The 144,179-nt window shown below is 39.9% G+C and overlaps 2 protein-coding genes across 2 annotated transcripts; both read left to right on the top strand.

Annotated features, from left to right (window-relative positions):
* Positions 1–37,650: 37,650 nt before the first annotated feature.
* On the top strand, positions 37,651–59,397 carry RIOK2 (RIO kinase 2). The gene is made up of 10 exons (XM_049769133.1): positions 37,651–37,783; positions 39,938–40,076; positions 41,100–41,216; positions 47,042–47,217; positions 50,625–50,713; positions 52,289–52,480; positions 53,219–53,311; positions 54,542–55,033; positions 56,586–56,682; positions 59,149–59,397. The coding sequence occupies exons 1-10, from the start codon at positions 37,718–37,720 to the stop codon at positions 59,311–59,313; spliced, it is 1,626 nt and encodes a 541-aa protein (XP_049625090.1). The 5' UTR covers positions 37,651–37,717; the 3' UTR covers positions 59,314–59,397.
* Positions 59,398–74,249: 14,852 nt separating this feature from the next.
* LIX1 (limb and CNS expressed 1) lies at positions 74,250–138,980 on the top strand. Its single transcript, XM_049769171.1, has 6 exons — positions 74,250–74,355; positions 96,885–97,048; positions 121,533–121,673; positions 123,722–123,817; positions 133,252–133,329; positions 138,392–138,980. Exons 1-6 carry the CDS (start codon positions 74,274–74,276, stop codon positions 138,677–138,679), a joined length of 849 nt encoding a protein of 282 aa, XP_049625128.1. The 5' UTR covers positions 74,250–74,273; the 3' UTR covers positions 138,680–138,980.
* Positions 138,981–144,179: the final 5,199 nt, after the last annotated feature.

The following is a 144,179-nucleotide window of genomic DNA, read 5'->3' as shown; positions in this document are numbered from 1 at the left end:
TGATACTCTACTTAGAAAACCCTAACGACTCTACCAAAAAGCTTCTAGAAACAATAGACTCATATAGCAAGGTGGCAGGCTACAAAATTAACACACAAAAATCAATGGCCTTTCTATACACCAATAGTAATAAGGAAGAAGGACATTAAGAAAACAACCCCATTCACAATAGTGCCACACAAACTCAAATATCTTGGAATCAACTTGACTAAAAATGTGAAGGACCTATACAAAGAAAACTATAAAACTCTGCTCCAAGAAATAAGAGATGACACATGGAAATGGAAACACATACCCTGCTCGTGGATTGGCAGGATTAACATCATCAAAATGGCAATACTCCCCAAGGCATTATACAGATTTAATGTGATCCCTCTAAACATACCCATGACATTCTTCAAAGAAGTGGATCAGGCACTTTTGATATTCGTTTGGAACAATAAACACCCTAGAATAGCTAAAGCAATCATTGGGAAAAAGAATATGGGATGAATTACTTTCCCCAACTTTAAACTTTACTACAAATCAATAGTTATCAAAACACCATGGTATTGCAATAAGGACAGGCCCTCATATCAGTGGAATAGGCTTGAATACTCAGAAAATGTTCCTCAGACATACAGTCACCTAATTTTTGACAAAGAAGCAGGAAATCCTAAATGAAGCAGGGAAAGCCTCTTCAACAAGTGGTGTTGGCACAACTGGATAGCCACTTGCAAAAAATTGAATTTAGGCCCCCAGCTAACATTATGTACGAAGGTAAAATCCAAATGGATTAAAGACCTCGATATCAGCCCCAAAACCATAAGATATATAGAACAGCACATAGGCAAAACACTCCAGGACATTACAGGCATCTTCAAGGAGGAAACTGCACTCTCCAAGCAAGTGAAAGCAGAGATTAACAGATGGGAATATATTAAGCTGAGAAGCTTCTGCACCTCAAAGGAAATAGTGCCCAGGATACAAGAGCCACCCACTGAGTGGGAGAAACTATTCACCCAATACCCATCAGATAAGGGGCTAATCTCCAAAATATACAAGGCACTGACAGAACTTTACAAGAAAAAAACATCTAACCCCATCAAAAAATGGGGAGAAGAAATGAACAGACACTTTGACAAAGAAGAAATACACATGGCCAAAAGACACATGAAAAAATGTTCCACATCACTAATCATCAGGGAGATGCAAATCAAAACAACGATGAGATACCACCTCACACCCCAGAGAATGGCACACATCACAAAGAATGAGAATCAACAGTGTTGGCGGGGATGTGGAGAGAAAGGAACTCTTATCCACTGCTGGTGGGAATGCCGTCTAGTTCAACCTGTATGGAAAGCGATATGGAGATTCCTCCAAAAACTGGAAATCGAGCTCCCATACGATCCAGCTATACCACTCCTAGGAATATACCCTAGGAACACAAAAATACAATACAAAAACCCCTTCCTTACACCTATATTCATTGCAGCACTATTTACCATAGCAAGACTCTGGAAACAACCAAGATGCCCTTCAACAGACGAATGGCTAAAGAAACTGTGGTACATATACACAATGGAATATTATGCAGCTGCCAGGAGAGATGAAGTCATGAAATTTTCCTATACATGGATGTACACGGAATCTATTATGCTGAGTGAAATAAGTCAGAGAGAGAGAAAAACGCAGAATGGTCTCACTCATCTATGGGTTTTAAGAAAAATGAAAGACACCCTTGTAATAATAATTTTTAGACACAAAAGAGAAAAGAGCTGGAAGTTCCAGCTCACCTCAGGAAGCTCACCACAAAGAGTGATGAGTTTAGTTAGAGAAATAATTACATTTCTAACTGTGCTAATAATGAGAATATATGAGGGAAATCGAGAGCCTGTCTAGAGTACAGGCGGGGGTCGGGTGGGGAGGAGGGAGACTTGGGACATTGGTGATGGGAATGTTGCACTGGTGATGGGTGGTGTTCTTTACATGATTGAAACCCAAACACAATCATGTATGTAATTAAGGTGTTTAAATAAATTTAAAAATAAATAAATAAATAGTTAAAAAAAAAGAGAAGGGACCCCTATGACCATGATAGTTGGAGATGATCACCCACTCAGAACAAAAATTAGGTGCTGAAAGGAGATAAAGTGATAGGCATGATAACCCTTTAGTGACAATATAGCAAACCACAGTGTCTAAAAGTGAGGAAAGGAAAAGAAATAGAGACCAAGAATAAAAAGTATCTGCCACAGAGGCAGACAGTGGAGAGGGCAAGGGGTAGGATAAGGGTAAAACTGGAGACATTGGTGGCAGAAATAGTGCACTGGTAAGGGTATTGTACATTTTAAGACTGAAACTCAATCATGAACAATTTTGTGGCTGCATATCTCATGGTGATTCAGTTAAATAATGTATTAAAAAAGAATGTCACTTAATATTGGTAACAAGAAGTGTATACTGGTGTTGGAACATTGTATGACTGAAAATCATGAGTAAATTCACATGTAACTGTATATCTCATGTGATTTAAGTAAAAAGGAAATTTTCTTAAATCTTAGTTCTTATCACAATATTCAATAAATAAAATGATAAACATTATTAAAAAGTATAGGTACCGAGATCAAAGAGGTCTGAGAGTTCCGGAGAAAATAGGTCCAAATAGAAAAATACCAAGACAGTATACTCTGAAAGGCAAAAACCAAAGAAAGATACAGAATAGGGAAGACAAAAATGTTAATAAAAAAAATTACATACAAAGGAAACCTACCAGTTGTAGCTTGCCAACATGGCCAACCTAAATTCAATCCCTAGTTTCCCATATAGTCTTCAAATCACAGCCAAAAATATTTCTTAAGTGTAGAACCAAGAGTAAGCCCCAAACATTAAAGAGCATGGCCCAAAACAACAACAAAAGGAAATCTACTATAAGATTCACCACAGAACTATCAAATAAGATTCTCCAAGTCAGTAGATAATAGTGGGTTATAGTAAAATCAACAACAACAAACCATCAATGAAATGTCACCAAGAATGCTCTCTCTAGATAGATTATTATACAGAGCCTCAGAAATGGGCAACATTTTAGAGAATTGGAACCAGTTTTGTAGTTAAAGGGGCTTCTGTAAAAGACAGGACAAATTACTCAGCACTTTGGTATTGAAGTTAACATTCACTCATGGTGCTTATGGTTGCCTTCTATTAAGTTAAGAAAGGTCTAGATGAAAGAAAGAAAGAAAGAAAGAAAGAAAGAAAGAAAGAAAGAAAGAAAGAAAGAAAGAAAGAAAGAAAGAAAGAAAGAAAGAAAGAAAGAAAGAAAGAAAGAAAGAAAGAAAGAAAGAAAGAAAGAAAGAAAGAAAGAAAGAAAGAAAGAAAGAAAGAAAGAAAGAAAGAAAGAAAGAAAGAAAGAAAGAAAGAAAGAAAGAAAGAAAGAAAGAAAGAAAGAAAGAAAGAAAGAAAGAAAGAAAGAGAGAGAGAGAGAAAGAGAAAGAAAGAAAGAAAGAAAGAAAGAAAGAAAGAAAGAAAGAAAGAAAGAAAGAAAGAAAGAAAGAAAGAAAGAAAGAAAGAAAGAAAGAAAGAAAGAAAGAAAGAAAGAAAGAAAGAAAGAAAGAAAGAAAGAAAAAGAAAGAAGAAAGGTCTAGATTATTCCTAGCTTATTAAGAAATGGTTTTTATACTTTTTTCACTAGTGAATTAATGTTTCAATTTTTAAATGCACTTTAAGAATTATATATCAGCCACTCTAACACCATTTTTACTGTGCTCCTTTGACTCTAATCCCTAAAAAGAACCCACTTACAATTTGAGGTTAAGTTAAGCTAATATGCCTGTATATGGAAATGTAAAAAAATACTATGCCTGTAATATTTAAGGAGTTACGTAAGTTTCATGGCTTTAGATTGCCTTGTGTGCTGTTAAGAAATATTATAATGTGTTACAATCTGGGGACTTGAGGGACAAAGTAATTGTACATGGATTCTGTCTTATTTACCTTAATGTTCTTTGGCTGAAATTTCAAAGTTAAGATATCAGCAAGGGGACTTCTGAGAATTATGTTATGGGTGATTGTCCTTCCACTGTAACTTTACCTTGTCCTCTTTCTTTGCATCCTTGTTCTCATAATTAAAAATAAAAAAATTTAAAAAAATTAAAAATAAACACTTGAAAAAAAGAATTATATATCAGACAAAACATTTTAACAATTAAATTTAATAAATTTATAATTTAATAAATCATGAGTAATAGTATTAAAGTGTAACAATTAGGTAGGGCCTGAGCTATGGTACAATGGGTAGAGCACTTGCCTTGCATACAACTAGAGTTTGATCCCTAGCATCGCATAGAGTCCCCTAGCACTTCAGGAGACTCCTGAGCACAAAGCCAGGAGAGAGCCCTGAGTACCATCAGATATGACCCAAAATCAAACAAACCAAAATAAGGTATAATAATTAAAGCCAGAAAATCTTAATTAAAGAGCACTGTAAAAAATGTATCTAAAACGTAAAAAGAAAGCTAAATACTGGAATGTCTGTTTCTAAGGAGTTCAGTGCTATGGGACTGAGGAAATGAGAATAGTACATCTCTTTTCCCAGTTAATACTGTGGATTGTTGTTGTTGTTGTTATTGTTTTCTCTAGCAGAAATTTTTCAAAATAATATGCACAGGAAAAGCCCAAGAAATAGAGAAAGGGGAATAAAAAATGGCTTGTTTACTTTTATCCTTGTTTTTGTCCATTTTTGTAGCAAGCAATTTTTCTCTTGGGGCAGAATAGTAAAGGTTCTGCTTACCAGGATTCCAGGAAAAACAAAAGCACCTTTATCTGTCCCATCTCTTGTCAGGTGGAAGGAAATGATTACTGGTGAATGTTCCAAAGCACACTGACCCTGCAGCAGGACTCAGTGTTCAAAAATTTCATGGAACACGGGTTCAAGTTAAGCAATAAATTGGACCAATAACTAGGTCATTAAAAAAAAAGCTAATAGATGCAAGCAATAGTATTTGGAAGAAAGTTATTGAATTTTAAAACCAATTTTTGCAAGGAAAAGGCATAAACATTGGAGAACACTACAAGATTTCAGTTGCTTGTGGTTATGAAATTGTTCAAGCTTATAAATTTTAACACTATACCCTGTATTTTTGCTTGCCAACAATATTTGTCAGCTCCAATTTTATAGCTGGAAAATACAATATCTATGACAACAGGAGATTATTGCAATTATTACATTCTAGCCACTTGAACTTTTTAGATTTACTAACTATATTATATTTAATTAAGTGTATGTTAATTGATGTAACTATATTGTGCTAATATTATATATATTTTTTGTTTATTTGGTTTTTTGGATTTTGGGTCATATCCAGTAACGCTAGAATGAAAGCTCCATTTCTGCCACATATTTTTCTAGTAATTCAAACAATGTGCAAAACGAAAATCATGAAATGAGTAAAATATGAGAGTAGGGCTGGACAGCAGAGGAGTTGGACACCTTCCTTGCATGCAGCCAAACCTAGTTCAATCCCTGACACCACAGATGGATCCCTAAGCACAGGGCCAAATGTTAATCCAGGTCACTAGATGTGACCTTCCCCAAAACTAACAATAAAGTATGAAAGTAAAAATTAAAAAGAAAGAAAATACTTAAAACTCTGTACTTGGGGCCAGAGCAGTGGCACAGGGCGAAAGGCGTCTGCCTTGGGTGCGCTAGCCTAGGACGAAACAAGGTTCAATCTCTCAGCAATCCACAGGGTCCCCCAAGCCTGGAGTGATTTCTGGGTGCATAGCCAGGAGTAACCCTTGACTGTCACCAGGTTTGCCCCCCACCCCCGCAAAAAAAAAAAAAAAACTCTACAATCTGGGACTGGAGAGATAGTACAATGGGTAAGGCTTTGTTCATGACCTACCTGGATCCCTTAGTCTCAACTAATCACCACCAGGAGCAATTTCTGAGCACAGAGCCAGGAATAAAACCTGTGAATTGCCAAGTGTGACCCATAAACAAAAATAAAATACCAGAAGTGGCCGGTTAGCTCAGTTGGTTAGAGTGTGGTGCTAATAAAATAAAATACACATGTGCATTTAAGAAAAACTATATAATTGAAACAGAATCAGATACTAATGTTTTTAAAATATTTTCTGGGAAGAGTTTATCATTGTCTTACATGATTTCTATAATTAGAGTAGGTGTCCTGTAACAGTCAGCAACAGAAAATCCCCATGAGAGACATGGACCTTCCCTCCTTACAGACCAATCCAAGTGCACATTTTCTTGAGCTAGTAACACCATCTGATGAGGGTCATTTTCTTCTGAACTGACTTTCCTGTAAACTTTAATATTGCCCCAAGGAATAAATATCAATTAAATGCTTAGCCTCAAAGTCCTAGTAGCATATCTCAATAGGTTTAGAGGCGAAAATTAGACAGAGACAGAGACTATAAGGACTTGTGTGTTCTCTCTACATAACTCAAGTATTGAATTTGGGGAAAAATTTCAAAAAAAAATAATGAAAAATTTGGGGTTTAATTACAATTTTTCTTAAAATATGAGCTGTAACATATTGAAATATAATTGTTGATAACAACTAAATTCTGATAGTGTAGATAGAAAATAAAAGAGGATGGGGGAGGGGGAGGAGGGAAACTCCAATCCCATGCTTTTTCAAACTGGAGAGGAAGGCTGCAGCTGGACCCAGAAAATCCCACATGCCAGGATTACTGCTCCTCTTCTACTGGCATGGCTGGGAATCTGGACAGACAGCTGGCCAAAGGCCTCCAACACTGACCAGTTAGTCCTGGAGACCGAGAGCCCCCCACGCCAGACTGGCTTTCAAAGCCAGGTCTGACATCTGAGCTCTGGGGGGATGGGGAGGAGGCAAACTTCTCCCCCATGCTTTTTCAAACTGGAGAGGAAGGCTGCAGCTGGACCCAGAAGATCCCACATGCCAGGATTCCTGCTCCTCTTCTACTGGCATGGCTGGGAATCTGGACAGACAGCTGGCCAAAGGCCCCAGGACTGACCAGAGTTAGTCCTGGAGACTGAGAGCCCCCCACAGCCAAACTGGCTTTCAAGGCCAGGTCTGGCATCTGAGCTCTGGGGGGGGGGGTGGGGGGGGGAGAAGGCAAACTCCTCCCCCATGCTTTTTCATACTGGAGAGGGAGGCTGCAGCTGGACCCAGAGGATCCCACATGCCAGGATTCCTGCTCCTCTCCTATGGGTATGGCTGGGAATCTGGGTAGACAGCTGGCCAATGGCCTCCTGGGCTGACCACCTCGTCCAGGAGACTGAGATCCCCCCCAATGCCAAACTGGTCTTCAGGGCTAGGTTTGGCAACTGGGCTCTGGGGGGAGGGGGGAGGAAGGAAACTCCTCCCATATTCATACTGGACCCCCTGCAGCGGTGTCTTTTCTTACTAATACTCATTTTTATAACCGCGCAGGCGCATTTTTGCCCGCGCGACAAATATACTTTTTTTTAAGTATTATCTAAAAATGTTCTTCATTCTAGACGGTTCCTAGAAAAGGAAACGGAATACCAAAGATTTGAATGCTACCACTCAAATAGATCTTTAAAGTCAGTCTTTATGGACGTGACTTTCTGTACTGACTCCAAGCCAAAATCACAAACAATTCATATATATATATATATATATATATATATATATATATATATATATATATATATATATATATATATATATATATATATATATATATATATATATATATATATATATATATTGTGTGTGTGTATATATATATATATATATATATATATATATATATATGGCCCCTGTCATGTATTGCCTCTCCCCTACCCCTGTGTCTCCTCTATCCCCTCATTTTTCAATCCTAATCCATTATCTTCCCCTATTTTAACCCTCTTTACCCTCAGTTCCTAATTCGGTAGGCACCAAGATTGACCTCCTGCTCCAACGACCACCTTCCAGCTTCTCAGTGAAAGAAACCCTCTGGGTCCCGTTCTCATGCATCGGCAAAGAACTACAGCCAGCACGCCTGCTGACTCATGCTTGATGGCCTCTCTCACCCCCACCAAATCGTGGACTGTCTGTCGCAAGATACAGGAATCGGCCTCAGCAAAACTCCCAGTTCAAAGACACTATATGGTCTCGTAATGCAGCAAAGCATCTCTCAAACTCAATTCCAAGGCCTGTGAATCGAAAAGTACCTTGGCTTTTACTCCACACAAGAATATATCAAGACTTAATTGGGAGTCTTATATTGCCTATGGGAGCTCAATACCTGTATAACAATACATCTTAAGATGTGTATTCCTAAATATACAAGTAGCCTCCTCCACCACTTGATTTATTCGAATACCTTTTCTTTATAACTCAGGTTTATTTATTTGTTCTATTTTAATATATACATTTTTTCTCTATCCTTACCATTTTTGGTGCTGCTTAGTACAAAAAGCCTTGACTGGAATAAAAGCTCAGAACAAAACCAGACGACAGAGACTGTGTGCAGCCTGTCATCCTTAGCCAGAATAGCACCAGCAACACAGTATGACACCATACGTTTTTGTATGGGCACAGTAAAAAAAAGGGGAAACCATAGACACAGAAACAAGATCTTATCTTCTAGGGATAAGGACTCACTTTTTATAGCAAAAAGGTGCCTCCCATCCTGATCATGTGTCATGTGATTACAAGTCCCCAGGAGATTGGACAGTGTTAGTCCAATCTGAAACCCCAGATCCCCGACGTAGAAATGATACAGCTCCGGGCAACACCACCAGAAACTAAGCTCCATTGGGAGATTTATAACACTACTCTGGCACCAACTTGTACCAGTTTTGATATGACAATGAGGAAAGAAAACTTGACCTAAGACCAGGCTGTCTTATCACATCACCTAACACTAAATGGAAATCAGAAGAGCTATCGTCTTTTGAACTGTGAAAAATTAGAGCATCAACAACAGAAAACTGACTTTGACAACTGTGACTCAACAGAGCCTACCTTGGGACTAATAAGGAAAACCCTACCCTAGGCTGAAGTCCAGGACACATAAAAAACAACAAGAAGAAAAAGATGTCTTATTGCAGAGGTCCAACTTGGACAACAGAGACTGAGCAGAACCTCTGGACCCATAATATCCTAGGCTTCAGCTTAGGGACTGAAAGAAAACAGGGAGCAAGTGTTACAGAAGACTGAACACAACAACGATGGATAGGCACCTCTAGAACCTAGAGACTCTATCCTAGACCTTGACCGTAACCTGCACAAATACCAAGATCGCTAGCTACAGGGGCTTGATTTTCTCACACACAACCGAGAGGAAACTTTCCTGGCATCACAAAAAACGCCTTTGGGATGGGGTAATGAGTATATATGGAGCCAGGGGTTGATCCCATGATGATATGCTTCAAGGATGGAGAAACCCTGAATCTCTTAGGCCACGGGAATTCCCTTTCTTCCCCAATGCTTACTGTGCCTATGCAAAAAAAAAAAAAAAAAAGTGGGGGGAACGCCAAAGTGGGGGGAACGCCAAACCCTACCACTCCAGCACCCATACTTTCTCTTGTTTTGTTTTAATTTGTTAGTTTTTGACTTTATTTTCTTTCTCTTTTTTCTTCCACTTTTCTCTTTCTTTTTCATGCTTGTGGTTATTATTTAGAGATTTATTTTTATTTTTATTTGCCGGGTCCATTTATTTTATTTTTTCTACCATTTTTCTTTCTTTTTTTCCTCTCTCTCTCTCTTCTTTCTTTTTTTGGTAGTTGTCACCAAATTTTTTTCTCCCCTTTTTCTTATTCTTTTTATCTCCAATGGCGGTGGAATGAATGCTCAATCTACAACAAGCTGTAAAGTGGAAACCAGTTGCATTAGCATACTGGAGGGTAGAGAAGGGAGATATGGGATGCATACTGGGAACAGGGGCAGAGGGAGGACAGCACTGGTGGTGGGAATGCCCCTCATTCATTGTCACTATGTACCATAATTGATGCAGTGAAAGATTTGTAATGCACTTTGGTCACAATAAAAATTAAAAAATAAATAAATATGAAAATAAAATAAGATGATGCAATACATGAAGGGAAAAATTAAACCTTTTATCCCTAATACCTCTTATCACAACATACACTGAGACCTCAACACCCCAAATTTTACACAAGGTGATATTGCAATAATATCATCAATGAAATCCTTCTTTACAAAATAAAATGGGGGAGTGTCACACCCAGCAGAGCTCAGGAGTTACTGCTAGCTCTGTATTCAGAAGTCACTTGTGGAAGGCTCGGCTCCTGTGTGAGGCAAATGCCTTATTGCTGTGCTATCACTTGGGTCCGGTCCCCATTCTTTACAAATCTTAATCATCCTTTGGCAAGTATTCATTCTTTCTTCTCTCTTAACTTAGATTCCATTCCATAATCAGAGATATTTTCCCACTTTATTAAACAGACCTGGTGAACCATTTGACACTTCTCACTAAAGTTATCCTGACCTAGTTCAGTTAAATTTTTTTCTTTATTTTATTGACAACTCACATTTTATAAGTTTTAGCTACTAGGGAGTGTGCTTGTTGAAACAGGAACTATTCGAATGGTCAATGAGTGTTAGTAAATTGAATAGCTCCATTCTTATCTATCACCAAGTCTTCTCATATTTGTCACATGGGATCATAGGATACTAACTAAAAACTGCCTAAGATAAAATCAACAAATATAAACTCTTAAGGAGCACAAGATATGGAAACCTAGAGATGATTTATGAAGAAAGAAACACTTTCTATAAAAAAGAAAAAAGCTTGAATATCCCCAAGTCCCCATATAAATAAGCTGTGCAAATAAGGGGTCCACCAAAGGTAAGCACATCAGCCATGCCATCCTGATCCCTAGCTGTATTACATGATTTCTCTCTGTGCTTACTTGTTCCTTCAGACTAGTGGCTGATTCTAAACAACCCCAGAAAATTCCTGAATGCTTACTGTAAGACTAGAATAAACAAAGAATAACATTCCTCAGGAGGCCCTCCTGGGGTGAGACCTTTACTAAATCCATTTCTATAGGCCTCCACTGCCTTTAGTCTACAGAGCATATTTAAGACCTTTCACTGACTCACACTTAGAAGTGAAAATGCCTCTTGTTTGTCAAATGCGGGTTTTCCTAATATACCTTTACAATAATAAGAACTGTTTTGTTTACATTTTTTACATAATTGTTTTCAATTGGTTATAGGGGCTGGGGCCGTGATTTAGAGGGCTAGAGAGCATGCTTTTCATGAATTTCTAGGTTTTGCCTCCAGCACTACATTGTATTCTGAGCAGCACCAAAGAGACCCCTAAGCACAGTATCAGGAAAAGCCTTCAGCATTGCCTAGTGTAACCCCAAAAACTAAATGAAATGAAAAAAATGGTTTTGTTTTTATACATAAATTTTTATAAGAAAACTTTTAGTTAAGCCAATAGTGAATTAACACTCTTCAAAGACGTTATCATTGGAATATTATGGAAGTCACAAAACCTTTTCCCAAACTGTTAATCAGATTTTAGTAAAAATAACACATTCCTAATATTGTATTGGTATAATTTGTGTTTAGTTCTGTCTAAACAAACATTAAATAAAGAGAAAAGAAAGTTTATTCATTTGATGAGTGTTTGCTTGTCTACAATATATTACATGGAAAAATAAAGAAAGGAAACGAAAATCACAGAAGTACTGATGAATAAGTTATTTCTTTAAGTATTAGAAACAAGAAATTTAATGTGGAAAGACAGTAAAAAATATTTTAAAGGGAAAATCTATAGAATAAAAATTGAAGTAAAATTGAAGTAACTTTAGATCACATGTAACTTGATCCCAGAATCATAGTTAGAATCCTTAATTACACTTGCTTCTACAGGTTTGTTTAACTTTTTAAAGTGTGCCTAACAATCTCCAAGAAACTCCAAGATCTCTTTTGTATCTTTATTACCTATAAGTCTCATAATCTTATCACCAAATTCAGAAGAATACAGAGTACCACCCTGCCAAAATCATACTAAAGTTGTTTCTGATTGGACTACGCCACATGCATCTTTGAGTGGAATACTCAAAATGGCGTGAAATGAGTCTCAAATCTCAAATTAAGTATGTAGTATCTCAAAATGGAATGTCGCCAGGAAAGGGGGAACATGAACACTCACCAGCAATCTACTACTATAACAGTGTATGGCAAATTCCCAAAGGTTGAATATTAGTATTTCAGTATCAGATCTTGTGATAGCATCAACTTTTTAAGCCAAGTCTTGACACTGTTAAAGAAATTTACTTACCTTGGTTGCTTTAATTTTCTATTGCTACAGAGAAAATTACGAGAATCTTAGAGACTAAAATTGACACCTACTTTTTAATCTTAAAGTTTATAGGTCAAAAGTCTGCATTTAGCTTGACTGGGTCCTCAATTCAGAGACTCCCAAATTAAAATCAAGATGATGTCTGGCTTTCATTCTCATCCAGACTAAGGGTCTGCTTCCAAGGTCACATAGTTGTGGCAGATTTTCATTTCTGAGAGTTACAGGAATGAGCTGCTGGTTTTCTCCCTGGTTATGAACTATGTGTCGATTTCAACAACTGGACTCTTCTCTCAAATCCATGGCCCATGGTCCCTTCCCTCTCAAAACCATCAGTGCAGAACTCTTGGAACTGAATGCCTTTCACATTTCAAATCTGGCTTGTCTCTGATCACCAGATACATATTAAAACAACTTACAAAATTTACTCAATCCTACAAAGGAACTCTGCCTTCCTAGGGTTAACTATTTAGTATGCCATTTAGTATCTTAATTATTTTGTTGGAGTTTCTTCATAGTAAACCTGCTTGAGTAAGTAACTGGTGCTCCAGGAACCAGAATTCTTAGGGATCCCTTTAGAGTCCTATCAGCGCCAATCTGCTGCATTTTGATATTGCTTTAAGAAGGATGGATGGAGTGACAGTGGGCTGAAAGAGATAAAGAAGCTGTTGTTTTCTTAGCAAATCCATTTGTTTTATTGAAATACCACTAGCTTAAAAAATTTAGTTAATTAAAAGTAATACTCTAACACAAAAAGAACTGTCAACATTTTTAAATAGCTTGGAAAATAGAAGTGGAAAAGCAGGACAAAGAGGGCAGCCTGGCTTTCTTCAGTTTCTATTTTAGGTTTAAATTTGGATTTTGTTTTTAGAAAGTCAAGTGACAAATCTGGAACATTAACCCAAACTGTTTATTGCAGGGAAAGAAAGTTTACCTTTCAGAAAAAAAGAACTTGATTTTAAGTAAATTTAGAGCAGAGGTAAAGCTCTTTCTATACTTTCTTAACATTTAAGGAGAAAAAAAGGAAAAGCCAAAGAAATTGTCACTGAAAAATCCAAATCAAATATTATTGTTCAGAAGTTCAAATTATCTTAGTATTTTCTCGCCAACAGCAAGTCTTGTTAAATGTCTCACTTATACAATGTTTTTTTAGAGAGGAAGAATGAACCATTTTTACACCAAGAAAGAAAGTTGTTCTTACATTTCCCTCTGGATTTGTGATGTAAAAGTGAAGCATTGCCCTCTAGAGGAATTAAAGCTTCTACAGAGCAAGCAATTACTTCACAATAATGTTATGTTGCTATATACAAAGTGTCCTACTAATTTAAGATTTATGTTCTTCTTTGTGGTAGAAAAAAGAAATAGAAAAAGAACCTTGGTACAAGGTTTTCTACCTTATTAATAAATTTAGAATTTTTCAAATATTTAGCAAACTTTTGTTTTGGGTAAATCAAATTTATAAGTAACAAGTATATTGACACTGCAATTATACAATGAAGATTTGTCTTAAAAAAAGGACATCTTTCTTAAACTCTACACTGTATCTTCCCCTGTTATTACAGCAATATAACCATTTGTACATATAAAACTCATATCAAATAATAAGTAAAAGTGGATAGAAAATTGACCCATAATTTTGCTACCATAACCAATGGCTGTGTGTAGAAAGCTTAAAAGCAAGTAGAAATATAATTTAAAACTTTAATTGCTAGATTTGATAATTCAGATCAAGAACGTCCCCATTCCAGAAGTTTTCCACATCCTACATTGTGCTACGTCAAAATCAGAAATCAAAGTCATTTAAACAGTTGGCTCTTTTTTATTATAATTAATCAATTTCTTTCAAGTCAACTATGCCCCCATGACAGCAATTTTTTTCCTTGTGTGCCTATTTTAATACATATAAATGTAAATTATAGTCCTGGGAGATAGTACAGCAGGGAGAATGCTTGGCTTGTATGCAGGAGACTAGGGCTCACTTCCTGTCACCCCATATGGTTCCCAGTGCCTTGCCCAGGAGTGACCCCTAAGCACAAAGCTAGGAATAAGCCATGAGTACCGCCAGATATGATTCAAAAATAAACAGAATATAAAATAAAGTATTCAAGACTTTTAAGGGAGAAAGGAAAGGAAGGAAGGGAGGGAGGGAGGGAGGGAAGAAGGAAGGAAGGAAGGAAGGAAGGAAGGAAGGAAGGAAGGAAGGAAGGAAGGAAGGAAGGAAGGAAGGAAGGAAGGAAGGAAGGAAGGAAGGAAGGAAGGAAGGAAGGAAGGAAGGGAGGGAGGGCAGAGGAAAGGAGGTAAAGGAGAAAAGAGGAGAGGAAGGAAGAATGAAGGGAGAGAGAAAGGAGGAAAGGAGAAGAAGAGAAGAAAAGGAGAGAAAAAGTAACTTGAACTATTGAAGTAGATCTTTTTAAATATTTTTATGGATTGAAGGAAGGATGAAGAGAGAAAGAAGGGGACACCATATTGTTCCTAGAATGAGAGAACATACTAGGAAAGAACTCAAATCTGAAATAAATGGATGAAAACAGGATAACTATTGTGTTCTTAGCAATAGATCCCACATCTAAGATATTTCTAGCAAAAAAAAAAAAAAAACGTCATCAGAAGAGCATTTACCAAGAAATCTAAGTTCACCTTGTGACAAAGATGATACCCTCTGAGACCATGCCATTTCCTTCCTCGAGGCCATAACTACAGTAGCTGCCTTTCATCAAAAGCAATGCACTGACACCTTTCTCATTTATAAACAGCTGGAGGAGGGCCTTGAGCCAATTATTACAAGAAACTGCCAACAGAAACCTCTGGTTTGCCTATTGTTTTTCCACACACCAAATAATCACTTCTCTTGGACAGGATCTGAAAATCAGTCATTTTTGGGTCTTGAGTTTTTCAACCAATTGGGAAGTTATTGGTTACTCTTTTCAAAAGCAAAAGCTCTTTGGGCCATAAAGAATTTTAGGACACAAACCACTTGGTCAAGGAATCCACATTGGTTCGTCTCACTACCGTGTCCTGGCCTGTGTTCTTCTCCTAACCACAGACAATCCCACATGGGGCAGCCCACAGAAGAAATGAAACCCTTCCAGCCTACCAGAAGGATTCTCATACCATCTCTCTCTCTCTCTCTCTCTCTCTCTCTCTCTCTCTCTCTCTCTCTCTCTCTCTCTCTCTCTCTCTCTCTCTCTCTCTCACTCAGCTTTGATGGAGTTCTTACTACCCATCAACAACACCTCAGAAGCCCCTCTATGCCTTTAGCCTATTTCAGGTTGACCCAAATTCTATCACTGCTCCATCTCCAACTTCTCCCATCATCTCCAAATGCACCTGGCATGTCCTATATCCTTTTCATGCCATCTCAGTTACCTTTTTTCCCCTACTACTAAATATAAAGTGTCCTCTTGAAGAAGACTTAAAAACAACTCTCTAACATAAGAAAATATCTACTATAGTTAAAGTAGAAGTTTACTTAAATAGCTATAAAATCAGAAAATACAGTTTTGCACACCAAAAATTTCTACTTAAAAGCAAAAACATTCAGCCCTGAGATGTGTAAAATGAAGTCAATAATTTATGCTACATTCCAACTCTCAGTCCAAATTCTATCCGTGGGTTCCTTCCACTCAAGCTTGGAATGTTTTATAATGTGAAAACTATCATTAATAAATTAGTTTTATAATATAAGAAGAACTTTTAGAGATTGCTCTAAATATGATCAAACTCTGTGAATCTGACAGCATAATAAGTTGTAAATGTGCAGAACAGACAGTAGTGTTTCAAAATATATGAAGTATCCTGGAGAGAAAAAGTTGGATCCTATTCTTTACCAAAACAACAGTCAAATTAACTCTTATTCTTATGCCCTTAAAATAGCCTACCTACTGTGCACTTACTATATCTCACACACTAAAAATCATGTTTTAAAATCTTAAATTTAAAAATGTTTGAATTTTTAAATTAAAAAATTTAAATCTCAAGTATGATCATTAACATTATTAATGAATCTTGAAGATTAATGTAAGATTAATGAGCAGAACTAAATTTTACCTCTAGAAAAACAAACATAGCTTCATTAGGAAAGCTGGCACAAATTTGAAACTACAAAGCTAAATGATTTATATTTTAATTTGTCTCAAAACATGTATATGTTTCTTGGTGTATATCATAGAAATAGATTTACCATGTGCATCTAGCACTATGTGTGAAAACTAAATATTTTATATATAATATATAAATCAAGCTGTTTAAATGTAGCTATGATAAGTTTACTCTGGAAATTGCATTTTTCTCAACTATTAACTAATTGCTAAAAGCCGTCTTTACTCCAAGGATTTTGAAATGCCTGAAGTTTCATAATATGGGGACCCCTGTTTAAAGTGAAAAAGATGAACAAATTCAGAATTTTGTACAAAAGCTAAAAAGCCCACTCTAAGAGGGACCCTACATTTAAACTTCATTATATTAACTATAAAGCCACTTGTACTTTGTACATGACTTATGAGATGGTTTTGAAAATATGTTCATTTTATTGAAATAAAATTAAAAGTGTGCATACCAGATAATAAGGTTTCTACTTGAAAAACTGAATTCCATCTATGAGAGACATTTTAAGCAGTACAATATGGGTTTTTGTTGTTGTTTTTGATTTGGCGGTCCTTGGATTTCTCCTGTTTCTACACTCAGGTTCTAACTCTGGACTCAAGATCTTTCCCACAAAAACCACATGGAGATGAACCAGTACTTTGCAAAAAGGCAAAAGTGTTTATTTTAAAATACCAGCATTCTGGGGCCGGGAAGGTGGCGCTAGAGGTAAGGTGTCTGCCTTGCAAGTGCTAGAGTAGGACGGACCGCGGTTCCATTCCCCCGGCGACCCATATGGTCCCCCAAGCCAGGGGCGATTTCTGAGCGCATAGCCAGGAGTAACCCCTGAGCGTCAAAAGGGTGTGGCCCAAAACCCAAAAACCAAACAGCAGGTGTAGGGCATTTGCCTTGCACGTGGCTGACCTACACCAAACCTCGGTTCAATCCGCTGGTGTCCCATATGGTCCCCCAAGCCAGGAGCAATTTCTGAGTGCAGACCCAGGAGTAACCCCTGAGCATCACTGGGTGTGCCCCAAAAAACAAAAATCAAAAAATATATATCATATGCTAGAGGTCCAGATTCTATCCTTGGAACCCCTCAAGTACGAGCAATGACTCAAGAATCACCAAGTGTGGCTCCCAATTTTTATTGATTAGAAATTTGTTCACATACAAATACAAAGGTGAGCATACAAAAAAGGTGTGGTATTTATACACAATAAAATGCAACTCAGCTCTATGAAAAGATGAAGCCTTTTATATTCTACGGCATGATTATATTGGAAGCTGTCCTGTAAGTTAGAAGATGAAAGACAAAGAGTGAATGATCTCACTCTTATTGTGTAAAAAAACAAAACATGGGAGCAGGCAGCATGAAACCAAACCCTTAGACTGTGACAATAGAAGTAAGGTGATTAAGGAGGCTGATGGGGAGGACAGACAGGGTCCCATGAATACCCAATGAAGGAATATTGGCACTTTGATAATGTAGTAAAATGGTACTCCTAAAGTCATATAAACTGTTTGTACTCTTGTAAACAAATATATACCTCAATAAAAATAATCATCATCGGGCCTGGAGAGATAGCACAGCGGTGTTTGCCTTGCAAGCAGCTGATCCAGGACCAAAGGTGGTTGGTTCGAATCCCGGTGTCCCATATGGTCCCCCGTGCCTGCCAGGAGCTATTTCTGAGCAGACAGCCAGGAGTAACCCCTGAGCACCGCCGGGTGTGGCCCAAAAACCAAAAAAATTAAAAAAAAATCATCATCATCATGCAATTTAGATATCTTCAAGTTATAAAGATATATAGAATAGTATTAAGTATAAAATATGATTTCGGGGCCAGTGAGGTGACGAAGAGGTAAGGTGTCTGCCTTGCAAGCCATTCAATATTCTATCCAATTTCTATCTTCAGAAAATCAACAAATCATTTCCTTTATTTTCATTTGGTGATAAGCAGCTTGAACTTAAAACTTGTGTCTTGGGGCCGGTGAGGTGGAGCTAGAGGTAAGGTGTCTGCCTTGTAAGTGCTAGCCAAGGAAAGACCACGGTTCGATCCCCCAGCGTCCCATATGGTCCCCCCAAGCCAGGGGCAATTTCTGAGCGCTTAGCCAGGAGTAACCCCTGAGCATCAAATGGTGTGGCCCAAAAAAACAAAAAAAAAAAAAAAAAAGATTATTTCACTGAGTCAATTGAAATTTCTCTCAATATTAATTTATTGATAGAGATTTTTGGAGTTTAAAATTGTTAATGATGTTTTCTCATGCACATAATTCCAAAAACACACCCATCATCAGTTTGCCCACCTCCAAGGACCCCAATGACCCTCCTTTCAACATCCCAAAGAATAACAATTTAACTTTGTAGATCAGTCCTCCTGTTGACCTTTTGTTGCTACCTTACTGTGTATCTTTTTTTTGGGGGGAGGGGGTTTGGGGTCACACCAGGTGGCACTCGGGTTTACTCCTGGCTCTGCACTCAGAAATCACTCCCGGCAGGCTCAGGGGGGGGACCATGTGGGATGCCGGGAATCAAACACAAGTCCATCCTGGGTCTGCCGTGTGCAAGGCAAATGCCCTCCTACTGTGCTATCTCTCCAGCCCCAAAATATAAACTATATTTTGTTTGTTTGTTTTCATTTTGGGGGGCCAACCTGGCTGTGATCAGGGGTTATTCCTGGCTCTGTGCTCAGAAATTGTTCCTTGGTCTGGGGAACCTATGCTATGCCAATGATAGAACCTGTGTCTGTCCTGAGTCAGAAGTACGCAAGTCAAATGCCCTACTGCGGTACTAACTCTCCAGTCCCACCTTGCTGAGTATCTTTAAGTTCCACACATGAAATTATTACTGTGTCTATCCCTTTACTTTTGGCTGATTTCACCTGGTTGATATCCTGTAGTTCTATCCACTGGTGGATAAGTTGTCTAGACTTGATAGAAAATGTTATGGAGATCTATCCCAAAGATAAAACTTTACAACCCAACAATACACCTACTTGGCATTTATCCAACAAGCTCAAGAACATTAATTCATTCTCTCAACATTATTTTTATATGCTCGTATCCTTGTACCTGACTAACTACAATTCTATTCCCATCACTACATATAATAATCTCTGGGCATCACCAGGCGTAATCCTAGAGCACAAAACCAGGACTAAACCTTGAGCACCACCAGGTGGCCAAAAAAATAAGTCTTTCAAATAAAAAGCAAGATTTTTTTTTTTTATCAACAAGAGCAATTAAGCACAAGTTTTTACTTAGGGAGTAAAGTAATATGGGAGTAATTTAAGAAAATAAAAAATATGAGGAAATTTTTACAAGTAAAGTATTTTATAATTATATAAGTAAAACTGGCATTGTTTAGTTAAATTCAGAGAAAATAGATAATGGCCAGATATAAGAAAGTTGAGACCGGAGAGATAGCACAGCGGTAAGGTGTTTGCCTTGCATGTGGCCAACACGGGAGAGACCCTGGTTCCAATTCCAGTATCCCATATGATCCCCCAAACCTGCCAGGAACAATTTCTGAGCACAGAGCCAGAAGTAACCCCTTAGCACTACCGAGTATGACCCCTCCCCCCAAAAAATATATATACATATATATAAGAAAGTTGTGTTTCTATGCCTAGTATTCCTAATTAATTTTCCATTTCTACATATTTATTGCAACCTAATAATGTTTCAGTTATACTAAGCAAAGTAAATTACTGCGGTATGTATTTATTTACTGTGTGGCTACCATAATGAATAAAATGTGCTCTATGTGCCCAAAACCAGATACAAATATTTAATCAGCCATTGCCAAAACTCTTTAAAATGGGTAGGGTCTTTGGGGTATTTTTTTTTTCAGAATTGAAATGTTAAGTTCATTAATTTTCATTACTAATGTGATTTTAAGTTGCAAAATTCTAAAGCAGCAGGCAACTGTAGCCAGGTTTCAAAACTCACATTTATCAGTATATAAATATTGGCATTATGGTGTCTGTCTTAGTGGATATGTGGAATTCTTCTGTTCCTGACTTCTAATACGCCATGGCAGACTTGTAAAAGCTTTTCTGACACTTCCACTCTTAACATGTAAAAAAAATCAATTAAAGGTTATAATCTTCTGTCAGATCAAAATAACTTAAAATTTTATAGAGATTATGAATAAATTTCCCAGAAAGCTCTAAATACAAAATAGATCATTCCTATATTCTCTAAAAGTGTTTTATTATTTTCACCTACTATAAATAATGTGTTCAATGCCTGATTTCTAAATGTCATTCCAAAGTTTTACATTTTCTAAATTTTACATTTTCTAATTGTAATTCCAAATGTTTTCTTGTTCAAACATATTTTCCAAAAATTCCACGATCCTCTGGTCATTCTAAGCTCCGTGCAGTATTGTTTTCATTTTCAGTATTTTCTGCAAGGTTGTAAAGTACTAGGAAGAATAGGCTTTAGAAAGCACATAGTAAAATAAAAAAATCAACATCAAGTGAATAACCTCTATTGCAAGTTCAGTATAGGAACAAATGATTCAAGAAAATATATCATGTTTTAATTTTATTTCCAGCTACTTATTTTCATTCATAAAAATATTTTTTGTTGTTATGGGTTTTGGGTCACACCCAGCAGTGCTCAGTGGTTTTTTTCGGCTCCATGCTCAGAAATTGCTCCTGGCAGGCACGGGGGACCATATGGGACGCCGGGATTCGAATCAATGACCTTCTGCATGAAAGACAAACGCCTTACCTCCATGCTATCTCTCCAGCCCCTCATAAAAAAAATTTTTTTAAAGAGTTGCAATATTTACAAAGTAAAGAAACTTAAAACTTTAAAAATTAAGAATTTCACTAAGACCAATACCCCTAAGGAACGTTGCACTGTGAAGTAGGGTGTTCTTGTTATGACTGAAACCCAACTACAATTATGTTTGTAATCACAGTGTTTAAATAAAGAAATTATGAAATAAAAAAAGAATTTCACTAAGAATACATCACTGGAATAAAAATCAATAATTCCTTTTAAAACTTTTTATTATTTTATTTCCCTCTCCCTTCTTTTCACTGTTGTTTTATTTGTGGGGGGCAAACCCAGTCATACTTAAGGGCTACTTCTGTCTCTGTGCTCATAAATAACTCATGGCAGGCTGGGAACCATAGAGAATGCCAGGGATCGAACCTAGGTCAGCTGTATGCAAGGTAAATGCCCTCCCCTTTGTGCTACTGTCCCCACTTTACTGTTTGTTGTTTTAGTTGAGGTTGCTATTGTGGCGATAATGGGATCACATCATGCCTGGCTTGGTACTTAAAAGGTGCAACATGCCAGACTATGGTGTGCATACATTTGTGGTACTCATACATTTACTGTGCTCATTCATGGCTCTCACACATTCATGGAGCTCCCTTAAGCTGCATCCAGGGACATTGCTCATAACTGAGATGCTTACACAAACTTATAGATGCCACACCTCAAAGCTGTGGAGCTTGAAAATCTTAATCGCAGTGTTTGTGGAGAGAGGGGCATCTGCACAATTGTTAGGTAGGCCTGCACAGACACAACTGCTAATGATTGAGTTCAGTCGTACAATGTACACCAGCCTTCACCAGTGCACATTCCCCACCACCAATGTCCCCAGTTTTCCTCCCCCTTCCCTCCCCAACATGCATCAGTGGCATATATTTTACTTCTCTCTCACTCTCTCTCTCTCCACCATTTGACCCCCTATTTTTTGCTCTATTGTTTATGAAGGGGTACCAAGCATATATCACTTTATCCCCTTTCCACACACACTCTCTTGTCGAGAGTGATCAGTTTCAACTATCATTGTCGTAGCAGACTGTTCACTACCCTAACTGCATTCACCACTCTTTATGGACAGCTTCCTACCATGGACAGGTCCTCCTGACCCTCATCTCTATTGTCTCTGGATATTATCATATACTACCTTTTATATTTCTTATATCCCACAAATGAATGAGATTACTTTGTTTATCTCTCTCCTTCTAACTCATTTCACTCAGATTAATACTCTCCATATATAAGCAAATTCCATGTCTTCCTATTCCCAAACAGCTGTGTAGTATTCCTATGTGTAGTTATACCAGTTTCTATAGCCAACTCATCTGTTCCCAGGAACTTGGATTGTTTCCAGAGTCTGGTTATTGTATATAGTGCTGTTATGAACATATGGTTGCAGAGGGCTTTTCTGCATTGCGTTTCTGTGTTCCTAAGGTGATCCCTAGGAGTAGTGTTGCTGGGTCATATGGAAACCCAATATCTAGTTTTTTTAAGGAATATCCATATTATTTTCAAAAAGGCTGGACCAGTCTACATTTCCACCAGCAGTGAATTAGAGTTACTTTCTCCCCTACATAAATGCCAACACTGTTGTTCTTGTTCTTTGTGAGAAGTGCCAGTCTCTGTGGTATGAGAAGACATTTTATTGCTGTTTTGATTTGCATCTCCTTAATGATTAGTAATGTGAAATATTTTTTCATGTACCATCTGTATTTTTTCTTTGATAAAGTGTCTGTTCATTTCTTCTCCCCATTTTTGGATGGGGTTAGATAGCGTGTTTTGTTTGGTTTGGGGTTTGTTTTGTCTTAGTTTGGTTTGGTTTGGTTTGGTTTTTGGATCACACCCAGCAGCGCTCAGGGTTACTCCTGGATCTACACTCAGAAATAGCTCCTGCAGGCATAGGGGACCATATTGGATGCTAGGATTTGAACTACCATCCTTCTGCATGCAAGGAAAATGCCCTACCTCCGGCCCCTAGATGGGTTTTGTTGTGGTTGTTGTTGTTCTTAAGTTCTACCAATACCTTGTATATCTTATATATTAACCACTTATCAAATAAGTATTGGGTGAATAGTTTCTCCCATTCCATAAATCTTTGTATTCTAGTTACCACTTCCTTTGAGATGAAGAAGTTTCTCAATTTAATGTAGTCTCATTTGTTTATCTTTGCTTCCACTTGTTTGGTGAGTGTTGTTTCATTCTTGAAAACACCTTTATCTTTAGTGTCATAGAGTGTTCTACCTACATTTTCCTCTATGTGCCTTATGATTTTAGGTCTGATATCAAGGTCTTTAACCCATTTTGAGTTGACCTTTCTACAAAGCATCAAATAGAGGTCTGAGTTTAATTTTTCACATGCAGCTGACCAGTTTTTCAACACCACTAAACAAATCACTCACTCTTGCTGTTGGTTAGAACTTTTCTTTGTGGATTCCTGGTGTGTGAAGTTTCAAGATAAAAAAGAAAGAAAAGAAAGAAAGAAAGAAAGAAAGAAAGAAAGAAAGAAAGAAAGAAAGAAAGAAAGAAAGAAAGAAAGAAAGAAAGAAAGAAAGAAAGAAAGAAAGAAAGAAAGAAAGAAAGAAAGAAAGAAAGAAAGAAAGAGTGTGCACAGGCTAATGATAAGGAACTAAGGGTATATAGGTTAAGATTTTTGTTTGTTTGTTTTTGGTTTTTGGGCCACAACCGTAACGCTCAGAGGTTACTCCTGGTTATGCGCTCAGAAATCGCTCCTGGCTTAGGGAACCATATGGGATACCAGGGATCGAACCAAGGACTGTACTGGGCAGCAGTGTAAAAGGCAAATGCCCTACTGCTGCACTATTGCTTCAGCCCCTAAGATTTTAATCTCAAATTGGTAGCCAGAGTAATGTCATTGGGCAGTGTCATTGGGAAGACCTGAAGTGAGGAACTTGGCTACAGGAATATTATTATAAAAAGGTATACATAATAATTTAAATGTTTGAATTAATTAATTTAATTAATTATCTGATTATTAATTATTAATCTCTTCACTCTTACTCTTTCATAATTGAAATTTTCCTTTCAGTCAATTATGACAAACAATAACCAAAAGTACCTTGACTTTACAAAGTACCCAACATATATATCTTCAATATATATTTCTTTGTAGCCAACTTAATTAGCATGTTTATATTTCACAGAAATTATTCATTTATTTATCTGTATAAAATAATAAATCATAATACTACAGATAGAAACACTTTAAAATGTTACCAATATTAAACATTAGCATTAAAATATGAAATTTGGCATATCAGCCTAGTAGGACAACTGACATGTGGTTCTTACAGAACAAAATAATCATAGACTATTCACTTCCTTCAAGAAACTATAATTTGGGGCTGGAGAGATAGCATGAAGGAAAGGCATTTGCCTTGCATGCAGAAGGTCGGTGGTTCAAATCCCGACATCCCATATGGTCCTCTGAGCCTGCCAGGAGCAATTTCTGAGGATAGAGCCAGGAGTAACCCCTGAGCACTGCCGGGTGTGACAAAGAAAAGAAAGAAAGAAAGAAAGAAAGAAAGAAAGAAAGAAAGAAAGAAAGAAAGAAAGAAAGAAAGAAAGAAAGAAAGAAAGAAAGAAAGAAAGAAAGAAAGAAAGAAAGAAAGAAAGAAAGAAAGAAAGAAAGAAAGAAAGAAAAGAAAAGAAAGAAGAAAGAAGAAAGAAAGCAAGCAAGAAAGAAAGAAAGAAAGCAAGAAAGAAAGAAAGAAAGAAAGAAAGAAAGAAAGAAAGAAAGAAAGAAAGAAAGAAAGAAAGAAAGAAAGAAAGAAAGAAAGAAAGAAAGAAAGAAAGAAAAAAGCAAGAAAGCAAGAAAAAAGCAAGAAAGCAAGAAAAAAGCAAGAAAGCAAGAAAAAAGAAAGAAAGCAAGAAAAAAGCAGGAAAGCAAGAAAAAAGCAGGAAAGCAAGAAAGCAAGAAAGCAAGAAAGCAAGAAAGCAAGCAAGAAAGCAAGAAAGCAAGAAAGCAAGAAAGAAAGAAAGAAAGAAAGAAAGAAAGAAAGAAAGAAAGAAAGAAAGAAAGAAAGAAAGAAAGAAAGAAAGAAAGAAAGAAAGAAAGAAAGAAAGAAAGAAAGAAAGAAAGAAAGAAAAAAGCAAGCAAGCAAGAAAGCAAGCAAGCAAGAAAGAAAGAAAGAAAGAAAGCAAGAAAGAAAGAAAGAAAGAAAGAAAGAAAGAAAGAAAGAAAGAAAGAAAAAAGCAAGAAAGCAAGAAAAAAGCAAGAAAGCAAGAAAAAAGCAAGAAAGCAAGAAAAAAGCAAGAAAGCAAGAAAAAAGAAAGAAAGCAAGAAAAAAGCAGGAAAGCAAGAAAGCAAGAAAGCAAGAAAGCAAGCAAGAAAGCAAGAAAGCAAGAAAGCAAGAAAGAAAGAAAGAAAGAAAGAAAGAAAGAAAGAAAGAAAGAAAGAAAGAAAGAAAGAAAGAAAGAAAGAAAGAAAGAAAGAAAGAAAGAAAGAAAGAAAGAAAGAAAGAAAGAAAGAAAGAGAAAGAGGGGCCGGCGAGGTGGCGCTAGAGGTAACGTGTCTGCCTTGCAAGCGCTAGCCAAGGAAAGGACCACGGTTCGATCCCCCAGCGTCCCATATGGTCCCCCCCAAGCCAGGGGCAATTTCTGAGCGCGTAGCCAGGAGTAACCCCTGAGCATCTAACGGGTGTGGCCCGAAAAACCAAAAAAAAAAAAGAGAGAGAGAGAAAGAGAGAGAGAGAGAAAGAAAGAAAGAAGGAAAGAAAGAAAGAAAGAAAGAAAGAAAGAAAGAAAGAAAGAAAGAAAGAAAGAAAGAAGAAGAAAGAAAGAAAGAAGAAAGAAAGAAAGAAAGAAAGAAAGAAAGAAAGAAAGAAAGAAAGAAAGAAAGAAAGAAAGAAAGAAAGAAAGAAAGAAAGAAAGAAAGAGAAAGAGGGGCCGGCGAGGTGGCACTAGAGGTAAGGTGTCTGCCTTGCAAGCGCTAGCCAAGGAAAGGACCACGGTTCGATCCCCCAGCGTCCCATATGGTCCCCCCAAGCCAGGGGCAATTTCTGAGCGCGTAGCCAGGAGTAACCCCTGAGCATCTAACGGGTGTGGCCCGAAAAACCAAAAAAAAAAAAAGAGAGAGAGAAAGAAAGAAAGAAGGAAAGAAAGAAAGAAAGAAGGAAGGAAGGAAGGAAGGAAGGAAGGAAGGAAGGAAGGAAGGAAGGAAGGAAGGAAGGAAGGAAGGAAGGAAGGAAGGAAGGAAGGAAGGAAGGAGGGAATATATATTCCTTATACACAATGGAATATTATGAAGCTGTCAGGAGAGATGAAGTCATGAAATTTTCCTATACATGGATGTATACGGAATCTATTATGCTGAGTGAAATAAGTCAGAGAGAGAGAGAGAAAAACGCAGAATGGTCTCACTCATCTATAGGTTTTAAGAAAAATGAAAGACACCCTTGTAATAATAATTTTCAGACACAAAAGAGAAAAGAGCTGGAAGTCCCAGCTCACCTCAGGAAGCTCACCACAAAGGGTGATGAGTTTAGTTAGAGAAATAACTACATTTTGAACTGTCCTAATAATGAGAATGTATGAGGAAAATGGAGAGCCTGTCTAGAGTACAAGCGGGGGTCGAGTGGGGAGGAGGGAGACTTGGGAGATTGGTGATGGGAATGTTGCACTGGTGATGGGTGGTGTTCTTTACATGACTGAAACCCAAACACAATCATGTATGTAATCAAGGTGTTTAAATAAATTTTAAAAAAAAAAGGAAGGAAGGAAGGAAGGAAGGAAGGAAGGAAGGAAGGAAGGAAGGAAGGAAGGAAGGAAGGAAGGAAGGAAGGAAGGAAGGAAGGAAGGAAGGAAGGAAGGGATAATTTAAAAAGTAGGTAAGGCTGTTGGGAAAAGTTGCGTGATTTTCTTTTAGTACTCAGATCTCTGTGTGTGTTCCAAAAGGAAGAAATTATATAAGAAGACTAAGTAAATAAAAACTGAATCTTATAATGGAGTTGTGAACTCACTAATAGTTATGAAATTTTCAAACTGAAAGGCTAGAGAGATAGTACAGTGGTTAGGGCATTTGCCTTGCATATGGTTAACCTGAGCTCCATCCTCAGCATCCCATATGGTTCTCTAAACAAACTTAGGAGTGACCTATGAGCACAAAGCCAGGAGTAAGCTCTGAGCACCACCAGTATAGCCCTCCCAGAATGTGTAAGCTGAATTATAAAATAAATGTTCAAATATATACTTTAATATCCTCTTCAGCACATTTAAGTATTTCCCTAAACCAATTTTATATATATATAATTTATGTTTCTGTGTCAAACACCTGCATATTATAAATATGTTAGCTCAAAAACCTATTTTGAGAATTTTATTAAATCAAAAGTATGCACTAGTGTGCTTCCATTCAGTTGAAGAAGTTAATACAAAACTTGTTGGCTAGCTTGGGTACAATACTGTGCCAGGAAAAACATTCATTTATTTATATACTGTTGAATCTGAAAATGTTTCATTTACACTGTGCCCAGAAACACAAAATTTATCAAATATCCAGACTTTCTGACCAAAATAAAGGCTACATTTCCAGAGTCACTATAAAATTTATATTTTTAATTCATATTGTTGGTTTTATAAAAAAGAGAAAGAAAGTATAATATTCTGTCATGATAATAGATAATGATAATTGACAGAGTACTTGTAGGCATAAAGCCATGATTTGAATCTCCAGTGCCATCCCATATACAACAGACAAACCACATTGCAGTTCAGGTGACCTATCATTGGGGAACCCTGGCACCACATTAAAGCAGATAGGTTCTGACAGACCACAACCAAATATGATGAGCACCATGACACCATGTACAAATATTAACAGGGGTATGCATAAAAATAAACACAACAGTAAAGAAATAGGAAAGGAGAAAATGAATGAAATAAAACTTTAAGAATAATGTCAAAAGGCCTTTGTAAAATATTTTATGTAGAATTGAGGGTACAATAATCAAAAATATTTTATGCAAAAAATATTCAAGACTGCCTATTATAAAGTCAAAAACCCAGGGGCTTCCATTTAACTTTGTGTTTTGGTTGTAAATGTGTAGGCTTACAATTTTCTATTTCAAAATTACATTTTATGCATATATCTACAATCAGCCTTTTAATTTAGCACAGAGAAAATTATAGCATTTAAAAGTTCCAGTTGCTTAGCATCTAAGATAAAAATTCACACTCATATATTAAAGTGGTTTCCAGCCAGTAAATGCAGTCCATGGCACGTGGCAACGTCTAAAAACATTTTAGTTATCCTAGCCAGAAGAAGTAGTGCTATCCCCACCCAATACTATCTAGGACAGCATCCTACATTAAAGGAATTATCCAATCCCAAATGTCCAGTGCCAGCTTGAGGAGCTGCATATAGATAGAGGCCTGGGAAAGGAAGAAAGGAAGGGAAAGAGGGAGAGAGGGAGGAAGGGAGGGAGGAAAAAAGGAAAGCAGGAAGGAAGGAAGGAAGGAAGGAAGGAAGGAAGGAAGGAAGGAAGGAAGGAAGGAAGGAAGGAAGGAAGGAAGGAAGGAAGGGGAAGGAAGAGGAAGGAAGGAAGGAAGTGGAAGGAAGGAAGGATGAGGAAGGAAGGAAGGAAGGAAGGAAGGAAGAGGAAGGAAGGGAGGGGGAGGAAGGAAGGAAGGAAGGAAGAGGAAGGAAGGAAGGAAGAAAGGAAGGAAGGAAGGAAGGAAGGAAGGAAGGAAGGAAGGAAGGAAGGAAGGAAGGAAGGGAAGGGAGGGAGGGACTCGCAGTGAAATAAGGACAGTGGTGGAGGATCATAGACTTTTCTTCCTCCTCCTTCTTTTCTTCTTCTTCTTCTTCTTCTTCTTCTTCTTCTTCTTCTTCTTCTTCTTCTTCTTCTTCTTCTTCTTCTTTTCTTCTTCTCTTTCCTCTTCTTCCTTCTTCCTCCTCTTCCTCTTCTTCCTCCTTCCTCCCTCCTCCCTTGTCCACCTCTTCTTCTTCCTCTTTCTTCCTCCTCCCTCCTCCACTTCTTTTTCCTCGTCTTCCACCACCTCCTCCTCTTTTTTTTTTTTTTTTTTTTGAGTGGAGGCACACCCAGTGGTGCTAGGGCTTACTTCTGGCTTTGTACTCAGGATTAATTCTGCCAGGCTTTTGGAACTAAGCTTCTATCAACATGACCCAGTGAAGGCACTGTACACTGGCAAAAATGGTTGTTCCCCAAAGAACAGTGGGTTTCAAGCTCAAGACCACAACCATATCCACCATGTCCTCTTCTGATACTGAATCATCTAATCCACACTCCTTTCGGAACTCCTCAGCCAGATATCCCTCCCCAGTCTCCAAGATTTGAAAGCACTAACCTCATTCTTTTTTGCAACCCAAGATTTATGTGGGTTCCCCATGTTCTATCACCTTGATACTGATTCTTTATGTAAAAATTCTCTGTTAAAATAATTGATATGATGGGCTGGAGAGATAGCATGGAAGTAAGGTGTTTGCCTTTCATGCAGAAGGTCGATGGTTCGAATCCCGGCATCTCATATGGTTCCCTGAGCCTGCCAGGAATGATTTCTGATCATAGAGCCAGGAGTAACCCCTGAGCACTGCCAGGTGTGACCCAAAAACGAAACAAAATAAAAATAAAAAAAATATTAACAATTGAAATGCATCCCTTTATCTCACCTTTTAATTTTGGCTGTCCTCAATGAAATATACATGTGGACTCTAAAAGAAGTTTAAAATTTATTCTGGATACCATTAAACTTTATCCTGAAGATCACAAAGAATGCACATTGAATTAAATAGGTATCTATGTCTAAAGGCTGTATTTATACACAATAGCGTGCTTTAAAAAACAAACTAGGCTAGAGAATAGGATATTGGGTAGGGTGCTAGCCTAAAACAGTCAACCCAAGTTCAATCCTCAACAATATGTAGTGGTTTCCTAGCTTCACTAGCAGTAAATCCTGATCATAGAGCCAGAAGGAAGCTTGGAACACAACTAGCTGTAATCCCAGAACCAAAATATAAATATTAAAAGTCAATCTTCTTTTTCTTCTATTTTTTAATAATTTTTATTGAGACCAATGTGAATTACAAGTCTTTTACAGTTATATTTAAGGTACATAGTGACAGTTAATTAGGGCAATTCCCACTATCAGGGCTGATCTCCCTCCACCCTTATTCCCATACCACCACTCTTAGCCCCCTGGACTGCTAGTTTAATAGGCACTTTTTGTATATAGCTTGTTGTAATTTAGGTCTTTTGATTTTATTGTCAAAAGAATATGGGTAAAAATATAACTTCTTTAGTTCATTCATGGCTTACCCATCCAAACTCTGGAAGTATAGGATAATTTCCATATAAGTATCCTATTTCTTGCCACTTAGCCCATCAATCAGCCTTTTGACTTAAGACTCTTAGAAGCAAACTGTTTAGCAGATTTTCGTCCTCTAAATTGCCAGTGTCACATGTAAGACTGTCTCCTTGGACTCTTATTCACTGCTGGTGGGAATGCCGTCTAGTTCAACCTTTCTGGAAAGCGATATGGAAATTCCTCCAAAAACTGGAAATCAAGCTCCCATATGATCCAGCTATATCACTCCTAGGAATATACCCTAGGAACACAAAAATACAATACAAAAATCCCTTCCTTACACCTATATTCACTGCAGCACTATTTACCATAGCAAGACTCTGGAAACAACCAAGATGCCCTTCAACAGATGAATGGCTAAAGAAACTGTGGTACATATACACAATGGAATATTATGCAGCTGTCAGGAGAGATGAAGTCATGAAATTTTCCTATACATGGATGTACATGGAATCTATTATGCTGAGTGAAATAAGTCAGAGGGAGAGAGAGACACAGAATGGTCTCACTCATCTATGGGTTTTAAGAAAAATAAAAGACATTCTTGCAATACTTTTCAGAGACTAAAGAGAGGAGGGCTGGAAGTTACAGCCCACCTCATGAACCTCATCACAAAGAGTGATGAGTTTAGTTAGAGAAATAACTACGTTGTGAACTAGCCTAACAATGAGAATGTATGAGGGAAATAGAAAGCCTGTCTAGAGTACAGGTGGGGGCAGGGTGGGGAGGAGAGATATTTGGGACTTTGGTGGTGGAAATGTTGCATTGGTGATTGGGAGTGTCCTCTTATATGACTAAAACCCAACCACAAGCATGTTTGTAACCAAGGTGTTTAAATAAAAATATTATTTTTAAAAAAGGAGCAAATAAAAATTATTCAAAATAAAAAAAGACTGTCTCATTGGGTGTCATTGATGCTCCATGACTTGACCTGACATGGAAGATAATGTCATTCTCTTCTCAAAAATAAAGTAAAAGACAGCATTATGAAAACCTAACATATCTTTCAGAAGAAATACTCTACATAGACTGCCATCAGAAATTTTCAAGAAATTCCTAGCCTACTTTTGTATAAATTGTAGTTAGGAAAGATATTAATGAGAGCTGTACTGATCTTTGAATGTCATTCTCCAATTTTGCACAGATGAGTGAATGAAATTTAGAATGCAGATATTTAGTATTATTGGACTTTAGATCCTAGATCCTCCTGTGAAATTCTAAGCCTGGAAACATTCTTCACCTAGAATTCTATCCATATTCATCAGGGTATACAATAATCTTTTGGAGAAGTTTCTGTAGTATAGTGGTTATCACGTTCACCTAACAATAATCTTTTGGAACAAAAGACCACACTATATACTAACTAGCACCAGGAAACTTGCTGATTTTTGCATACACTGTTATGAGAAAGGAAAGTGGAGCAGACTGGGAAAAGTAATATATCTGGTAGGTTCACCCAGGAATCTTGCTTTTCACACATCCCTATCAGAATATTTCCTTCAACTGCATGACTGAAGTTAATTCACTGTTATAATGGTCAAGGTATGGGCTATAAAATAATGAAATTAAATATAAGGATATTGGAAGAGATAGCACAATGGATAGAGAGCTTGCCTTGCATGTCACCAACTGGGTTCAGCATCTTATAGGGTCCCCTGAGCACCACCAGGACTGATTGAGAAGCAAAGAACCAAGAGTAATCTCTGACTACAGCTGAGTGTGGGCCAAAACCTCTTTAAAAACAAAATTGATAAATACAAAGATCTACATGCCCTATATAGTTTGTTTTGACAGTAGGAGAGGGTTCCTTTTTCTAGTTTTTAATTTCTTAAGACAAATTTTGAAAGCACCTACAAAAGACAGACAGTAAAAATAGTGTTTCATTTCAATTCACTTTATTTTACCACCTACCATAAACTAAAGGGTTAGAACTATATTAAAAGGTGACATACAATAGTGCAGTGGAACGAGTGCTTGCCTTACAAAGGGCAGGCCTAGGTTTGATCCCACCACCATGCATATTACCCCCAAGTCCTCGAGAAGTGATCCCTAAGCACAGAGCCAGAAGTAAACCCTGAGCACTACCAGGTGTGGTCCAAAAACAAAACAAAACAATATTAATAACAGGAACCATGAGAAAAAGCCCAAGAGGAGATTCAGTTTAGTCAGTAAGTAATCAGTTCTTCTAGTGAATGCAAACAGGCCTCTATTTTAAGTAATAGAATATACCACCTCTGATATTTATAGAAAGTTCTAAAAATGGCCAACCATCAGTTGTTTTTGGCTAGTCAACACTGTGTAACTTTATCCGATATAGACTTCACCTATGCTGGATATGTTCAGAAGAAACAAATTCCACATTCAAGCAGCAAACCACAAATCAATTAAAGTTAACCTGTGACTTCCTTGACAAGAATTTCCTAGTATGTTAAAAGAAAAAAAATTTAGAATATTAGTGACACTAGCAATCCAGTCACTTTTAAGTATCTAATATTAATGTTTTCAGATCTTTCGACTATAAATGGAAGCTGTGTAAAGTTGAGAACTCATAAAAATATTCTAAAAAATTTTGTCCTTTAGTTGTGAGCCTAAAAGAAGTAAAACCATTGGAATATGCTGGCTTTAAAAAGGAGAATAAAAAGTCCCAGTGTATTAATGTTCTTTTCAGGAGATTAATGGTTACTTTCAGCAAGCATGTTTCAGTATTTATTAATGTACCAATGAAAAATAATTTACAGTCTTTTTGATCTGGCATGGTTATTCCCTTTCATTAGATGTTCATTAGGTTTAATAAACCCATTTTAAAAATTTTGATCTTAGAGAGTATATCTTTCTGTGCATCACATACACTTTAGAGAAAATAAAATTTTCAGGAGCTGGAACAATAGCACAGTGGTAGGGTGTTTGCCTTGAATGTGGCCAACCCCAGACGGACCATGGTTTGATTACTGGCATCCCATACGGTCCCCGAGCCTGTCAGGAGTGATTTCTGAGTGCAGAGTTAGGAGTAACCCCTGAGTGCCGCAAGGTGTAACCCAAAAACTACCCCCAATTTTTTTTCTCAGAGCATTTTATGTAACCAAGTTCTATCTAACACAAGTGACTAACTACATATTTACATACATGTTAATATTTACAGACCCCCCCTTAATACCCTAACTAAATTATCATTCCACTTTAAACAATTCATTTTTTTAGAATCCCATGATTTGTTTCTTTTTTTGCAGCATTACCCCTCCCCACTCCTGTATTCAAGAAAGACTTTCTACATCCCTCACTCACTGACATTGTTATTTTTCTAACTGTACTCACCACTCTGTGGTGAGCTTCATATCTTGAGCCAATCCTTCTGGCCCTCATCTCTGAAAATTATTTCAACATCTTTAATTTTTCTTAAAACCCATAGATGAGTGAGAATATTCTGTGTCTCTCTCCCTCTGACTAGTTTCACTGAGCATAATAGATTCCATGTACATCCCTGTATAGGAAAATTTCATGACTTCATCTCTCCTGATAGCTGCATAATATTCCATTGTGTATATGTACCATAGTTTCTTTAGTCATTCATCTGCTGAAGGGCATCTTGGTTGTTTCCAGAGTCTGGCTATTGTAATTAGTGTTGCAATGTATATAGGTGTGAGGAAGGTTTTTTGTTTTTCTTTTGCTTTGTTTTGGTTTTTTGGGGTTTTGGGCCACACCCAGTGACGCTCTGAGGTTATTTCTAGCTATGTGCTCAGAAATCGCCTCTGGCTTGGGGACCATATGGAATGTTGGGGATTGAACCAAAAGTCCTTAGGCTAGCACACTCAAGGCAGACACTTTACCCCTTGCTCCACCGCTCTGGCCCAAGGGAGGGATTTTTGTATTGGATTTTTGTGTTCCTAGGGTATATCCCTAGGAGTGGTATAGCTGGATCAAATGCAAGCTCAATTTTAAATACCTCATTTTTTTTAATTTAGATTTTTATTTTAGGTGCCATGGTTTACCATACGGTTATTGATAGAGCACCATGTAAACTCATTTAGCACCACATCCTTAACTAGTTTTTACCGTATTTTCCAGCATATAAGATGACTTTTGAAACAAAAAAAAAGTCAACCGAAAATCGGGGGTCGTCTTATACACCGAGTATATCCCAAAAAATGTTTCAATATGCCACTAAACAAAAATTGTCTGAATATTGCTACAAAACGAATTTTCCAACTCGATCCTGCACCAATCACTGCAAGGCTGCTCGGACCGCCTCTCTAACTCAGCCAATCCAAGCAGCCTTTTTATGCATGCAAATTAGACAGTATTCTGTACCCAAATGTACACTGTCAAAAGCCTGCTCAGATTGACCAGAGTCAGAGAGGAAGTCTATTACAGTATAACCTTTGAACCTTTGCTTGTTGTGATTGGCTTACTGTGATACATGAGCACAGGAACACATGCAGCACATGCAGCACAGGAATGTTCTGTCTAAAACAGTGAATATAGGCCTAAACCTATGTTTTAACTGCAAAATTAGGGGGTCGTCTGATATGCCAGCAAATATGATACTTCCTTCTACCATGTCCCAGTTTTTCCCCACTGCTCTCATCTTATTCTCCCACCTTCTGTTCCTCCTTATGGTAAGCTTCCTACTAAATACCAATTTTATATATATAAATATATATATAATATATATAAATACCAATTTTATATATATATAAATATTAATTCTATATACCAATACTAAATACCAGTTCAGCTAGGAATAGGTCCTGGTCATTGATGGTATAATTCCTCAAAGTGTAAAAACAACAAAAATGTTAATGAATGCCAAAATGCATTAGTGGCAGAATAAAGAAAATAATCTCTCAGTTGGAGGTCTTGCCTGACCAACCCAGTTTTATAGCTGATCCTAAAATGCAGAAAACTTGAAGATTGGGTTTCCTAGGAAGCAGACTAGGAAGATTGATAGGCTATATTATCAATCAATCTCTGGAGAAGAGCAAGAAAGAAGCAGAGGCACTGATGAGTGACTAGACATGGGTTGACTTTCCAGTGAGTTTCAGAGAACGATGCTTCAGAGTTACAGTGAGACAGATGCAGATTAACCAGTTACTAGACCAGAAAGACGTTTAAAATAAACTAAAAGAAAGCATAAAGTTGGCTTCATTCAGTCTACAAATTTTCCCGCTCAGGCTGACAGCTGAGATTGTTCTCTTGGCAGCACTAGGAGTTGGTGAGTAAATCCTTCATCCTGGAAGTGGGGTAAATCACATCACAGAATCTATGAAAGTTAATCAAGCCTTTTGCTGTTTAGATCCACTTCTTAAAGTTTTGTCCCTTCCACAAGATTTAAGGGTTAGGATTAAGTTTCACTAAGACTGAGCAAAAATTCTGGTATATGATTTCATATATGGTAAAAAATGGTTGTGAAAATTTCATTTCATTATTACTAAGCATGGTTTCAGAGTAGAACAGTACCAAAAAACAAAGTCTTTCATCCTTCAAAAGACTAATTAAGATAATCACATAAAATATATAAGTAAATATATGTCTATACATATATAAGATATTTTTTAATTAACTCCAAGGATAGAATGAAGATATTACAAGGATATCAAGAATCCACGAATTCCAGAATCCAAGAATCAAGAATTCCATTCAAAATTAGAATAATTTGTGCTAAAATAAATGACCAATATCAGGCTGAGGAAAAAAGTAGGGCTTTTGCCTTGCATGTGACTGATCTGGGTTCTATTCATGGCATTCTATATGGTACTCCAAGCACTGCCAGGAGTGACCCCAGTGCAATACCTGGAGTTTACCCTGGGCATCACTCTGTGTGACCCCTCCCCCCCAAAAAAACACCAATAAACAAATTACCAACATCTGTGACAATGTGGAATTTTGGAGCAGTCGCCCATGACTTGTTTCCCATTTATTTCTTATTCTAGAAGTTAGTCATTTGGTTTCTTAAAAACTTTTTTTATGTGTATCCTCATATAAAGTGCAGAAAGAAAAATTCCATTCAATGAAATTTCCATTAGCTAGAAGTGACTAATGATTTACTACACTCATGGGAAAAACAAGCCAAAGGATGCATGTGAGGAACAGAGAATTGTTTTTGCTTTCTGCATCATCAGTTCAGAACTCTTCCTGCTCTTGCAGAACTCTTCCTGCTCTTCCTGCTGCAGCAGGTGTTTTATGGAAGTGCTCCCTTGCACTGCGTATCCTGGACTGAACAACCTACTCAGGACACCTTGGAGTGGAAAATCAATTCACTTTCAGGACCAGAAATATGGAAAGGAGAGCACAACCAGCCACTCAATTAAAACTGAATTTCAAGTGAACCGACAAGAGGCTGAATGATTTTTGTCTGCCTCCATCAGTGGCTGGAAAACAGAACAAGGATGAAGAGAAGCAGCAAAATCCTCCATGATACATGCAGCGATCATATTTGCTTGCCTAACCAAATAATGGGGGTTTGCAATGGTTCCCATAAAGCCCTCAAGGTGCATGAACCTCACTAGAACCTTCCTAGCCCGGAATCCTAGCCAGAAGCCTAGCTTCGACCCCGGGAGCAAGGAAAGGCTAGGATCCTACTCTCGCCAAGCCTTCTGGAGAGACTAAATACACTGCTAGAGAATTGCAATGCCGAGCTTTGCCACGTCCATTCCGAGAAGGGAGTCTAAGCCAAAATAGTCATTCATTGCTTTTCCCGCGCTACAACAGCAATTCTGCTCAGACAAGCAGGTCCTGATAGTTATGAAATAAAGTAGCATCGTGTCGGGGCACTTCTTTCAGATCACCATGCCAATCTCAAGACAACATCACTTATTTTGAGGGAACGATTCTTTCTGTCATCGTAAGTCTTCGAATTGCCCGTGAGACGGCTGAATAATTCGCTTTGACGACTCGGTACTACAGTGTACCTTCTAGTACCTTTAGCGGGGAGCATGGCTCGGGCATCATCTCAGAGTCTGGGGCGTGCTACGGTCCAAGCCCCGCCCCTTATTCTATAACTCGACGCATGCGCATTTTCAGCCGGCTCTCAGAACGCCGAAACGGGTGTTCCGACCGGCGGCGGCGCTTCCTGGAGCCTGCGCAATCCCCGACGCATGCGCGAACCTGGCCGGCTCGAGACGCGCCCCCGTCCGACTTCCGGCGCGCGGCACTTCCGGGAACCTCTGCGCGTGCGCGGTCCGTGTCGACTCGCTGCTCGCCCGGTGGATGCCACAGTTGGTGCTCCGGAGTCGCCATGGGCAAAGTGAACGCCGCCAAGCTGCGCTACCTGAGCCGAGATGACTTTCGAGTCTTGACGGCGGTAAGGAGATCGCACGCGGCCTCCTTGGGGGGGGGGGGGGCGGACAAATCAGGCGGGCCGAAGCCTTGGGGGTACGCGCTTGCATGTCCGCGGCATGTCGCTGCTGGCCTTCCTGTCGGCCCAGGGTTTGTGCCCTTGGGGATCCGTGGCCCGCGGCTGCAGGTGGGCAGCTTCGAGGCCCAGCTCAGCCTGCGTGGGATGGTGAGACTGCGAACTGGAGAAAGAGCACGCGAATTGGGGGGCACACTTTCTTGCACAGGTCGGCCAGGTTTTCATCCCCCAACACCACATACGGTTCCCTAAGATGTGAAGGAGTGATCTCTGGCCATCGCCCCCCCACACACACACAAACAGCTAAACAAAAAGTGAGACTGAGAGTCACAACACACAAAATGAGACAGGTTCACACAACAACACACAAAATGAGACTGAGGGTCACAACACACAAAATGAAACAGGTTCACACAAATTGAGACTGAGCTTCACACAACACACAAAATGAGGCAGAGGTTCACACAACACACGAAATGAGACTGAGGGTCACACAACACACACACAAAATGAGGCTGAGGGTCACAACACACAAAATGAGACTGAGGGTCACACAACACAAACACAAAATGAGACTGAGGGTCCCACAACACACACACACAAAATGAGGCTGAGGGTCACACAACACACACGGGTGTGGCTAAACAAAAAATGAGTGAGGGTTAGGGTCGGAGAGCCAGTACTACGTACGGGTAAGGCCTTTGCTTGGAATGTGACTAACCCCAGTTCAGATGCCCCACACTACATGTGCTGTGCGCACCCACCCCTCTACATACACACACAGACACACATCAGGAGCCCTCAGCACCGCTGGATGTGGACCTTACACACACACACACACACACACACACACACACACACACACACACACTAGGAGCCCTCAGAACTGCTGGATGTAACCTGAAGGCAAAACACAAGTTGGATGTGACCTTACATACACACACTCACTCAGTTACTCACTAGGAGCACACACACTAGGAGCCCTCAGCACTACTGGATGTGACCTTAAAGCAGTGCTTCTCAAATAGTGGGGGGCGCGTTTGACCTTAGCAAGCACTGTCATAACAAGCTAAGCCTCGTGTTTATGTCTCTGGATGTCTCTGGAGCTGAGAGTTGCTGTGTCCTTCAAACCCCGCTTCGAAAAGCTATGCATTGCAAAACGTGCTCCTTGTGGCCATTCATCCAGACATCACCTCTGAGTAAAAAATCAGCCCAGATTATTTTATATAATTTTGTTTTGCAGGTTAAAGTTTGTTGTTTTCTTTTTAATAAAGATGCTATTAACAGTTGTGCGGCGGGGGCGCGAAAAATGTTTTCTTCTTCCTAGGGGGGTGTGATGGAAAATAATTGAGAAGCACTGCCTTAAAGCTGGATGTGACCACTCACTCACTCACTCACTCACTAGGAGCCCTCAACACTGCTGAATGTGACCTTAAAGCAAAATGCAAGCTAGTCTGAGGAAAGTAATACTTGAGGATTGTACTGTCAAAAGCAAGGCAAGGATACCCTTGGAAAGACCCTTTCACTTCTAAGGGTGTCTTGAGAACTTACTCTGCAGAGCTGTCATCTTATGTGACAATGCCTCCCCTCCTCTCCCTTGGCTGCTCCCTCAGCCCCCAGGGCCTTGGACTGAAATAAGAGCATGGGTGCTAAGGCTGAAAAGGCCTGAGTTGCAGAGAAGTCTTACCTTCGGAGATTTAGCGCCCCTGGTTCTTTGTTGAAGCCTACCTAAGGAATGGTTGTTTAGAGATTTTACATCTCTTCTCTGGCCTCTTCTGATTCCTGATGCTCAGAACTGAGACTGTACATGGAAACTTTCTCAGATTCTTGCTTGCCCTCAGCCCTTTTTGCACTTCTGTGTCTCACACTTAATAGTCACATCCACTTCACAGACTTTTCTTCTACCAAATGTCTAAAGTTATATGAAGAGAGAGTAGTAATTATGTTTCATAATTATAATTGACAGAAACAGAATTGTCAGAGAAGTTTGAAGAAGTTTATTTCTTGACAGTTTGAGTCTGTAGAGTTATTGTGTATTGTAATTACATAGTAGTACATAGATGCACATAGACTGTTATTATATGATGATTCTTTTCATTTCAGGTTGAAATGGGCATGAAGAACCATGAAATAGTTCCCTGTAGTTTGATTGCTTCTATAGCCAGTCTTAAACATGGCGGCTGCAATAAAGTTTTAAGAGAATTAGTGAAACATAAACTCATAGCTTGGGAACGTACCAAAAGTAAGTATTTGAGCCACGACCACCATTTGTGCTTTGTGTTTTTTTTTTTTTTTAAATGTAACCCAGAGCATGTATTTCAGGTGCAGGCAGTAGAATTTGAAGAAAGCACTCAGTTGACATAATGTACTTGGGGTGCATTATTTTGGCCATAGCAAATCTAAGAGGGACGAGCTCTCCACCTTTAGGTGGAGATAGAGGCTCAGCAAAATCCATCACACACAAGTTTATGGGATAGGGTACCAGTGTTACTGCAGCCATCTTTGTGAAATAGAAGCTGACACAGGATTTTCTAGGCATAACTTCTCAAACAAGCCATACTAAATCCATACTATTCATTAGATAAGGAAATAATCAATAGGAAAACAAAATGAAAAATTTATGTGTGATTTAAGAGTTTCTCAGCTGTACGAATGTGTAGTGTACCTGAGACCCACCCATTTCTGGGAGGGGTCTTGGGAACTGAATAGTAGGTGTAACCTTACCTGCAAAACCCTCCCATTCCTGGGAGGGGTCTTGGAAAAGATAGATAAGGCTGGGACCGAGGGAATTCGGCCAAAAGGGCCGTTTCCTTTGGCCCTGAAGATGGCTGAAGTGAGTTAAGACGCAGGGCTAGCCAAGAATGGCTGAATGCTTAAAAGGTTATGAGTAGGCCACACACATGTGGTGGATAGGGCATGAATAAAGTTAATGCTTCCTGACGCCTGCCTGTGAGTGAGTGATTTCGCGTTTCACCTGGGCCTGGAACTCGCCGGTTCATGGGGTTGCTGAGCCACGTGGCCTGGGATGGCAAAAAGAAATACTTCACCATCCACCGCCATCCAGCCCCATCGTTAATTATTTCATGCTACACGAATGCATTTCAGTTTCTGTTTCTTGTTATATAGACTCACTCTGTGGGAGAACAATGATAAGACGAAATGCTACTTTTACTATTCATGTAGAAGTCCTTCACCTGAGCTGAACTGATGGGACTTGGTGATACACTATGACTGAAGTCTGATCTTTTTCCTTTCACCTCTGTAGCTGTCCAGGGCTATCGGCTGACAAATGCAGGCTACGATTACCTGGCTTTGAAAACTCTCTGCGCTAGACAGGTTGTTGAATCTGTGGGAAACCAAATTGGTGTTGGCAAAGAATCTGGTAAGTGCTAATGATGTTATTTTCTTCATTTTATATGTCTTGTTATAAGAAAATTTATCTCTTAGTGTATCTTTTTTTTGTTTTGTTTTATGTTGTTTTTGGGTCACACCCAGCAGCACTCGGGGGTTACTCCTGGCTCTATGCTCAGAAATCGCTCTGGCTGGCTCGGGGGACCATATGGGATGTCAGGATTCAAACCACCGTCCTTCTGCATGCACGGCAAACACCTTACCTCCATGCCATCTCTCTGGCCCCTTAATGTAACCTTTTTATCCAAGTAAACAAAATTGAAATGTTGGTCGGAGCAGTACAAATTGCCAAATTATCCATAGTTTACTAAATTGTTGCTTTTTCTAAGACTATCATGAAAATTCAGTTAGTTACCAAAATTAAACAGAGGCAAATAATAGTCTAGTCTTTTATTTTATAGCTGATAAATTGAACTTTTTTTTCTTTTATTTTTTTGGGTTTTTTTTCTTTTTTTTATTGATAAATTGAACTTTTGAACAGTTAAAGTATATAATGAAAAAGTAGAAGACAGTGAATATATAAAACCCATGTTTCTATGTCAGAGTAGTATAGAAGGCAAAATTACTTTTGTTTGAAAGTTAGAAAAAAAATTCAAAAACATCAGAAAGTATTTATTTTTATTTATTTTTATTTTTATTTTTTTTTTGTGGTTTTGGGGTCACACCCGGCAGTGCTCCGGGGTTATTCCTGGCTCCAGGCTCAGAAATTGCTCCTGGCAGGCTCAGGGGACCATATGGGACGCCGGGATTCGAACCGATGACCTCCTGCATGAAAGGCAAACGCCTTACCTCCATGTTGTCTCTCCGGCCCTAATTTTTTATTTTTTAATTATGAGAACAAAGATGCAAAGAAAGAGGACAAGGTAAAGTTACAGTGGAAGACAATCACCCATAAACTGAATTCTCAGAAGTCCCCTTGCTGATACCTTAATTTTGAACTTTCAGTCAAAGAACATTAAGAAAAATAAAACTGAACCCATGTATGATTACTTTGTCCCTCAAGTCCCCAGATTGTAGTACATTAGAATATTTCTTAGCATTACACAAAGCAATCTTAAGCCATAAAACTTATGTAACTCCTTAAACATTGAAGACATAGTATTTTTTTTAAGGATTAGAGTCAAAGGAGCACAGTAAAAACGGTGTTAGAGTGGCAATTATTGTTTGCATTGGCCCATCAAAATATGAGGGACATGGAAAGGAAAAGCCTTGGCCTAAATACAAAGGAGACCCTACCCCTGAAGTTTCCTGGCATAAGACCAACTCTAGGCTCCAGGCAAACTAGTTTGTCCAATCCAAGTCATTGTCTGTGGTGCCAATACATTTTATTTTTCACACAGTCTCTGTTGTTGTTGTCACGGTTTCTGTATTAAAGATCCTGGAATCTGCATATCCTACATTGAAGTCAGGATGGTGTGAAGCATCCTCTACTTTCACCTCACAATTAAAGGGCAATGCAGAGAGCATTGTCCTGTAAGCAGGTCGTTGTTGTTGTCAAGTCTTCTTAGTGTTAAGGGAAGTCTCTTTTTTTTTTTTTTTTTTTGATTTTTGGGCCACACCCGGTGGTGCTCAGGGGTTACTCCTGGCTGTCTGCTCAGAAATAGCTCCTGGCAGGAACGGGGGACCATATGGGACACCTGGATTCAAACCAACCACCTTTGGTCCTGGATCGGCTGCTTGCAAGGCAAACGCCACTGTGCTATCTCTCCAGGCCCAAGGGAAGTCTCTTTTGAGCAGGTGGATGTTTACAGCAGCAGTAGGGTCTTTCCTGGTAGAGGATTGCTTCCAGGTGATGTTATAAACATCCTTGGATGTTTTGTAGATAGCTTCCCTGGTTCAGGGGTGAATGGAGAATGTCCATTCTTCTGAGGCCTGTGCCAGGTCATCATGTCAATGTTCAGGGTGTAAGATCCCATTGCACTACAAGATTTGTGTGTTCCTATCTTTATTAATAAGAACTTATTTGTATGTATAGTATTTTCCCATTTTAATGTGCCTATGCAAACAAGGAACAATGCTATGTGGCGTTATCGGAGCATATGGGGGCCGCAAGAACAAGTCCAACCATCCCCATGACATGGTTCAGACATAAGCATTAAACTGAGGGACTCTTTCACCAAAATTCCTTATTGAACAGCTCACAAAGAGAAGAAAAGATAAAAAGTGGGGAAAATCGTCACTGGATAAGAGAATATTTAGTAAGAGTTATAGCTGTCAAAGAAAATACACATAAAATATTCAAAAGATATACGTGTCTATTTTATGTCTTTTGAAATAGTTGGGGGTTGTTAAATCCAGTGTTCCACTTTAGTCTGTGATTAGGGCTGTGTAGTACTGAAGTTAAAAAAGGTAAATGTGAAGACATTCTTGCAATAATAAATTTCAGACACAAAAGAGAAAAGAGCTGGAAGTTCCAGCTCACCTCAGGAAGCTCACCACAAAGAGTGATGAGTTTATTTAGAGAAATAACTACATTTTGAACTGTCCTAATATTGAGAATGTATGAGGGAAATGTAGAGCCTGTTTAGGGTACAGGCGGGGGTTGGGTGGGGAGGAGGGAGATTTGGGACTTGGGTGATGGGAATGTTGCACTGGTGATGGGTGGTGTTCCTTTTATGACTGAAACCCAAACACAATCATGTATGTAATCAAGGTGTTTAAATTAAAAAAAAAAAAAAAAAAACCTCATGATCCTGGCACTGTAGCATCCCTATAGCATCCTTTCAATTTCTACTTAAGACTTCTATCATCTGTTAAGTATTACAAGTCTTCATAGTGCCATTAAAAAATAAATAAAATGGAGGCTGGAGGGAAAAAAAAAAAGTAAATGTGGGGTACTTATGGTTGAGGGTGAGAGAGTTAAAGAGTAAAAATGAGCTTTGTAGGGGTGTGCGAGAGGGTAGAATACAAAATGGACATTCTGCATATACAAAACATAACTTAAGGATAGGGAATACTATTAACATATACTGTGCGCCCCCCCTCCCACGCGGTTTTGAACATGTAGACTGATAAGAAATTGCCAGTGACTAACTTAGTGCAACCGAGCAAATCTGAGCACACCTCATATTTTCTGGCCGCCTGGGAAGGCCTGGAGGCCAGGGGCAGAAGAGGGGACAGCTGGGGACCTATCAAGGCTCCCGAGCACTCCCAAGATAGGGATAAGGCTTTAGACCGACCTGGGGTCTCCCCAAACCCCATGCTGGCTAGAGCTAGCCTCCAGATCAAGAAAGGATTCGGTAGAGAACCGGAAGCCAGGATCTGCCCACCCTCCTCCCTGTGCTCTTCCCACCCTAGTGCTGGGAGAAGGGTGGGGAAAGCTCCTGTGCCCCTTCAGGAGGGACCACCTGATACCCACCCAGAAAAATATTTTCTATGTGGGTAATACATAGAAATAAAGAGCCAGAAACTACTTTCCTCATCATGTCCTATTATACATTGCTTCATTGCCTTTTTTTTTTTTTTTTTTTTGGTTTTTGGGCCATACCTGGTGATGCTCAGGGGTTACTTCTGTCTATGTGCTCAGAAATCACTCCTGGCTTGGGGACCATATGGGACGCTGGGGGATCAAACTGTGGTTCATCCTAGGTTAGCACGTGCAGTACAAATACCCTACAGCTTGTGCCACTGCTCCAACCCCACACATGGCTTTTTATCTTCCACAGTTAAAAGATTTGCTAGGGGCCGGAGCGGTGGCTCAGCGGTAGGGCATTGCACACGGCTGACCTAGAACCTGTGGCCCAAAAACCAAAAAAAAAATTTTTTTTTGTCTAAAAATGAAGTGAAAACACAATTTAAAGAATTACTAGGATTCAGACCTCAAGAAAGATTGCTGTGGTTCTTCCTACGATTTGTGTTTTTTCTGTATGTATTCATATTCAGATGGTGGTATACAGTCAGCCACACAAGCGTGCTAAGTACAGTTTTGTATGCATGTGTGAGGTGAATGCATCTCTTAAAATGTGCCTCCATTTCTCTGATTTTTTTTCACTCGGAACAAATCACTTTTTACAGATTTCACTACATATAACATGGCCAGTGTTACAGAATTAAATAGTCATGCAATAAAGTGTAAATCTTACTATTCCACCAAATCTGACTCTATTTTTGTTTTTGATTTTATTGTTTTGTTTGTTTTTGGACCACACCCGGTGATGTTTAGGGTTTACTCCTGGCTATACGCTAAGAAATCGCTCCTGGTTTGGGGGCATTCTGGGATGCTGGGATGGTCCATCCTCGGGTCAGCCACGAGCAAGGCAAATGCCCTACTGCTGCGCCATCGTTCTGGCCTCTCGTTCTTGTTTTGACTTTCCCTTCTAGAAGTTCCCTATGTAAATACCAGTACATAATGCACTGAGGATCTGTGTATTTGGTATGTACATTCACATCTTTTTAATCCCAGGTAAAGAAAGGCAAGCTGTGCTTTATGATCTGCGCCTGGTTTTTCTGTTCACTACCCATAGCATTTTTTATTCCACATACCTCACTATAATTTTATATCAATATACATGACTTTTAATAGTTCAAATTATTGCGTTTGATAGAAGCCCTGTGATTGAGTTTACCTCTGTCAGTTGCTCAACCAGTAAGATACTTTTCTGTTACTCTGTCACTGTGAAGATGTGATGCGAATACCTTTCATGATGTCCCTGATGATGTAACTACCTTATCAAAATCTCTGCAGATTTGCACATAAATTTTTGATGTATTTTTAGAAGTTAGATTATTAGAGTAAAAGTTATGAACATTTAAAATTCTTAGTACATTTCCCTCCGAAGTTAGCACCAATCTATATTTCAAATAGTGTGTAAAGAGATGGCTGCTACTTTTTTTTTTTAATTGAAACTTATTTATAAAGATGTGAGAGGAAAGAAGTACAAATTCAAGGGAGAATATAGGCGTATCCAGAGTGGAAATAGGCAAGCAAAGACAGATAAGCAAGTTGAGATACATTTTCAAGGGAAAGCATGGGCTTGAATAGCATCAAAAGACGGCTTCTTGCTAGAAATGTGTTGACTAAATGTCTCATGAATAATTAGGGCATTATATACCATTATTACAAATACTGTAATAAATTATTTTAATGTTAGAATAATTATGGAAGAACTGCCTCATTCTGATTAGCCTAGGGTTACATTCCAACAACTATTTATGGAAACAAGACTTGAACTTCAAGGGCTGAAGCTATATAGTACAGTGTGTAGGGCATTTAGCTTGCTCCCTGCCAATCTGGGCTCGGTCCCCAAAACCCATCACAAGTGACTCCTGAGTGCAGAGCCAGGAGTAACTCCTGAGCACCACCAGGTCTGGGCCCAAAAAGAAAAGATGAACTTAGTGTTGTTTTAAAAAAGATTAGATCAGTTTGCTTACTTTTTGGACTCCAAGAATCAATGAGAAGTTTTTCCATGGAATTGACTGGAGCTAGAGATAGTTTAAGGACTAAGGCATTGCATCCCACCTAGCCACACGACTGGCAGTCCTGGGGTTACTTATGTGCCAGAGCCAGAAACTGTTCTTGAGCACAGTCAGGTATGTCTCCAAGTTAACTGAATTGAATTGATTAGGAAGCAACAATGAATTATTACAATAATACTTATTATTTGTAATATTAATTATGATTGTGATGATTTGATTTGCCATTGATACATGTCCTCTTATCATTTCAAACCATAATTAAAGAATTTTACAGGATGGAAATTTCCCAGTTACTAGAATAAAAATTAATGCAAATAGATTTATTTAGAAATTTCTGCTGATTAGAATGAAATACTAACCCTTTTTAAATCTTGACTTTAGATATTTACATTATTGCCAATGAAAAAGGAGAACAGTTTGCACTGAAACTTCACAGACTGGGAAGAACCTCATTTCGAAACCTGAAAAACAAGCGTGATTATCATAAACACAGGCATAATGTGTCTTGGCTCTATTTATCTCGTCTCTCTGCCATGAAAGAATTTGCCTATATGAAGGTATTTTTAAAATTATTTTGCAATTTGCAGCCCAATAGCACTTGTAAGTGAATGTCTATAATGACAGGGATAGTCTGTCAGTTGCCCCAAGTTTTCCTGTCCTGATCCTTAAACCTTAGAAACTTCTAACCCCTTGATTTATTTTTCTGGTGATTTCCTCTGTGGAAGATATTTTAGATTGTTCAGATGTGTGAAGATAAAATAGAGTAAGCTGAATAGTTCATAAGCTACTGCCTTGCAGATGTGTGAATGTATGTCTGTCAAATATATATAACTATATGTTCTCTAATGAAAACCCCGGGTAACTGAGCAGTAAGCACCTTCTGTGGGGCAGGTCTCAGATAAATTAGCTGGTATTTATCTTTCACATAAGATAAGACGCCAGTTTGTAACTTTATAGGTAAAAATAATAAATAGCCTTTCACCATTTCATCATCAAAATTAATTTACTGAATATCTCATAATAGCAGTTTAGATCTGATCCACAATATTTAAACACTAAAAAGCATTTAATAAAGATACTCTATTTAAAGTATCTTTATTCTCTTCAAAAACGTTTGTTTTAGCATATCTTCACTAAAATTTCTTTATTTTGGGTTTTGTTTGTTTTGGAGCCACACCCAGCTGGGTTCAGGATTAATTCCTGGCTCTTCACTCAGGGATTACTCCTGGAGACCTCCAGAGTGACCACATGGGATACCAGAGATAAACCTTAAGTTAGCCAACTACAGAGTAAATGCCTTACCCTCTTACTACAATTCTGGCTTTTGAATTTTTTAAAATTGCTGTGGTTTATGACCATTTCTTAGAAATTTGTTTGGTATCTCTCAAGTATATATTCAATATTAAGTGGACAGTTTGGCAGGAGTTATAACGTGTTCTTGGAATATTTTAGAAAGTTCAAGAATAGAACCTGAGTTTATTTAATATGTTCCTCAGATATATTGAATTCTAAAGAAAGAAGAAATGAAATTAACTGGGACAGGGACTTGGCCTTAATGGCAATACTCAAAATCAGATGGGGGGGGTTGGTGATTTTGTTTTGTTTTGTTTTGGCGTTTGGTGTTTGGACCACACCTGGTGATGCTCAGGGGTTACTCCTGGCTATGCGCTCAGAAATCACTCCTGGCTTAGGGGACCATATGGGATACCAGGGATAGAACCAGGTCCATCCTGGGTCAGCCATGTGCAAGGCAAACACCCTACTGCTGTGCTATCACTCCGGCCCTAGATATGTTCTTGAGCTGCCAAGACATATTCAAATCAGTTTGCTTAGGAGGTAAAAATTTAAAGCTAAGCAAACACAATTCTTTGGAAAGAAGTTTGGTTACTATCCAAAGGAAGTAGGAACTAGAGTAGATGGCCTTTTAAAACTCAATACTGTAGGAGCCAGAGAGATGATGTAGAGCAGGTAAGGAGATTGCTTGCATTATGTGCAATCGATTGGAATTTAATCCCTCTATGGTCCCCCAAACCACATTAGGAATAAGCCTGAGTACTGCCGGGTATGGCCCAAAATAACAAAAATAGATTCACCTTTTAATCAATAGAAATATATTGGGATTAACTTTGTGCCTTCTGCTGCATTGAGTACACAGCTAGGTGAATCTCAAAAGAACAGCTAGTGCAATCTGTCAGTTTAGTTTAGAGTACAGTTTAGAGTTAGAAAGTGAACACAACTTGGGGCCGGGCGGTGGCGCTCGAGGTAAGGTGCCTGCCTTACCTGCGCTAGCCTAGGAGACGGACCGCGGTTCGATCCCCCGGCGTCCCATATGGTCCCCCAAGCCAGGAGCGACTTCTGAGCGCATAGCCAGGAGTAATCCCTGAGCGTCACCGGGTGTGGCCCAAAAACCAAAAAAAAAAAAAAAAAGAAAGTGAACACAACTTAAAGCATAAAGAACAGCTTTAAAATCAGATGTATTGAGTTTGGAGTTTTGACTAATTTGGTGTTGGCTCACAGAGTAGTCAGTTTGGAGTGGCAAGCCTTGTACGACTGCTGGAGACAGACACAAATGAAAAACACTGCATTGCAGACAAAGAGCACCATTTGAGGTATTTTGGGGCCACACCTGGTGAAACGCAGGGGTTACTCCTGGCTATGTGCTCAGAAATTGCTCCTGGCTCGGGACCATATTGGATACTGGGGAATTGAATGGTGGTTGACATCCTAGGTTAGCCACTTGCAAGACAAATGCCCTACCGCTGCACCACTACCCCGGCCCTGAAATTGAGATATTTAAATAATAAACTATAAAAATGTATAAGATTCTAGATAGGAAAAGATGAATTTATGAATGATCTGGTGTCACTTTTTTTTTGGGGGGGGGGGTTTGGGCCACACCCGGCGGTGCTCAGGGGTTACTCCTGGCTGTCTGCTCAGAAATAGCTCCTGGCAGGCACGGGGGACCATATGGGACACCGGGATTTGAACCAACCACCTTAGGTCCTGGATCGGCTGCTTGCAAGGCAAACGCCGCTGTGCTATTTCTCCGGGCCCCTGGTGTCACATTTGACTCCGATTATTAGTGTATATTGGTAAATAATAGACTAATAGTACATCCTGTGGTCTTTTAAAAGGATACTGTTAATAAGTCAAAATGCCTACTCTACTCAAATTTTATATTTCTAGTATGCCAGAAGACAAACTATAGGTGCTAGAGAGATAGCACAATGGTAGGACACTTGCCTTCCATATGGTCGACCCACATTCAATCTCTAGCACCATATATAGTCTCTGAGCTCAGAGTCAAGAGTCAGCTTTGAGCACAACCCTTGTGTGGGCCCAAAACCAAATAACAAAAACATTCAGAAACTGTAACTTATTTTTCCATTTGAATTTTTTAAGCACACTCCAATAAGTGGCAGAAATTTAGAAAGATATAAAAGGAAATACCCTTGGGGCTGGAGAGATAGCATGGAGATAGGTCATTTGCCTTGTAAGCAGAAGGCCATTGGTTCAAATCCTGGCATTTCCTATGGTCCCCCGAGCCTGCCAGGAGCGATTTCTGAGCATAGAGCCAGGAGTAATCCCTGAGCGCTGCTGGGTGTGACCCAAAAAACAAAAAAAAGAAAAAAGAATAAAAATAAATAAATAAAAGGAAATACCCTGGGACTTGAAGTCAAGGACTTCTTCACACTAGTGTTTATGATCCTAACAGTGTAACATAAGTAGTGAGTATTCAGTTAAGTGAGTGTTTGGTGAGAAAGACAATTCTGTAAGCTGATATAAATTTTTGTTTTTATGTACTGCTCATTCTGGGCTAAGAATAAGTGTCATAGGAATATTATGTGATGCTGTGAGATTTGTGAAGTTCTCTGTTTTTCCAGTTTTTAGCAGGTACATTGACTTTTGTTTCCTAAAAATGTATGACTTCTGTATCAGTTTTACCTGTTTTCCTATGTTTTAGGCATTACATGAGAGGGATTTTCCAGTTCCAAAGCCAATTGATTATAACCGCCATGCTGTGGTCATGGAACTCCTAAATGGCTACCCTCTGTAAGTATTAATTCATAAAACCATGAATTTTGAATTTCTGTGAAATATTCAGTAAATTCTTACTAATCAATGTGTGCTGAGCACTTAGGCTGCTGAACTTTAGGCTCAGCAGTACGTAAAACAAAGCATCTGTCCTTTGACTTACATTCTGGGAGCAAATTAAGGAACTATCCAACATGCTAAGTAAATGTTGTGGATAAAACTTAAGCAGGCTGCTCCAGCCAGCACCAGCTCTTTCCCCACCACCACATATGGCCCCCCACTGAGCACTGCTGATTATTTGTAAATGTGAAGCCAGAAAAAGCTCCTGAGATTGGCTGAAGGAGAAGACAGATGAAAGAGATACGAAGTTCCAGAGTAGCTATGGAAGGCTGATTCTTTGCATAGAAAATTGATTGGTAAGGTTATTTTTTGTACAGAATCCTGAAAGGAGGGAGGGAGAGAGTGAAGGACAAGATCCAAGTTGTTTTGATCCAAATAACTAATTAGTTAAAAGAGAGGAAGTTAGAGTGGGAGCAATAGCACAGCAATAGGGTATTTGCCTTGCACCTGGCAGACCTGGGACAGACCCGAGTTTGATTCCAGGCATCTCATATGCTCCCCTGAGCCAGGCAGAGCGATTTCTGAGCACAGAGCGTCGCCACATGTGGCCCAAAAACAAAAAAGAGAAAGAGGAAGTTGTGTGAGATGGAAAGAGTTGTTAAAAGGTAGACACAGATTCAATTGGAACATGGTCATAAGTTGGAGCTGTGAGGAGATCTGAGAGAAGTCAAGATTGAGTCAGTGGACATACGTGTTTAAAAAAACATGAAATTGACGTCACCAAGCATAAGTCAATGAGACAAAAGACCCTAGGATTGATATTTGAGTAGCTTGAAAATCTGGAATTCTGGACAACATGAAAGACTAACAGAAGAGATTACAGAGGAATAGTATAAAGTCCAGAGCGATAGTACAGCAGGTAAGGCACATGACTTGTATGAAACAGACCTGGGTTGGTTCCTCACATCCCAAGCATAGCAAGGAATAATTTCTGCCTGCAGAGCTAAGAGTAACCCCTAAGCATTGTCAGGTATTTTTATACACACACACATGCACGTGCACATGAGTCATGAGTGCAGAAAGGGGATAGCTTGAAATTTTGGTTATGTACTTTGTAGCAGTCATTCAAGTGTTTGAAAGAAGGGCTTACTGACAGATCAAATATGATAAAGACAGAATTGATCATTGATTGGACAGCATTGAAACCTTCGATAGTAATGAGAAAGCTATTTATTTCATTACAGCAAGGTAGATGAATGCCCGTTTTGAAGGACTTCATTAGAGTAGGAAAGAGGAAAACTAAAAAAAGCACATAATACCAGTAAAAGGAAAACTTTAAAAAAAGCTGTCAATACCAGTAAAAGGAAAGGTGGTATATTAATGGGAATAGAGAGTCATCTACATACATATCTATATTTCTGGAGCCAGGGGCACTCTGGTGGAAAGTATAGTGGAACCTTATGTACACGAACCCACAGCATTAACAGTATTGTAAGTCAAGAACCATAATAAAATAAGAATAAATACTTGCAGATGTCAGATACATCACGTTGAAGATCCTGCATCAGTATATGATGAAGCTATGGAACTAATTGTCAAACTTGCAAATCATGGACTGATTCATGGAGACTTCAATGAATTCAATCTCATTTTGAATGAAGATGACCATATCACCATGATTGATTTTCCACAGATGGTCTCAACATCTCATCCCAATGCTGAATGGTATGTGTGCTGAAAAGTTTGCATTCCACCTAGCTCTCATTCAGTGAAGCTCTTCTTGAGACTTCCTTTAGAAAATATCTATACCTTATTCAGAAGTATGATACATTATTATAAAATAAAATTAATTATGTTTACAACAAACATTGCTAGAACTTTTTACCCAACTCTTCAGAAGATGACTAATCAGTCGATTTTTAGTAAGAGAAAGGAACATTTCTGAAATAAACATTTCATATCTGTTTAAAAATTAGAGACAAGTGCCAGAACTATAGCACAGCAGGTAAGGCATTTGCCTTGCATGTGGCTGACCCCGGTTCAATCCCTGGTATCCCATATGGTACCCTAAACCTGCCCATAGCGATTTCAGAGCACAGGGCCAGGAGTTGTGACCCAAAAACAATCAGTCAATCAAATAAATAAAATTAGAGACAAGAAACATATCAGAACTGCTAAAATTAGAGACAAGATTGTGATGTTTCTAGGTTTGGGCTCCATTATCTACTGGAACATAATGTGATGTGACTTGAAATAGGTTATAAGTTCTGGGAAAACCTTGAGTTGTCTAATCTTAGGATCTGTATACATGTAAGAGCTGATATTTGTGGTTAATTCCTTCGATGATAGTTTTTCAAAAGTTGAGCAATATCCTTTTCTCTTTAATTATTAGAAGTATCTTAAGGATTTCTGCCAAGGCTATTGGACAAAAATGAGCCACTGAAACACTTCTTGCTTTCACAGGTATTTTGACAGAGATGTTAAGTGCATTAGAGATTTCTTCATGAAGCGCTTCAGCTATGAAAGTGAGATTTACCCGACTTTCAGTGATATCAGGTATGTACTCTGCATTGCTTCAGATGCTTGAACTCTGCTTAAGGGCCTGATTTATTTGGATCTAAGGGTTAATGCTTCCATTTGAAATTCGCTCCAAATAGTGACTACTGACATCGTAATTGCTGAGAGAGGTGTCATTTCTATATAGGGCATGTAAATGTAATAACTAACATATATACCCACTTTTATTTCATTAAGGCAGTTTTCTGATTTGGGAATAGAAGCATACCCAGTTTCTAAATTTAAAAACTTATGTCCATTGTTGCATACTTTGTGCACATTCTTTGTAAGAAATCCAATCGTGGGGCCGGAGAGATAGCATGGAGGTAAAGTGTTTACCTTGCATGCAGAAGGTCGGTGGTTCGAATCCCGGCATCCCATATGGTCACTTGAGCCTGCGAGGAGCAACTTATGAGCATAGAGCCTGGATTAACCCCTGAGCGTGGCAGGGTGTGACCCCTCTCCCCAAAAAAAAGAAATCCAATTCGAGTTTTTTAGAGTTTTTATTTTTCCTTATTCAAAACATCAAAAACTATCAAAAATATCAAAAACTATCTTTGAGCATGTAATTATATGTACATGTATACAAATTTCCAGTGTGTGTATTGGGCATGGGGGTTCTTATTTTATATACTTAGTTAAAATTATCTTATAGACTAGCGTGATAGTACAGCAAATAGATAAAGCACTCGCCTTACAAGTAGCAGGCCCAGATTTGATCCCCAGGGTCCCATAGGTCCCTCAAACACTGCCCCAAAATTCCCAAGTGCAGAGCCTTAAGTTATCCCTAAGCATTGCCAGATGTGACAAAAAAATTATCTCCCTTGGGGGTAGTTTACGTTTTTGTTGATTTGTTTTATTATTGAACCATGTGAGATGCACAATTACAAAGTTGTTCATAATTGAATTTAAGGCATACAGTGTTCAAGTACCCATCCCTTCACTAATGCACACGTATTTTCTTAATTTCAAAGATCTTGTTAGTCTCCTTTGAGAAAATTAGTTACATGAATAGCAACTGAGGCTTTGGGCACCTTTTTAGTGCTAGTTGTTGATTCTTACTGGCATATTTAATGATACTGTACTTTTGTTTTTCTACACTTAGGTAACTTAAGTATTAAGATTTAGGCAGTAAAAGCTCTGAAAATGATAGGCTGTGAATTCTCAGTTGTAGTGTGACTGCCCTGTAGGATGGACTGTCCTCTTGCTGAATCTGACCATCTGTTCTAGGAGGGAGGACTCTCTAGACATCGAGGTTTCCGCCAGTGGCTATACAAAGGAGATGCAGGAAGATGACAGGCTACTGCACCCTGCAGGCCCGGGTGAGGAGCTTGATGAAACAGAGCAAGGATCTGACTGTTCACTCTCAGAGGGAGACATGTCTGGAGCGGAAGACGAAAGGAAGCACCACTTTGCTGCTGCCTCAGTTGGCTGTGGGTATGGGTCACCAGGTGGCCAAGACCTCCTGAAGGAAGAGGAGAACTCGGCTGCACACACTTTCAGGATGACCGAGTTCAGTCAAGCTTTAGAGGAAATGAAAGAGCAGGTGGTGGAAAGTAATTTTCTGGCTGAGTTTCCTGAAGAGGAACAGACAAGCAACACTGATGCTTGGCAACTTGGCCAGATGGGCCATGGCGAGAAGCCTGCAGACTCTGGGGAGTGTGAGGACGAGTGCCCTCGTCTCATTGACCTGCAGGCACCCCTGGAAGCTCGGCTGTACAGGTATGCACTCGGTTATACACCTGTTTCTATGTGCACTTGCTCGGAGACCAGGCTCTCCAGTTCTGCGTGCAGTGTGGTTCCCCTGTCTCCTCCAACATATGACAGCTATCTTCTGCACCCAGCTGGGTAAAGCAGGAAAAACACTTTCTACTGCACACTACACTTTGCATAGCCAACTGATGAAATTTTGAGAACTTTTGTTTCAGATATAGTCTGGTAACTTACAAGGAATGAATATAGATTTCTTGACAAACTATCAGGCTTTAGATGGGAGAATTGTTAGAACAAAGAATGAATAGAGGTTTCTTGATAAGTTGATCAGGTTTTAGATGAGTGAGTTCAAATATGTCTGTAATTTTGCATATAATGATAGACTGGCAAACATCAGTGTATTCACCATAAAACATCTGCTAATAGTGAATTTTCTGATAGTTTGAACCCTCTTATTTGTCCACATAATTAGAAATATTTTTCTCATAAATATTAAAGCCCACCCAGCTTAAATTACCATTAGATCTAAAATTTAATTATTGAGATTTATGATCTCTTATCTAAAACCAACTTACATAGTTTTGCTTATTTCATAATAGTACAACAAAGTTAGATCAGTAGTACATTTTAAAATATATTACTCAGTTCTTATTGCTTAGATGACAAGTCTATAGCTCTCTATATAGTTTTATTGGATAGCAAGCAAGCCATGACAATTTTGGTATTTAGTAACTCTGAATCTTTGTTCTTGGAGCTACTGCCACTCAATTAACATGTGAAATTTAAACCAAGGATGCTGGTGGCTGTGGCTCTTGAATAATAGAAGATCTACACTGGTGAAATAATCTTTGGAACACAATAATTTCTGGGCAAGCCTTGTCAGATGTTGATCAAAACTTATATTACCCAGAATAAGAACTTAAAATAATAGGTGTTGCTGAAGAACAATGACTTGGGGTTTAATAGTGTCTGAGCCTTTCCCCAGTTGCAATTTACTTTGCCTTCACAGAGCAGAAGCTCTAGCCAATGCTGTCTGTTTCCAGAAGATATATCGTGGGTGAAAATGTCCAACGGGATCCCACAAATTTGGATTAAGAGAGCTATAAAGCTCATTGTCAGAAGTAGAGAGGATTAGCGGAAACGGCTTGATTGAGAAGAAATAATAAATTTTAATGTCAAATTTTTCTGCTGTTGGGGCCAGAGAGATAGCATGGAGATAGGGCATTTGCCTTGCATGCAGAAGGACAGTGATTCAAATCCGGACATCCCATATGGTCCCACATGCCTGCCAGGAGCGATTTCTGAGTAACCCCTGAGTGCTGCCGGTGTGACCCAAAAACAAACAACAACAACAAATTTTATGCTGTTGAATTTCATGTTGCCAGTGACTATCAAAAAGCCTCGAAAAAAGTTGATGTCTTAAGGTTGAAGTGTGTATTTCCTGTCCAGCGATTTTGAATGTAATAATTTTGTGTCATTCTAGTCATTCTGTCTTCCTATCATATTAAGCGTACTTATTATGAACACTAGATAGATTGTAATTTTGGTTTTCGCATTGTAGAGATGAAGAAGAAACAGAAAATATTTACCAAATCCGAACAAGAACTCTGAGTGTCACTTCTGCAGGCAGCGTTTTAAGTTGTTCAACCATTCCTCCGGTAAATACTTACCCCACATTTCTCTTCAGACTCTTCTGTGGACTCATTGTGCAAAGGCATGGTGAGAATTATGTGATACACGAGAGAAACACTAACTTCACGTGATAGCAGTATACAATTAATTACAGCAAGGATAAATTCAGTAATAAAGGGCATAGAATTCACTTTTAGCTGCAGATATCCAGGGCTTTTAGGGAAAAGGAGACTTTAGGGATTGTATCAAAAAAGATGTAGATTGTCCTATAGGCTAGATTAGGCTTTCCTCAGCTGGGACCAACCATTCCCAGAAGCACCCAGGATATTCCAGGGTTGTTGCAGGTGAAAATCACATTAGTGGGATCATGGCATGAGAATTAGGTAGCTGGTGGTCCAGGGAGTACAAGGAAGTCCTCCCTGGTCATGGTGAGTGTACAGTGTGGGCATGACCTCATGTAGGGTCACAAAACTTAATGTGGAGATGGCACAAAATTAGCAACAGAAGACAGCAATCTCTTACAAATCCAGCTGTGTAATGAATTGATGTTTCTGGTGACACTTGCCCACATTGCAATTATCAGACTAAAAGGAGTGGGAAGGTTCTCCAGGTGCAGTCCTAGAGAAGTGCTTTTCACCACAGGTAGGGCACCCTGCAATGGGGCAACACTGGAATAATTCATGGGTATGGTTGGGGTGGGGAGCATTCTCTGTTCACTTAAAGTAGCTTTGAGGGAAATGCTGAGTGATCTCCCCCCATCCCCCCAAAACTCGGTAGGACCAGAAAAGACCACTTCTGAGAGGCCATCTGCCATCTGTCTCCTCTCCTCTCTTCCCCTCCCCTCCCCTTCCCTCCCCTCTCCTCCCCTCCTCTCTTCTCTTTTTTTTCTTCACACTCAGAATCACCTCACTAAAGAAGTATAAAGTTGCCAGTACCATTAACTCAATATTGTCAGGAGCCGGAGAAATTGTACAGTGGTTAGGGCTTTTGCCTTACACACCTCCAACCCTTATATGGTCCTCAGGTCTGCCAAGAGTGATCCCTGAATAAAATCAGGGGTAAACTACTACCAAGTGTGGCCCAAAAACGAAGCCAAAGATTCAGTTTTGTTTGCTTAACTATAAAGCAGCCCAAAGTCTCCTTTAACCTATTCCAAGTCTCCAAGTTGCAGGTTTCACGTGAAATCAATCTAAGAAACTGTTAGCACATTAATTCTACCTCTTAGATTAATTAAATTACATTAATTTACCTCTTAGGTCTATATTCTATGAACAAAAACTACTACTTCACACCTAGCATAGTGAGAACATACTAACCAGACTCTTGCTTCAACCTGTGTGGTGTCTGCCTTTTTTGTTCTAGAAGAAAAATTAGTGATGTAAGGTTAGAAATAATATCTAACACTGAAGCCAAAAATTAATTTGAACAGAATATTCACATTTTTTGTTTTGGAAGTCATATCTTGGCAGCCAAGTCTTCAGCTATGATAAGTTTATGACCCTTCATTGAAGAAAAGCATTCTGTGTATCCACAAAACTATGAGCTTTTCTCTCTAGGAATAAACTATTCTTGGATTATTCCTTCATCTTAATTTAGAGGTATTTGGAGTATATTGAATCAATGTGGAGTATTTTCAAACATAATTTTCTACTTCAAAGCAATGCCCACTACAAAGCAAGAGAAGTCTTTTTTAAATTTTTGAAATAAGGGGCTTGAGGAGGCTTTATGTTTTGGGTATTTTTTTGTTTGGTTGTTTTGGGTGGGTGAGTGGCTTTTGCTTGTTAACGTTTTATTCATTTGGATTTTTTTAAATGGATTTGGTTTGCTTGCAATTTTTCTGATGCACACTAGGTGGCACTATGGTTGTTTTCGTCAAAAATTATGACTTCATAATAGAATTTAATTCCTCCTACTTTATAGCTAGGAGTTTAAATTTTCATTCTGTTGCTGGTTTGTATAGTGCTGAAATATTTGGAATTTTTCAATTAATTATATTAGTAGAACTTGAAAAGTAACCATAATTCATATCTTTTTTTGTTTGGTTGGTTGGTTTTGGTTTTTGAGCCACCCCTCACAGTGCTCAGGGTTTTTCCTGGCTCTTCTGCACTCAGGGGTCATTCCTAGCAGTACTGGGGGCCATATGGGATGCTAGGGATCGAACCTGGGTCAGCCATGTGCAAGGCAAACAGCCTACCCACTGTACTGTCATGCCGGCCCCCAGTACAAATTTTTTTTATTGATTGTATACTCTATCAAAATGGCCAATTCTTGGTGTCAGAGAGATAGTACAGCACATAAGGCACTTGCCATGCATATTGCAGCACCTGGATTTGATCCCTGCCATCCCATATGGTCCTCTGAGCACTGTCAGAGTTATTCCTGAGTGCAGAAACAGGAATAATACCTGAGCATTGTTGGGTGTGGCCAAAAAAAAAAAAAAAAAGTGGGCTGAAGTCTGTTCTCAGTGATGTTTACTCATGAAATCTTTCCAGGAACTGGTGAAACAGAAGGTGAAACGCCAGTTGACCAAACAGCAAAAATCAGCTGCCAGGCGTCGATTACAGAAAGGAGAAGCAAATGTATTTACCAAACAGCGGAGAGAAAACATGCAAAATATAAAATCAAGCTTAGAAGCAGCCAGCTTTTGGGGAGAATAATATGTTTAATATCTTGACTGTTTGTATTTTTTCAAAAAGTTACTATGATCCCCCTTTAATAAACTTATCTACAAATCTGACTAATGTCTTCTAAGGAATAAATATAAATATGCTAAAGCGGGCCGGGCGGTGGCGCTAAAGGTAAGGTGCCTGCCTTGCCAGTGCTAGCCTTGGATGGACCGCGGTTCAATCCCCTGGTGTCCCATATGGTCCCCCAAGCCAGGAGCAACTTCTGAGCACATAGCCAGGAGTAACCCCTGAGCGTTACCAGGTGTGGCCCAAAAACCAAAAAAAAAAATATATACTAAAGCAGTACAATTTTCAAATAATTTCGGTGACTGGTAAATCTACTGAAAATATAGTTTGTTTGGTTTATGGGGGAGGGGTTTGGGGCCACACCCAGTGTCGCTCCAGGCTCTGCACTCAGAAAAACACTCCTGGCTTGGGGGGACCATATGGGGATGCCTGGAATCGAACCCAGGTCTATCTTGGGTCTGCCACATGCAAGGCAAACACCCTATTGCTGCACTATCTCTCCGGCCCCTGAAAACATAGTTCTTAAAGTAATTTTTATAATGCCAGATTGATAGTATAGTGGGTAGTGTTTGCTTTACACCCAGCCGACCTGGATTTGATCCCCAGCATCCTATTTGGTCTTTCTGAGCACAATCAAAACCCTGAATACTCAGATGTGGTCCCAAAACAAAATAAAAAATTTTATAAGGAGCATTTTTTCTTTTTATGTTTTTTGTTTTTTCAATCTTTCTCCAAAATAAGTAGGCTATTTATTTGATTTCAAGTCCCAGCCATTTCTACTCTAGCGGTTATAATATAGGCAGGTCATATTTCTCCTGTCCTGCCTCACTTTTCTTGTTATTAAAATTGGACTTTTATGTGCTTTCTAGGGTTTTTTTTAAGTGTATATGACGAGCCTGCACAGCACTCACGTGTATCCTATAAAAACTCAGTAATGTGCTCTCTAAGATTCTGGAAACTTAATGAGAGTTAGCCCACTGAAAAGATCCACTGCCATCTTTTGTTTTTTAGTCTCTAGCAATAAAGAAAAAATAATTGCATAATTTTATTTACTGCTACTTAATATTGGAAGTAGAATCATAAGAACAGAAACTTGAGGTAGCCTCATCATGATTTTGTTACTTTGGGGTACAATAGTCAGCTGTGCTTAGGGTTTAGGAGACCATATGTGGTACTAAGGATTAAACCTGGGTTGGGTATGTGCAAGTTAAGCACCTTATTGTACCATCTCCCCAGGGCCCATTATGATTTTTTTGTTTTTGGGGGTCACACCCATTGATGTTCAGGAGTTACTCCTGGCTAAGCACTCAGAAATCGCTCCTGGCTTGGGGTGGACCATATGGGATGCCGGGGGATCAAACCATGGTCCATCCTAGACTAGCCCTTGCAAGGCAGATTCCTTATCTCTAGCACCATCGCTCCGGGCCCCCCATCATGATTTTATAGTCCCCAGTTTTGATACAGGTCTAAACCAGAGAAGATTTAGGGATTAAGGAAGAAAGAAAAGAATCCTAATAGAGTCAACTGGTGGTGCTCTCAGCATGAACAGATACTGCATGCAAGAAAGAAAACACATAGTAATGTATTTTCATGATTTAGGATAGTGGTCCTCAAACTATGGCCCTCGGGCCACATATTGTATTTGTATCTGTTTTGTTTCTTCATTGCAAAATAAGATATATGCAGTGTTCATGAGTTTTGTTTTTACTATAGTCAGACCCTCCAATGGTCTGAGGGACAGTGAACTGGCCCCCTGTTTAAAAAGTTTGAGGACCCCTGATTTAGGAGATGGGAGATAAGGTGCTGAAGTATTTGGAAGTGCAGTGCAGTCTCAAGCCTCTAAGTCAGAAGACATGACCAGCAGTGAAAACTGGTCACTAGGTGGTGTAGTCAGCCCACAGGAGACAGGGTGTCCTTAGGTCACCTGCATTCATCCAGGATTGCTGAGAAAACAGCAGATGCTTTCCAAGATTAATAAAGAACAGATTTCCTTATACCATCACAAAATTAATTATATTAGTAGTGATTATATTAGTAGTAATCATTATTCACTCATAGGTGTGGGAAACTGTCCAGTTCAATGTCCTTATAACAATTTGGAAATGTTCTACACAGCTTTGAATTTTAGAGACATACAGATTCAAGTAGTCATTTTTCTAAAGCATTTTATAGAAAATGTTGACATCTTAAGCGAACCACAGAATGTGGTACATTTTCATGTGGCTAGAGTGCCAAAAGCACTTTGGAAAGACAAATGATACAGCAGGTGGTGCACTTGCCTTGCAATTGGTCTACTGAGATTTGATCCCTGGTACCGGATGAGGTTCCTCAAGCCTGCCAGGATTAATTCCTAGCACAGAGCCTTGAATGAATCCTGAGTAGTATTGGGTTTGACACAAAAACACACAAAGCAATTGGGACGCAAACTGACTTCTCCCTGCTCATCTTAATGACACAAATAACTACTTTGCCCACATAAAATAACTTATTTATTACTACTCAGAACATTTGAAGGTAAACAGGCATGGCCATTGATTACCTACAATTTCCTACAGGTCAGAATAAATTATTCAAATGCACAAATTTAAGCAAACTATTCAAGTAAAACTACTTTTTTTTTACCTCATTTGGGTCAAGGTTAATGCTATCTACTGAAGATTTGATCAATTATCTGGTATTTAATTTTTCTGTATTTTGTTGATTTGAAGTTGTTTAAAATTAGGATTGAAATAGTTATTTTTAAAATACATTTTCTAAAAGCCATTAGAAATTAGAAGGTTGCCCTGTCAGACAAACTGTAATCATCATTTTAAAGCAGCCATGTTTGTGCAGAGGAGATAGCACAAGGGTTAAAGTGTTAAAGTGCTGCCAGCCCGGATCTGACCTTCAGCACCACATTGGGTCCCACCAACCACTGCTGAGAATGACTGGAACAGAGCCAGGAGTAGCCCTGAGCACCACTGGGTGTTGCCTGAGAAGCTAAAATCAAATCAGAACATCCATTGTTAACAATGAGCATAAGTTTACTGCTAATAAAGAAAATCTGTAGTGTACTCCTTAACAAGACACAACCTGGGAATTTCAAATTTAAGTCTATTCTAGCACTTATTCTAGCACTTTCCAAACTGGTGCCTTGTATAGCCTCTCACCTCACTTTGATTTGTGTAATGAAGGTGTCTGTCAACAGGTTGTTATGATGAGTAAATGAAATAATACTGGTAATCCCAGAGTCTGAGACACACTTTATTTAGTGAGTGTTTTCTAAAATGACAAAGTTAGCATAAGATAAGGAGAATCCAGAGTCTGGCTATATCTTTCTGACCATATATTCCTCTTCAAAGTCACTGATATTTTAGCTATAATCTTACAGTGGTTTATTAAGATACTTTGATGCTTTGCTTGCCTGTGTCATCTACTTGTTTCCACTAAAATATTTTTTGCTGATACTAGTTACAATTGTTATTTGGTGAACTTCCAGCTATTTTTTAACTTTCTCCAAAACTATAATATATAGGAATACTAACTGCAGGCTTAGTGCAGTTGAACATAATCATTCTTTTAATCATTCTTTCTTTCTTTCTTTTTTTTTTTTTTTTTTTTTTTTTTTTTTGGTTTTCTGGGCCACATTTGGTAGTGCTTAGAGGTTACTCCTGGATCTACACTCAGAAATCTCTCCTGCCAGGCTTGAGGAACTGACCATATGGAATACCAGGAATCAAACCTGGGTCGGTCTTGGGTCAGCAGCAAGCAAGGCAAATAATGCCCAAATGCCCTACCGCTGTGCTATCTCTCCAGCCCCAAGATAATTATCCAGTCAATGTTCTGGCAAAATACAGAGCTGGTGCCTGATCAGCTCAGCAAATAAGCCCTCAGCTACCTCTGCAGAAAGAAGACATGAGCCAGCAGGTATCCAGGGCAAGTTGCAGGTCCTTGAGGGTGCATTTTATTGTCAGAGTTAGCATTCTGGCAGGCTCAACATCGCCATTGTTTTCATTCATTCTGTCCCAGAAAAGCTTGTGCATATGGTTGGATTCAGGTTGCTCTTGCTTTACTTTCTGAAATAATCAAACCAACTTAAGAAGTTGTGTAGGACTGGGAAGAGTTGAAGTTTGGAAATCATATGCAACACTTTCAAAGACTGATACTGATAATAACTTAAATTTATTTTATTTACCTTAATTTACCATTTAAATTTATATAATATTTGGAACGAAATTACTATAGGCTTAATGTTTTATAGGAACAGGGCTCATAATACATAGATGATTGGGGCAATTATCAGAAAACTCCACAATTCTATTTAAAAAAAACAAAAGTGACCACTTAAATAAGATTTTTAAAACTGCTTATTTAAATGAACATCTTGCAGGGAAAAAATGGTTTGGCCTTTTTGAGGAAGAAAAAAAATATATTTAAACATCTATGTCTAATGAGTCATGTAAATTGTTTGCTGACTAAAAGCTACCACTCCAGCTGGAGAGATAAGAATAAACATTTAACAATTCTATGGCATTATAAAATAGATGGAACTATTGATCCAATGCTGAGGATGTTCCAAGGACAGTTGATGAGTGTAAAGCCAGAATGATCTGGTCAGTGACTTGGCAGAGGATTTGGCTGAAAGATAGATTGAAAATAAAAAAAGTAAAAAACAAAAAGCTTGCAGAAGGAACAAGCAGAAAATCCAGAAGACAAACAAACACAGTGTGCTTAGTAAACCATCGCTGAGAGATAAGCATAGTGTAGCAAAGAACCAAATTAAAGATGATTTTAAAATTTGCTTAATTTTAACTTGATATATTGGGTTGCAAATAATTATAGATCAAGCAATGATTGAATTTGGAAAAGAAAAAAGTGGTAGAACTGAGGGAATTTAGAACTATGGGAATTGGTTGATCTTAGATCGGGGTGGGGGGAGAAGAAACTCCAATAAAATTTATAGTTTGCTTTTTCAGTAGTACTGAAGTTAGTAAAATGTGAAATACAGAAAACCAGGTGGAAAATTGTATAGAATCCACTAAGTTCTTTTGTTTGTTTGTTTTTTGTTTTGGGGGGGGTCACACCAGCACTCGGGTTACCCCTGGCTCTATGCTCAGAAATCGCTCCTGGCAGGCTCGGGGGACCATATGGGATTCAAACCACCATTTTTCTACGTGCAATGCAAATGCCTTACCTCCATGCTATCTCTCTGGCCCCACCACTAAGTTCTTTAAGCAAAATAATAAATAGTACACAATCTCATTTAAGACCTTATGGTTCAGAAAATCCGTGGACAATAATTTCAGTCATTCCATTATGAGATATATGTTGTAGCAAGCAATATATGCAAATTGTTTTGTGCCTCCTAAGGGGATAAGAAGGTGGGAAGGGAGTAACTTAGAACACCAATGGAAGGAAGGTCACAATGATGATTATGACTGGTGTTGCATTGGTGTTGAAATATTGAATACCTAAAATGACTGTATTATAAACAAGTTTATAAATCATGGTATTTAAATAAAGCATAAATGGAGAAAATGGGAAATAAAGTCCTATTCTACATGCAGGAGTTGCTGTTCTTTCTTCAGACATGAAGAAACATTTCTGCATAAAATTACTTGCCTAAAGCCATCAAAGTTCAGAATAGAGCAGGGGGAAAGATAAAATTGATAAGTAGCTATAAACTAACGGTTGTAGTCCAGCAGGAGAGTTTGTGCTACCCTGGGTTCAATCCCCAACATCAATCTTCTCTTTCTCCTCCTTCTCTTCCTCCTCCATTTCCTCCTCTGCCTTCTCCTCCTGCTCCATTTCCTCCTCCTCCTCCTCCTCCTCCTCCTCATCATCATCATCATCATCATCATCATCAGTAGTTAAACAAGATCAGGCCCCTACAATCAGTCAAATGAATGAACACTTGCTTCCTGGAACTGTAAAGATAAGACAGTCCTTATAAAAGCACAGAAGATGTCGGTTTTGAATCTATTCTCCACAGTTACCTCCCTTTAGAAAACGAAGTTGCTATTGTTTCCTATATGATTAAATCCCTTTTTGGTTGTTGTTTTGGGGTCACACTCAACCGTGCTCAGTGCTCTGGCTCAGAAATTACTCCTGGCAGGTTCAAAGGTCATACAGGATGCCAGGGATGGAACCCGAGTCAGCCACATGCAAAGCAAATGCCATACCTGCTGTGCTATCATTCCAGCCCAATTAAACCCTTCTTGCCTTCTCACTGTTCCAAGAAACCCATTACAGAATAAGGCTTGGGATCAGTGAGCCAGCTCAGAGGGTTAGGTACAAGGTTCAGAGTTTGCTCCCTTTTCTGCCACAATGCTGTAGAATCTGTCTCTATACAAGAAAAGACATAAACCAAAGCCCTGAGTGGATCATATCATGAGGGGGCTTGGGGGTAGGTGGGAAAGGAGCCAGGAGGAATTCTTTTTGTTTTGAGCTCAAAGCTACTTAACTATCTTGGGGAGACAAAACAAGTTCTCTAGGGTTGGAGCTATCTATAGTAGAGTAGGTAGAGTACTTGCCTTATGCATCACTGCCCTGGGTTCAATCCTCGTCATTGGTCCCCCAAGTACTGTCTGAAGTGATCCCTGAAACAGAGTATGCCCTAAGTACCACTGCATGTGATCCAAAAAAAAAGACGTTCTCTAACTTGGTCTGTTTCCAGTGTGGGAAAATAGAAACTCAGCCCTCTGCACCCCTGCAATTCTGTTCCTCCTTTAAACAAATTGAAACAAATTTTGAAAATAAATCATGTTTCTTCTGTGTCAGCAGGATGTATGCTAAGTACAGTGTTCTGGTGGTGAGTGCCTGGGAAGTGAGATGGAAATTATAGTTTACAGTGTGAAATGGATAGGCAGGAGGCTTTTATCTTGATGTAAGCACATCCATAAGTGTAGCCTGCGCTGAATTAAGAGTGTACTAATGATGCAGTTAGTCTTTACGGGAAGTTTCATCTAAAATATATGGCACTTGTTTGAACCTACTATCTCCAACTAATCTCAAGTCTAAATCCTGTTTATAACAAGCACTCTTCTGACTTGTTTTAATCTCAAGCTATTCATTTTATTATTTTTATGTATTTTATTACTTTATTTAAGCACCATGGTTACGAAATTGTTCATGATTGAGTTTCAGTCAAACAATCTACACCATCCTTGACATTTAGCATCACCAAGGTCCACAATTTCCCTCCACCCACCTGCCTCTAGGCAAACATTTCACTTCTCTCTCTCTCTCTCTCTCTCTCTCTCTCTCTCTCTCTCTCTCTCCCTTTTTAACACTTTGGTTTTTGCTATTGTTAATAAAGGGGTGACATGCATGTCACTTTATTCCCTTTCTGCACCCCCTTTTTTGTCCAGAGTGATTAGTTCCAACTGTAATTGTCATTTAATGTATTGTAATTTTAGACATCCCATGTGATTAATTTTCTACAAGACATGTTTTTAGTTTATATATTAAGAAAAGCTAAAGAAACAAATTCTTTATTTAAAGAAATGCTTTAGTTAGTGCTTTTGTTAGCCCAGGTAAGCAGGGTGTCTCCTCCCCAAAGAGTCTCTTATAGAAGACTTCAGCATTTTTTATGTTGTTGTTGGGTTTTTGTTTTGCCTTTGGCCAAACCCAATGATATTCAGAACTTATTCCCCAAGCTGCACTCAGGGAATCACTCCTAGCAGGGCTTGGGCAACCATATGTAATACTAGAATTAAATCCAGGTCAGTCTCACACAAGGCAAGCATCGTACCTGCTATATTATTGTTCTAGCTCAAAACCTCATCTCTGCTAATTGAAGAGTTCAGATACCTCCTTTAGCAAAACTTCATAGCCATAATTTGTATAAATTTCTCCTGAACATTCAACAAAATTAATCCCTGTCCTGGATGAAAGGATTGGAATGGTGACAGGAAATGGGAGTGGTATTTTATGAGAAAGCATAGGGAGTGGAGAAGGAATGAATCTTTAGGAGGAGGAACTATAAGAACTTTAGGGGGAGAGGCCAGAGTTTGGGGCACATCCCTGGTGCTTAAAAACTATTCCTGGCTCTGTGCACAGTAGTAACCTTTGGCAATGTTCAGGGGACCAAATGCAGTACCAGGAAGGATCTAGCATCAGTGTCATGTAAGGGAGGTGCCTTAATTCCTGTACTAGCTCTCCAACTTCTAGCTAAACATTTGCGAAAGAGGAAGTATTATAAAGGTCACCAGAAAAATTCATTTCCAAAGCAAAGCAAAAAAAAAAAAAAATTAGACTAACGGTTTCAAAGTATGTAGCATGCTGATAGTCAGCCAAAGCTAAGACCATCAGTTCAGTTTTTTAATATATTTTTTATTTAAGTAACATGATCATATTTGGGTTACAGTCATAACCAGAACACCCCCCTTCACCAGTGTAACATTACCCCCTTCCCCCTTCTCATCCCCTGCCTGTATTCGAGACAGGCATTCTACTACAGTTGTTTTTAAGTTCAGTAAGTTGTATTTTTTTTCCTTAAAGGATAAAAGTAAAAACATATAGTAAAGGAGTGATAGTGGCAATCGCCGTTGTTTGCATAGGTCCAGAAAAATGGGGAAAATGGAAAAAAATCTTTGACCTGATTACAAAAAGGCCTCACCCCAGAAGTTTATTGGCATAAGACAGACTCTGGGTTCCAGGCAAATCAGTCCGTCCAACTCCAGTCATTCTCAAGGTCCTGGTGAAACTTTTTCACACTTTAGCTGTTGTTGGTATCAGATTCTTATATTGAAAGACTCTGGATTCTGTGCATTTCTTTCATCGATGTCAGGCTGATGTGGAGCATCCTCTAGTTTCAGCATACCATTAAATGCGGAGCAATCTGCCCTGCATGCAGACTGTTGCTGAGTCGTCTGGGTGTTGGGAGCACTCTTTGGAGTAAGTCAATGCCAAAGCAGTGGTAGGTCTTCCCTGGTAGAGGCTTGGATCCTGGTAATGTTAAAGACAATTGTGGTTGTTTCCATAGATGGTATCCATTGTTCAGGTGTGTGTGGGCGATGCCCATTCTTCTGAGGCCTGAACCAAATCATTATGCCAATGTTCAGAGTAAAAGGCCTAATTACATTACTAAATTTGTGTTCCCATCTCTATTAGATAAGAACTTGTTTGCATATGTATTATTTTCCCATTTTAATGTGCCTATGCAAAAGAGAAGCAATGCCACAAGATATTGTTGGTGCATCTGGAGGCCGACGAATAAAGTCCAACATTCCCCGTAACTTGGTACAAACATGAAATCTATACAGAGATACTCTTCTACCAGTATTGCTTATAAAACAGATCTCAAAGGGGGGAAATCAAACAATCAAATAACAAATCCAGTGGGCAAAATTGTCACTATATAAGGATATTCAAAAAGAGTTATAGATGTTAAGGGAATACATCTGAGATATACGAAGGAGATACACGTGACCCTTTTATGTTTTAGAAATAGTCAAGAGGAAGGGGGGTGTTTCTGAGACCACTTTGGTCTGTGATTGGACAAGCAAAGAGAGCATGGAGCCATGTCCTCTCCTTGTTGCCTGCTGAAGCTTCTGACTCCCAGAGAGGCTTTTGCTTCCTAATTGCTGGAAGTTGAGAGTTCAGCAGTCCCCTCCCAGCCCCTTGCTGGGGTCTCTTAAATTGCACCTCACTGGCACCCACTTGCTGGGACCCTGAGCAGGTGTCCAGGAATAACCCTGGGACGCGAAGGAAGGAGAGAGAAGGCTGTGGAGGGCAGCCGAGGCTGCATCTTCCCCTTATCTTGGCCAAAAAGCCGACAGCATGGAACCTTGCTGTGACACGTTGCCTGCTGAAGCTTCAGACTCCACCCAAAAATTACTGTGAAAGATATGTAATCCACCTTGGCCAAAACAAAAATCATTAGTACAGAAAATGGTTAAATGTGGGGTAACAAGAGATGGGAGTGAGAGAGTAAAGGAATAAAAGGAGCGCATGGACGGCGTTCAGATAATGACAAGCAGATGAAACACAATGATAGCCATATATTTCTTATAATGTTCCGCACGGGGGCGCTAGCCCCCGCACGGTTTCACAATGGACAGGTTGAATAAGGAAACTAACTAACTTTCCCTGATAAGTACTAATACCAGACCTATTGTGACCCATGTCCGGCACCCCTTCCCAGGCCTGGTTAAAGCGGCCTTTGGCATGGCGGAGGGCTGTCAAACGCCATGCTGGCAGGACCTTCCCGCTCAGCTCCCAGGAAGGAAAGAGATCCTTCCCGAGCCAGAAGGCCGGGAGGTCGGAGCCCCCACCCCCAGACCCTCCCTTTGGAGGCGGGAGGGAAATGGGGCAAGCCTAGGAAAACCAATAAACTCCTCCAAGGGACCCACCTCGCTGGTTTGCCCAGCCATGCAGCCAGGCAAAGCCCTGGAGTACCGGAGGAAGGAGGTAGGGGGGTGCTGGGGTGACCCATGTCCCGCACCCCTTCCTAGGCCTGGTTACAGAGGCCTTTGGCATGGCGGAGGGTTGCCAAACACCATGCTGGCAGGACCTCCCGGCTCGGCTCCCAGGAAGGAAAGAGCAATCAGTTCAGTTTTTACAGAAAACATATCTGATCATCTGAGAGTTAGGTGTCCTTATCTCCAATTTTTTACTTGAGCATTGAAATATTCCCACCTTTAAATTATTCAGAGTTTATCAAGAAGTCTTAATTCACGGCCTAGCAAATATTTTACCTCTTGTTTTTGTGTTATGGTTTTGTTTATTTTTGTTCGTTGTTCTGGGGTTACACTGGGGACGCTCAGGGATTCTCCTGGCTCTGCATCAGAAGTTGTTCCTGGCATTCTTGGGGGACCATATGGGAAGCCAGGAATCAAACCTGAGTCCGTCCCGGGTTGGCCACATGCACGGCAAATGCCCTACCTCTGTGCTATCACTCTGGCCCCTTCCCTCATGTTTTTAACTAAAAATTATTCTTCTGGTGGAGGATGTGGTTCAGTAGCTGAGTATGTGCTTTTCTTGCCCCAAGTTTGATCCCTAGCACCCCAAAACTAGGGAGGACAGAATTATTCAATGTGTTGACATACTTTTTAAAACATTTGAATTTTGGGACCGAAGCAATAGTACAGTGGTAGGGCATTTGCCTTGCACGTAGCCAATACAGGACTGATGCCATCCCATATGGTCTCCGGAGCCTGCCAGGAGCGACTACTGAATGCAGAGTCAGGAGTAAACCCTGAGCAATGCTGGGTGTGACCAACAAAACAAAACAAAACAAAAACATTTGAATTTTGCTTGACTTGGTGGCCCAATCTCCCTATCACATTCATATCTATAGTGAGCTATTGACAATAAAAATATTACTAACATAATAGAAATGCATTTTCTTTTTCTGGCCAGCAAAATTACACTTTCCATTGACTTTTTTTTTTTCTTGCCATGTCCCACTGAGTAAGAAATTGCTTAAAATATACATACTAATCTGAATTTTCCTCTTCTCAAGCTCTGTTTATACTGGCAATCTTTCTTGTTTATAATATTTAGTAAGATTTGATCACTATTCTGTGAGATGACATTTTTCAGAACTTTAGAGTACTTCAACAAAAAGTTGTGAAAACATCATTTGGATCATTACTATCCGTTATCTACCTTTGTTTCAATGGTTTAAGTTTGGGCTGTTATTGGCAACAGATGATTGGGATTGGCAGTGAAATTTGTAATGTGGAATTTGTACTAAGATAGTTACACTGTACAGGGGATTCTCTCAACACGCAATTAAGTACACTCCACACAAAGAGAGGACAGCAAGAGGTCACTACATTGTTTTTCTAGACTGAAAGACTTCTGAAATGAGAAGTCTTCAAGAGTGAACATGGGAGAAATACATAAAACAATGTTTCAGAAAATATAAGCTCAAGAAATGAGCCTAAGGGGCCAGAGTGATAGTGCAATAAGTAGGGCATTTCCCTTGCACTTGGTGGATCCAGGTTCCATCCCTGGCATCCCCTATGATCCCCTAAGCCTGCCAGGAGCAAGTTCTGAGCAGAGTCAGAAGTAACCCCTAAGTGCCTCTGGGTATGTTCCCCAAACAACAAACAAACAAAAAAGAAATGAGCCTAATGGGAAGGCAATGACCCTATTCAGCTGAGATTACTGGCACACACGCCACCTTTCTAGAATCCTTAAAAATTGCTCATTAAGGCTAGAGCAATGTACGAACTATAGGGCACTTGCCTTGCACGTGGCTAACATTGGCTGATCTCTGGCACCCCTGTAGCCTGCTGAGCAGTGCCAGGAGTGATCCTTGAACATAGGACCAGGAATGGGCCCCAAGCACAAACAGAGAAAGTAAGAAAAAAAAAAAACCTATATAAAGGTCATAATAATATAATGAAATTATCCTTGAAACACCTTTTTATTTGTTTGTTTCTGAGCCACACCCAGTGGTGCTCAGGGGTGCTCCTGGCAGGCTCAGGGCACCAAATGAGACGCCGAGGATCGAACTGGGTCAGTCCTGGGATAGACCCAGGTCAGAAGCAGGTCGGCCACGGGTTGGCTGGAGTTGGCTGCGTGCAAGGCAAATGCCCTACCCACTGTGCTATCACTCCACCCCTGAAACACTATTTTGAGATTCTCTAAACTAATGCTCAGTTTGTAAATTTTAGAAACAATCTTGCTGAGGTTTAGACTAGATTCCTTAACAGAGTTTTATCTTTCATTTTAGTTTCTAGCATTAACAGTTCAGCTAAGGGTCTCTGTGCCGGTTAATCTCCTGGGAGACAACAGATAGACTCAGAAAAGCAGAAGTAAGAGCAGAGCTGCTGCAGGTCGACATATTGGACACCATCTTGCAAAGTTTTCCTCAAATAGTTTTGTATTTCTCTGATCTTCACTTGGATAGACAAATAAATCAAATTTTTTATGATTCCCAACTTGAAGCATCATTCATTCCCTGTGAAAGGACATGAACCCCCACCAACCCTGGAAATTTTTCTGTTACTATGAGAAGCCACCTGGTCTGGTTCAACTGACAAAAAACATTGACTGTTTTCTATTTGGTACAATACTTGGAAAGTACTTTGTGACCCTCAATGTCTTCCAGTGAAGGACTTTTTTCTCATCTCCCTTTTTTATGTTTTTGTTTTTGGGTCACACCCAGCAGTGCTCAGGGATTACTACTGGCTCTACACTCAGAAGACACTCCTGGCAGGCTTGGGGGACCATATGGGATGCCGGGATTTGAACCACCAACCTTCTGCATGCGAGGCAAATGCCTTACTTTCATGCTATCTCTTCGGCCCCTCATCTCCCTTTTTTGGGTATATTTTTGCTTGCTGTAGCAGCCGGGTGCATATGTATCTGACAGAATCTTCCTATGGGTAAAGTTTGTTGAGATCCTCAGTAAGAATTACCATTATATTCCATTCCTTCTGTTTCCTTTTTTTTTTTTTAAAGCCTACCACCTACTAACTAGCCAGAAAAGTTCATCACATACAAAACATTTATTTTATATAGTTTTTGAAAATGTGGCTTCAGTTAATGATATAATAGAACATAATTACTAAATATGAAAATTGTGGGAAGAGGATGAGGGGGTCATGAAAAGCTATCTCTGGTGCCTGACCCTAAAAAAATATTTTATTTTGTTTGTTTTTGGCACACCCGGCAATGCTCAGGGGTTACTCCTGGCTCCATGCTCAGAAATCACTCCTGGCAGGCTCGGGGGACCACACGGGACACTGGGACACTGGGACACGAACCAATGACCTTCTGCATGAAAGGCAAACGCCTTACCTCCATGCTATCTCTCTGGCCCCTAAAAAAATATTTTAAATGAAAGCAATGAAGTTATCAAAAACCCTTGGAAAACTAACAGTGATAAGAGACATTTGTATCTGGTATATATCCTTATGACTGCAGTGGACTCCCATAGTTTAACTTTTAATTATGTCTCCAATAGGGAGGTCTTATTTCATGGAGGTGATTGTCAATTTGGATTTGGGGACCATGCCTGATGCTCAGGAATCATACAGACTCTATTCAGTGTTCATGCCTGTGATGCCTGCAAGGAAAGCACATTTATTTAACCTTGTAAAGGTGTAAAGGTGCTTGCTATCTAGGATTTAAGTAGACAAATCTGTTTTCTTAAGATCTTTGACTATATACCCATATTCTTTTGGAATATATATACTGCTTCCCCCCTGAAATTTATAATAGGATTATCCTGAACTGAAAGGAAGAGAATGATCTCAGAATTAATTAAAATTAATCTTGAATGATTTCCCATGAACAGTGCCTAGGGAAAGGAATATCCCCTGAAAAGCTGTAAATTGCTCACTGAAAGTGACTTTGTTTGGGTATGGAAAACACTTTACAGCTTTGCTTCTAAAGAGATGCTCCTGAGCTCAAATGCAAAACAATAATGCTATGCCTGGCTATAGTTTGTGTAGTCCTCCATCAAGGAAGAATTTGGATGACTGCAAGAATTCATGGTGAACTACAGTTCCAAAGCTGGAAACTTTTTAGCTACTACGATCTTTAGAAAGAACCTTCCTGAGTCTATATTCCTGGGAGCAGCATAGTTAAAGATATAGGTCTGAAAGAAATAGCCAAGTCAGAATGTTATACACCGTTCAAGCAAAATCTGGTTGGCAAAAATGAAAAATAATAAACGCTGTTCCCATGATTAGAGAGCTTCCTCAGCTAGCCAGTAGGTGGGTGTGTTTAGCAGAAGGAAGCAATGGGAACCGCCTGTCAGCCAGCCCTAAGACCTAATTAGCTCAGCCTACAACAAAGATAAGTGAGCCTGGGAGGAGGGCCCCCTGAGGGGTCTTTAGATTCTGGGAAACGTCTGATTGGCAGATGTTAAAAGGGATTCTTTGGTAATCCTGTGCATCAATGAGCTGCACAAATTCAGTCCAGGACTGCAAGAATTCAGGCATGAGGACGCTGTGCAGCAGTCTCCCACAGGCAGACCCAAGATGGACAGAACCTTGGAATCCCTGAGACACATCATTGCCCAAGTGTTGCCTCACCGGGACCCAGCTCTAGTCTTCAAAGACTGTAAGTACTGAAGGGGAGAGGTGGAAGCTTTTTTTTTTTTTTTAAATTGTTTAGAAAGTAGATCCAAACATCTAGTCACATCCTATTTAAGTATGATTTCTCCTACATTTCTGTAGTCGTGTGCTATGGTCAAAGAGATATTTAACTTGGTCCTGACTGAAGTCAAGAAGATGGTTTTATCTCATCTATGGGTCTTAGCTAGTGATTCTGTTCTGTCAGTGGTCCATCTTGATAGTTATTTAGAAGTCTTTCCTATAATCTAAGACTCAACTAATGACTTAATGACTTAAACCAAGACTGACTAGTACGAAGATTAAAATGAATAGTGATTTGAATCTGATTATAAAATGTCTCTATGAGCCTATTTAATTCTCGATAACATTTAGTAATTATGTTCAAAATATTGTGCTTGAAAATTGTTGATGCAAATAAAAGTTAACAATAAAATCACCTCTGAACTCTTAAATTTTGGCAACTAATTGTCACATTTATTTTAAAAAGTCAATAAAATGAAAGGACTTCCCTTTATTGCAGCTACCCTCCTCAAAAAAAAAAAAAAAAAAAAAAAAAAAAAAAAAAAAAACCATCATCCCCAAGGGGGGGAAAATCTAAATAGCTATGGCATTGTTATTTCAAAAAAATTTTTAAATGATTTTGAAAAATAATTCAATCAAGTTTTCCAAGTCTAGCAATACCATTAAACCATTTGTCATGTAACTTTGTTTCTGGAACCAATTTGATTTCCTGCTGCTGCAAAACAGACTATCTTCACTTTGTATCTTATCTACAATGGGTTTCAGATTACAAAGGGCTTCTGAAATAGAACTTTGCTGCCCAAAAGGTATAATGCATATGGATTTTTTTCTTTCTTCTTCAATAGGTTACAGGTTTCTTTGTGAATCTCATTATGCCTGTCTCCATCAAAACATCAATGGTTTGGATTTTTGATTTCTAATTGCTGAATAATGTTAGTTTCCAGATGTCCTTTTAGTTTATATTTCTCATGTGTGATGAAGAAAGAAATGTTAAACCATTTTATCCTCTAAAATTTTCTTCTTAGAAAATTTCTTAGAAATTAAATTGTAAACATTTGGCTTTCTAAGGCATAAAGTGAAAGCTTTTCTTCCTTCCTTCCTTCCTTCCTTCCTTCCTTCCTTCCTTCCTTCCTTCCTTCCTTCCTTCCTTCCTTCCTTCCTTCCTCCCTCCCTTCCTTCCTTCTTTCCTTCCTTCCTCCCTTCCTTCCTCCCTTCCTTCCTCCCTTCTTCCCTTGCTTTCTTTATTTCTTCCTTTATTCTTTCCTCTTTTTCTTCCTTTCTTTCTTCTCTTTTTTAATCTTTGTTTTCTTTGTCTTGTCTTTATTTGATTTATTATTTGATTTCTTATTTAATTTCTTCTTTTTTTCAAATACTGTTTTCAGGCATGTCAATAGTGCTAGACCTAATAAAAATCACTCCCTCCTTCATTCTAGCCTGGAATCTATTCAGGTTGGTATGTTTCTTTAAGTGAAGGAAAGAATGTCCCTCTCCTACAATAGCACTAAATTCACTTAGTGAAGGGGAAAAGGCTTTGACCTACCCAAAACTGTAGCTAAATTGGTTAGAACCAGGGGTTTTATGCTGAGAGTTTGAATAGTGGCAGAAGAGTGAACAGAAAAAGAAAAGTTTTATTTTGTTTTACTGAACTCATTGTGAATTTAAGAAACTCATTATGGAATTTTATAACTCACTTTTTAAACTGAAGTAAATTCCATGAATAATTTTCAGTTGAGTACTAAGAATAAAATAGAAGGGGAGCTCCAAGAAATGATACCTATTTTGCTGTCCAGACCTTTGCAGGAACTCATATGTCTAAGAGGGAAGGTCTCCTATTTTGTACAAAGAACTCACATTGATCAGATAGCCTACTATAGTGGCCTGCTCCCTCTTGGTTGGTAACTATTATAAACTGCTAATCCTCACCCTTTGTGCATTTTAAATTTGAAAAATTACTAAAGGAAAGTAAGTCAAATGGCCAAATTTGAACGAGTTTTTCTAATGTTAAAATATCTTAAGTACTCACAGACTTCTTGGAATATATGGGGTTACATGTGACTTAGTTACACTCTGGGGCAAGTCATCAAAATCAAGAGGGGTGAGGAGGAAGGTGGATACCTGGAGAAAGGTGGATATCCAACACAAGACCCAGAGGAAAGCACTTGCACTCCACCACTTGTTTTTGGCACATCTATGCTTTCCTGTTTTACACAGCCTATAAAAAGCTGCCATCAGTCTTAGCAGCTTCTGAGCCTCTCTCCTAATCACTCTGGCTCATCTTCCCCAGACAAATCCTTTCGTGCCAGAACCAAGGGACAAGGAACTCAGCATGTTACTGCCAATTAAAAAAAAATTGAGCAAAGAAAAACACACATATACACACAAACAAATTCACATACTCCATCTCTCTTTTACTTTTGCCTTCCTTCTCCCTGTCTCCCTTTTTCACAAAGTATTTTCCCTAAATTTTTCTTCCATATATACAAAGGCATTTCTCTCATTACTCTTCTGCAAATCCTAACATAGGGGATGTAAACGATCATGCAATTGATTTGCTGTCTTTGATTTGCTTTGATTTTATATTAAAATAAGCAACAATAAACTGCATTTTCTCTTCAACTTGGTCAAGAAAAAGCACCCAGAGAATTTCTGGTGTGTGAGAAAATCACATGGACAGAATTATGACCATTGGAGAAAATAAATTTGAACTCTCCTTTTAGTCAAGGAAATCTCCAACATTTTGCAGAACATTAAATGGTCATTTGTTTTAGACAAGGTGTTCATATGGCAATTGTTTTAATTTTGTTGTATTTTCTTTCCTAGAAGAAAATACATTTTTGTAACATTCCCACCCCCATACCCTCTTTTGCCTACCTCACTTTTCTTTTTTTTTTCTGCTTCTAAAATGTTTTCTTAATTTTTATTTAAACACCTTGATTACATACATGATTGTGTTTGGGTTTCAGTCATGTAAAGAACACCCCCCATCACCAGTGCAACATTCCCATCACCAATGTCCCAAGTCTCCCTCCTCCCCACCCGACCCCCGCCTGTACTCTAAACAGGCTCTCCATTTTCCTCATACATTCTCATTATTAGGACAGTTCAAAATGTAGTTATTTCTCTAAATAAACTCATCACTCTTTGTGGTGAGCTTCTTGAGGTGAGCTGGAACTTCCAGCTCTTTTCTCTTTTATGTCTGAAAATTATTATTGCAAGAATGTCTTTCATTTTTCTTAAAACCCATAGATGAGTGAGACCATTCTGCGTTTTTCTCTCTCTCTCTGACTTATTTCACTCAGCATAATAGATTCCGTGTACATCCATGTATAGGAAAATTTCATGACTTCATCTCTCCTGACAGCTGCATAATATTCCATTGTATATATGTACCACAGTTTCTTTACTTTTCAACTAAATATCTCTTTAAATAAAGTGGGCTCTTTGTTGTGAATGTTGTGGGCATGTGCTAAACCTAGCAGTGCTCAGGGCTTATTCTTGGCTGTGTGCTCAGAGGTCACTCCTGAGTGACCTCACCCAGTGGGACTCAAGGTACCATATGAGGTGTCAGTCATAGGGGGTCAGTCGTGTGCAAGGCAAGAGCCCTACCTGCTGTCCCATCTCTCTGACCCCTAAAGTGAGCTCTTGACTTGAATTTTACTCAGACTGACTTTAAACTGCTTTCCACCACCTGAAGGCCTCCACTTTCAGACAAGTAACCCTGAGACTTTCTATACCAGCTTTGCGCAACTGGGGCCCCCCAAGATAGTCCAAAGGGGCTACAGGCTGAAATTTGCATTAATAAGGGCAACCACATGGAAATACAAGGTCAACTAGTAGGATAGAAAAGCCACAGGAAGGAGATGCATTTGGAAGGGGGCCATGGAAAAAAGGTTGAGGAGCACTGCTTTAAGAGTACCTAAGAGATTGCAGAGAAATTAAGGCACAACTCCATGTTGCATTACATTGCTAGTTTTGTGAAAAATTTCCTTTCTTTTCAAGTGTCAGGTGTTACAACAAAGTACAAATTGCCCTAAAGTAGGGGTCTCAAACTCGCGGGCCGTTTGCGGCCCTCTGTACAACATTTTGTGGCCTGCGGCCAGCCTTCAAATATCACAGTATTTGCGATTATTCGCTTACCAAATAATCGCAATAAAAATCGCATTAGTAAGAAAAAAAATCGCATTAAACATTTGCATACCCCGAGCAGTTCTGTTTTGGGTATGAAAATGTTTAATGCGATTTTTTGCGATTTTTTCTTACTAATGCGATTTTTTATTGTGAATATTCGGTAAGCGAATAATCGTGAATACTTTGCGCCTAGCGCAGACATTATTTCCGCTGCTCCTGCCCGCTGTCCCTCGCATTATCGGAGGCCTAAGGGAGAGAAGGGAGAGAAGTATATTACAGAATTAGATTTTGTCATACCTTCATCATGACTTCATCAAAGCCTGCAGTGAAGAGAAAGATTGATGGCGAGCACAGACAATTTCAGGAAAAGTGGGAGACGCAGTATTTCTTTGTTGAGCACAGGGGCAACCCCACATGTCTTATTTGCTCAGAGAAAGTTGCAGTGCACAAGGAATACAACTTGAAACACCATTATTCAACTAAACATGCTGAGGAATGTGCAAAATATCAAGGAAATGAGAAAGCCAAGCCGGTTGCCAGTCTTAAAGCATGTCTAATGAGGCAACCAGATTTCTTCAAGAAAGCAACCAAAGAGAATGTTGCATCAGTCGAAGCTAGTTACATGGTTAGTGAGATCATTGCTAAGGCAGGGAAACCATTCACAGAAGGAGAGTTTGTTGAAAAATGCATGTTACAGGCTGCAGGTATTATCTGTTCGAAAAATAAAGGTCAGTTTAGCAAAATCAGCCTTTCTGCCAACACTGTGGCAGAGCACATTTCTGACATGTCAAGTGACATTTATCATCAACTGTGTGAGAAAGCCAAATGTTTTGATGCATACTCAGTTGCTCTTGATGAGGGCACAGATATAATAGACACTGCTCAGCTCACAATTTATGTCCGTGGTGTTGATTGCAATTTTGAATTGACAGAGGAGCTGCTCACAATAATTCCAATGCATGGCCAGACCACCGCTAATGAGATATTTCGGCATTTGTGTGATGCCATTGAGAATGCAGGTTTGCCATGGAAGAGGTTTGTTGGAATAATAACCAGTGGAGTGCCATCGATGACAGAGAGGAAAAATGGACTGGTGGCACTTGTTCAAAAAAATCTTGAAGAGGAGGGTGTAGAGAAGGCCATTGCTCTTCACTGCATTATTCATCAGCAGGCCCTTTGCAGTAAATGCCTGCCGTGTGACAATGTGATGTCTGTTGTTGTGAAATGCATCAACCAAATCAGATCCAGGGGCTTAAAGCACAGGATGTTCCATGCTTTTTTAGAGGAAATGGAGTCAGAATATGGAAATGTGCTCTATTTCACCAAGGTATGTTGGCTCAGCAGGGGAAATGTCCTGAAAAGATATTTGAGTTGAGAGAAGAAGTGAAAGCCTTCATAGAGAAGGATGGGAATGCTGTTTCTGAGTTGAGTGATCACAAATGGCTCATGGACCTAGATTTTCTTGTTGACATCACACATAAGCTGAATGTACTAAACAAGATGTTACAAGGCCCAGGGCAGCTTATCAGTGCTGCCTATGACAACGTGAGAGCATTCTCCACAAAACTTGTGTTACGGAAATCCCAGCTCTCTCAGACAAATCTTTGCCATTTCCCAGCATGCAAGGAACTTGTGGATGCAGGCATACCATTCAGTGGTGAGAAATATGTTGATGCTATTTTTAAGCTAGAGAAGGAATTTGGTCACAGATTTGCAGACTTCAAAAAGCACAGAGCCACTTTCCAAACTTTTGTGGACCCCTTTTCCTTTGATGTGAAAGATGCCCCTCCTGTGCTTCAAATGGAGCTCATTGAACTGCAATGCAGCTCTGATCTCAAAGCCAAGTTCAGGGAGATTAGTGGAAAAACAGACATGCATGGGCAATTTTTGAGAGAATTGCTCTCCAGCTTCCCTGAGCTTTCCCGAATGAATGTTCAAGCACACCATGTGCCTTTTTGGGAGCACATATTCGTGTGAAAAGTTATTCTCCACATTGAACTTCAATGAAGTCAAAGTACAGGTCTAGACTTAATGATGATCATCTTCAAGCCATACTGAGGGTCTCAACTGCTTCCTCTCTAAAGCCAAATGTGGTTCAGATTTGTGAGAAGAAGCGCTGTCAAGTCTCTGGCAGCAAGGAATAGGCAAAAGATGCCATGTTCAGAAGAACTGTTCATGATCTTCACTCAATTTTCTAGTCATGTTCAGAAGAAATATTTAAAACTGTTAATAATGACATTTGAGGACTTTTTTTTTGTGAAATCCCTTATGCGGCCCTGCCTCACCCCGACTTTACCTCCTGTGGCCCCCAGGTAAATTGAGTTTGAGGCCCCTGCCCTAAAGTCAGTACAGTTGAGTTTATCAGCTGTACTTTTGGATCCAAATGTGAGTGCAAATTCCTCCAATGACAAGTGCACCACACACTCATCTGCCACCTTGGGGTTCTTTGTATGACAGGAATGGCAGGATGTGATGATAGCATTAGGCTAAGAGCATGTACTCTTTACAGCTAGACAGTAAGTCTGGTACTTGTGTAATTTAAAAATGAGGAAACTGAGGCTCACAGCAGGTAAATTGAGTTGTTCAGGATTACACAAAGTCAGAATTCAGATTCCATCACCAACCCTTGTGCAGTAAATTAGAGATACAAAGTGGGGTAGAGACATAACTACTGGGAATATGTGAGAGGCCAAGGAAATAGACACATCTGGAGAATAGGTGAGAGAAGTACCTTTTTAAAAAGAGAAAGCAGAAAATCAGGCAACACAAGATGAATGTGATGGGGGTGTAGGGAGAAGCAGTTGGAAACATGAGGTGGGATCATATTGAAATAAAGGGACTACATCTTTGGGATTAACTGTGATCCTAGATTAGCTCTGAGTTTTATTTTGTGTTTAGGTTGCATTGGGGGAAAATGATAATTAAAAACTATTATATGGCACATTTTCTGACACTAAATTTGTGGGGCTAGTACTCACACAACAATCAGCATTTGTGGATGCAGAGTTGTGCATGGAAAGGACCCTTTTACTAACCCAAGGATAAAATAAGGCTAACTTTGAAATATGTATTTCAGTTGTCAGTAAAGTCATGAAACACAGTGATTTACAGCATTGACTTATATGTGAGGTGATGGTTTTACTAATAAACACCTTGAATTTTACAATGAAAACTTTATCATGGTCTTTTATCAAGATTGTCTCTTGGCACAGTGGGAAATTTCTCCCATATTTAAGGTGGTTAACTATTTCACTTGGAAAAAATATTTTTTTTTAGATTTTGGGGCCTTACCCAGTAATTCTCAGGAATTATACTTGGCTCTGCTTTCAGGAATTACTCATGGCAGTGTTCAGGGATTATATGGGTGGTTGGGGAGCAAACTCAGATTGACTGAAAGCAAGGCAACTGACCTCCCCACTCTACTATCATTCTGTGCTCTTGGGGGAAATATGTTTGTATATGAAAGCTTTATATATTTATACACATACATATATACATGTATATATACACATATATATCAAATAGATGAAAAGCATTTGATTAAAGCATATCTTTTTCCTTGGAGAAAATTGTAACTAGACTATAGAACTACTAAGAATATCTTAGTAAATATGAGTCTGATAAAATGCAGCAGAGGAACAGAAATTCCAAAGAGTCAGGTATTTTCTCCATGCTATGGTTTTTAGTGTACTTACCTGAAATTTATAAATGTGATGACACATTTATGGTTTTTGTATTTCACAAAAAAATGACTAAAATAGGATATAAGGGATGAATGCAGTGTGCAGTAAAATCCATACACATATTGCATTGCATTCCACCACATAACATGAGCCTAAAAGAATAAGGCTAGGATCCAAAAATTCTTCACTTCTCACTAACTCAGTTTGGATTAATAATTGCATTTAATTATAATAATTTAAACTCTGAGGATAATTTTAGCATCTACCCTGAGTTTATATTCCACTGAAACCTATTCAGATGCTAATTTTACTTTTATTTATTATAGGATGCAACGATTTTATCTGAATTAATACCAAAGGAAAGAATATCACATATTTAACTTGGTTGTTGGTGACATAAGTAGTGTTCCCTCTTTCTTTGTTCTCTTTCTCTCAAATGTGTAAATACACATTTGGTAAATTTTAAATGTTATAGTCTGCCCCACCAGAAATATTTTTAACATAGGGGAAAAAGTGACTTCTTGATCATCTAATGGCCATATTCTTTCTAATACTTTATGCATTAATATGCAAATGATATTTGACAAACCCAGATAATGTATCACTGACATTTATCCTATGAGCTGATGCTTCTTCATGGCCTTGCTGTCTTGTCTCAACCAAAAGCATTTGTAAATTTTAACAGTTAGAATTTGTTAGCCTGAACTCAACTTTAACAACTTTTGAAACTTATGTGTTAAGTTACAGCCCATAATAGGATACAGCTGCACCAGGGTGTGTTTCTGAGCATATGATTTTTCTGTTTAAATGACATGGTTTTACTGATTATGTGCTACAGATTGATTTAAGAAATGTAAGACCACTTTAGAAGCCTTTCATAAAAGAATCTTCTTTATTTAATACATTTCATATTGAAGTTTGAACCCCAAGGCTTTTCTTTCTTTTCACCCATGTTCAAATGCTCACATCAGTTTAGTCTGTCAAGGTAGTTAAGTCCATTCTAGTGTAAAATTTTTTCAAGAAAAATAGGATGAAAGTTGAATTTGGACAAAACAGGCCAGGTTCACAGCTCTCAAACTCTGCGTTCTCTCTGGTACCACTAACCTTTATATTATGACCGAGTTCTTCTTGCTGCCATGCTGAGACTCAGTTGATTCCTGTTTTGATCTCACCTTGTCAGCCAGCTGTATGAACCCATCATCCCCCTCAACACTCTACTGACACTTAAGGCCTGTCCTGTGTACTTTGTGCTTCTCTGGGGGACTCTGCACTTGTAAGTGAGCACCTCATTGGCATATATTTATCCACACTCACTTCTCTTGCAAATCCTAAGAGAACAAAAGCTCGACAAAGGCCTCTCTGAGGTCAGCTGCCTTACAGTTGGCACCAAACTGGAAGAGAAACACTTTTTTTGCAATTTGTATATCCCCTTGGCTTTCCATCTTACTAAATTAAGGACAATTTTTCCAGTGTCTCTCCCTTATGAAAAAGTACATTGCAACTGAACATTTAAGCACCCCATCTTAAGTCCTTTGTTTTCTGATATCTTAATCACAGTTTAATAGAAGAGAGAGTTGAACAGATAGTTTAGGATCAGGCAGAGAGCCTGGAGAATGAAGGGACTCTGCAAACAGACATTGCCACCTCTGAACTGGCTCTGTATACTAACCTGGCTAGGCTGATTAGAGTTGCTGCCATCATCCTTTGCAGCTCAAGGCCTTGAGTTTACACTTAGTACCATCCTCTGTGAAAGACTGAGGAACTCCTGCTTGTTAGGACAATCTCTGCCTTGTTTAGAAACACCAGCTTAGTCAGTGCAGTAGGTAGAGAGCAGCTTTTTCTTTCTTTCTTTCTTTCTTTCTTTCTTTCTTTCTTTCTTTCTTTCTTTCTTTCTTTCTTTCTTTCTTTCTTTCTTTCTTTCTTTCTTTCTTTCTTTCTTTCTTTCTTTCTTCTTTCTTCTTTCTTTTTTCTTTCTTTATCTCTTTCTTTCTTCTTTCTTTCTTTCTTTCTTTCTTTCTTTCTTTCTTTCTTTCTTTCTTTCTTTCTTTCTTTCTTTCTTTCTTTCTTTCTTTCTTTCTTTCTTTTTCTTTCTTTTTTTTTTTTTTTTTTGGTGGTTTTTGGGTCACACCCGGTAGTTCTCAGGGGTTATTCCTGGCTCCAGGCTCAGAAATTGCTCCTGGCAGGCACAGGGGACCATATGGGGCGCCGGGATTCGAACCGATGACCTCCTGCATGAAAGGCAAATGCCTTACCTCCATGCGATCTCTCCGGCCCCCCTTTTTCTTTCTTCTTTCTTTCTTTCTTTCTTTCTTTCTTTCTTTCTTTCTTTCTTTCTTTCTTTCTTTCTTTCTTTCTTTCTTTCTTTCTTTCTTTCTTCTTTCTTTCTTTCTCTCTTTCTTTCTTTCTTCTTTCTTTTTCTCTTTCTTCTTTCTTTTTTCTCTTTCTTTCTTTCTTTCTTTCTTTCTTTCTTTCTTTCTTTCTTTCTTTCTTCTTTCTTTCTTTCTTTCTTTCTTTCTTTCTTTCTTTCTTTCTTTCTTTCTTTCTTTCTTTCTTTCTTTCTTTCTTTCTCTTCTTTCTTTCTTTCTCTCTCTCTTTCTTTCTCTCTTTCTTTCTCTCTCTCTCTCTCTTTCTCTCTCTTTCTTTCTTTCTTTCTTTCTTTCTTTCTTTCTTTCTTTCTTTCTTTCTTTCTTTCTTTCTTTCTTTCTTTCTTTCTTTCTTTTTTAAATTTTTGGCCCACACCAACAGCGCTCAGAGAATACTCGTGGCTCTGCACACAGAAAACTGCGCACAGGTAGGTTCGGGGGACCATACAGGATGCCAGGGATCGAACACGCAGCTTCCTGCTGCTGCTCAATCTTGGCCCACTAAATCCATCCTTGAGTGCATCTTTATGATTTCCTCTTGCTCCTTCGTATGCAGACTCTTCAGCCATCTTAAAAAGGTGAACTGTAGCTCCGTTTAAAAGATGATTTATTTAAATTTCTCCCTTGATAATTTTCAGTTCAGCAATATTAAATTCTAAGATTAAAATTAACTTTTTGTTCAAGTTAGCTTTGTAAAACAAACCAAAAGAATAATACCTACCGGGGCCGGGCGGTGGCGCTAGAGGTAAGGTGCCTGCCTTGCCTGAGCTAGCCTTGTACGGACTGCGGTTCGATCCCCCGGTGTCCCATATGGTCCCCCAAGCCAGGAGGAACTTCTGAGCGCATAGCCAGGAGTAACCCCTGTGCGTCACTGGGTGTGGCCCAAAAACCAAAAAAAAAAAAAAAAAAAAAGAATAATACCTACCTCTGGAAAGTGCCATGGTGAGGTAGAGGGACCAGAAGAAAAGGAAAAACAGCTTCTGAGCTGCTGAAGTAAATAGAAGTTTTTTCTTGGGGGGGAACAAAAAATTTCTGCCTGCCTCAGTCCTGCTGTGAGTCTGTAGCTATCGAGTGCTCAGGACTTAGTCCTGACTCTGAGCTCAGGGATCTTTCCTGGTGAGTCTTAGGGGAGAGAAACAGTTGAATTACTTGCTTGTGGGACCACATAGAATATCAAGGATCAAACCCAAGGCAGCAATGTGCAATGCAATGTACTATTGCTCTAGTCCTAATGAGCTCTATTTTAAGAATTTTAGAAAAGTGGAATAAACGTCTCTGGTTCTCTAGTTGCTTTTAAGAAGGGTTTAAGGTTACATGACTGAAACCCAAACACAATCATGTATGTAATCAAGGTGTTTAAATAAAAAAAAAAAGAAGGGTTTAAGGGCCTAAAGTACCTCATATTATTTGGGCCTCAGGAGGTGAGATTCATCCCTATTCATCCCGATATGTCCCTAACACACACCAGTGTGTGTGATTCACCAATGTGAATCACCAGTTTCAGCTACTCTGCTGGTCATGTTGGAGCTCTTGACACTCCAAGCACAAAGTCCAGAGATGCTCACTTTACACCTATCTCTCTCTGTCTCTGTCTCTCTTTCTCTCTCAAACTCCATTTCTTAATTTTTCTCAATAAAACTAGGAAATGACATGAACAAGAACAAGTTGCTCAAGACTGAATTGCTAGAATAAGAAATGCTAATTAACTGTATTTCCAAATATCACCTGCTGAGATTAATCTAATTAAAGTTTATATTTAACTATGATGTGACATAAATCCATCTGTTTGGGAAGCAGAAGAATCAATTTAAAATGTTAATCACTTTAAAAGCCTTTAAATGATTTATCCAGAAATTGTTGTTTTTCCAACTTGTTTCTGGCAAGGGAAATTTTACCCAGCTAGAAATTTTTTTGTTCTGGAAGTTTTGAAAAAAGTGGTGCCTTGGAAAGTTTCTCTATGGATCCGAGGTATAAGGACATTGGAAGAAGGTATTAGGGATTCTAATGGAGGTTTTAGTATTGGAATAGTGCATCCAGGAAGCTGTCATTAACAGTATAAATCATAGTGCTTCAATAAAGGGGGGGGGGCTTTCCCAAACATCCAAAAATAAATAAACAAATCTTGAGATGCTCTAGGCCCATATCACATACTCTAATCTTCGTTTTAATTGCTTCTTCTTAGTGATCCCCTTTATGATCAATAGGCTATCTGAAAATAAATAACTCTAAAGAGCTGAAAATGAGACTACAGGGCACATCTTATCAACTTGTCTTGACTGGAAAGAGAATGAAACAATCTTAACAACAGTTCTGTTTATTTGCATTAGATGAGCTGCTGAAGAGTTTAAAGAATAAGCCTTCATTCTAATGTGTGTGAGGTGGAAGACGATATTAGTACTTTTGTGTGTTTGAGAGCCACACCCAGAGGAACTCGAGGATTACTTTCAGCAGGCTCTCAGAATCTGGGTTAGATGTGTGTAAGGCAAGAGACCTTCTCAAAATACTATCTCTCCAGCCTCCAGATTGTTTGTTTGTTTTTCTTTTTTGGGGGGCACACCTGGTGACTCTCAGGGGTTACTCCTGGCTATGCACTCAGAAATCGCTCCTGGCTTGAGGAGACCATATGGGACTTCGGAGGATGGAACCACGGTCCATCCTAGGTTAGCCGTGTGCAAGACAAAAGCCCTACCACTTGTGCCACCGCTCTGCGTCCCCCCCCCAGATTGGTTCTTTTTATATTATTTTAATTTAGGGGATCTCCCACAAAGTGTCCATGGACCAAGTGTTTCCACTTGCCAAGGGAGCTCCATGCTGTAGCTTCTCAGGGATGGAGCTCAAATCCTGTGGGGCTGCAGATGATGGTATTCAATGCTTAGGTACCATATGTTGCTGGGATGGCAACAGGGTCAGCCACATGCAAGGCATATGCCTTAATTCCTGTGGCCCTGGAATTGGTTCTTTTAGCACAATAGATTTATAAAGTACTTTTCAGATCGCTTTTTTTGCTGATAAAAGATTCTCTTCTATGCAGGATTTATCTCATAAGTTATAAAACTGGTATATCAACTATTTCTGCTTTAAACATTAATTTGGAGTAAATGTATAAAAGCCTTTAAGCATTAAGTTAGAGTAAATTATTTTCTTTGTACAGTTTTTTTGGTTTTGGTTTTGTTTTTTTGGCCATACTTGGTGACGCTCAGGGGTTTACCCCTGGCTATGTGCTCAGAAATCACTCCTGGCTTGGGGGACCATTTGGGACTCCCAGGGATCTAACCAAGGTCTCTCCTAGGCTAGCGTGCTCAAGGCCAGGCACCTTATGACTTGCACCACTGCTCCTCCCCCATTCTTTGTATAGTTTTATTTTATTGTTTTTAGCATCTATGAGAGAGTGAACATTTGGGACAAATATCCCCAGTCCCAGATTTTAAGATATAGGGCATTCACCCATTCATTTTGTGTTTCTATAAAGTATTGGCTTTATTAGTGACTGATATCAAAAGAAACTTCCTTTCTCATCTCTGGACTCTGTGGATTTTGGCAATAAATTAAATAGTGCAGTGTATATAATCAAAGAATTTTCAGACTTACAGACTATTTTTAGAATATTTAATAATACAGTTTCCTATCCAGGAGCAGTTTATTTCAAGATGCAAGATGCAAGTCTATAATCATGCCTCTTCCTTTCTTCTTTACTGTCTATAACCACAAATAATAGCTAGTGCTCTAATACCTACTCTGATGAAGCACTCTAACATTTACTCTGATGAAGCTTTGTCTTGAGCATTTTCTTTTTTTTTTTTTTCAGCCTTCCTGCCAGCCTTACTGTAAGTTTCTGAAAGTTACAGAATTGAAGCATTAAGTAGTTACGTAGGTGTGTTGAGCTGATAGAACCAGGATTCAAACCAAGGTGTTCTTGGTCCAGAGCCCATATCTTTGGTGATATGCCAGGATCAAACCCAGAGGTCACACATGCACAGTAAGACTTTATCACTAAACCACAAAGTCTATGGATTTTTGTGTGTGTGTATTGTTTTGTTTTTGTTTTTGGGCCACACCCAGCCATGCTAAGGAGTTACTCCTGGCTCTGTGTTTAGGAACCACTCCTGGAGAGCTCAAGGGACCATATGGGGTTCCAGGGACCAAACCTGGGAATGCTGCATGCAAGGCAAATAAATACCCTACCTGCTATATTGTTCTATCCCCAATAAGTTCATGGTTTTAACTGCTTTACTATTGAAAGTGATGAAGAGACAAGGTGTTGCATGCATTTTGTTGTGTGCTAGCAATTCAGGGCCTGTATTTGGGGATTGTTCTGTAAAACATAAAAACATAAACCTTGGTGCACTTATATCCTCCATAGCTTAGAATTCCTGTTAGAATTTCATGTCTCCTCTGGGAAGATGACAATATCTGATTTTGAAGGGAAAGGCCCTGAATCATCACTTATTTATATCCTCTGGAGTGGCTCCCTCCTTCTAATAGTTTGTACAAGACTCTTGCTTGCTTTCTCTCTAACCTCTTTGCACAGATGTCTCTTGGAGACCCATCCAGAGTCCCATTCCAGATGCATGAACGCCTCCTTTGTGGAAAAAAGTCCCTCACATAGTGATAACAGAGACAGAAAATCAAATCTCTGTCTCCACCTGGATAAATCTGGGAAAGCAAGATACAGAAACTCCTCGCTTAACGACCAAGTTCCGTTTGGTCGTTAAGCGAATTGGTCATTAAGTGAGGACTGCATGTACTGTATACAGTAGTACATTATATGGATAGTACTTGACGAAACAGTATTCTGAATAAGTAAAAGTAACGAGAAAGATCAAACTGAAAACTTCCACTTGTTTTAATTTACATAGGTTGTGTCATTTACACACAGTACTGCAATGTGTTACAGAACATAAAGTTAGTAAAGTAGGTACATTAAAGCACCAAAAACCACAGTACTGTACTGTAGAGTGTACAAGATGGAAAAAGGATATTTAAAATAAAATAAAATAAAATAAAATAAAATAAAACAATGGTGAAGAGATGGCCGTAAGTGTGAGTAGTCCCTACACAGTAGGTCGTTAAGCGAGGAGTATCTGTAATGGGATGTGATTTCCAGTAGTTCAACAAGGCTAATTTCTCTTACTCTGTCTCTCCACAAACTTACCTCCTTCTCTTTTTTTATTTTCGGGGGAGGGTACTGGAGAGTTTGTGTGGTGGCCACACCTAGAGGTGCTCAGAAGCTTCTCCATGCTTGGTGCATGGAGTAGTCACTTCTGATAGAGCTCAGGGGATTATGTGGTTTTAGAGATTCAGCCCAAGGTTCCTGCATGCCAAAAATGATATCCAGCCCGCTGAGCTTTGACTCTGCCCCATACACCATTTGTTGGCATTTGGAGCATGTTGGGCCACACCTATTAGTTTTCAGAGAAGATTCCTGTGTTCAGGAGTAACCCCTGGAAGTATTAAGGGAACCCTATATATGGGGCCAAAGATGAAACTGGTGTGGATAAAAGCAGCAGCAAACAAGGCATATGCCTTCATTCTTCTCTTTTCCTTTTTCCAAGATATTGAATTTTGTATTTATTTAAAATTTTAATTGAATCACTGTGAGATACAAGATTGTTCATGATTGAGTTTCAGTCATACAAAGGACAACACCCAACTCTTTGAAAGTGCACATTTCCTACCACCAATGTCCTCTTTCTCTCCTGCCCTCTCCCCTGCCTGCTACTATGGCAAACATTTTTCCTCTCTCTTTCTATCTCTATATATCTCTTCCTTTTTCCCTATTAGACACTGTGCTTGGCAATATTGTTGCATATGACTTTGCCTCATTTCAGCACTCAAATCTGGTCCAGAATGATCATTTCCAACTATCATTGTCAGAGTGGTCCCTTTTCTGCCACTACCCCATTCTCTTTGTTGACAGCATCCTACCGTGACTGGTTCTTTTGGACCTCATCTCTATTGTGTTTGGATATTTTTGCCATACTATCTTAATTTTTGTATCACACAAATGAGTATTGTCATTCTATGTCTATTGAAGGACTAACCTTCTGACTCATTTTGCTCAGCATGATACTTTCCATATTCATCCATGTATAAGCAAAATTCATGGTTTCAGGTTTTCTATCAGGTGCATAGTATTCTATTGTGTAGAGATGCACCAAAGTTTCTTTATCCACGCACTGTTGTTGGGGACTTGGTTTGTTTCCAGATTCTGTCTATTGTAAATAGTGCTCTGTTGAACATTGGAGTGCAGAGGGCTTTTCTGTATTGTGTTTCTAGGGTATATCCCTAAGAGTGGTATTACTGGATCATACTGAAGCTCAATTTCTAGTTTTTGAGTATATTCTATATTGTTTTCCCAGAAAGGCTGGACCAGTTAACATTCCCACTGAATGAATGAATGAAATTCCCCCCCCACATTTGTGCCAACACTTGTTGTTCTTTTTTGATGTATGCCAGCCTCATTTACTCTCTTTTTTTAAAATTAATATCTTTATTTAAACAACTTGATTGTAAATATGATTGTGATTGGGTTTCAGTCATGTTTTACTCTCTTTCTTTGTTTTTTTTTTTTTTTTTTTTTTTTTTGTGGTTTTTGGGTCACACCCGGCAGTGCTCAGGAGTTATTTCTGGCTCCAGGCTCAGAAATTGCTCCTGGCAGGCACGGGGGACCATATGGGGTGCCGGGATTCGAACCGATGACCTCCTGCATGAAAGGCAAACGCCTTACCTCCATGCTATCTCTCCGGCCCCTTTACTCTCTTTCTTAATGGAACCTTTTCTCAACTCTCTCTCACACAGTTCTTTTATGTTTGTTTGTTTGCTTGTTTTTGGCTACACCCAGTGACACTAAGAAGTTACTCCTGGCTTTGCATTCAGAAATCACTCCTGGCAGACTCAGGGGACCATATGAGATGTCAGGGTTCAAACCCGGGTCAGCCATGTGCAAGGCAAATGCCCTACCCTCTGTGCTATCGCTCTGACACCTCACACAGTTCTTAGCTCCATCATCTGATCTTATTTTCATGATGTTTCTTCCTATTTTTTTTCACCTCCCTATAAATATAATTTATTTGAAGGGATTTGGCTTAGTCCTTTACCTATGGAGGTTTTACCTTACTTTTTCAGATCACATAATCTATCTTTTAGTTTTGTTTTTGTGGCCATACCTAGCTGTGCCCAGATACATTTCAAGAGGTGTTGGGGATCTTTAGGTAGTGTTATGTATTGAACTGGGGCAAGTCAAGTTGTGTAAGTCAAGTACTATAACCTCTGCACTAACTCTCTCTCCAATCACAAATATTCATCTGTCCCTTCAAGTGATTGGCAGTGTTATTAATTTTTCATTTTAAATGTTTATTCAAAATCATGTGTCATTCAAATGTCACAAAAATATTTTGTTCACAAATTATTTCAGCAGTCACACTGTACATCTTTATGTCTTGGAATTATTTTTTATTCAAGTCAAGGGTGCTACCTAGAGCATACTATGGTCACATTGCACCTTAATTATGGCTTTTGATCCACAGTTTACAGAAGTTACTTTTAAATACTTTTCAAATGAGCCCCAGATATACTACAAGTAGAATAGATATAGTACCTTAAAAGATCAGTTCCTATTCAGTTTTCCAAAGTCCTAGTTATTATGAAGGCCAAGTGAAGCCAGAAAGCAAGTGAAGTCAGTATCCACTTTGACCAAACTTTACTTTTCTATTCCTTTTCACCACTCAGCTGTGTCCAAGCTGCCTTCCACACACAGATGGAGTAAGCCATCCTGGGGATCTACGTATGAAACCCCTGATTCCAATAAAAAGTCTTGACTTCGCTTACCTTTTACTTGTTTTCACTCACTTTCACTCAAAATATACACATAGGTATGTCTTAGCTGCCAAATGAATTCAACTGCTTCAAAATAATTCTCTGGTGGTGGATCACAAGGAAAGAATGAGTAGTATCCCCCCACAGAAGAATGAACAGAGTCCCTGCCCTCTAGAATCTCAGTCGGCCATGAGTTAAATAACAGAAAACTGCCTTCTTGAAGATAAATTGTTATCACAAGACATTTCATCCCTCTGAAAATATGGAGGGTCAGCCAAATCTAACTTGATAAATTGAGCCAAGAGCACCACATCCATTTTATTACCCTGGTTCCTAGGAGATTAAGTGCTAAGACACAGAATAGCAGATGGAAGAAAAGCTCTGGAGAGAAGATTCATGTGGGCTGGCACCAGTGAAGAAGGCATGATGGAGGAGGTGCTATTACTTTTGCAATAAATTGCATAAAAAGTGGGAAGGGGCAGTGTCTACAAGCAAGGGAGGAAAGAGAACTTGAACTAAATCCTCGATGTTTAAAAAGCAGCCCATCTTAAGGATCAGGCTTCTGGCTGAGGCTGATTGGGGGTTTTGATACAGAAAGTCAAAGGTTGGTGAACCAATGTGCTCCACATGGTTGGGGAATTTCCATTATCCAGAAACCTTCCTTGGAAACCTCAGTGCTGAGCTTCATCAGCAAAACGAGAGTTTAAAGAAGGGAAAATGAAAAGCTCACATGCAAGAGATTTATTTGAGGATCTAACAACACTGTATTCACTCATCTTCATATGTTAAAAATCAATAATGAATAAAATGGTTACAATCATGTCTGTAAGCAAGATAGCAATATGTCTTGTCACACAACATATTCAGAACCACTGGAGAGATGTGTCTTAGTCAAGTCAGGTTGACCCAATACCAGTGTTGGGGTAATTGATACTAGACACTGGTTCTCTCATGATTTGGGAGACTGGAAAATCCAAGTCACACTGTCAATAGATTTGATTATTGCTTGAGGGCCCTCCTTCTGGTTGGAGTAGGGGCACCTTCATGCTGTATGCTCACATGATGGAGATGATTGCCCTGTTGTTTTTTCCAAAACATGGTTCCATCTTCTTGTTTCACCTAATAACTCTCTAAAGGTGTCACCTCCTGGGTCCAGAGTGATAGTACAATGAGTAGGGCACTTGCTTTGCAAGTGATAAGTCTGAGTTCAAAACTCCACACTTCATATGATCCATCAAGCTTGTCAGGAATGATTCTTGAGTGCAAAACCAGGAGTAGGTCCTCAGCACCAGCAAGTGTGACCCAATAAACAAAAATGAAAGATCCATCTCAGTACCATTGGCTGGGCACTGAAGGTTCACTGTAGCTGGAGACTACACTAGACCGAGGTTGAGTCTCAGACATGGAATGTTTCTTTAACACTACTGGAACTTTTGCTCACATCTTCTTTGACATTGCCCATGATCCTTGTTCCTGCTACTTCACAAAAGTAAAGGAGTATGTTTTATAAACTGAGAATCCTCTGATGTAGCCATCTTTGAAACTCCAAGCAGTATGCTGGCCTTCTTCCCTCTGCACTCCATTCATCTGGTTTTCCAGTCACCAGAGGAGACAGAGATAGAAAGATGGAGTGTGTGTGTGTGTGTGTGTGTGTGTGTGTGTGTGTGTGTGTGTGTGTGTGTGTAAGTATATATGTTCTACTCTTTGAGGCGATGAGATATATGAATTCATCAAAGAATCTCCTAGAATAAAAAATTTGACAAATGCCTCTTTTGTTCATGCAGAAATTTTACATACCTTAGAACTCTTTGGTCCACATACCTTTCTTTAGATGCCAAAGTTTTTGTTTGCTTGACCTTTTCAGGAATCTGTGTCTGTCTACTACAGTTCTCAATTGAATGTCATTCATCAGTGGACAATTAACTTACTAGTCAGTGCTCCATGTTGACAAGCAGAGCACCAGGCCATAGGCTTCAATCTTGAAGGCATATCACTAAATTCTGGTCAATTGTAACTAGAAACATCAAACAGTAAGTTAAAATAATCCTTGTTTTCTTGGAAATGGGTGGCAGAAGAGGGTTGAGAAAGAAATAGAGTTTAGAAAATAAAAGTTCTAGTTCTATTTTCAATTACCTCAACGAGTAAAATATTATTTCAAATATTTTGAATGAATTAAAAATCTCTGTAATGGCCAATATTTACCTCAATATAGATTTTATGGACTAATTCAATTATTGTCACTGGCATTCTTATATTTTTCCAATTTCTTTTTTTTATTTTTCATTTTACTTTTTTGTTTTTGCATCACACCCAGCAGTGCTCAGGGGTTCCTCCTGGCTCTATGCTCAGAAATCGCTCCTAGCAGGCTCAGGGGATCATGGGATGCTGGGATTCAAACCACCATCCTTCTGCATGCAAGGCAAATGCCTTACCTCCATGCTATCTCTTTGGCCCCTATTTTTCCAATTTCTTTCCCAATTTTTTGGGGGGGTTTGGGTCACAACTGGCAGTGCTCAGGGGTTACTCCTGGTTCTATGCTCAGAAATCGCCCCTGGTAGGCACAGGGGACCATATGGGATGCCAGGATTTGAACCACCATCATTCTGCATGAAAGGCAAATGCCTTACCTCCATGCTATCTCTCTGCCCCCCCCCAAATATTTTTAATGCTGAAATTTTAAGTTTATCATAGGCATCTAATTCCTGGGACACCTTATATATTTGCCTAAACTATGTAGATACTCAGAAACTTATAGGTGAAGTAGTTTGAAGCATCTAAAAAACATGTTGAAAGTGTTTATATATTATGTTTACCTTCCAGTTAAACTCTGTGACTCTGACAGCAGTTCAAAACAGCTTAATGGAAAAGGGAAAGATGGGTTAGTCCAGATAATTCAACATTTACAATCAAATGTCCTAGATGTGGATGTAGCTGGAACCAGGATCGCAATAATATTTCCAGAACTCAGAATTTAGTCATCTCTATCTTTTATTGACTTTCTTTTCACATTTTTTATTCCTCTACCTATCCCAACCCACCTGCAATAACCTGTGTGTTTGAGAGAGAGAGAGAGAGAGAGAGAGAGAGAGAGAGAGAGAGAGAGAGAGAGAGAGAGAGAGAACTTATTCTCTCACTCTTTTGGGGGGGTTGGGTCTCACCCAGCAGCAGTGGTACTCAGGGGTTACTCATGACTCTGTACTCAGAAGTCGCTCCTGGCAGGCTCCGGGGACCATATGGGATGCCAGGGATCAAACCTGGATCAGCTGCATGCAAAAATGCACTACTGCTGTACTTTTGCTCCAGCCACATCTCCCACAATTTTACAATCCCCAACGACAACAAGAGTTCTGGTTTCATTGGCTCTAAGTAGTTGGTTTGGTCAAATTCCCATAACTCAGGTCTGGAGAGACTGTAACTAAAGGAAAGGTGATTCTTCAAAGGAAATTTCTTCAGTTTGCCAAGGGAGGAGAAGCAAATGCCAGTTAGATGAAAAGAACAGATGCTCTAACATACCATCAAGTGCCTGCTGGGCTTTCATGTGAATAAGCCAATCAATGTTTAGAAGGCCTCAGAAATTAGATTTCAACCCTTGAAAAGACCTTAAAAGGAAGACCCATTTGGTTCATACCCCCAAAGACTTATTTACAGTCAGTACCATTAGCAATTGCTTCGAGATATGCCAGGTGTCAGGTCTGCTTGTGTTCAGGTGGCAGCTATCTGGGCATTGCACAAGGAATTCCTGCATTAGGCAGAGATTTGCCTGCATGACATTTTATGTCTCTTTTGACTCTAAAATTCTATTATCTTTGTTAATTTTCACAACTCAATTTGCAGTACAGGATAAACAAACCAACCTAATTTGATCTGGAACTTCTGCAGGCCATCATAGGTCAGGAAATCCAAAGCATATGGCCCTAGTCATTGCTATGCTTTCCAAACTCATCAAGCAAACCTGGTTCTTGACAAGGTCTCCAAGTTATTCATTTCACACACAAATTTACCCAGCTCTCTGCCTATTACACAGTTGTCTTTTATTCTCCTTTGCATCTGGGTAAAGAGGGACATAAAAGCATTTTGTTCTTTCTGCCTTCCTCCTCTTAACTGGTGAATAGCAATGAAAATTGCATTGTCTACATCTTTGCCTCCTTTTCTTTCATTTTGTAGGCTCAAGAGTCTATTACAAATACAAGTCTGGACCATGGATAATTATAATTCTGGACAAAGTTTACTCAGGCAAACTTTTTAAAGAGGGTGAGATTTATTTAATTCAATCACTCAAAATATGAAAATTTAAAGTAAATTTAAGGTAATGCAATGTAGTGAGAATTAGAACCACTTGAGTCATGCTCTTAGAGAAACAGAATGATTTGGGTTGAATACTATTTGCTTCTTTCATCACTGGAAACCTTCCTCCCTCACCAAATACTCTTTCTCTGTTCTCCTTACACTGAAATCAATGTGTCACATCTGCAAATAATAACTGATTCTATTTCTTGTCTTTGCAGTGAATGTCGTGTCGATGCTACAAGAATTCTGGGAAAGCAAACAGCAGCAGAGAGCTGCATTTGCAAGTGAAGGCTTGGTGGTCTATGAGTCCCTACCATCCCCTGGACCTCCATTTGTGAGCTATGTGACCCTCCCAGGGGGAAGCTGTTTTGGCAACTTTCAGGTAAGAAGCCATCAAAAATTGGCCAATGAAAGCTAATTAGATTTTTTTATTTAAACACCATGATTACAAACATGAGTGTATTTGGGTTTCAGTCATAAAAAGAACACCCCCCCTTACCAGTTCAATATACCCACCACCGAAGTCCACCTTTTCCCTCCTCCTTTACCCCCTGCCTGTATTTGAGACAAGCATTCTACTTCTCTCACTGATTAACATTGTCATGGTAGTTGTTGGTGTAGTTATTTCTCTAACTGCACTCCCCACTCTTTGTGGTGAGCATCATTTCATGAACTGGTCCTTTTAGTCTAATCTCTGAGCATTATTACAATAATGTCTTTATTTTTCTTAAAACCCCATAGATGAGTGAGACTATTCTGTCTCTCTCTTCATCTGATTTATTTCACTCAAAATAATAGTTTCCATGTCCATCCTTGTATAGGAAAATTTCATGACTTTATCTCTTCTGATGGCTGCATAATATTCCATTGTGTATATGTACCACAGTTTCTGTAGCCATTCATTGTTGAAGAGCAACTAGGTTGTTTCCAGATTCTGGCTATTGTAAATATTCTGCAATGAATATAGGTGTGAGGAAGGTATTTTTGTATTGCGTCTTTGTGTCCCTGGGGTATATCCCTAGGAGTGGTATAGCTGGATCATATGAGAACTCAATTTCCAGTTTTTTGAGGAATCTCCATATTGTTTTCCATAATAAGGACTGGAAAATAAGGGCATTTCTACCTGTAGTGAATGAGAGTTCCTTTCTTCCCACATCCCCACCAGCACTAATTGTTCTTGTTCTTTGGATGTACACCAGTCTCTGTGGCATGAGATGGTACCTCATTGTTGTTTTGATCTGCACCTCCCTGAGATTAGTGATGTGGAGCATTATTTCATGTGCCTTTTGGCCATTTGTATTTCTTCTTTGAGAAATTGTTCGATTCTTCTCTCCATTTTGTTATGGGGTTAGATGTTTTTTTTCTTGTTAAGTTCTGTCAGTGCCTTGCATATTTTCAAAATAGCTCTTTGATGAGTATGGGGTGAATAGTTTCTCCTATTCTGTGGGTGGCTTTTGTATCCTAGGCACTATTTCCTTTGAGGTGTAGAAGCTTCTCAGCTTAAAATAGTCCCATCTGGGGGCGAAGAGATAGCATGGAGGTAAGGTGTTGGCCTTTCATGCAGAACGATGGTGGTTCAAATCTTGGCATCCCATATGGTCCCCCGTGCCTCCCAGGGGCGATTTTCTGAGCATGGAACCAGAAGTAACCCCTGAACTGCCGGGTGTGACCCAAAAACAAAAAAAAAAAAACAAAAAAAACATCTGTTTATCTCTGCTTCTATTTGTTTGGAGAGTGATGTTTCCTCCTTGAAGATCCTTTACTCTCAATGTCATGGAGTGTTTTACCTATGTGTTGCTCTACATACCTTTTGGTTTCGGACTTGATATCAAGGTCTTTAATCCATTTGGATTTGACCTTTGTGCCTGGTGTTAGATGAGGGTCTGAATTCTCTTTTTGGCAAGTGGCTGACCAGTTATCCCAACACTACTTGTTGAAGAGGCTTTCCTTGCACCATTTTGCATTTCTTGCCCCTTTATCAAAGATTAATTGATTGTATGTCTAGGGAACATACTGTGAATACTCAAGTCTATTCCACTGATCTGAGAAGTGGAAGTCTCTGTCTTTATTGCAATACCATGCTGTTTTAATGACTATAGATTTGTTTTTTTTTTTTTTGTTGTTTTTTTTTTTTTTTTTTTTTTTTTTTTGTTTTTGGGCCACACCCGGTGATGCTCAGGGGTTACTCCTGGCTATGCGCTCAGAAGTCGCTCCTGGCTTGGGGGACCATATGGGACGCCGGGGGATCGAACCGAGGTCCGTCCTAGGTTAGCGCAGGCAAGGCAGGCACCTTAAATTTAAAGTTGAGGAAAGTGTTGCCTCCCATATTCCTTTTCCCAAGGGTTGCTGTAGTTATTTGTGTGTGTGTTTATTATTCCACATGAATTTCAGGTGTGTTTGATCCACTTCTTTGGAGAATGTCAGGGCTATCCTTAGAGGGATTGCATTAAATCTGTACAATGCTTTGGGGAGTATTGTCATTTTAATGATATTAATCCTCCGAATCCATGAGCGGGGTATGTGTCTTCATTTCTCATGTCCTCTTTTTTTTTCTTCTTGAATCTGGGTTTTGTAAGTCCTTTACATCTTTAGTTAAGTTGACTCCAAGATATTTGAGTTTGTGTGACACTAATGTGAATGGGGTTGTTTTGGGGGTTTTTCTTTTTTTTGGTCATACCTGTTGGCGCTCAGTAGTTAGTCCTGGCTTTGCACACAGAAATCACTCCTGGCAGGAACATATGGAGTGCCAAGACTTGAATCACCATCCATCCCAGGTCAACTGCATGCAAGGCAAACATGCTATCTCTATGGCCCACTGAGATTATTTTTTTAATGTCCATTTCTTCTTTATCATTATTGGTGTATAAGAAGGCCAGTGATTTTTGCATGATAATTTTGTAGCCTGCCACTTTACTATATGAATCTATTGTTTCTAGAAGCTTTTTGGTAGAGTCTTTAGGGTTTTCTAAATATAATATCATGTTATCTGCAAATAGTGAGAGCTTGACTTCTTCCTTTCCTATTTGGATGACCTTGATACCTTTTTCATGCCTAATGACTATAGCAAGAACTTCCAGCACTATGTTGAAGAGGAGTGGTGAGAGAGGGCAGCTTTGTCTTGTACTAGATATTAGAGGAAAGACTTTTAGTTTATGTCCATTGAGAATAATATTTGCCATTGGCTTGTGATAAATGGCCTTTACGATATCGAGAACAGTTCCTTCCAGTCCTATCTTTTTTTTTTTTTCAGTCCTATCTCTTTTCTCTGTTTTTCTTTTTTCTTTTTTTGGTTTTTGGGCCACACCTGGCAGCGTTCAGGGGTTACTCCTGGCTCTCCACTCAGAAATCATTCCTGGCAGGCATGGGAGATCATATGGGATGCCAGGATTTGAACCATTTTTGGTCCTCAGTCAGCCCTTGCAAGGCAAACACCCTACCACTGTGTGATCTCTTCGGCCCCACATTTCCATCTTGATGAGAATTTGTATCAAGAATAAGTGCTGGACATTATTGAGTGCTTTCTCTGCATCTATTGATATGATCATATGATTTTTATTTTTTTGTTGATATTATATATTATGTTGATTGATTTATTTATGTTAAAGTACCCTTGCATTCCTGGAATGAAACCTAATTGGTAATAGTGTGTGACCTTCTTGATGAGGCATTGGATCCTATTTGCCAGAATCTTGTTGAGGATCTTTGCATCTATGTTCATCTGGGTTATTGGTCTATAGTTTTCTTTTATTTTAGCATCTCTGTCTGATGTGGGTATCAGAGTGAAGTTAGCTTCATAAAAACTACTTGGGGTGTTCCTGATTCTTTAATTTCATGAAAGACCCTAAAAGGATTGATATTAGTTCCTCTAGAAAGGTTTGAAAGAATTCATTAGTGAATTCATCTGGGCCTGAGCTTTTGTTTTTGGGAAGATTTTTCATTACCCTTTTAATTTCCTAAGTAGTGATGGGTCTGTTTAGATTTATTAGATCATCCTGGTTTAACTATAGTACATTATAAGAGTCCAAGAATTTATCCATTTCTCCCAAATTCTCATAGTTAGTGGCATAGAGTTTCTCAAAGTAGTCTCTGATTACTCAGCCCTGTGCAAGGCAAGTGCCTTATCCACTGTACTATGGCTCCAGCCCAACTTTGATAATTATTATTAAGACATTCCCATTGAATAAGTCTTTATTATGCCCATCAACAGTGTAAACAATGTTGTATTTTTAATTCTATACTCGACTTACTCAAAATAATTTGCCTGTATGAATGTGAGTATCAGTGTGTATGAAAAAAACACACTGAATGATTAGAAATTATTATGCATTTGGCTAAGGAATGGATATTGTCTATAGATTGAGGAAATCAATATTCACAAAATAAGAAGGGAAAGGCAATTACTTGAATTATATTTGAGGATTAGCATAATCATAAAAGAACAATCTTCACAGCTTGCCAGTCACCTTGTAAGTACTTCTTTAGCATGGAAAACTATCAATTTTTGACAAATTGCAGAAACACTGCATCGCTTTTGGGCAGTATAAAACATGCAAACTTTGTATTTTTCACTTAGCTTTTTACAACTAAGAATCCTAGAGGTAAATCTAGGATCTCTTTGTTTGTATGAGAAAGGGGGTTGGGCTAAACCTAGAGGTGATCAGGGACTATTCCTAACTGTGCTCAGCTGTGACTCCAGGCATTTTCAGCAGACCATATGTGGTGCCAGGGATTTAAAGCATGATCAAGGCAAAGTACACACAAGCAAGTGCTTTCCATCCTTCAATGCCTCTCAGTCCCCTGGTGTATTTCATTGTATTGTGAGTACATAGAACTTATTTAAAGTCTTGGAATGTTAGGACTAACCTCATACTTGATCTTATTTCTATTTCTACCTTTGCTCTCCATTTGAACTATACCTCATTTATTTATTTTTCTTGTTACTAAGTATCTGTTTTATGTCAGATCAAATCCTTTATGAAGAGGAGACTACAATCTAATAAAATAGACTCACAAACCTCTGTCTGCTTCGGGAAAAATCAAAGGAGTCTCCCAGCAGATGCAATCACCAGCTGGGAGTGGGGGTGTTTGAGGGCGTCTTTGTTAATAGGTAAAGGAGAGATGACAGTTTCAAACTCTTGGGATTTTCTCGGGTATGTGGCAAGGAAACATTGAGCTGGTAGGACCCTGAAGTACTTACTTTATACCTGAGTAATCTTTATGATTTGCAAAAGAGAGAATGTTTCATTATGCATCAAATCAGTACCCTGAGCATGAGGGTAATCTCTCCTCTCTCCTCATTCTCTCTCTCTCATTCTCATTCTCACACTCACAGCAACATGGATGATGTTGAGGCTCCTTTTAGAACAACAGCATTATCATGTGAGGACTTGCCTGCTAAAGATAACCTGCATATGGGTCTAGATGCCTCTGAGAAAACAGACATCAATCTGAGAGAACAGACATCAATCTCACAATCACAGTCAGGGCTGATGGGCAGAGAATTGGGGTTGGGAGGTAGCGACTACTAATCCCTATGTTCCTGCAAACCCATCTTCAGCCTTCGAGGGTCAAATGAGACTACTTTTCCCCTATCCACACAGTCATTTGGGAAAGCCTAGGAGAGGACATTGTGGAAAGAAAGAGGTTTCTTCAAGGTGAATCTCTGAACTGTCTTGATAAAAAGAATTAGGTGCCAAGCAGATAGGAGTAGCAGCAGGGGAACCAAACATGAAAGAAGACATTTAAAACAGAATTTCTGAATTGCGACCAGAAAATTAAGAATTGGAAGAGTAAATTGATGAGTAGTCCTAGTTAACAGCCTAATTATCAGAGGATAACAAGGTAAAAAATAAACAGTAGAGGCAATATTGATTTTAGAACGAAGATAGAAATAAATATAAGGGGACACATTTACCTAATATTAAAGTTCCAGAGAAAAAAACAGAAAGTAGAAGAGTACATTAGTGAGAGAAGCAGTTTTCTTTTTTTTGCAGGATGGGGTGGGCACAGACAGCAGTGCTCATTGGCTGCTTCTGGCTCTGTGCTCAGGAAACATGCTTAGCGAGGCTCAGGGTACCATATGAGGTGCTGGGGCTCAAACATAGATTGCTGTGTGAAAGACAAACATCCTACCCTCTGTATCCATTTCAGAAGAAGTTTTATTTAAATTCAATAAAAGCATGTATATTTTTCTATTAAAATTATCCATCATCTTTTGACCAGGTTATTTACTAAAGACTCAAAGATTTGATCCAATGGATAAGGTACTTGCCATGTATGTAGCCAACTCCTGTTTGAAACCCAAAACCCCAAAGGTTACCCTTAGCTCTAGTAGGAATAATCCCTAAGTGCAGAGCCAGGGGAAAGTCCTGGGGTGTGTCAAAAATAATGCATCAAAAAAACCAATGTGTACATGGGATGAAGAAACAGCATCCTGCTTGAAAGATGGATTAAGAGACTTTTTGGATTGTTTATTTGTAGTTCTGGGGCCACATCTTACAATGCTTCTTGCTCTATACTCAGGAATTACTCCTGGTAGTACTTAAGGGAGCACATGAAGTGCCGGGGATTAAATCCAATTGCATGCAAGGCAAGAATCCTACACAGTATATTATTTCTTTGGCTTCAGGAATAAAGAGACATTTTTTTTGTATTGGGGTCATATCCAGAGGTTTACCTGGATAACTCCTAGCTCTATGCACTCAGGACTTACTCCATATGAAATGCTGGAGATCAAACTTGGGTCAACTATGTTCATGGCAGGCTCAGGAGACCTATATAGGATGTCGGGATTCAAACCACCGACCTTCTGCATAAAAGGTAAATGCCTTACCTCCGTGCTCTCTCTCCGGCCCCAGGTGGGTGTTTTTTTAAAAATTGTTTTGGGGGGGGGGTGGGAGAGATAGCATAGACGTAAGGCGTTTGTTTGCCTTTCATACAAAAGGTCATTGGTTCAAATCCCGGAATCCCATATAGGTCTCCTGAGCCTGCCAGGGGCGATTTCTGAGCATAGAGCCAAGAGTAACCTGCTGCCAGGTGTGACCCCCAAAATAGAAACAAAAAAATTGTTTTGGGGCCATATTTGGCAATGCTCAGGGGTTATTTCTGTCTCTGCATTCAGAAATTACTCCTGGTGGTACTCTGGGTACCATAAAGGTTCCCTGGGATCAAACCCAGGTTGGGCGTATGGAAGGCAAATGACCAACTTGCTGTATTAGTGCTCTGGTTCCAGAAACTATTAATTTTTTTAAACCTTCTAATTCTTTCTTAATTTTAATTCTCAGGGAAACTCTCCGGACCCAGCCATAGATAGCTAATTTTTGGTCATAATCAATTCCAGCTATGCATTATGTTTGTTCATAATTATCATCTATCTAGAATGTAATGCATTTGATAGGTCAATTAATGGATATAGAGAATACAAATCTAAAAGATTATGAATCTAATGTTTTTTAATTTCCCAACCAACTCATAACTTTCTACCCAGAAATGATATGACTTACTTTAAGTAATACAGTCAACATCATATTTTTGGTCTGTAAGAAGTTGAATTCAAACAAAAAACTAAAACTCTTCAGAAGGGTGAGTGTTCTCATCACTTCTAGTCATTCTTTTCCTCGTATTTAAATAATCATATTTTAATGTGCCAGGGGAATTATTAACATCCTTATTTTAAAAGATCCAGACTTTCCTGAATCAAATGTACTAGGAAAATGTATTTGGGTAATTGACTGCCTAAATCGAGTCTTTAATCCATTTGTCTCTTCAGAATAGTATTTGAGAAAGGAAAATCAGGAAGAGAGACTGTTTCTCCAAATGTAATGCCTTTGTACTTTTGTCAATTTAGAAACCATCTCAAATGTTATTTTTACCATACAGCATTTCATCATAGTTTTTGCCAACAGCTGGCCTAGAAAAGCCTATCTGTTCATTCCTGCCATGCCTTGCACATAATTAAATATCACCCCTGTGCCTTGCAAATCATTTCACGATGGATTATTAATGCCAAGATCATGTGCTGAGAAACGGAGAAGCCTTTATGCCAGCGGTAGCCTTCTTACTGAGCTGTGAACTTCACCTCCAATACTGCCAAATGATTAAAAATACTGAAGTGGTGTGTAGGACTGAGTAGAAGGATTAATCCCTCTGGTTTTCTGAAAGCTGTAGAGATTATGTTCATTCATTCTTTAGAAAAGTATTTTCAGAATTGAGCTTTAGCTTTTTGTTTATTCAATGGAAAGCAGTCAAAAGGCTCAGATGCACACAAACCATGGACTTTATGCAAAGAAACCTCCCATAAAGTGTATGGGAGACTACTCTCCATGAAGACTAATTGAAGAATTTTCAATAAATCTTGGCATCACATGCCACAAAAGAGAGAGAGCCAGGGGGAAAGATAGTAGCTACAAACCCACCTGAAATTAGGTCTTTATAAACTAATCTAGTGTAGGAAAGAGAAGTGAAAACAGTATTTATTGTAAATCAGGTTTGAAAAAATAAATCACCACTGAGATTTTTTTTCAATAGCATCTGATTGAGATATGTTGCTACTTCCAGTGTACTTTATAAAATAAGTCATCTTCACCTTTTTTTTTAAATTTTTTAGTTTTGGGGGGTAAATGCTGTCACATTGAGCAGTGTTCAGGACTTATTCCTGGCTCTTTACTCAGAAAACACTCTTTGTGGGGTTAAGGGGACCTTAATTGGTCATGGATTGGTCATAATTGCCATGAATTGAACCCTATGGCCATGTGCAAGACAAATGCCTTACCTGCCATACTATCATTCTGGCCCCTTAAAGAAGTAATCTTCTACCCAGATGGGCATTAGATAGAATGTATTTTGGACATGTTTTCTTTTATACCACTTTTGTCTCGGCAGTTAATGCTTTTCCTTCTACATATCATAAAAACATGCAACAATTTCCATCTTTTACAACACAAGAGCCACCAGATGAGCATCTTCCTTCCCTTCTGATGAACTCGGGGGAAAAAAGCAAAGCATTTATTCAGCAGCTGATTTTGTTTCCAAATCCAAAGGGGGAATTTCATTGAGTATTTCATCTTATTTTATATTTTCCATAAAACATTTGTGATTCAAGTTTTATTTTCAATTGAGTGACACGCTCTTCCACAGAGAGTCTGCTAGAATAATTGGAGTTTATGAATTTGATTCTTACTTGGAAGAAAAAGCAATACATGCCTTTTTTGGGGATTATATATTTTTTGTTTTGGGGTCACACAGTGGTGCTCAGGACTTCTGTCTCTTTCCCCATTACTTCTGGCAATGCTAAAGGACCATATGGGATGCTGAGGATGAAAGCTATGTTTGCTGTGGCAAGGCAAAAGCCACTGTCCTATACTCTTCCCCCCAAATTTTCTTTGAGTTAATTTTATTAATGAATAGTAGTTAAATAAAAATATTGTACCCCTCCCAGCTAAAACGTTAATGAGATTACTCAATTAATGTGAAATTTCAGCACTACAGTAATTTCTTACATATTATCTCTTTCACGAAAGTATTTTGTTATTATTGTTAAAATTAGTTAAAAGTAGTTCACAGAAAATAAATGTAGATGTTAAATCCAGGGGCCAGGTAATAGGATTTTTGTATAATATCAAGTAAAAATGGAGCTATTTAATATTTTCATAGTAAGTTGTTGAGTGAATTTTTTTTACTTGTCAGTGTTTGGTTTTCCATAACAGAACTGAACAAGGTGTGGATTGGGATTGTTGGAGCAGATACACTCCTTGAAAGCTGTCTCCAAATGGACTATAATATTTCACATCATTTCATTTTCAAAAACATAGTCTTGACCTAGAAGGGTACCTATCCAAATGACTATTCTAAAAAACAAGCTGCCTAAAAGGTTAGTGTCTAGTTTTGTTACATCTCAGTTACTTAAAGCAATAAGCCAACTTTATCTATATTACTAGAAATTAAAATTCAGAGTTGATTTATATTTTCATACACCAATTCTTCTCGAAGTTCAGGGAATTAAAAGGATTTTTAAATTGCAATTAAATTTTAAGTGTCTCCCAAGAGAGGACTAAGAGAAAATTTGATTAACTTGTGAACTTCACTCAATGGAATTGTCATGCACTCTGCACTGATCATTAAATAAAACTTGGCCTTCCCATTCGATGCTCCAAATGGAGATTGAGTTCCTGCCATAAAACCAAGACTTGCCCTCACTAATGCTGCTTTAATGCTGAACTATTTCTAGCTGAAGCCATCCATGACCCTCTTCTCTCTCTCCAGAATTAGTTGTAGACCTTGACTCAGATGCAGGATACGCTCTACAATGTAACATAACTTCTAAAGGAGCCATTTCCTGGTAGAAAGCTCCACAGGAAAGCATCCTGTATTGCGTCTAATGAGCCCCAAAGATGGAAGGTTAGTTATAACCCTTTCCCTCTGAGTCATATTTTAGCTAACGATCAGACTCTAATGACTTGTCCATGAAACAGGAAGGGCATATTATTTTAATGAGAGTTTTATTTATCTTCCCCCATTCCCCCTTTGCTCCATCTTAACCCAACGTTAATCTGTCTTTTCTTATCAAACAAGACAAAAGAACCTGGTTTGGCATCTACAGAGAAAAGCAGAGTGAAGTAGAGAAAAGAAGAGTGAAGTAGGATGGGGAAATAAAGATCTGGGAATTGGTGAAGGGAAGTGTTCTTTTTGTGACTGAAATCCAACTACAATCAAGTTTGTAATTATGGTGCTTAAATAAAGATTATTAAAAAAAAAGAATCTGAGACAGAGCTGGAGTGAAGGTCATGGAAAAAATGCTTGCTTTTGCATTTTGCAACTCTGAGATCCTGGGTTCCATCCCTAAACCATGAAAAATTAAAATAAAAATATCTTGGGACCAGTCTCTCAACCCTGTTAGCAAGAGGAACTGTAGCAAGATGCTTGCTCTCTGCTCAGTGAGAAAGAAGGCGAGTTTCTTCTTTCGCAACCCACTCTAGCCCTCTATGCCATCAGAGTCTGGTGCAAAACCCTTTGATATCAAAGCAACTAAATAAATGCAAACACTGAGGCTTGTCTGTTCATTTTGTTTGCACCTTAAAGATGAAAAAGGAGTGGCGAGGTGAGGAGTAAAGGTAAGGGAAAAGGAGGGAAAGGGGAAAAGAAAGGAGCGGAGAAAGGAAATGGAAAGAGAAGGGAACAGAAAACCTTGAGGAGCTAGGTTTTCACAGCGGGGCTTTGGACTACTTAGCAGGGCCTCGGGGTAGGCATGTGGATAGCCCTGCATCTGCAGCAGAGGTGAAGGGGGAGGCCAGGTGGTTTATATTATAAAAATAACATTCTGACCCTCTGTGTGCATGAAACATTTCTTTCAGTTGACAGGAACTGGTGAGTTTTCTCTGAGAATTGGGCTCCCAGGCCAGGCCCCTTCCCCCTTCCTTGCAGACTCCCGCAATCCCAGCAGGCACAGAGCTCCGGATTGTTCCCCTGCTGCCTTACAGCCTGCTGACCTACAGAGAGACAAGCTATTACCTTGAGGGGCTGCCTTTCAGGGGTCACTCTTTCTCACGGGCCATCTGGAAGGGGGGTGTTGGATAACTCAGAGCACAGGCCAGGGTGCCTGCTTACAAAGGGCAGCAGTCTTAGCTGGAAGGGGGTCGATTAGCAGCAGGGCCTGACCTGTGGCATTCTTTGTGCTGCCTGGAGGAATCAGAGGTGTCGGTGACACTGACCGAACCCTGCAAGCCCAATACTTTGACTCTGAAGGTCACTTGCTGAGACTGACTCCAAGTTATAACGCCAAAAGCGCTTCCCAGCCACCTGCAGGGCAGACAGACAGAAAATGAGGTGGGAGTGTTTGACTTCTCACTATCCACTTATTTGCCTTTGCCCTCCCTTGGTGCCAGCTCAGCTACCTGATGAGCAACTGAGCAAATGCCACCTAAGTAATCCAGTCCAGATTCAGCTTCATGTTCATAGGCAGATGCATCTATCACTTCAAGTAACTGTTCTTAACTCCAAAGTAGAGCTTCTCAGAAGCCGGTGCTCAATGCCTTGTCCATCATAAGCCAATAAAATGAGTCAATGGTGCCTCACTTGGTTTTTGTATCTTTTGATTCTGTGACCTATTCCTTTTTTCTTTCTTGATGTCTTTAAATTACAGACATGAAATTTGAGAGGAAACGTGTTCATAAAACAGTCTACCAAGGACATTATGTCCAGTCATAACTTGTATCAGTCCAGTTAGAACTGTTTTTATGCCACAGTAATGCATTTATAAGTAATTTTAAGTATTTAATAAAGAAAAATGTTGGAGGCCTAGAGATATAGTACAGTGGGTAGAGGGTTTGCCTTGCAAGTGTCTGACTTCTGTTCAATCTCTGATAACCCTACGGATATTATACCCTGAGTCCCTGAACACAGAACCAGTAGTAAAGCCTGAGAATTACTGCTTATGACCACCCTTTAAAAAAAACCTAACAAAAAGAATTAACAATGAAACTAGTATCATATAGACATTTCTACTTATAAGCTTCAGGAATTAGTACAGTGTAAAAAATAGACTGGCCACAAATTTACTTCAGACAATCCAGAGATCCACAAATTAAGCTTGGCTGAATTGTCATTGCATGGTGCAGCATGTTAAGAAATCGTTGAACAAAAAGAAGAAGGGAATTGAGAGTGTGAGTGAGGTCGCAGTGCTCAAGTACTGAGGGGTTAGTTTTCAAAGAGCTGTCATCGGGCACTTGTTCTCTTACAACCTGAATGCCACTTTCTTTGATTCTTAGTTTGAAGTCATTCCTTTAATGAGAAATTCACTTTTTTTTTAAGTTAGAAGAGGTGGATTTACTGTTGTGGCATTATAATTTAATTTCTGTATTAAGAAATGTATGTTTGGTCTTCATCCTGGTTACTGTCACAGAAAGCCTGACCCATTTGAAATTTGCTAAGTGACAAGAGTGACAGAGGTGATAATGATGATAAAAAGAGGCAGTTTATTCTAAGTATCTACCCTGCTGGAGTTTCTTTTCTTTCCTTCTTTTTAAATAATATTTTTATTTAAACACCTTGATTACAAACATGATTGTGGTTGGGTTTCTGTCATGTAAAGAACACCCCCCTTCACCAGTGCAACATTCCCACCACCAATGTCCCAAATCTCCTTCCTTCCCACCCCACCGCTGCCTGTACTCTAGACAGGCTTTCTATTTCCCTCATACATTCTCATTGTTAAGATAGTTCTCAATGTAGTTATTTCTCTAACTAAATTCATCACTCTTTGTGGTGAGGTTCGTGAAGTGGGCTGTAACTTCCGGCCCTCCTCTCTTTTGTCTCTGAAAATTATTGCAAGAATGTCTTTCATTTTTCTTAAAAGCCATAGATGAGTGAGACCATTCTGCGTCTTTCTCTCTCTTTCTGACTTATTTCACTCCCTGCTGGAGTTTCTATGAAGTTAGGCACTCTTGAAAAACCCCTCATGGTGGGACCTGATCATTAAGGGCACTAACCACACAATGAGTCAGTTGAATCTTCCAGTACTTCCTATACTCCACAGAAAGGAAAGAAAAAAGATCCATTCAGTTATCAGTAGCCATAATTTACTGTGTGTGTATTGTGAGGCCCTCAGAACACTTTGTACTGGGGGCTTAGGAGGCTGCACACTTGGTGGCTCGTGGAAGTGCCTGGAGACACTAGACAGACCTTGCCCTAGGGACCTCTTTCTCTAGCTCATTTGTACATACCTGATCAATTAGCCATTTTTATGAGTTCTGTGAGCTGCTCTAAAAATGTTGAGAACAGGGAACCGGAGAGATGGCATAAAGATGGAGCATTTGCCTTGCATGTGGAAGACGGTGGTTCAAATCTCGGCATCCCATATGGTCCCCCGAGCCTGCCAGAAGTGATTTCTGAGTGTAGAGCCAGGAGTAACTCCTGAGCGTTGCCGGGTGTGACCCCCCCCCAAATAAATACGGTAAAACCAAAAAATAAAAATAAAATAAAAATGCTGAGAACGGGGGGCTGGAGAGATAGCATGGAGGTAAGGCATTTGCCTTTCATGCAGAAGGTTGGTGGTTTGAATCCCAGCATCCCATATGGTCCCCTGAGCCTGCCAGGAGTGATTTCTGAGCATAGAGCCAGGAATAACCCCTGAGCACTGCTGGGTGTGACCCAAAAACAAACAAAAAAAAGAAACAAAAAAAGAAAGAAAGAAAATTGCTGAGAACAGAGGAGGGAGTGTGGAACTTTAACTGTTCCAGGGGTTCAGTGTTATCAGCCATCATCAGGACACATTGGTGGCTTCTGAAGTGGCAGCAATTGTGCAAGACAGATGTGCTCACTGATAGGGTCTGATGGATTTTCTTCTCAACACTAAGGCCCATGATCACAAAGACCATTTTTACTTTTATTGATTTGGTTTTTAGTTTGGTACCACATGTGGTGGTACTCAGAGCTTACTCTTGCCTCTTGCTCTGTGTTCTGGTGAAGTTCAGGGACTATATATGGTGCCCAGGATAGAACCTGGGTCAGAACAAGAGCCATACCTCACTGTCACTCCAATCCACAGGAGTGATTTTTAAATTTGGACATCACATTTACAAAATTGTATACTGTTTTTCTTAAACTAGGTTCCCCAAATCATGTATCTTTCTCCACTCCACAAAGCCTGATTCTCAGATGAGGGAGATAGCCCTACAAGCTCCATCCTGCCCTAGGGGTGTCCTGGACACCTCTATACTTTAGTGGACAGGTTAGCTGAGAATTAATCACTGCAAGTAGCCCCAGGCACCCTCAGCCCTGCTTCATAGCTGCGCCCCCCTCCAAGAAGAAAACCCAAAATAAAAAATTTAAAGGCCTGAGTCTAGGGCCAGAGTGATAGTACAGTGGGTAGGGTGTTTGCTCTGTATGTAACCTACATGAATAGATTCCTGGCACCCCAGATGACTCCCCCAGTCCTGTCAGGTGTGATCCCTGAATGCAGAGCCAGGAGTAAGCTCTGAGCACAATTGAGTGTGGCCCAAAATATAATAAGTGCCTGTGTCTGGACCTACACTTGAGACAAGGCAAGGAGGCTCCGGAGCTGGCACTGCAAGCACCATCCTGACTTAAGTACTCTCACCACAGTGCAGGAGCATTTCAGTGGGTCTGAAGGCCATCTATAGAACCTGAGTCAGAAGGTCAGTGTGAGCCTGGCTCTGAGCATACCCTAGCTCCCTAAGCAGCCTGGCAAAATCAGGAGAAGCTCTGCAGACTCCAATTTAAGTCTGGCCATTCTCCTGGTGTGCTTGCAAGCTTCTGGGATCCTGCTGCTGATCTAAAATCCAGAATAAAATAGAAGCTAAAATGAGCTGGTCTTGGAGGGATTTCTTTCTTTCTGCTTTCAAGTTTTATTTTAAGCATTATGTATAGCACAGTGAGTTACATACGTAAAACATTCCGGCACTTCACCCTCTGACAGTGTCCTCTTCCTTTTTCCATGTCCCCATGTCCTTCTGTTGTCTATGTAAACATTTTATGGAATTATTATGTTACTGACCCACCCTGATCAGTGATTGTGCCCTACCCTAGGGTGTGACCTGGCATTCTGCCCCCACCCTAGGGTGGTACCTGATTCTGCTTCCACCATTGGGTGGTATCTGATCCCACCATTGGGTGGTACCTGATTCTGGGGGATAAAAACAAGGGTCTGTGGAAGGCGAGGGGCTTTTGGCTGGAACTTATGCTGAGTCTTTGGACTTTAGTCTTGTCCACCGAATAAAACTAATATTTCCACAAGCCTGACTGTCTGCGAGCTGTTTACCCGCCATTTCACCTCAGAACCGTCGGCTACACAGGGTGGCAGACGTGTGCTCCGAGCTGGAGGGGAAAGACCTCATCCTCCATCCCTCCATCAGTCAACCTCTTCAGGGGCTGACTTGCAACACTTCCACCCCCTTCCAACGCACTATGTTGAACTTCCTACTGAAGACCAGTTGTTCTCAAGTTCTGTTGTCTTTGAGCATTGTTGTTTTCTTACTTTGTCTCGTAATATCCTACATACAAAATGTTCATTTTATATCTGTTCTCTCCTCTGGCTGAATGCACTCAACATGATACTCTCAGATCCATCCACATAGCAGCGTATTTTCTTATAACCAAGTAGTTATATATAATCAACCATTATATAGATGTACCATGGTTTTTTATACTGTCTTCTGATCTTGGACTCTAGGGTTGTTTCTAGATTTGGGCTATTGTGAATAGTTCTGCAATGCAATGAACATTAGGGTTAAATATGTGGTTTCTAAATAGTTTTTGGACCTTTGAGATAGATGCCAAGAATTGCCAGAGTTGGAGGGATTTCTGATCTGGTGGAGTTGGGAAATTGAACTCAGATGACTTTTGCCCTTGATGAGCTACTAAACGCTTGGTTACACCACTTCGTGTGATAAAATCTCAGATGTTCCTGACCCAGCTGAGGCAAGGGGAACTTTATAGCCAGAAGTAAAGACTACTTGGAGGGGTGGCAAATGGGCTTCTCTGCTGCTATGCTATGCTTACTGCCCCCACATCTTTGTCATCACAGTCCTGCAGAGAAACTGCAGGACACAAGAAGGAAAGACTCAAAAAGACACAAGAAGGAAAGCAGAAGCAGCACTGAAAGGATGGGGCCTGGGGAGGGGGGGAGGGCAAAGGCAACCAAGGATAGTGGCCACACAGATGCAGAGAGAGCACCACCCTCCTGCCTGGTGCCCACACTTTGCTGGTGAAGGGCTGGGCAGCACTAACATTCCTGGAAGAATTAAGCCCAGGTCTATCAGGTCTAGAGGCAGCCATCAGCAGCTCCTGGGACCCACTTGATCTGCAGGGTGCTGAAATGTATCCATACCATCAAAGATGGTATTTCCTAGGAGTCTCTATCCTAGGAAAAAGGAAAGCCAGTCTCAAATTCTGCGCAGGTCCCCCAGATCTCTTTCTATTCCAACAGAAAAGAATTTCAGAAGAAGACAGAGTGAGGCCAAAAAGCTTTTTACTCAGGATTTATGAGAGAGGCGAGAGAAAGAGGGAATCACATACGGTGAAAGAAAGGTCTGGTACATTCTATCTTGGGTTACAGGAGTCCAGGATTGGTCAGCATTAGGGTGCCCAGAATGGTATAGCTTAGCACTGGTGTTATTCAGTCCTATTAGACAAGGATGTTCAGACTTGGGCAAAAGTGCTCAGGATACCAACTGATTGTTAGATCTTACTTTGGTTTTCAAGATTTCAAGATTTTCAAGATTTCTCTTGAAATCTGTTGTCCAATGGGTTCCCCTCCCTGCCCACCTAGTTTAATACAATAAATTGTCAGCATATTTCCTTTTTACCTAGGGCATCTTCTTCTGCAGGCTTCCTCCCTGATCTTCCCAAATGAGGCTGAGTTTGTCAGGTGTGGTGGGCAGAGATACCCTTGTGTTCGTATGTCAAAATGCCACACAAGTTGAACTTTGGCTCACGGAGTGCACAATAAGGAACATACATTAAGTCTTCAGGTAGATCAGATGCCCTCGTGATTCTAAGGTGGAGGGCCATTTCTGTGACAAGTCAAATAAAGAAATGTGATAGTTTGTAGCAAGTATGACAGATTTGGCTTTGAATTTTGTTTTGCCCACTTTTTAAAACTGTATAACCTTGGGCTATGTAATTTCATCTGCAAAATAAAAATCAGGAAAAGGAACCAACTTCTTAAGATTTTTGGTAATGGAGAGAGAGAGAAAGAGTGAAAGAAAGAGAAGGGGTTAAGACTATTTTTCTTGCATGCAGCCAACCACAGTTCAGCTGTCAATGTTTATGATTCCTTGAATGTAGAGCCAGGAATAAACCCTAAGCACCACCAGGTGTGGCTCCAAAAAACAATTAGGAAGAAGGATTATGGTGATAATATGATGTGCTTGGTTTGGTGCCAGCACCTGTCACAATAAGAATTATTAATGTAAAAAAAAGAATTATTAATGTGCTTAGATACTGCCTAATTATCTGATTTGGGGAAAGTTTTTATATTATTTCTAACTATTAACAACTACCCTCAAAACAAACATGAATTGCTTTTTTGCTTTTATGTTTTTTATCTTTTTACTTTCTCTTCCTTTCTTTTTCTTTTTTCTTTCTTCCTTTCTTTCTATTTATTCCTTCATTCCTTCCTTTCATTCATTCATTTATTCATTCTCTTATTCTTCCTTTTTCTTCCTTCCTTCCCTTCATTCTTTTCTTTTTTCTTCCTTCCTTCCTTTCTTTTCTTTCTTCCTTCTCCTTCCTTTCTTCCCTCTTTCCCTCATTCTCTCCTTTCCTCCTTTTTCTTTCTTTCTTTCCTTCCTGCTTTTTCTTTCTTTCTTTCTTTCTTTCTTTCTTTCTTTCTTTCTTTCTTTCTTTCTTTCTTTTCCTTCTTTTTCTTTCTTTCACCCCTTTCTTTTTCCTTCTTTTCTTTCTTTCTTTCTTTCTTTCTTTCTTTCTTTCTTTCTTTCTTTCTTTCTTTCTTTCTTTCTTTCTTTTTTCCTTCTTTTCTTTCTTTCTTTTTTCCTTCTTTTCTTTCTTTTTTCTTTTTCTTCCTTCCTTTCTCTCTTTCTCTTTCTCTCTCTCTTCCTTTCATCCTTCCTTCCTTCCTTCCTTCCTTCCTTCCTTCCTTCCTTCCTTCCTTCCTTCCTTCCTTCCTTCCTTCCTTCCTTCCTTCCTTCCTTCCTTCCTTCCTTCCTTCCTTCCTTCCTTCCTTCCTTTCTTTCTTTCTTTCTTTCTTTTCTTTCCTTTCTCTTTTTCTTGGAGCTTAGAGTTTTAAAATTTTAAAAGCAGGCCAGAGGGACCAGAGTAATAGCACAGCAGTAGAGCATTTGCCTTGCATGCAGCCTATCTAGGACAGATGATGGTTTGAATCCCGGCATCCCATATGGTCCCCAGTCCCTGCCAGGAGCGATTTCCAAGCACAGAGCCAGGAGTAACCCCTGAGCGCTGCTGGGTGGGACCCAAAAAACCAAAAAGAAAAATAAAATAAAAGCAGGCCAGAGCAATTAGTACCTGTAGGGCAGACAGGGCACTTGCCTTGCAACACTCCATTCAGGTTTGATTCTCAGCACTCCATATGCTCTCCGAGCCTGCCAGGAGCGGTGATTCACCTTTGAGAGCAGAGCAGGAGTAAGCTCTGAGGATCACCGGGTGTGGCCCTCAAACCACATGAATAAATAAGTAAATAAATATCTGGCAGCAAATGAAAGGAATCTGAGCATCAAGATAAATGTCTGAATGGGGTCTAAGATGCCTAAACAGCGTACAGCTGCCTTTAGTAGAGCCTCGACTATTAAATATTCCTGCTATGCTCTTCCACACGGTGCAAGAGACAGAAGCCACCTGTCTGAATGAACAGGTTAGAATGGTGAGTGGATACAGCATGGTTTACAAATCTGTATTTATGATTGGGGTCTGGCTGGAAAATGGCAAGAATAAACCATACAACTTGGGAAGTCTAACTCGAACAGGAAGTTACTTTGAAATAACATCATACTTCATTCACTCCCCCACTGCTGTCTTTGACAGCCAGTTTGGACACCTCACTAAAACAGCCTGTCACTTATTGTATTTTATTTTCTTGCAGCACTTCCCACTGTTTAAGAGTAATTCTGACAGTGCCTGCTCCTTCTGCAAAAATCTACACTAATTTAGATTCGCCAAGTACATTACTTTGGCCTACAGGTTCTCATGCTTGCAGTGAACCCAGTGAAGGGAGCCCTAAAGAGAATTATGCAGCCCTTACACACTTGGATTTGTAGCTCCAAATTTTTTTGAAGAAAGCGGCTGGTTGACATTATAGACATTTTGAAGTACTTGTCTTTGAGAAATGCAGAGAACAATGAGAGCAAGAAAAGCCCTTTGATGGTCCTGAATTTATTTTTATTTTATGTACTTATTAATTGGTACACTTTCTCTCTCCTCTTAACCCAAGGTTCTGTACGTTGAAACAATAAAATAAGTAAAGACATGTGTCTGCTTAAAATCTTGATATTGGCTTCTCTGTAGAGCTTTTTCATGCTTTCTGGGGAAAGGCTCTTTCTGTGCTCTCAGCAGGCACCACTTTGATCTCTGAAGCAGTGCCATTTGGTTGCAAATGTATGTGGGGCCTTTGATCTCCTACTTAGCTGGTCTTATTTAAAATAGATAGCTTCTTTTATCTAAGCAGTGTTTACTCGGTCTCTCTCTATGAGCGATGGTTTAAATTGTTAGTATTTAGATAGAAATTTATGTAGTTTTTAGAGAGGGCTCAGGTCTGAATCTAATTCTCTAATTTCTGAAACTCCAACGTCTCTAGTTTAGATTTTGTAGAGCCAAACCCCTAATCCTATTAAAAGGAGCTGTCATCTACAGATGTCAGGTAATGTTTGCAAAATCTTTGCTTTTTAACAGGAAATGGATTTTCCAAATAGCAAGCATACCCTACAGTTAGGCAAAACTGGATTTCTCAGAGTGTCTGCACTTTGGGGCTAATCACCCTCTGAAAATCACTCATTGCATTTTTATATTACACTGCAATACATACTGCACAGAGTCCATTAAGATTGAAATATTTGGGGCCCGGAGAGATAGCACAGCGGTGTTTGCCTTGCAAGCAGCTGATCCAGGACCAAAGGTGGTTGGTTTGAATCCCGGTGTCCCATATGGTCCCCCGTGCCTGCCAGGAGCTATTTCTGAGCAGACAGCCAGGAGTAACCCCTGAGCACCGCCAAGTGTGCCCCCCCCCCAAAAAAAAATCGAAATATTTGGGACTGGAGAGATAGCATGGCGGTAAGGCATTTGCCTTTCATGCAGAAGGATGGTGGTTCGAATCCTGGCATCCCATGTGGTCTCCCAAGCCTGCCGTTAGCGATTTCTGAGCATAGAGCCAGGAGTAACCCCTGAGCGCTGCTGGGTGTGACCCAAAAATCAAAAAAAAGTGTTTGAAATATTTGTTTTGTTTGCTTTGGTTTGGTGGTCATATCTGGTTGTTTGCAGGGTTTAGTCCTGGCTCTATGTTCAGGGATCACCCCTGGCAGTGCGCAAAGGACCATATGGGATGTTGGGGATTAAACCCAGATTAGCTGTATGCAAGTGCCTTATTACTCCAGTCCTTTAACACTGGAATTTTATTTTATTTTATTTTGGGGTCCACACCCAGTGGTGCTCAGGGATTACTCCTGGCTCTGTGTTCAAAAATGGCTCCTGGTTGACTCAGAGGACCATATAGGATGTCAGGGATAGAAACCCAATCTGTCCGTGGTCTATCATGTGCAAGACAAATGCCCTACCGCTGTGCTATCACTCTGGCCCTCACACTAGAATTTTATTATATTTTATTTTTTGATGTTTAGCCCATACCTGGTGGTGCTCAGAAGTTACTCCTGACTCTGCGCTCAGAAATCACTCCTGGCAGGCTCAGGGCACCATCTGGGGTGCTGGGGATTGAATCCAGGGCCATCCCAGATCTGCTGTATGTAAGGCAAACATCATACTTCTGTTCTATCATTCTGGCCCCTCACACTGGAATTTTAATATAAAATGTATATAGAGGGCTGGAGAGATAACATGGAGGTAGGGCATTTGTCTTGCATGCAGAAGGATGGTGGTTCGAATACTGGCATCCCAATGGTCCCCCGAGCCTGCCAGGAGCGATTTCTGAGCGTAGAGTCAGGAGTAACCCCTGAGCGCTGCTGGGTGTGAACCAAAAACAAAGCAAAACAAACAAAAAAAAGAAGTATATATCCTTGATTTTTTTTAAGAGAGTTTCTTGATCATTTTGTCAGGTGATTTAGTAATCCATGTGTGCCTTTCCTAGGCTGGACGCTTATTCATTCATCTATGTTGTAGGTACTGAAACATAAAGATGGTTAAGTGGTGTCCTGCCCTTAGTGACAGCTGTGAGAAGAAGAGATGTAAAGGAAGGAGAAGTGGGAAGAAGCAGACAATGAACAGAGGAGTATATGATCTATATGGGAACAGAAAGAGATTTTCCACTTTCCCAAGGAATCCTACCAAGGAGATGTCATTCCCCAGCATCCCTACCCTGCCTTTCCTTTCCTCCAATAAAATTGCTTTGAATTTGGCCAACTGGGAATGGCTGAAGACAAAACCCTACAAAATCCTGAGTTTGCTGTAACATCAGCACCCAATAAATATACCACCAAGCCCAAGGCTAGGGTTGAGTTATCTACCCACACTACTGGTACCCCATGCTCTAATCTAAAGTGAAATATCTCAAACAAGCTTCATCTTCCAGAACTTTCCCTGCACTCTTTCAAGTAGAAAGCACATGGGCACTATCTGGTTTTACCTTTCAGTGCAGCATCCCTGCCACGGGCATTTGGTCATACCCTCCTGCCCCTACTGGTCAAATCTGAGCACCATAAGTTCCTAACACTGGAGCCCACTAAAAATGCTCACAGTTGCCCACATTTAGGGATACAAAGGAAGTACTTTGTATCCAGAGCCTGACCTTAGGGTGCACATGGTCAGTGTGGGGGACTGTGAGCGGATGATCTCAGGGTCACAGCCACATATGATCTCAGCATCTCTGAGACAGAGAAGTCCGTGCATGCAGACTTGGCAGAGGTGAAGAGTGTAGATATTACACAGCATCAGCCTTTCCTATTAGGAATACCAAGCTCTTGAAGTTCTGTGCTGGACCTGCACACAGCAAAATGGTCACTTCTTCCCGAGTCACCAAGCAGCCTGGAATCCAAAATCCAATCATTTTCCCTGGCTAACTTGTCCAGCAACTGGTGAATCTGGCAGCCTGTGCCTCACTGGCACAAGGAGGCAGAGCCAAGTGTAGTAGGCTGACAGAATGCAGGGGTTCATCTGAAACAAGAGAACTGACTTCAACCACGAAGAACAAGACCAGCACACCAGCTTCAGGGACAATCTTCATTTCTGTTTTTGCAATTCCATGATATGCTCCAAACTTGAACTGACTGAAGGCTGGATTAGCTGACGCAAGAGAAAGCAGGAAAGAATCAGGAATTAGAATTCAAAGGTCAAAGCAGGAATTCCTAGGCTAGAGGATAAGGGTGCATATGACACTTAGGAAAGAAAATTGGGTCTGCGGTGACTTTTTTAAGCTGTGTGGAGCTCTTAATTTCAGGAGATCCAAGGAAACATGTCCCACCTAAACTATGCATGTGGATGGAGAGTAAGGGACAAAGACTGATGCCTAGAAGGAAGGTCAAGTGTATGCTTCCCAGAGAGCAGAAGCTTTGGGCTTTGACTGCAGTATCTTCCACTGATAGGAGGCTGGAGGATGTATTATTCTGTGCCTTACTTTTTGTTTGTTTTTGGTTTTTCGTTTGGGCCACACCTTGCTGTCACAGGGGTAACTCATGACTTCACTCAGGAATCACTTCTGGTGGGATCAGGGGATCATATAAGGTGCTGAGGATTGGACCCTGTTTGGCCACATGCAAAGCAAACACTCTACCCACTATTGTTGGTCTGGCTTCTGTGCCATGTTTCTGGTGCTTTTTCCAAGTCACACACTGAACCTGTGATGGAGACTTTCTCTGCTATAGTAACTATGATTATTCCCATGGCAGAGGAGAAATCTGAAATATGGGAAGACTAACTGGCCTCAGGGTCTTTTAGTTACTAAGGGCCAGCTCTGGAATTTGAGCTCAAGCAGTATGATTCCAGTACAAGTACAGTATTACTGTACTTGTAATTATGATGTTAAAGTATCTTCTGCTGGGCCCAGAGAGATAGTAAGGTACTTTGCCTTGCATGTGGCCAACCTGAGTTCTGTCCCTGGCATCCCAGATGGTTCCCCAAAAATCACCAGGATTACTCCTGAATGCAGGAATAATGGCCCCCCAAAACAAACAACAACAAAAATAGATCAAAACAAAGAGTGTCTCCTGCTTTCTTTCTTTTCTTACTATTGTCTTCTTCTTCTTTTATTTTTTTTTACTAAAATAAGGGCTGAGAAAGTCTATGGTAATGAAAACAATAGCCTAGCATATAATAGTTGTGTGTACTTTAATTACTTTTCTTGTTATTATTTTTATCATTATCATTCTTATTAAGTTTTTATTGATTGAGATTCTGTGTCTTCCAATATTGTTAATGATGGTTTCCTATGCACATAATTTCAATGTCATACCTTCACCATTGTACCCTCCTTTCTCCCTTCTCTAAGAACCCCAATACCCCTCCCTTTCACCCACCTAAACTTAGTTATGTAAATAATTTCTCCTGTTGTGTTACTTTTGGCCCTTTCTTGATACCTTGCTGTGTATCTTTAGGTCCCACATACGGAAGAGATTATTACTATATCTGTCCCTTTCCTTCTGACTGACTTCACTCAGCATTATACCCCCTAGTTTTATCCATGCTGTGGCAACTTGCATGATTTTATTTTTTCTAAAAACTGCATAGTATTCCATTGTGTACAAATACTACAAGTTTTTGATCCATTCATCCGTGAGTTGCTTCTATATCTTGACTACTGTACTGAACACTGTGATGAGCATAGGCATGCATGTATCCTTCTGAATTAATGTTTTATTGTTTTGGAAATAGATGCCAAAAAGTGGTTTCCTTGGGTAATATGAGAATTTCATTAACTATTATTATTGTTTATTAATATAGAGTGCAAAGCCGTTGGTGCTTAGCAGGCATTCAATAGGAGATTAAATAGGTAACTCTTATAGAAGACAAATAACATTTGAAGACACTCCAAGACATCTGCATGTGCCACAGAGCTCAAAGGAACTCTGCATGGTGGTCTGGGGATTAGTAATGGGTATGGAAGAACAGGTGCAGACAACTAATACATGAATCCAAATGTCCAGAGACCCATTGATGCCAGGATGAAATAAGATGTGGAATCTTTCCATGAATCCTTTTTCCCTTTTCCTTTCTGTCTCAAGTGTTGCTTAAGTAGAGCAGAGGCCCGCCGGGATGCAGCTAAAGTGGCCCTCATCAACTCCCTCTTCAATGAACTGCCCTCTCGCAGAATCACCAAGGAATTCATCATGGAGAGTGTACATGAAGCGGTTGCCTCCACCAGTGTAAGTGCCACCAAGGAGGGGAGAGCAGGCTGCACTGAGATGCCAAAGTGAGCTTTCTGTAAGCGCTCAGTGTGTTTAAGTATCACCCATTTCATCATTAATGTTCAACAACAAAATAAAAAAGAATAAGGAAGAAAATAAGAAAGCAAAATCAAAAGGTCTGCCTTGATTGGAAATTGAAAATCATGAGATTAAGGTGGGTTCCCTAGTCTACTCTCAAGAATGCTCTTAGTTTCTGAATCAAAAGAGATTATTTGCTTGATTTGTTGATCAGAATAATTGCTGTTTGCACAGCATTAATTCTTTGAGGGCCTAAGAACACGTGCAAATTAATCTACTTTAATCTAGTGATAAATCTCAATTTTCTCCCAAATTCAATATTCATTACTGATATCTAGGGTAAGCCTAGGAAATGTCATACCGAATATTTGTTAGCAAGTAAAAGTATTATGCTTAGTATCAATTATCTGTTATGGACAGCTTTGGAAGATTCTTAATGGACATCATAAAATCCAAAGTGTCTCTGCGAGCCAACATGCTGCTGACTTGGAGATTTCGACAGGAAGTGTCTCAGCTCTGCAGGGGTAGATGCTAAGCTGCATGAGTGATTAGTGTTCCTGACCCTACTTCCTCTAGAGGAAGCTGTGGGGACCACAGCAGCAGGTTTCTTGCTGGGTGTCCCGGAAGAGCAGAAACTTGGCATTACTGAAGGGATTAGCCACCTCCTGGCTCTGCCTTTAGCATCTGAGATTTTTCTTTCTTTGATTCTCTTGATCCAGCTAAAAAGGATTTGTCATTCTGGAGAAACTGCTGGTAATGCAAAAGATATTATCCTAGTGCACCAACTCATGTGTTCTCCCCCACCCCCCCTGCTCAAATTGAGTAGAGGAGAGATGTGGAAAAGATTGGTGCAGAGACTGGCAGCTGGCCTGGCAGGGAACCATCACGGAGCTCTCTCTCTCTCTCTCTCTCTCTCTCTCTCTCTTCTCTCTCTCTTTCTCTCTCTTCTTTCTCTCTCTCTCTTCTCTCTCTCTTTCTCACTTTCTCTCTCTTTCTCTCTCTTCTCTCTCTCTCTCTCTCTCTCTCTCTCTCTCTCTCTCTTGTCTCTCTGTTGGGGATGAAAGGAAGCCTTATTTTCTAAGCCTGCAAGTTTTAAGTGCCTTTGAGGAAGTTAAGAAAATGATGCTTGATTTATTGGAATTTACTCAGCAGCAGGGAGGGGCTCTTAGTGTAAATGTAATTTATCATTTTTCCCCCCTTGGAAATTTCTAAGGGAAGAAAATATATATGCCTTGCAGGCTTCTGCATGGATTTCCTCTGGGATATTTAAAGAGCCAACATAAATATTTCAGCAGCAGTGTGTTAATGTTATTGCATTCAAAAGCTATAAATTTGCTGCTATCTGATGCTCATGGTTGTTGTTCATTCAGTCTCAAAGCCTTTGCCCACCTTCTTGGTAATCTCAGTCCAAGAGGTATTGAAGGGCAAGTCTCTGACCATCACTTTCCCTAATTTTCCTTAAAATTTAAGTGATCAAAAAGTCAAAGCCAATATACAGTGAAAACACTCCAGCTATGGCAGTAAATGATCCATGCAATAGGGACTTCTTTTGTTGGTTGCACCAATTTTCCCAGTGATCTTGGCAACTGAATGGTGCCCAGTGAGCTAGCCAAGATTGAAACAGCAGCTAAAGGGAGCCACACAAATATCACCAATGAGCCCAACCTAACCCTGTGTGAGGATAGGGAATGTCTGCTTTGGGGCAACATTAATTAACTAAAAGTATAATTACATACTTTTAGCCAAGTATATAATTAACTCACCATCTAATCAGGATGTCTTTTCAAATTGATGATAGCATCCTTTTTACTCTCAGTCACAATGAGATCAAGGACCTTATCCTCATCCAGCTGGATTCTTGGCTATAGAAATTAGCCTGAAGGATTAAGACAGTAGCGGGGCATCTGCTACTACTGTGGGGCCACAGCGTTCACTTGTGGCTTCCTGAAAAGTCTGCAATGGTTTCCTTTTCTGCTTTCCTCCCCCAGGGAACTTTAGATGATGCTGATGACCCCAGCACCAGCATCGGAGCCTACCACTACATGTTGGAATCAAATATGGGGAAGACCATGTTGGAATTTCAGGTACCCAACTTCTTATGCATGTTTATCATCAAACATTTGAAATGCCTAAGAGACTACCACTCTGTCTACTACCATATCTGTTCTAGTAATCTACTATTTTTGCTGGTCTATGTGTTTTGGTTTAAAATGTCCAAAACCATTTAACATTCTTAGAATTTAATTAATTAAATTAATTAATGGAATTGAATTTTATTTTAGCTCAGTAGGCTGTTTGTTTTTTTTTCTTGAAGGCAAGTGAAAGACTTGAGTTCTGAGAAATAGGTGAAAAGCTTTTAGTTTATGTTGCTGTAACATTTCACTAGTTCCTCAATGTAAAGTCCTCCCTTAAAGCAAAGCAAATGCTGTGAAGTGTTGTGTTGACTATTTAGTAGTTTTTTTTTAAATAAGAACTTCTTTCTAGCATTAAATTCCTAAGTTTAGCCACCATACCCTTTTTCATCCATTGCCAGACAAGTGATAATAGTGCTGCGTAACTTTATTACCTAGTATTTTCAAATTAAAAAATTGTCACAACAAGAACAGCTGCCACTTGTTGGATTCATCTCCTGTCTGGCACTAAGCTGAACAGGAAGAATGTTCTCATCTAAGCCTCTCAATAAACATGTGTAAATTTATTATCCTGTGTCTTCTTTGTAAGAACAGAGCCTGGGGGTCAGGCTTATGTAGACAGACTTCTGAGCTGACACTTCCTGAGTATATAGGATACTATATTGGACTTGGCATGAGAATTCTATAGTGCTTTGAGCATGAAATATGTTCATTCTGAGAAACTAAACTTGAATACAATTAAGTGTGCATCTACATGGAATGTTATCTAAAATAAAATTGCTGGCACATAATGAAAACTGTATTTGAAATACTTGTATTTTTTAAGTAGATTCCAAGAAATCCATCATTGCTTTCAGAGTTAGATTGCAAGAAACCATATAAAACACAACTCATGTACAAAATGTCCATCACATAGATGTTTCAGAGGTGTTATAGCTGAGATCTAAAGTCATCTTTTAAATACTTTCTTTGGACCATTCAGACTCTCTTCTTGACTACAGTGGCATGACTATTTTCTTTCTTTTTTAATTTCTATTTTTGGGTCATACTTGGTAGTGCTCATGGGTTAGTCCTGGCTTTGCTTTCAGGAATTATTCCTGTTAGTGCTCAGGGACCATATGGGATATCAGGGATAGAACCCAGGCCATCTGTGTGCAAGGCAAACACCCTATTCTTGTACTATCTCTCCAGCCCCTAATATTTCTGTGTTTTTTTTTTCAATATACCTGTCCCTCCTGTCAGTTAAGATAAGGGGTGTGTGTGTGTGTGTGTGTGTGTGTGTGTGTGTGTGTGTGTGTGTGTGTCTCCCACATATACAATGGAAGCAAGAATGTTCTTTCTTCTCCCTGTCCTGGAAAGATTTACTCCTAACTCTGCCCTCAGAAATCACTCCTGGCAGGGCTTGGGAGGGCCATATGGGATACCTGGGTTCAAACCCAGGTCAGCCACGAACAAGGCAAATGCCCTACCCATTGTGCTATTACTTTGGCCCCCACAGATGTATTTCTGAGGAAGGACAGCTTTACTTGTAGTGCAGGAGGCTACTGGGTGGATTTCCATGATTTCGTAGCCCAAAGGTTTCATATGAGGACAGGTTCATTTGTCTGCACTAAACATTTTCAAGTCTTCAGTGCAGAAATTTCCCATTACCCATCTTATTACCCAAGAAATTACCCAAGATATTATGCATCTCGGGTCAAACAGAGTGGAGAATGTAATGAAGCTGGTACAAGAGAGGGAAGGACAGTACAGTGGGTAGGGCCTTATATGTGGCCAAGCAGAGTTTAGTCCCCACCCAGCACCCCCTGAGTCCTGCCAGAAGTGATCTCTGAGCTCAGAGCCAGAATCCCTAAGAACTGCTAGAAATGGTTCAATAGCAAAAAGAGAAAGAGAAGGAGGGAGAAAGTGGAAAACACACACAAACAACAATGAATATGTTTGGAATTAGGGAGTGCTCAAAGTGCTCAGCACATACTTTATGTATGAGGGATACAGGAGGCACCAACTGGGGTGACCCCAAGGCTCATAAAGAAAAGAAAATGAAGAGCCAGAGAGGTAGCATGGAGGTTAAACAGTTGCCTTGCATGCAGAAGAACAGTGGTTTGAATCCCGGCATCCCATAGGGTCCCCCAAGCCTGCCAGGAGCGATTTCTGAGCGTAGAGCCAGGAGTAACCCTTGAGCACCACTGGGTGTGACCCAAACAAAACAAAACAAAATTAAAAAAAGAAAAGAAAATGTGTGAAATCTGCTCTAACACTTGCCACTTGTGATTATAACTATTTTTACACTCAGTGTTCACATTCATCAAATCAGAATCTCTTGCCCAAAGCTAGAATTTTTGTGGGACTTAATAGGTCCCCAAGGAAGAACCTCAATTATTTTAATTTCTCTCCCTTTAACTTTGACAAAAGAATATTGTGTTTTTTGGAGGGCAGAATGACAGCATAGCACATAGGGCATTTGCCTTGCATTCAGCTGCTGACCCAGGCTCATATCCCCTTCACCCAAGCCCGCCAGGAGCAACCCCTGAGCACAGCCATGTGTGGCCCAAAAACCAAAATTTAAAATAAAGAATATTGGGCTGGAGAGATAGCATAAAGGTAAGGTGTTTGCCTTGTATACAGAAGGATGGTGGTTCAAATCCCAGCATCCCATATGGTCCCCGAGTTTGCCAGGAGCGATTTCTGAGCATAAAGCCAGGAGTAACCCCTGAGCACTGCCGGGTGTGACCCAAAAACCAATAAAATAAAATAAAATAAAATAAAATAATAAATAAAATAAAATGATAAAATAAAATAAAATAAATAAAAAATAAAATAAAATATAAGAATATTGTGTTAAAAAATATAAATGAATGTTGGGCACGCAGATACATAGTAGCATACATGTGATTTAGTAGATGATTTTGGAAAACCAAGAAAACTTTTGTTTGTTTGTTTTTTGGGTCACACCCAGGAGTGCTCAGGGGTCACTCCTGGCTCTGTGCTCAGGATTGCTCCTGGCAAGTTAGGGGGAGACCATATGGGATGTTGGGATTCAAACCACCACTTGTCTTGGATAGGCTGCATGCAAGGCAAATGCCCTACCGCTGTGCTATCTCTGCAGCCCCAAGAAAATTTTTGAATGTGAATGGTTTATTTTGTCAAAGATGGTAAAGGGATTTTTGTTTTGTTTTGTCTGTTTTATTTTTCTGAGTGAGACCTGGAAGTGTACAGGACTTACTCTGGCTCTCTTCTCAGGGATCACTCCTGGCAGGCCTGCGGGACCATATGGGCTGCCAGCGATCAAACCTGGGTCAGTCATGTGTAACACAAGAGCTTTACTCACTCTATTATTGCTCTGGCCTTAAGATTTTTTTTGTTCGGTTGGGTTTGGTTTTTTTTTGGGGTCACACCCAGCAGCGCTCAGGGGTTATTCCTGGCTCTATGTTCAGAAATCGCTCCTGGCAGGCTCGGGACCATATGGGATGCCAGGATTCTAACCACGGACCTTCTGTATGAAAGGCAAAAGCCTTACCTCCCTGCTATCTCTCAAGTCCCCAAGATTTATTTATTTTTTTAAAGTATGTGATTTCTTTCCAAGTAGTGGGAAAGACTCTAGCCTGCCACCTCTTAGTAAAATTTGAATTGCCTTTCCTACATATTCTCACGAACTGGGTGTTTGCTGTGTGGTCTATTTAGTTGGGTATTTAAAGACATGAATGAATCATTCAAGTAATCCCACAAAAATACTTCATAAATTCTTATGCAGGAGGCTGGGGGAAGGATGGGGACAAAAACAGAGGAACTGTGACAGCAGGGAGAATCCACGTGGCACATCCCACTTCCTGACCCACTTCAAGGTTGCCTGCTGTGCTAGAGCACATTTCTAGAGATGGGTTAAATACATCCACTTGTCTACACAGATGCCTGCAGCATTGCCACAGTTCTGCGCTCCTAGTGGCTCATGGCTGTGTCTGGATCTCCCTATGGATGACTGTGCCATGCTAAAGACAAACTGGGGTCTCCTAATTGCTGGTAACTTGGCAGAGTTCTCCTCCCTCCCCCCAAGGTTGCAGAGCTGAAATGCCTATTGGAAGGTGGCCTGATGCCTGGGGGACTCGAATGGCGGCAGAAGGGGCTCTGGGTCTCATCAAGGTCAGATTGGCTGCTCCGAGGCTGCTCACTGGATTGATTCCCCGGTCTAATGCAATCCTAGGAAGAATTGTTTATTTACATCTCTGCTAAATTCTCCAGGTCGCCTTTTAAAACTCATCCCATAAACAAATTTCCTCTTAAATCTTCTCTCTTGGGTGGGGAGATGGTGCCCACCTGTTTTTCAAGTTCTCCATTTACACTGTTTGTTTTTCTTATTCCTGATAGATCGCAGAGCCCAGCCAGCAGCGAGATGCAGTTGCAGAGAGCAGCACTGTGTGTTCTCTCCCCACAAAGTAGCCAAAAAGCCAAAACTCAATTCTCATAGGGGTGGCGCCAAGCATGCCCCGAGCACAGAGCCAGGGCTGTTGCCAGTTTATATGGGGTGAATGACATAATGACCAGGGAAGCCAGACATTGAACACTACAGCTGCCTATGCTTCTGGACTGCTTTCTCTCTCTCACTTTAAATTGACTTTCTAATGGGGGTCTGGCTGTGTGATTTGCAGGGTTGAGGCCCTGTGCATAACTGGTAATGCCGGCAGGACATTGAACTGAAAATTTAAGAAATATTTCAAGACAACAGAACATTAAACCAGGCTGGAGAGCTCTGTGTGACTGCCTAGATCACATGCTCAGGAATAAGCTGTGTCGCCCAGAACAGGTAGCCAAGAGCATGACTGGATTCCCAGAGACATAAGTAGGTTTTTGCAAGCATAGAGGTTCAGGGAATTCCCAAGAGTGAATTTAATCTTAGGAGGGAGAATCAAGAAAGGGGCCAGAAAGAACATGAAATTCTTTGTTACATTTCCTAGCATGATGGGAGCAAGATAAATACTTGAATGAATAAGAAGATGAGAAGATGGATCTAGGGGTAGGCTTGAGAAATAGTAAGGTGTTTGCCTTGCACAATGACAAACCAGTCCCATGCACTTCCAGAAGTGAGCCCTGAGCACTGCTAAGTATTACCTCGACAAAAGAAAGAGTTCTTTGGGGTCAGAAATAATGTATGGCATAAGGCACTTAACTTGCAATTGATTTCGGTTCTTGTTTTCACATATGGTTCCCCCCCTACTAAGGAATGATCACTAAGTTCAGGTAACGTCAGGAGCCATGAGCACCACTGCATGTGGCCTAAAAAATTAAGGGAAGTGAGTGAGAAAGTGATTCAGGGATGGGTTCCTAATCCCTGACCAAGAGGCAGAAGAATAACAATCTTTTTGGTTTCTTTAACCATACCCCATGGTGCTTGGGATTTACAACTGACTGCACAAAGGAATTACTTCTGGTAGGCTTGGGAAACCATATGAAATGCTGGAAATCAAATATGAGTAGGCCACATGCAAGAAAAGCACCCTGCCACTGTACTATCTCTCTGCCCCACACATTATGTTTTCTGGGGATTATAGGAACAAGGACAACAGGGAAGAAAGCTTAGTTGGTTACTGCAGAGGAAAGAACAATTTGATGCTATACTAGAAATTCAGGCAAGCTAAGAGGAGGATTTGTCCTCTAAAGCATCTACAGATCCTCTACATCCTCTAAGATGCAAAATTGATGAGATGCATCCTCCACAAATGCAAAAAAATGAGATGCAAAAAAATACATTTCATAGAGGACATTTTTGAGAGATGTAGGTTGCCAAGTGGCTGGAGAGGGGTTTGTTAAGTGCAGAGAATCTGGGCCTGGAGGGACCAACTGGGTTGCATGATGGTATGATGGGAGTCTGTCTAGAAGGAAGGGAGAAAAAGGGAGTGGGAGAGAGAGAGAGAGAGAGAGAGAGAGAGAGAGAGAGAGAGAGAGAGAGAGAGAGAGAGAGACCTGAAAATGGTTTATGGATGGGTCTGACCCTTAGTCATATGGGTCAATTCTCAAAGCTGCCTGCAAGGACTTATGGACAGTACCAAAAAGTCACAGAATCGCCTTAATAGAATGCAGAGTAGGTCCTAAGAAAACACACTTTTATTGAACACCCTTTTGTTATAATGTTGATAAGACAAAACCATGTCCCACCCCAATACTGAATACAGTGACTTTAGAGGAGGACCAGATTTCATTGAATGTGATTTTTCTGAAAGGCACATTTCCAGGAGACTAGTGGTGATGTATGAGACACATTATATTTTCCTGGGTTCCATGAAATAGGGGAGGGGGATTATTCCTCAATCAGAGGTGAGTAAGTTATGGTTTTTTTATTTTTTATTTTTTGGTTCTTGAGCCACACCCAGTGACACTCAGGGATTACTCCTGGCTATGCACTCAGAAATCACTCCTGGCTTGGGGGACCATATGGGACACTGGGGGATTGAGCCACAATCCATTCTAGGCTAGCACGGGCAAGGCAGATGCCTTACCATTTGCACCACCACTCTGCCCCCATGTTATGCTTATTTTTTAAAAAATGCATATAGGGTATTAAAGCAATAGAGCAGTGGGTAAAGCATTGTCTTGCATGCAGTCATCCAGGCTCAGTCCTCTGAATCTCAAATAATCCCCCAACCACCATCTGGAGTAATTCCTGAATGCAGAGCATTATTGTAATGCAGAGCATTACTGTGTGGTCAAAAAACAAAACAAACAAAAAAAATATATAAAGTGACAGAAAGGTAATTCATTGTAAGTGTTCTTGCCCTACACATAGCTGACCTGGGTTGGATTTTGGGCATCCCAACATTCCCCCTAGCACTGCTAAGATTGATCAATAAACACAAAGCAAGGAGAAAGCACTGAGCATGGCAGGATATGGTTTCCAAACTAAAAATATATAAAATAAAATTTAAATAGACAGGGTCTAGAGAGATAGCATGGCGGTAAGGTGTTTGCCTTGCAATCAGAAGGTCAGTGGTTCAAATCCCAGAATCCCATATGGTTCCCCATGCCTGCCAGGAGCGATTTCTGAGTATAGAGCCAGGAGTATCCCCTGAGCACTGCCGATGTGACCCAAAAACAAAAAACAAAAACAAAAAAAAATTAAATGGACAGAGAACTGGAGAGACAGTACAGCAGGTAAGGTGCTTACTTTGCATTACATTAATTCAATTCCTGGCACCACATATGTTATCCTGAGTATCACCAGGAGTGATTCCTGAGCACAGAGCACAAAGTATGTCTTGAGCATTGTGGAGTATGGTCCAAGGTAAAAATAAATAATTAAGGGGCCCGGAGAGATAGCACAGCGGTGTTTGCCTTGCAAGCAGCCGATCCAGGACCAAAGGTGGTTGGTTCGAATCCCGGTGTCCCGTATGGTCCCCCGTGCCTGCCAGGAGCTATTTCTGAGCAGACAGCCAGGAGTGACCCCTGAGCACTGCCGGGTGTGGCCCAAACCAAAATAAATAAATAAATAAATAAATAAAATGAGTCAAAAAAGAAATAATTATTGTAGTGCTTCTACAGAACTGCCATATATTTTAGTATATTTAGTGTATTTTATATATCTATATATTTAATATATTTAGTATATTTAGATTAATAGAAGTGAATAGCGAAATTAAGAACTTTATATTCTGAGGTTATATTATATTACTAAATAGATCTAGCATGCAAGCCATTTTAATTTAGTATGTTTTGAAACACTCATATTCCAAAATTAAACAGGCATTAAAAATAATTGAATATTTGTGTCTTATGAAATCTTTAGTTATTAAGAATATTATAGCACATAGTCAGTTAATTTTCAAAACTTTGTGGTCTCATAGGACCAAAGATGCTCAATGGTCAGAGCACAGGCTTTGCATGCCAAAAACCTCGAGGCTCCATCCCCAGCATCTTGGTTTCCTGAGCTCCTCTAGGAGCCAATTTTTTTCTTTTGGCCACACCAGTGACACTCAAGGGTTACTCCTTGCTATGCACTCAGAAATCGCTCCTTGCTTGGGGACCATATGGGACACTGGGGGGGGGGGGGTGGTTTTCCCTTGGTCCATCCTAAGCTAGCATAGGCAAGGCAGAGGCCCTATTGCTTGCGCCACCACTCAGGACCCAAGGAGCCACTCTTGAATACTACCAGGTGTGTCCAATCCCTCAAACTCCCTAAAAATGGACATACTAAGCACAATGGAAAATCTAAGAGGGATCTATCTGAACATAAAACAGAGGCCCCCAAAATACATTGTAACATTGATTCCTCCAACACACCGACTCTTCCTAGTGAAGCAGTGGGTGCTCATCGTTCATGCTTATTTTGTTGTTGTTGTTGTTGTTGTTGTTGTTGTTTGGGGGCACACCCGGCAGCGCTCATGGGTTACTCCTGGCTATCTGCTCAGAAATCGCTCGTGGCAGGCACAGGGGACCATATGGAATGCCGGGATTCGAATCATCTTTGGTCCTGGGTCGGCCATTTGCAAGGCAATCGCCCCACCGCTGTGCTATCTCTTCAGCCCCACCATCAAGCTTACTTTTGTGTGTGAAGAGTGACCAGAAATAGGAGTGGAAATTTGCCTTGAGCATTACAGGAGTTACTCTAATACATGGCAGCATGTATAAGAACCGCATAGGTCAATGTTTCCTGAAAGCAGGACACAGGGCAGTCAAATATACCAGGATAGAGGAGAGATGGATTAGATGAAAGAGCTCATCTGGGCACTGAACATGGGTCTGTGTTTGGGGCAATAACAAAGTTCATATTAGTGTTATTTTTTTTGAAAGCATGGCATGGGGTGGCTGGGCCTCACTAAGTTGTCCTAAGGACTTACTCTCTTCTCTGTGTTCAAGGATCACTGCCTATGAGGTCCTTTTGAAGGATCATGACTTGAGGCAGGTGAAGGAGATCCAAAATGGTGTAGACTGTTTCCAAGCATTCACAACTCAAATGATCAATAAGTTGAAGTGGCAGATTTGGAAGTGGCTTGTTCTGTGACCTTTCAAAGTTATACTTTGTTTAACCAGTCTTTAAAAAAAATTGGGTCATCTGGGACCTGAAAGACTGTACAACTCAGGAGTGATCCCTGAGCTCAGAGCCAGGAATAAGCACTGAGCACAACAGGTATGGCTCACAACGAAAACAAAATAAATAATAAAATGAAATAGATCATCTAAAATATTCTTAGTTTTGTTTGAAGAGTCACCAATTGTGAAAACCTATTTCAATCCTCCAAAACTAGACTTTCAAAGATGCAAAGTCATCCCTGAGAATTTGCTAATAGGAAGTGGAGGATCAAAGCTCTTCCCGGGCTCAGAGCTATGCCCTGCTCTGCTCTTGCTAAACTGCACCCTTCATACAGTGCTCGGAGACTAATGGCATGCTTTGGCTTTTGCAGGAATTGATGACAGTTTTCCAGCTCCTGCACTGGAATGGAAGCCTCAAGGCGCTGCGGGAGACTAGGTGCTCCCGACAGGTGAGACTCTCTCCCAGGCCTCTGTGCATGAGGGCCCTGGGCCTGTCATCTTTCTAGATATTCTTTCTCTGGAGTTTTCCCTGTTTAAACATGTTGATTTAGTTATTGAGTAAAATTCAAGAAAAAAAAAACTCATGTATCTCTACAGCAGAGTCCCAGGTTTTCAAGATAAGCATGTTGAGAAGCAGGTGAGAGCACAGACTGGTTTGGATGTGTCAGAACTGAGGGGCGGGAATGGCTCATGCATACAGACTGGGGTGCTGCATCAGGTGCAGACTCTACTGTCTCACCTGCGCTCTCTACTTAGAATATGTGTCTGTGGGCCAGAGAGATAGCACAGTGGTAGGGCGTTTGCTTTGCACGCAGCCAACCCAAGACAGATGGTGGTTCAAATCCTGACATATCATGTGGTGTCCCCAAGCCTGCCAGGAGCGATTTCTGTGCTCAGAGCCAGGAGTAACCCCTGAGCACCATTGGATATGACCCCCCTCCCCCCAAAATATGTGTCTCTTTCAATCTTCAAGGCAAAAGAAAGTAGACGGTGCACTCTTTTCTGCTTTTTCTTGAGGACATTTTTTTGTTTGTTAGTTTATGGTCACATCTGGCAACTCTCAGGGCTTACTCCTGGCTTTGCACTTAAGATCACTCTTGGCATGTGTTGCTAGTGATCACACTGGAATAGGCTGAGAGTAAGGCAAGCTCTGTATTCACTGGTGCTTGGTTTTGTTGTTATTGTTGTTGTTGTTCTTATTTTTGTCTTGAGGCCGCACCTGGTGATGCTCAGTGCTCACTTGTGGATCAGTTCTCAGGAATTACACCCCCTGGCAGTGCTCAAGGGACCATATGGGATGTTGGAGATTGAATTTTTTTTTTTTTTTTTGGCTTTTGGGTCACACCCGGCAGCACTCAGGGGTTACTCCTGGTTCTACACTCAGAAATCGCTCCTGGCAGGCTCAGGAGACCATATGGAATGCCGGGATTCGAACCACCATCTTTCTGCATGCAAGGCAAACACCTTACCTCCATGCTATCTCTCCGGCCCCTCGAGAGTGCATCTTGGTTGGCCATGAGCATAGCAAGCATTCACTCTTCCCACTACTCCATTGCTAGAAAGGCTTGTTTTTATTTGCAGACATCACACTTGCAAAGAAGCGAACTCAGACACCCAATAGTTTTCAAAAACAATTTTTTTCTGGTTTTTGGGCCACACCCAGCTGTGCACAGGGGTTACTCCTGGCTCTGCACTCACTCCTGGCAGGCTCAGGGACCATATGGGATGCTAGAAATCAAACCCAGGTCTGTCCTGGGTCTGCCACATGCAAGGCAAACACCCTACTGTTGTGCTCTCGCTCTGGCCCCAAGGACAACTTTTGTCTCAGTGTTTGAGACTGTTCCCTGTGGTGCTTACAGGGTCATGCAGTGGCACGAACTGTTGCCCACACAAGAGATGATCCAGCCAGTTGAGTTCTCTTGCCTGGAGATGTGGGAACCCCCTCTTGAGGGCTGAGAAAACAAGTTGGCTGGAGTGGGAGAATTTTTCATGTCTTCTATAATTCCTCAGCAAAAATGATTATAAAGGTGGGCAAACATGCATTAAATGATCGTAGTTCATAGGTTAAAAATTAACTCTAGGGGCTGGAGAGATAGCACAGCGATAGGGCATTTGCCTTAGATGCAGAAGGATGGTGGTTCAAATCCCAGCATCTCATATGGTCCCCTGAGCCTGCCAGGAGCAATTTCTTTTTTTTTTTAATTTATTTAAACACCTTAATTACATACATGATTGTGTTTGGGTTTCAGTCATGTAAAGAACACCACCCATCACCAGTGCAACATTCCCATCACCAATGTCCCAAGTCTCCCTTCTCCCCACCCGACCCCCGCCTGTACTCTAGACAGGCTCTCCATTTTCCTCATACATTCTCGTTATTAGGACAGTTCAAAATGTAGTTATTTCCCTAACTAAACTCATCACTCTTTGTGGTGAGCTTCCTGTGGTGAGCTGGAACTTCCAGCTCTTTTCTCTTTTGTGTCTGAAAATTATTATTACAAGGGTGTCTTTCATTTTTCTTAAAACCCATAGATGAGTGAGACCATTCTGCGTTTTTCTCTCTCTCTCTCTCTGACTTATTTCACTCAGCATAATAGATTCCGTGTACATCCATGTATAGGAAAATTTCATGACTTCATCTCTCCTGACAGCTGCATAATATTCCATTGTGTATATGTACCACAGTTTCTTTAGCCATTCGTCTGTTGAAGGGCATCTTGGTTGTTTCCAGAGTCTTGCTATGGTAAATAGTGCTGCAATGAATATAGGTGTAAGGAAGGGTTTTTTGTATTGTATTTTTGTGTTCCTAGGGTATATTCCTAGGAGTGGTATAGCTGGATCGTATGGGAGCTCGATTTCCAGTTTTTGGAGGAATCTCCATATCACTTTCCATAAAGGTTGAACTAGACGGCATTCCCACCAGCAGTGGATAAGAGTTCCTTTCTCTCCACATCCCCGCCAACACTGTTTATTCTCATTCTTTGTGATGTGTGCCATTCTCTGGGGTGTGAGGTGGTATCTCATCGTTGTTTTGATTTGCATCTCCTTGATGATTAGTGATGTGGAGCATTTTTTCATGTGTCTTTTGGCCATGTGTATTTCTTCTTTGTCAAAGTGTCTGTTCATTTCTTCTCCCCATTTTTTGATGGGGTTAGATGTTTTTTTTCTTGTAAAGTTCTGTCAGTGCCTTGTATATTTTGGAGATTAGCCCCTTATCTGATGGGTATTGGGTGAATAGTTTCTCCCACTCAGTGGGTGGCTCTTGTATCCTGGGCGCTATTTCCTTTGAGGTGCAGAAGCTTCTCAGCTTAATATATTCCCATCTGTTAATCTCTGCTTTCACTTGCTTGGAGAGTGCAGTTTCCTCCTTGAAGATGCCTGTAATGTCCTGGAGTGTTTTGCCTATGTGCTGTTCTATATATCTTATGGTTTTGGGGCTGATATCGAGGTCTTTAATCCATTTGGATTTTACCTTTGTACATGATGTTAGCTGGGGGTCTAGCGTGACCACCTCCAATGAAAAGTCAACTCTATTTGAGGGGGTAGAGGATCTTTCTATTCTTTTTTTTTTTTCCTAAGAAACTCCTCCCTTGGGGCCTGAGAGATAGCATGGAGGTAAGGCATTTGCCTTGCATACAGAAGGATGGTAGTTCGAATCCTGGCATCCTATTTGGTATCTTGAGCCTGCCAAGAGCGATTTTTGAGCATAGAGCCAGGAGTAACCTCTGAGCACTGCCAGGTGTGACCCAAAAAGCAAACAAAAAGAAAGAAAGAAAGAAAGGAAGGAAGGAAGGAAGGAAGGAAGGAAGGAAGGAAGGAAGGAAGGAAGGAAGGAAGGAAGGAAGGAAGGAGGGAGGGAGGGAGGGAGGGAGGGAGGGAGGGAGGGAGGGAGGGAGGGAGGGAGGGAGGGAGGGAAGGAAGGAAGGAAGGAAGGAAGGAAGGAAGGAAGGAAGGAAGGAAGGAAGAAAGAAAGAAAGAAAGAAAGAAAGAAAGAAAGAAAGAAAGAAAGAAAGAAAGAAAGAAAGAAAGAAAGAAAGAAAGAAAGAAAGAAAGAAAGAAAGACAGAAACAAACAAAGAAACAATAAACCAAGAAAGAAAGAAAGAAAGAAAGAAAGAAAGAAAGAAAGAAAGAAAGAAAGAAAGAAAGAAAGAAAGAAAGAAAGAAAGAAAGAAAGAAAAAGAAAGAAAGCCCTCCCTCAATAATGAATAATTTTCACTTACTGCTCTCCTAGATTTATCCTCCCATTTACCACTACATTTTGAAAAATGGAGAGTCATCACTGAGATTTTGCTAATAGAAATTGGAGGACCAAAGCTCTTACTAGTCAGCAACATGCAGGAGATGTAAGAGCTTCCTGACCACTCTATAGTCCCAGGAGCTTTGAGTTGCTCTTTGCTTAGAAATTCTGACATTCAAAATATCAAAGATGGAAAAGAAATGGGTAGCTGACAATGGCTTGAGCTTTTTTTTTTTTTTAATTTTCCTTTGATTTTACAAAAGGACTTTGAAATATGCCGGGTTGGATACAAACACTTTTCCATGATTGTTTTTAATTTGCTAAGGTCATAAATAAATGCCATATGTTCTTAATAATAAAAATAAGCCATTCATCTATTACACATGATCTTCTTAAAGCGTACAACCCGCCGAACCTCCACATGATGCTAGAATGTGTTGGCATTTTGTGTATGTGAGAATTGATAGGTAGTCACTAATATCTGGTGGCTTGCAAAACCAGAGCTTAGGAGCTAAAAGGGGTGTGGGATCTCAACCACAAGAATGCCTATATCCCTCCCGCCCCCAAAGAGCTTTAAAGCCAGGAGAGCTGCATTTTCCTCAGGTTCAGAACAGTCATTCAAAGCTGGTGTCTGGAACTCCTGGTTTATGAGTCTTGTCCTATATTCCTCGGACTAAAGCCGCCTGCTTCTCTGTGGGTGTGACCAATTCCAGTCCTGTGTATCCCTCTATATAACCCGCTGTGTGCTTTTCAGGGTGTACTCCTAGCTGTGTGCTCAAGGATTACTCTTATAGGGTTCAGGCATATATTGTAAGAGAGATTGAACTCAGAGCAGGTGCCTGCAAAGCAAGTGCCTTGTTGTATGTTCTCTTTCCAACCTTAACCCTCTCTTTGGCCAAAGGAATCATTGCTGAGCTAAAGAGCTCAAGGCATAGGGGAGGGATGCTTACAGCTGTTAGAGGAGAGTGCTTTCAGGACATGCTAAAGAGAGGCCTGAGCTCTGTGTGCAGAAGGTCATTGAGTCACTGGGTCCTGACTCATTGTGGAGTGACACCTTGCTCAGGACCATGCTTCTCTGTCTGTGAGGAAGACTGTCATGGGTGGATAGTAGAGCTGTGGGTGAGGGCCATGGCTGGCAGAGAATCTGTTGTGTTAGCCTCCACATAGGTGTGAGTTTGTGGGATGGGCCTGGCAAAGGAAAGGGGTGTGGGCCAGGCAGGACTTGTCCTGTTGGGCTGTATCTGACATTGTGGCCTGTGTCTCCTGCCCCAGGAAGTCATCTCCTACTACTCTCAGTACTCCCTGGATGAGAAGATGCGCAGCCACATGGCCCTGGACTGGATCATGCGGGAGCGTGAGGCACCAGGAACCCTCTCACAGGAGCTCCGCACTGCCCTGAGGGAGCTGGAGCAGGCTCGGAAGGCAGGACAGGAGCTACGGTTTTACAAAGAGAAGAAAGAGATCCTGAGCCTAGCCCTGATGCAGATTTATAGCGAGCCTGATGCTTCTAGCCCCAGTGATGACCAGCTGAGCCTTGCTGCTTTGTGTGGCTATCCCTAAGGGGAGTGGGCTGGCCGACACACATACAGGGTAAACAGAGACACAGACATAGGGACACACAGACATACATACATACAGATACACACAGACATATGTAGACATAAACACAGTCACACAAAGAAACACACATGGACACAGACACACACAGAAGCAGACACAGAGACACAAATACATATGGGAACACAGACATAGAAACACACAGACACAAATGGGAACACAGACGCACATGGACACATACAGGAATACACACAGACAGAGAGATATGCATAGATACAGAGAGACACACAGACATGCACAAGGACACACAAAGGGACACATTCGCACACACGCACACACGCACACACACACACACACACACACACACACGAATTCCAGGGGTGGCAGAAGCCAGAATGATATAAACACAAGTCTCACTGAAGGTGGTCCCTTGGGCCTAGTCCTGCCCACCCATCATCTCTTCTCCTTCGAGAATCTGAGGACAGCGAGTGTCCTTTATAGCAGCCAGCTCCCCACTCAGTGCACTGGGGGGTGAGAGCCTGTGGGGCGAGCTATTTTACCTCTGACTGAAAGGGTAGAGACAGGGAAAACCATTTTCCATACCTGGGTCCAACCTAAAGCTGGTTTGGCAGGAGCCTTATTACACTGAACATATGGTTTCTGAAAGAATAAATATGGCAGCATAGCAGCTTTTAAAAAACTGCCAGTTTACACTGGGGAAAATAGTACTCTGTCAGTATTTTTAAATACTCAGATTAAGTAAATAATATACACTGTAAGCCAAAAGATATTTTACAATTTACCGGGTATAGTCCCAAATTACAGCAGGAATTTTTTTCTGGACCTCTCCCCACCAAAGGCCTTGATAATAGTATAAAAACACAAATACATTTACTATGGCATAAAATGCCACTGAAAAACTTTTAAAAACACAGACTTTCATCTGGTAATAAACATTATCTAGACCAGTGGCTGGAGAGAAAGTACAGCATGTAAGGCTCTTGCCTTGTATGCAGCCAACTTAGTTTATCTCCTATACACTACGCATGGTCCCCTGAACCCCAGCAGGAATGATCCCTAAGCACATGTCAGGAATAATCCCTGAGTACCACCATACCACCATATGAGGCAAAAACAGAACCAAAAAAGGTTCTATTAATAATTCTGCAGGAGTAAATGTCTAATTTTTGAGTACTGTGTTTACAAATGCATATTTTCAATTTGACATAACTTCAGAGGCCAGAATGATAACAGTGCTGGTAGGGCATTTACATTATATGCAGCCCAACAAGGTTTGATCCCAGCATCCCATAAGGTCCTCCAAGCCTGCCAGCCATCATTCCTGAGCATAGAGTCAGGAGTAACCCTGAGCACCATCAGGTGTGGGCCAAAAACCAAAAATAATGCCAATATCTTTTAAATAATACCAATAAAGCCAATAATAATAACAAAAATTTAAAGATATAACTTGATTTGTTTTTATTTTTGCCACCTCAGATACAATGAAAATAGTTACTGATATTTTTAACAATTTTGTGCATGTAACAGTTTGTACTTGATTAGTTTCTAGTGCATTCATGAGACAGGATCTTTAATTATTATTATTATTCAAGTATATATGCAGCCAATTGCTCAAATGTGGTAGTATGAAGATTAAAGTACTTGAATCTTCTTTATATTTTTATTTTTTTAAAGGAGTATATACATCTGTGGTGGTGTTCAAGAACTATTCCTGACTCTGTGCTCAGGAAAGACTCTGGGCAGAGTGCTCAGGGGACCATGTGGTGCCAGGAATAGAACTGGGATTAGATGCAAGCAAGGCAAGTGCCTTACTTTCTCTTTTTTTTTTTAAATATAATTTTATTTTATTGAAACCATTGTGCTTTACAGTCTTTCATGATTGGGTTTCAGTCATATAATGAAACAGGGCTAATCCCACCACCAGTTTCCACTTCTCTCCACCAATGTCCTCCAAGTTTATCCCATACCAACTCCCCCTGTCCTTTAGCCTGCCAGTGTAACAGGCCAATTTTAAGTTTAGATTGTTAAAGTTTGGGTCTCTTGATTCCATTATTTTTGCCTTTAGCTTGGATATTTAGTTCTATCCTTTTTTCAACATCACCAATGCACTTGAGCCCACTTGGTCCCTGGCCCCTATCCTTTCATATTTGTTTTTCTCCTCTTCCACTCAGTTTCTTTCCTTCTTCTCCCTAAACTCTGGGGCCAAGGGAGTTTGAGACAAATCCCATTTAGACCACCGTGTTTCTTCATTCAGTTATTCTAATTACTTAATTTGAAACTCTACTATAAAGCCATAGTGTTAAAACTGTAAGGCCTTACCCTCTTGTATTCTCTCTCTAACCCTGAATCTTTAAAGAATGAACATTTCAAAATGGCTTGAGCCAATCATTTAGAACACCTTAACTGAATACAAATGACACTTGAATCGTTACTGGTTGCTTAAATTTAAAAATGACAGCAGTGTCCATAGCAAATACTTATCAGAAATTTTCATATACAGGTATGAAAAAGATACTCTACATTTACTTTAATTCAAATTATATAAAACCATTTTTCTCAATTCTCTATGACTTTTTTTTCCTCTTGTATAGACAAAGGTGTTTTGAAATCTAAAATCATTGTAGCTGCGTTAAAGTTTTAAAATATGGTAGTTTAACCGCATATATAAAGATATGAAAAGGTAATTGTCACTCTTTAAATCTCCATGAAAACTACTATATACTTATCCAACATTTTGAAAGTACTGTTGGTAACAAAACCTGAACTTCATCACATTTCTTATACCAGTGTTAGGTTTAGCTGCCTATCTACCCGACCCTTATGTCTTAAAAGGATATGAAAATTAAGTAAATAAAAAATGTTTTAAAACACATTTCTCCCCCTAATAAAGTGAAATATCACCTTTAAATACCATCACTCTCTTGTATTCTTTCAAATCAATTAGAATTAATATTTGTAAGTTAAATAAATGTCTAAAAAGGTGACTTTCTATTTCTACTTAAACTAATTTTTTTTTATCCTTCCTTTCTTCATTCATTGACCACACCTGGCAGTACTGGCTCTGACCTCAGGAGAATACCTGGCAGGGCTCAGGGGACCATATGGAGTTTTGGGGAAAGAACGCAGGTTGGCTGAGTGCAAGATAAGTGTCCTCTCCAATATACTATCTCTACAGCCTCACTAATTGTTCTATGATGATTGTGAAAATATTCCCACTTCTCATGTGGAGGAGAGATAAATAGGAGTTAGCTTTACTTTTTGATAAGAGTAACTGTGACTGAAAACCCATAAGTTGCCGAAAGCAACTCAGTCTGAATTAATCTCATAGTTGTCAGAATAAGCAGGGAAAATACTGATTTACATGCATTTAGAAAACTAACAATATAGCTTCCTCCAGAGACCCTACTTTCCCAGTTAGTCAAAATTGCCACTCTTCCCTGGATGGTGAGGAAGATGACATAGAAAACCAAAAGTCAGGTTAGCTTCTGCTAAGGCATAACGGTGTCATGTCATTATATCAGTACATAATACAGGCCTGACATGACCCCAAAGCAGAGCTGAGGAACACAATACAATCTTATTGTTTTTCTGTTTTCATTTTCTATATCATGTTTTGAGCCACACCCATTAGTACTGAGGGGTTATTCCTGGCAGTTCTCTGGGAACTTACATAGTGTCAGGGATCAAACCAGTGTTCACTGCAAGCAAAGTAAGCACCTTAACCCATACACTAGCTCTCCAGCTTCTTTCTTATTCTCCATCTCAAAGGTCATAGACAATGTCTAAATTGGAAGATATTTTTACCTTCGGTGATTATACACCCTTTGAGAATCTGATAATCGTTGTGCACCTTGGGGCTGGAGCAATTGTACAGAGGTAATGCACTTGTCTTGCATGCAGCCAACTTGGGTTCAATTCCACGTCATCCCATATGATCCCCTGAGCACCGCCAGGAGTAATTCCTGAATGGAAAGCCAGGAGTAGCCACTGAGCATTGCCAAAAAGGAAAATAGAATTAAATCTAGACATTCAGAATGATAGATTTTCTGGAAATTTATGGGTCTTCCCACAGTTCACGAGTTGCTCCATCCAGGACCCTCATTTAGAACTCTAAGTTTGAGGCACACTTAGAGTCTCTTAAACTTTAAGCTGAGTTCCAACCTGGATCAAAAACAGCCCCATGCTACCTATTTCTAGCATAAATGTCATCAGCCTCATACGCATAACTGTGCTGTTTTGACAAGAAATATGTCACATTGTTATGTCTGGAAAATATGGCCTCAAGCAAACCAGTCATCACAATTGTGGGAACGTGTCAGAATAAAGTCCTTGTTTGTTTCTCTGATGGTCAGATTTGAGTTGTCCGTTTGTTTAAAAGTCATAACCCATTGACATGTTTACCAATCATTTCATTCACTGGTTCTATGAAAGGAACAAAAGTGTAAATATTATTTAAATACTATACCTGTATCAAATTCAAATCTGTCATCTCTGTCTCAGATAAAGTAGAAAGTGTAACATTTTCACTCATTTCTGCCTCTTTAAGGAAAGATTTTGCAACCAAAAGTGCTACAATAGTTGCCTTTATTGCTGACATGCTTCAGAGAAGGATAAACTACAACACATGCCTTTCCCGACTGAGGAAGAATGGAGTCAGACTCAGATATTCTGATGATCATTCACTCTGTTCGGAATGAAACACTACTCATGGCCTGTTACACTGAAGTGTGGTTTTGTTTTACTTCGTGTAAATGCAAATGTCCAAATGTCCATTGTGTTAAAGAGCTGCAATGAAGATTGTTCTTAGCAGGAATTTCCCTACCACAGTACTCGTAACGTTAGAAATATGAGTTTTGGGCCTGGAGAGATACACAGCGGTGTTTGCCTTGCAAGCAGCCGATCCAGGACCAAAGGTGGTTGATTCGAATCCCGGTGTCCCATATGGTCCCCCGTGCCTGCCAGGAGCTATTTCTGAGCAGACAGCCAGGAGTAACCCCTGAGCACCGCTGGGTGTGACCCAACAACTAAAAATAAAATAAAATAAAATAAAAATATGAGTTTTATAGGACCTAGAGAAGATACAGAGGATGAGGCACCTTATATGGTTTCCTGAGTGTTACCAGGAGTGATTCCTGAGCACAGAGCCAGGAATAAGCCCTGAGCACCACTGGTGTGGGAAGGAAGGAAGGAAGGAAGGAAGGAAGGAAGGAAGGAAGGAAGGAAGGAAGGAAGGAAGGAAGGAAGGAAGGAAGGGAGGGAGGGAGGGAGGGAGGGAGGGAGGGAGGGAGGGAGGGAGGGAGGAAGGAAGGAAGGGAGGGAGGGAATAGGAAAAAAGAAAGGAAGGAAGGGAAGAAGGAGGGAGGGAGGAAGGAAGGAAGAAGGGAGGGAGGGAGGGAAGGAGGGAGGGAAGGAGGGAACAGGAAAAAAGAAAGGAAGGAAGGGAGGAAGGAGGGAGGGAAGAAGGAAGGAATGAAGGGAGGGA

This window comes from Suncus etruscus, chromosome 2 (genome assembly GCF_024139225.1).
Source record: "Suncus etruscus isolate mSunEtr1 chromosome 2, mSunEtr1.pri.cur, whole genome shotgun sequence".
Taxonomy (NCBI): Eukaryota; Metazoa; Chordata; class Mammalia; order Eulipotyphla; family Soricidae; genus Suncus; species Suncus etruscus.
Note: the sequence above shows the minus strand (reverse complement) of the source record. Positions and strands in the feature narration are given on the sequence as shown.

What these genes read in the sequence shown, in the direction of transcription:
- RIOK2 (XM_049769133.1), top strand. Translation starts at nt 37,718, where the DNA reads ATGGGCAAAGTGAACGCCGCCAAGCTGCGCTACCTGAGCCGAGATGAC. An exon ending in CTCCTAAATGGCTACCCTCT is followed by an intron (nt 50,714 to 52,288) that starts GTAAGTATTAAT and finishes AAATACTTGCAG; the next exon opens with ATGTCAGATACATCACGTTG. An exon ending in GTTGTTCAACCATTCCTCCG is followed by an intron (nt 56,683 to 59,148) that starts GTAAATACTTAC and finishes AAATCTTTCCAG; the next exon opens with GAACTGGTGAAACAGAAGGT.
- LIX1 (XM_049769171.1), top strand. Translation starts at nt 74,274, where the DNA reads ATGGACAGAACCTTGGAATCCCTGAGACACATCATTGCCCAAGTGTTG. An exon ending in AGCTCTAGTCTTCAAAGACT is followed by an intron (nt 74,356 to 96,884) that starts GTAAGTACTGAA and finishes TTGTCTTTGCAG; the next exon opens with TGAATGTCGTGTCGATGCTA. An exon ending in AGACTAGGTGCTCCCGACAG is followed by an intron (nt 133,330 to 138,391) that starts GTGAGACTCTCT and finishes CTCCTGCCCCAG; the next exon opens with GAAGTCATCTCCTACTACTC.